The sequence below is a fragment of the Medicago truncatula genome, chromosome 8 (assembly GCF_003473485.1).
Source record: "Medicago truncatula cultivar Jemalong A17 chromosome 8, MtrunA17r5.0-ANR, whole genome shotgun sequence".
Taxonomy (NCBI): Eukaryota; Viridiplantae; Streptophyta; class Magnoliopsida; order Fabales; family Fabaceae; genus Medicago; species Medicago truncatula.
Genome location: NC_053049.1, coordinates 43,881,696 through 44,022,122, shown reverse-complemented (window position 1 = coordinate 44,022,122; position 140,427 = coordinate 43,881,696). Strand labels below are relative to the sequence as shown.

At 33.4% G+C, this 140,427-nt stretch overlaps 14 protein-coding genes across 26 annotated transcripts; 6 read left to right on the top strand and 8 right to left on the bottom strand.

Moving 5' to 3' along the window:
• Window positions 1-7,518: 7,518 nt before the first annotated feature.
• On the top strand, window positions 7,519-10,659 carry LOC11437259 (serine/threonine-protein kinase SRK2A). Its single transcript, XM_003630369.4, has 9 exons — window positions 7,519-8,192; window positions 8,555-8,629; window positions 8,733-8,834; window positions 8,941-8,994; window positions 9,088-9,180; window positions 9,272-9,364; window positions 9,546-9,650; window positions 9,745-9,843; window positions 10,196-10,659. The coding sequence occupies exons 1-9, from the start codon at window positions 8,070-8,072 to the stop codon at window positions 10,517-10,519; spliced, it is 1,068 nt and encodes a 355-aa protein (XP_003630417.2). The 5' UTR covers window positions 7,519-8,069; the 3' UTR covers window positions 10,520-10,659.
• Window positions 10,660-12,822: 2,163 nt separating this feature from the next.
• On the top strand, window positions 12,823-19,154 carry LOC11436819 (ferrochelatase-2, chloroplastic). The gene is made up of 11 exons (XM_003630368.4): window positions 12,823-13,046; window positions 13,142-13,288; window positions 13,494-13,821; window positions 13,913-14,056; window positions 14,410-14,511; window positions 15,355-15,458; window positions 15,548-15,674; window positions 17,174-17,326; window positions 17,783-17,883; window positions 17,984-18,185; window positions 18,474-19,154. Exons 2-11 carry the CDS (start codon window positions 13,191-13,193, stop codon window positions 18,696-18,698), a joined length of 1,584 nt encoding a protein of 527 aa, XP_003630416.1. The 5' UTR covers window positions 12,823-13,046; window positions 13,142-13,190; the 3' UTR covers window positions 18,699-19,154.
• Window positions 19,155-21,327: 2,173 nt separating this feature from the next.
• On the bottom strand, window positions 21,328-27,406 carry LOC11427088 (TOM1-like protein 5). 3 transcript variants are annotated; one of them, XM_003630363.4, is made up of 11 exons: window positions 26,926-27,405; window positions 26,774-26,828; window positions 25,923-26,031; window positions 25,190-25,268; window positions 24,564-24,662; window positions 24,360-24,473; window positions 23,662-23,822; window positions 23,104-23,179; window positions 22,572-22,657; window positions 22,076-22,237; window positions 21,444-21,962 (listed from the first exon to the last, which is right to left on the bottom strand). In XM_003630363.4, exons 3-11 carry the CDS (start codon window positions 26,021-26,023, stop codon window positions 21,617-21,619), a joined length of 1,224 nt encoding a protein of 407 aa, XP_003630411.2. In that variant the 5' UTR covers window positions 26,024-26,031; window positions 26,774-26,828; window positions 26,926-27,405; the 3' UTR covers window positions 21,444-21,616. The 3 variants fall into 3 exon arrangements, with proteins under 3 accessions (XP_024629655.1, XP_003630411.2, XP_024629657.1); XM_024773889.2 differs by having other exon boundaries at window positions 25,923-26,023; XM_024773887.2 differs by lacking the exon at window positions 26,774-26,828 and having other exon boundaries at window positions 21,328-21,962; window positions 26,926-27,406.
• A 12,691-nt stretch (window positions 27,407-40,097) lies between these two features.
• On the bottom strand, window positions 40,098-44,279 carry LOC11440056 (phosphatidylinositol 4-phosphate 5-kinase 8). Its single transcript, XM_003630359.4, has 3 exons — window positions 44,194-44,279; window positions 42,487-43,799; window positions 40,098-40,467 (listed from the first exon to the last, which is right to left on the bottom strand). Exon 2 carries the CDS (start codon window positions 43,787-43,789, stop codon window positions 42,512-42,514), a length of 1,278 nt encoding a protein of 425 aa, XP_003630407.2. The 5' UTR covers window positions 43,790-43,799; window positions 44,194-44,279; the 3' UTR covers window positions 40,098-40,467; window positions 42,487-42,511.
• A 16,940-nt stretch (window positions 44,280-61,219) lies between these two features.
• LOC11443106 (alcohol dehydrogenase) lies at window positions 61,220-64,371 on the top strand. The gene is made up of 8 exons (XM_003630356.4): window positions 61,220-61,576; window positions 61,777-61,912; window positions 62,078-62,147; window positions 62,230-62,323; window positions 62,570-62,783; window positions 62,996-63,137; window positions 63,297-63,467; window positions 63,997-64,371. Exons 1-8 carry the CDS (start codon window positions 61,318-61,320, stop codon window positions 64,186-64,188), a joined length of 1,278 nt encoding a protein of 425 aa, XP_003630404.1. The 5' UTR covers window positions 61,220-61,317; the 3' UTR covers window positions 64,189-64,371.
• A 2,935-nt stretch (window positions 64,372-67,306) lies between these two features.
• LOC11442657 (DDT domain-containing protein DDB_G0282237) lies at window positions 67,307-75,326 on the bottom strand. Of its 3 annotated transcripts, XR_005643488.1 has the most exons (12): window positions 75,167-75,326; window positions 74,210-74,363; window positions 73,817-73,989; window positions 72,090-72,508; window positions 70,748-70,826; window positions 70,052-70,395; window positions 69,329-69,759; window positions 69,062-69,194; window positions 68,758-68,919; window positions 68,595-68,683; window positions 67,531-67,873; window positions 67,307-67,395 (listed from the first exon to the last, which is right to left on the bottom strand). XR_005643488.1 is itself a non-coding variant. In XM_003630355.4 (11 exons), exons 2-11 carry the CDS (start codon window positions 74,320-74,322, stop codon window positions 67,723-67,725), a joined length of 2,094 nt encoding a protein of 697 aa, XP_003630403.2. In that variant the 5' UTR covers window positions 74,323-74,363; window positions 75,167-75,326; the 3' UTR covers window positions 67,386-67,722. The 3 variants fall into 3 exon arrangements, 2 of the variants coding, with proteins under 2 accessions (XP_003630403.2, XP_024628987.1); XM_003630355.4 differs by having other exon boundaries at window positions 67,386-67,873; XM_024773219.2 differs by lacking the exons at window positions 67,307-67,395; window positions 67,531-67,873; window positions 68,595-68,683 and having other exon boundaries at window positions 68,778-68,919; window positions 68,998-69,194.
• An 8,134-nt stretch (window positions 75,327-83,460) lies between these two features.
• On the top strand, window positions 83,461-88,803 carry LOC11436818 (phosphatidylinositol 4-phosphate 5-kinase 1). 4 transcript variants are annotated; one of them, XM_024773459.2, is made up of 8 exons: window positions 83,461-84,699; window positions 84,967-85,131; window positions 85,289-85,454; window positions 85,551-85,661; window positions 85,770-85,963; window positions 86,063-86,193; window positions 86,286-86,328; window positions 88,242-88,803. In XM_024773459.2, exons 1-8 carry the CDS (start codon window positions 83,792-83,794, stop codon window positions 88,282-88,284), a joined length of 1,761 nt encoding a protein of 586 aa, XP_024629227.2. In that variant the 5' UTR covers window positions 83,461-83,791; the 3' UTR covers window positions 88,285-88,803. The 4 variants fall into 4 exon arrangements, with proteins under 4 accessions (XP_024629227.2, XP_013446919.2, XP_024629226.2 ...); XM_013591465.3 differs by having other exon boundaries at window positions 86,289-86,328; window positions 88,242-88,801; XM_024773458.2 differs by lacking the exon at window positions 88,242-88,803 and adding an exon at window positions 87,391-87,967.
• A 1,695-nt stretch (window positions 88,804-90,498) lies between these two features.
• LOC11440055 (uncharacterized) lies at window positions 90,499-94,971 on the top strand. Of its 3 annotated transcripts, XM_024773457.2 has the most exons (9): window positions 90,512-90,780; window positions 90,870-90,931; window positions 91,055-91,146; window positions 91,688-91,835; window positions 92,068-92,199; window positions 92,294-92,443; window positions 92,700-94,331; window positions 94,424-94,578; window positions 94,678-94,971. In XM_024773457.2, the coding sequence occupies exons 4-9, from the start codon at window positions 91,707-91,709 to the stop codon at window positions 94,823-94,825; spliced, it is 2,346 nt and encodes a 781-aa protein (XP_024629225.1). In that variant the 5' UTR covers window positions 90,512-90,780; window positions 90,870-90,931; window positions 91,055-91,146; window positions 91,688-91,706; the 3' UTR covers window positions 94,826-94,971. The 3 variants fall into 3 exon arrangements, with proteins under 3 accessions (XP_013446918.1, XP_003630398.2, XP_024629225.1); XM_013591464.3 differs by having other exon boundaries at window positions 90,499-90,931; window positions 92,700-94,319; XM_003630350.4 differs by having other exon boundaries at window positions 90,510-90,931.
• Window positions 94,972-95,065: 94 nt separating this feature from the next.
• Window positions 95,066-98,836, bottom strand: LOC11427623 (MACPF domain-containing protein At4g24290). Of its 2 annotated transcripts, none has more exons than XM_003630349.4 (6): window positions 98,413-98,836; window positions 98,027-98,265; window positions 97,528-97,732; window positions 96,724-96,907; window positions 96,417-96,586; window positions 95,066-96,019 (listed from the first exon to the last, which is right to left on the bottom strand). In XM_003630349.4, exons 1-6 carry the CDS (start codon window positions 98,668-98,670, stop codon window positions 95,405-95,407), a joined length of 1,671 nt encoding a protein of 556 aa, XP_003630397.1. In that variant the 5' UTR covers window positions 98,671-98,836; the 3' UTR covers window positions 95,066-95,404. The 2 variants fall into 2 exon arrangements, with proteins under 2 accessions (XP_003630397.1, XP_024629229.1); XM_024773461.2 differs by having other exon boundaries at window positions 98,350-98,491.
• Window positions 98,837-99,118: 282 nt separating this feature from the next.
• On the bottom strand, window positions 99,119-104,394 carry LOC11436284 (MACPF domain-containing protein At4g24290). Its single transcript, XM_024773462.2, has 6 exons — window positions 103,929-104,394; window positions 103,045-103,283; window positions 102,252-102,456; window positions 101,121-101,304; window positions 100,610-100,776; window positions 99,119-100,445 (listed from the first exon to the last, which is right to left on the bottom strand). Exons 2-6 carry the CDS (start codon window positions 103,281-103,283, stop codon window positions 99,792-99,794), a joined length of 1,449 nt encoding a protein of 482 aa, XP_024629230.1. The 5' UTR covers window positions 103,929-104,394; the 3' UTR covers window positions 99,119-99,791.
• Window positions 104,395-105,197: 803 nt separating this feature from the next.
• Window positions 105,198-110,674, bottom strand: LOC11427087 (MACPF domain-containing protein At4g24290). The gene is made up of 6 exons (XM_039828848.1): window positions 110,323-110,674; window positions 109,502-110,215; window positions 108,704-108,908; window positions 107,629-107,812; window positions 106,359-106,525; window positions 105,198-106,040 (listed from the first exon to the last, which is right to left on the bottom strand). Exons 2-6 carry the CDS (start codon window positions 109,678-109,680, stop codon window positions 105,762-105,764), a joined length of 1,014 nt encoding a protein of 337 aa, XP_039684782.1. The 5' UTR covers window positions 109,681-110,215; window positions 110,323-110,674; the 3' UTR covers window positions 105,198-105,761.
• Window positions 110,675-113,576: 2,902 nt separating this feature from the next.
• On the bottom strand, window positions 113,577-116,688 carry LOC11439016 (MACPF domain-containing protein At4g24290). The gene is made up of 6 exons (XM_003630345.4): window positions 116,275-116,688; window positions 115,799-116,037; window positions 115,373-115,577; window positions 115,052-115,235; window positions 114,643-114,809; window positions 113,577-114,520 (listed from the first exon to the last, which is right to left on the bottom strand). The coding sequence occupies exons 1-6, from the start codon at window positions 116,536-116,538 to the stop codon at window positions 113,852-113,854; spliced, it is 1,728 nt and encodes a 575-aa protein (XP_003630393.1). The 5' UTR covers window positions 116,539-116,688; the 3' UTR covers window positions 113,577-113,851.
• A 2,697-nt stretch (window positions 116,689-119,385) lies between these two features.
• LOC11438589 (MACPF domain-containing protein At4g24290) lies at window positions 119,386-125,174 on the top strand. 2 transcript variants are annotated; one of them, XM_003630343.3, is made up of 7 exons: window positions 119,386-119,799; window positions 120,601-120,839; window positions 121,337-121,538; window positions 122,231-122,293; window positions 122,617-122,809; window positions 123,498-123,667; window positions 124,204-125,174. In XM_003630343.3, exons 1-7 carry the CDS (start codon window positions 119,551-119,553, stop codon window positions 124,885-124,887), a joined length of 1,800 nt encoding a protein of 599 aa, XP_003630391.1. In that variant the 5' UTR covers window positions 119,386-119,550; the 3' UTR covers window positions 124,888-125,174. The 2 variants fall into 2 exon arrangements, with proteins under 2 accessions (XP_003630391.1, XP_013446917.1); XM_013591463.3 differs by lacking the exon at window positions 119,386-119,799 and adding an exon at window positions 119,972-120,332.
• A 1,859-nt stretch (window positions 125,175-127,033) lies between these two features.
• On the bottom strand, window positions 127,034-134,657 carry LOC11427622 (protein PSK SIMULATOR 1). Of its 2 annotated transcripts, none has more exons than XM_003630342.4 (12): window positions 133,982-134,657; window positions 132,250-132,575; window positions 132,055-132,147; window positions 131,854-131,944; window positions 130,541-130,634; window positions 130,075-130,172; window positions 129,786-129,855; window positions 129,408-129,511; window positions 128,876-128,992; window positions 128,406-128,482; window positions 128,237-128,281; window positions 127,034-128,135 (listed from the first exon to the last, which is right to left on the bottom strand). In XM_003630342.4, exons 1-12 carry the CDS (start codon window positions 134,279-134,281, stop codon window positions 127,628-127,630), a joined length of 1,923 nt encoding a protein of 640 aa, XP_003630390.1. In that variant the 5' UTR covers window positions 134,282-134,657; the 3' UTR covers window positions 127,034-127,627. The 2 variants fall into 2 exon arrangements, with proteins under 2 accessions (XP_003630390.1, XP_039685146.1); XM_039829212.1 differs by lacking the exon at window positions 133,982-134,657 and adding an exon at window positions 133,020-133,572.
• Between the last annotated feature and the right edge of the window lie 5,770 nt (window positions 134,658-140,427).

Genomic DNA, 140,427 nt, shown 5'->3' with positions numbered 1-140,427 from the left:
TCACTAGGATACTTAACAAAAAAACCACTAAATACGGTTGTTGCATCCTACCTACAAAATACGGTCCTAAGTTAAAGAGCAATTCTTTTTCCACCCCATGCCTGTTGTCCGTTCTTTCTTGGAAAACCCAAAAATGCTCCGCGGTTTTTTGCATTTAAAAAATTGAAACTTGTTGGAAAAAAAACATGGTTGAACTGTGTACTATTTGTTTTTTCAGGATTTTTCACATATTTGGGTTTTAGAATCTGAACAAAACATAAATCATTTTATACCTCAATATTTTAGAAACTTAACACCGTATTTACATGTTCCGAACCACTCTTGTGGCAAAATACAATTTTAAAATTTTTCACCGTTGTTTTTTGACACATGAGGGGTTCAACTTCTAAGCATGAAAAAGGAGGGTTCGAACTCTAAAATCCAACATGTGTTTTAAAGGTTTTTGTTCAATTCTTTTTTTTTTTTCCTTTCAAAATGGCATGAAACACACGTTTCAAATGCTAGAATCCAAAAACAAGGTGCATATTTAGGTTTTCCAGAGGTGCACGAGAGGTATGGGAGGGTGAAATAATAATTTCTCCAAGAATCAGCCCAAATGTAGCCTTGTGTTTGTTTCATCACAAGCCCATCTTTGGAGCTCTTGCTTTTTATGACTACATGCTCATCTCTAAAAAAATATAATATACGATTTTTTTTTAACAACAAAATTTATTGGACAAGGAGGGAAGTACAAAGAGTACTTAACTCTGAGCTCGGGAGAAATGCTAGGGGTAATTGACCCACAAACAACAAGAACACTATGTCAAGAAGTTAAACAAAGAAGAGGGCAAGAAAACTATTTATAGCATAAACAAGGACCCCATTTTTCCCTAGCGAGAAACCATTGTCAAAGGGTTACTTCGATCGCTTCTACCATCTCAGTCACCCCCCAAAATTTTGAAGAAATAATAGCACAATTTTGCGCTTGCCAAATCTCCCAGATTTTTGTGTTTCAAATACCCTCCCCCTCATTTTAATTCTCTTTTTAGAGTTGTGCGCGATTTTTAAAGAAATGATTAGTTGAGTTGACTTCAATAATAAAATTAGTAGCATTTACTAAAACATTCTTATTAATTATTGTTCATAAAGTTGAATTCAATAAATAAAAGTATATTAGTGGAAAAAAATGTTATATTAGTATTTTAAAGTGACAATTATTTTTAAATATAAAAAACAATGTTAAAGTGAAAATTAAATGAGACCGAGAAAGTGCATTTTTTACAAATTATGTCATTCTAATATGTACATGTAAAACTGATTTAATCTTTCAAAAAAAAAATGTAAAACTAATTTAATTTTTTAGAAATGTACGGGGTGCAAAAGTTGCTTGTTTCGTCTCGATCCCTCCCAACTACTTGTCTGAAATAGAAAGAAAAAAAGTTACATGTTTTCTCTTTTTAGATAGTCGATTGCCATGAAAATGTGTCGTTTTAAAAGCAAAACTTCAAGTAATAGAGAGTATATGTGACCGCCATTAACATTGAACTATCATAGAAAAGGGGTTGGATTCAATTGGTTTGACCAAAGGTAATAAAAGAGTTGGGGTTGGATTCAATTGGTTTGACCAAAGGTAATAAAAGAGTTGATAAGTTAAATGTTTATATTCAAATCAATATTACAATTAACGTATTAATATTTTCTATTAAAAAAAGGCTTAATAGCAGTTTTAGCTCCTTAACCTTTTTAAAGTTGCGATTTTTACCCTCTAAGAAAAAAAACTACAAATCCGCCCTCTAAGTTTTGCATCTGTGGCAATTTTGGCCTCCAATGTCAATTTTGACTCGGTTTACGCTGACGTGACACTCTAAGTGAGATACCACGTTTTTTTTTTTTTTTTACCAAAAATTGATCTTGGGAGGCCAAAACTGCTACAGTTGCAAAACTTATGGAGCGATTTTGTAATTTTTTCTTAAGGGGCCAAAATTGCAACTTCGTGAAAGTTAAGAGGCGAAAACTGCTATTAAGCCTAAAAAAATGCAACACACTTGAACAAAAAAAGGGTTAATACCCTTTTTGGTTCCTGTAATATGAGGGATTTCCGATTTTAGTCCCAGTAAATAAAAAAATTTAGATTATGTCCCTACCATTTCAGATTCTTCCACTTTTGGTCCATCACTTAAACTAATCAACAGAATCTGCTGACGTATCCTACTGATTGTGTAATTATTTTCTTTTTTCTTTTATTTTAATTGGTTTCGGATGCCGCTTGTATATTTAATTTATAAACCATTTATTTAAATGTTAAAATTTTTAAAATCAATCATCCAATTAAAATCATTCATCAATGTTTTCCATCTTCTCCTTCCTATGGTGATTCTTCTTCTTCATACTCCTCAAGATTCTTCTTCTTCATACTCCTCAAGATTCTTCTTCTTCCATTCAAACCCAAACTCATGAATCTTCATCATCTTCAACTCAAACTCATAAAAACTCATAACCAGTAATCTCATCACCCATTTTTTCTCCCTCATTTTCTCCAGTGCTCTTTCAACCTTTCTCTTTCCCAACAAATCTTCATCTCCAAAACAAAACCCATAACCCAAAAAAACTAAACTTTAAACAAAAAATGGAAAAGAGTGGGTCAAGGATGATGGGTTTTCCAGATCTGGTATTGGGAGATAGAAAATCGAATTCCAACACCCATCCATTTTCAAATCTGCAATTAACCCTGGAGTTGGGAGAGAAAAAATTGAATTCGAAATTACCATGTTTTGAGAATGAATTTCAGGGTTTGTTGATGGATTTTTGGATGAAGAAGTTGAACACTTGTTAACCAAAAAAATTGAAATTTATGAAAGGGTAAAAGAACCTGAATTTATGGATAAAGAACCCGAATTTATGCCACTTGGGTTTATGATGAAGAGGAAAAAGAAGAACCTGTTTTTTTTTTTAAGAGAAGAAGAAGAATTTGTTCTTGTTGCTGCATTTTCTTGTTTTTGTGGTTTTTTATTTTTAATTTTTTTTATGAAAATATATTTTGTGGTTTTTTAATTGTAATTTTAATTTGTTTTTTTATTTAATTTTTAAATAAAATAAACAACTGAATCCAAGTGGCATTTGAATCCAATTAAAAAAATGAAAAAAATAAGATAATTACACAGTCAGTTGGACACATCAGCACATTCTGCTGACAAGTTTAAGTGAGGGATCAAAAGCGGAAGAATCTCAAATGATAGGGACAGAATCTAAATTATTATTTTTACAGGGACTAAAACCGAATTTCGCTTATATTATAGGGACCAAAAGAGGTATTAACCAAAAAAAAATAAAAAAATGCAGCACAACACAAATAGTCCACCAAATTCAATATAATCCAACATTGCACAATTGTTCTAAACTAATTGGTGTTGACTCCAACATCCATTTACTAGCATCTTTAGATTGCTCGATAACATATCCCTTAATTATTAAAGAAAAAAAAAAAAGCATAGCCCTTAAAGATAAGAGAAAGAGTGACTACCAATTACAACTTGCACCGGACCATACTCATATATGAGTATATCTGCTTATAAGAAAAAGAAATATATAGGAGTGTAATTTTATGGGAATTCAAGGACTTGATGTATTTATAGCTATGCATGAAACAAGTTAAAGACATGTGTATTGAGATTATGTCTTTCACTTGACTTGTATCAAGCCAATCTCGGAAATAGATTCTTTCAAATAAAAATCTTGTCAATATTTGTTAATTGTTAGTACATCTCAATTGTTAAACTCAATCTCCTTTTCTTTATTTTTTTTCTCTATAATTTAATCTCTTTTCACTCTTTCATACTTAATAGTTAAAATGTAACAATTGAAAGAATTTGAATTGAGAAAATTCATTCCGATCCACATGAACTCAGTCCGAAAATAAAACGAAGGAAGGGAAGAGAAGAGGTAAGAAGAAATAAAAAGATGTGTAATGAATGTAGTATGGGGGTAGAAGTAGATAGATAATAAATGCAAAGAAATGATTGGGCAATGAGTAGGATGAAAACTGATGGCACATGAATGGCAAGTAGCAAGTGATTTGTATGATCATGGGGAGAGGAGAGGGTCTGACAACATTGCGCGTAGATTGATAAAAACAATGTAGTAGTAATTAATTAATGTGGTAGAATGTAACTCATACTACTACGTACACCATGCTGGTCATTCATGATGTTTAAGCTGGAAATGAGTGAGGTGAGTGTCATCACTCATCTGCCAATCATAGTCATACGACGGTGCTACTCCCTCCCTGTGTCGGTGTCAGTCGGCTACGGTTATCGGGAACAATTTCCGGATTCATACCCTCAACTCAACGCGTTTTTCAACATGCCACCCTACACTACACTCTTTTTTGTTTTCTTTATTCATTACAGACACTTTTTTTTAATACTATCGTTATCTATAGTTGATACCGTTGGTTAGTTAGTTAACTCGTCTAAAAAGTTCATTCACACGTTAGGTTGGTGAAACAGGCAAGTACTTTCTCTTTAAGCAACTTTTAGAGTTTCAGCACTTGGGAGATCCTAGCTAGCTTTTTTACTCAATTTAACTCTCACATTAATTCGCTGTCAAAAGAAAGAACAAGTTAGTTATACGCGTTAAACAAATCCTTGTTAAAAAAGCAACAAAAATGACCCCTAATCTTTTAATTAAACACAATAACTACATGGATATTTCTTTTAAAAAAAAAGTACATGGAGATTTCTTTGTAAAATATATATATGCATGGAGATTTATTTGATTTGGGGTGTCCAAATTTTGCAATAATTTGCATTGAAATGGAATTGGTTCAAATGGTATCGGTAATAGATTTGAATAATTTAAATAAGTGATCATGAGTTCGATGGCTATCTTTTATATTTTGTTTGTTGATTGGTTAGTTAATCATTTTCATATTTTACAAAACAAACGATTAGATTCAAGTGGTTAACGAGTTTTATCACAAATTATTGAAAATAACCTAAATTCAATTTTGAATGGAACAATTTTATCATGCTTTATTTACCCCCCTCCTATAAAAAAGAAAAGAAGAAGTCGCATTCTTTGATGGTTAGTCCTCATTTGTTGAGGCGTTAATTGCTATCTAATATTTCTTTTTTTATTTATTATTTTGACAAATTTACCATTTCGTAGTTTGTAAAATAGGTCCAAACATGTAACCAAAAAAAAAATAGGTCCAAACATTTGTCTCATTTTTTTTCCCAAAGACAAAAGTGTATCTTTAATTTAGACGTTTGTGGACATACTTAGAAAAAAAAAAAGTCCTAATATATGATTTAAGCAAATTTTATAGCGTATAAGTGAGATAGGTCTTATATCTTGTATAAGATAATTTTTTTATTTTATCAATAAATTAAACGAAATATGATATACTTACTGATATAATGGTTAAAAGGATATTTGTGAACGGTGCAAGACCATTAAATCATGCTTTAAATTATCAATTTCATATACAATTGCAGAGACTAATTCATCGAGTTTGATAAGATCGTAATGAATAACAAACTCTTTTTCAACAACTAAATATACATATTTTTCATAGTTTAGAGATTTTTATTTGATTTTAATAGTTTAGAAATTAAAATGACGAATAATAATTTAAGAATCTCTTAAAAAATAGTTTAAATATAGGCTTAAATATGTAAATGGTCCCTGTAAGTTCGCGTGTTTTTGGTTTTAGTCCCTGTATCTTTTTTTATTCTAAAACAACCCCTGTAAGTTATAAGCATTTTGGTTTTAGTCCCTGCCGTCATAATCTGTTACAAAAACGTCTATGTGGCAAACGGAGGATGACATGGCGACGTGTGACGTGGCAGATATCGCTGATGTATCATTCCATATGCTGAGTCACAAAATTAGAGGGACCAAAATCAAAAAACAAAATTTGCAGAGGGACCAATCCCAAAAATTCATAGAAAACTTCATCTTCTTCCTTCCTTTCCTCTTCTTCATCATCTTCAACACATCTTCATCAAAGTTCATAAAAACCCATAAATTTATCAACAAACATCAACATCACTACACTAGAAATTCAACAAAAATTTCTTTGAAAAACCCCTTTAACTTAACTAAAAGTAAAATCAATCAACATCTTCATCAAAACAGAGGATAACAAAATATAGTTTCATATTAGAATGTAACAGAATTTAGTTTCATCTATAACAGATTATGTTTCTGATTTCCTTGAATATATAAGCACAACAATTACAAAGGGATATGAACCTCCACAAACACGAAAATGTCTTGTATACTAAAATTTGCTGAAGATTTCTATGATACAGACATATGGATCTTTCTGAAACAACAATCCAATATCTTTCAAAGCATGAAACGGAAGGTGCTAAAATCAGTGGCCACAAATCTGTCATCTTAATATAAGATCTAACTTGTTAGAAGCCACCGAAAATGATACAAATGAGAAAAAAATATCAAACAATAGATGTAATAATTAGTTGGACAAAGTGACCCATCAACAAAGAAAATGATAGTATTGTTCTGCACAAAGTGTGATACTATATGCTTTAATTTCTTCCTTTTGTGAAACCAAGTATGAAATTACCATTCCATAACGGGGACTAAGGTGTGTTTTTGAAAGGACCACATGAAAGTATGGCTCTCTTGAAAGCGGCTTAATTCCACCCGTTTGCATAGAATTTTTTGATGAAGTTTGATTGATTTCATGTAGTTTGATGAATATTTTGATTGATTTTACTTTTAGTTAACCTAAAAAGGGTTTTAAATTTTGATGGATTTCCAGTGCAGTGATGTTGACGTTTGTTAATAAATTTATGGGCTTTCTATGAAGTTTGATAATGGTGTGTTGAAGATGATGAAGAAGAGGAAGGAAGGAAGAAGATGAAGTTTTATATGAATTTTTGGATTTGGTCCCTCTGCAAATTTGGTTTTTTTATTTAGGTCCTTTTAACTTTGTGACTCAGCATATAGAACGACACATCAGCGTTATCTGCCACATCATACGTCGTCAAGTCATCCTCCGTTTGCCACATAGACGTTTTTGTAACAGATTATGAAGGCAGGGACTAAAACCAAAATGCTTATAACTTACAAGGGTTATTTTAGAACAAAAAAAGATACAGGGACTAAAACCAAAAACACGCGAACTTACAGGGACCATTTACATATTTAAGCCTTAAATATATAATTAACTGTTTATTTAAAATAAATCTAAAAATAAGTTAGCACTGTCCTGAAAATAAGAGAAATGATATTTGTACAATTATTTTATTACAATATTATCTCTCATACTCACATTACTCCATATTCTTATTCTCTCACTTCATTTTTCTTTCTCTATTATTTTGGACTAATAAAAAAAAGAGAAAATAAAACTTGTCCCAAATGAGCACTCTTAAAAACCAACCAAAGTGGTTGTTGTTGAGTAAGGAAAAAAAAAAAACAGTTAAATTTAAAAAAATATAATTAAAAAAAGAAAAGTAGAAGAAGATAGCTTGTGAAAACGACATTGAGATTGATTGAGGAATGAAGAGAAAAGTGTACCCTTGAACGACGCCGCTGTTAGAGATCCAATTCCATATCCAATCACATATATACCAATTCCATTTCATTGTTTTTGCATCTTAAAATCCCACCCAAAAAGTAAAGAACCGATTCTAATTAACTCGATTAAACTTAAATTAAATAAATTACTTAATTGAAATTTTTGTCTTCGTCTTCCCTATGGTCATTGATTTTGGATCTTAACACCATCCCATGTTGTTTTTTAATGTCTTCTCTCAACACTCTCACGTGCTATCTCCTTCTTCTCCTCCTCACTCTTCCCCACTCTAGTACAAATCAAATCCTAATTAAATTAAATCTCTCTTACAATAAATAAATAAAATATCCTTCAAAATCTCTCTCTCCATTATTACCAATATATATTATATATATACTGAGAAAGAACCTGTTTTTCAGTGAAAGATACCTCTTTTACAATACCCTTTTCATCAAAGTGCAAAAACCTGCATGCCCATTTCAGTTTCAGTTTCAAGTTTGCACCTTTTCCATCCAAAACTGTTAATTGAGTTGAAGATTTGATGATGGATAAGTATGAGCTTGTTAAGGATTTGGGTGCTGGCAATTTTGGTGTGGCTAGGCTTTTGAGGAATAAGGAGACCAAGGAGCTTGTTGCTATGAAATACATTGAACGTGGCCAAAAGGTTTATTCTCTCTTTCAAGTTTTTTTACTTTTTTTTTTGTATGTTTTATCTGTTTTTTGTTCATATTTTTTTTGAGATTTATCAGTATCATGTTTTGTATTTGGGGAAATACTTATAAAGTTGGAATTTTGATTGGTGAAAAGTGGAAAATAGGTGTTAAGATATGCATTTGTGCAAATTAATGAAATTGAGCAGGGGATAGAAAAATTCAATCAAAAGTTATAGCTTTCACACATGAAGCTCCCCCTGATTTTGAGAAGTTATTATTTGTTGAAAAGAAGGGGAAAAAAAAAGCTATTATTTTGACATCTAGGATTATAAGTTTCTTCTTCTTCTTATTCTTTCTGCTACTTCATTTCCAGATTGATGAGAATGTGGCTAGAGAGATTATCAACCACAGGTCTCTTCGGCACCCAAATATAATTCGCTTCAAGGAGGTAAGGACTTTATTTGTTTATCTGTTGGATCAGTTTGTATTGATTACACCGTTAATTGTTCTGAATTGTTAACTGTCACTTCAATGGGATTTTGATTGGTCAGGTGGTTTTGACCCCTACTCATTTAGCAATAGTAATGGAGTATGCAGCTGGAGGGGAACTCTTTGAGAGGATCTGTAATGCTGGTCGGTTCAGCGAAGATGAGGTTAATAACATGACATGGTCTTCAAATGTTCTGCTCTTTTTGACAATTTTTTAGTGTCATTGCTACTGTATTCATATCTCATTTATTTTCTACTTTGATTGTTCAGGCTAGATATTTCTTTCAGCAACTGATATCTGGTGTCCATTACTGTCATGCCATGGTAAAATCTTGCTCAATTTTGGAAAAATTATATAGGACTTTGGGGATTCAAAAATACACAGTGTGAACAGATGCTTTTACTCTCCTTTTGCAGCAAATATGTCACAGAGATTTGAAGCTGGAAAATACACTTTTAGATGGAAGCCCTGCACCTCGCTTGAAAATTTGTGACTTTGGTTATTCCAAGGTACTGGAACAATTACCATTGAGTTTCACAGTTTTAACAATATTTCATTTACTGTCTATATCTCTCAAAGTGCTTCCTTTTTGTCGTGTAGTCATCTTTGCTTCATTCCCGACCCAAATCAACTGTTGGAACTCCAGCTTATATAGCACCGGAGGTTCTTTCTAGGAGGGAGTATGATGGGAAGGTATGTACACTTTTTCAGAATTGGTTCTGCATAGTTCCTTCCTCACTTCTTTCTATGATTGCGTCTGTACATGTTTGTTATCTCTGATTTTATCACTATATTCCTCTAATCATGCTATCTGGTAAAGTCTTTTAAATGCATCTACTGAACTAGTATATTTATGATTCTATAACTGTTTTAGTTGGCTGATGTCTGGTCCTGCGGAGTGACCCTTTATGTCATGCTGGTTGGAGCATATCCCTTTGAGGATCAAGATGACCCTAGAAATTTTAGGAAAACAATTCAGGTATGCCATCTTTCCTCCCTTACAATACTGATGTTCACATTGTTTCATTTTATTATCCCATCATCTTATCCCCGTTTCATTTCCTCTTCGGCAGCGCATAATGGCTGTTCAATACAAAATCCCTGATTATGTCCACATATCTCAAGATTGCAAACACCTCTTATCTCGTATATTTGTTGCAAATCCATTAAGGGTATGTTATCATGTTTGTGGAAATTATATTATCTTTCTTTTGTTACAATTTGATGGTGTCATCTCTAATCTATTATAACAAAAAGATAAAATAAAGTCAAATTGTTTTTGTAAATAAATTGTTTTTATAAGCTATCATGGAGAGCTTATGGAAATAAGCTGAAAACTGTTTTTTTTTTTTAAGAGGAAGCTGAAAACTGTTTATGAACATGTCATAAGCTATTTTCACAAGCTCTTCCAAACAATCTCACAAGTGTTTATGCCAATAGATAAGTTCAAATAAGTCAATCATAACAGATCTATTGTCTATCAAGCTAACTACCAGACCTTATTATTCTTGTCATTGTCTACAGAGAATTTCTCTCAAGGAAATCAAGAACCATCCATGGTTTTTAAAGAATCTTCCAAGGGAGCTAACTGAATCAGCCCAAGCTGCGTATTACCAGAGAGGCAACCCAAGCTTTTCTATTCAAAGTGTGGACGAGATAATGAAAATTGTGGGAGAGGCAAGAGAACCTCCTCCGGTATCTAGGCCGGTCAAAGGTTTTGGCTGGGAAGGCGAAGAAGAAGAGGAGGAAGAAGTGGAAGAAGAGGTTGAGGAAGAGGAGGATGAAGAAGATGAGTATGACAAGAGGGTCAAAGAGGTTCATGCAAGTGGAGAATTTCAAATCAGTTAAGCAGTGTAATTCTTGTTATAAAGTATTGGTATTTTTTATGCTAGAAAGGAACTATTTATGTGTACTATAATTTATAACTGCTATAAGACTTCTGAAATCGTTCATGTATGATAATATTTTTCAATTACCTGTCTCTGTTATGCATCTTTGTTCAGTTAAGGGGAAGTTCATCATAAACCTGCACATAATGACTTTCTGCTTTTCGATTGCTGTGTATCTTATTCGAGAATAGTCCCTCACTTCCAAATATAAAATTAAGAGAATGAGTAAGTAGTGTCAACGGCTTGGGAGGAGTCCTTGAGATATATTTGCATTGCATGTGGAACATGATCATAGTCATTTGTCAAGTTTCTTCCAGTTGACAGCACATGCCTCATTACTTTTATTTTGCTGTACTATCATAAATAAATTTGCAATCATGAAGAAATTCACATGTTACCACGCAGTTTTTATCACTATCTTATGCACTATCTTTAGCCTCTCAAGTCTCAACCTCATTTCCTGTTGTCAATTCAAACCAAAAAGCAAAACAAATTTGAGAGCTAAAACTTTGTTTGAATGGAGAAGCATCACGAGACACATTGATGTATCCACTATGAATAAAGATAAAATGCAAATCATATTTTGGAGTGTGAAATTTTAGTTTCATCATGACAGATTCTTGGCTCACCTAAGGTATAACCGTATAAGGATGTATGGCATCAACAGCATCAAGGATTTCTTTTAGAACTTCCAATGCATTACTAGCCTTTTGGTTAATGCTGCAAAACACAATAGCAGAACAAGAGAGGTTCATAGATAACGAAAATAGTACGGAAAAAGAATCATCTATTTGAAGTTCTATTCAATTTATTCATGTCTTACAAATCAACGAGCCAAACACTTGGTTTTTATTAGAGTAGGTACTAATAGTAATAACTTCCTTGTGATGGATGATGAACCTGTGCATATTTTTTCTGTGTCAATTCATAGGAAAAGATTCATATGTTAAGACACTCTACAAAACACTTAATCTCATGCTTCCAAGCAAAACCGTTTTGGAAAATAATCAAGAGAAGTGATATATGCATCTAATCATAAGTTTTGAAACTCCTTTCTACGCACATACTATGCCAAATATGAATATTTTTTTTACATGATGCCAAATATGAATTATACAACAAGCGTTTTGCAATTGATTTTATATCTTCTACCTTGATCAATGTCGCACGTAGAGTGTGTATGCACGAGTGTTTTGTTAGTTTACATTTACAAAAACTCTAGTCACAATTTTATTTTTGACATTTTACTTGCAAGTCCTTTTATACAAAGAATCTGAGTGAAGATTTCGTCCTAGTACATATTTTAAAAAACTTTTTATTTTATTTTGAGAATAAAAATAAGGGTTAATAGTGTTTTTCACCCCTATAATATGTCATTTTCGGTTTTCGCCCCTATAAAATTTTCGGCTTGATTTGCACCCTCGTAAAAAAAAAATCTCCGAAAAAACCCTTAACAGGTCATTCAAAAATCAAAATTTCTTGAAAAAATTCTAAAAATGGCCTATTAAGGGTGTTTTCGGATTTTTTTTACAAGGGTGCAAATCAAACCGAAAATTTTATAAGGGCGAAAACTGAAAATAACATATATTAAAGGGGTGAAAATATTAACCCTACAAATAATGACTCAAAATAAATATTTTTGACGGAAAAAATTTAAGGTGAGAGGACGATACTCAATCCAACTCACAAAATATATTAGGACTTAAATAACACTTATAAAAGATTTCGAATCTTCCATAAAAAAAAAAAAGAGATTTCGAATCTAAAATCTATGTCCAATATTAATCATTGAAGCTATGTAAAAAAAAAAATCTTTGGAGTTCAATATATATCATTTTTTTTTTTTTGTATAATATAAATCAATTTCAACAAGAACTTAGTGCATTTAAAAATAAAAAAAATCCAATTTCATGAATCACACACATTACCATCTTTAAAATAAATTATAAAAATTACATGTCGGTACCTCTAAGTGGATAATTGAGAATTCGTCAAAAAAAGTGGATAATTCAGAAATAAAATTTAATTCATGAATTTATTTTACATTTGTATTTACAAAAACAAATTTGATACCAAATGAAAAACAAATAAGGTCAGGCATCAAGGGAAAGAAAGGGTCAAAGAGAACATTTAATATTGTGACATATTTGTCCAAAAAATGACAATGAAAGAAAGATAATAATGGAAAATAGTGGGCAGTAAAATTAGTTGAGAAGATGAGATGGATAAACAGAAATAGAAGAAGAGGTCTGTGTTTTTTTCAGTCTCACCAGTCACTCTCAACCTCAAGGGTCCCTCTCTGCTCTCTCTACTCATTCATTCATATTCACATTTATTTATTTAAAACATATTTATTTATAGTTATATTAATTTCTACCATTACTTCATAATAAACACTGCATAAAAATAATACCCTTAGAGAAAATTCTTCATTTTTTAGTTCACCTTCTTCTTAGTGACCCATCTTCCCAATTTGTGGGAATCAGGTAAAGTTTGTTCCTTTTTCATTAATCAATTTCTGGGTTTCGTTTTTTTAGCTTCAATTTTGTTGCTTATTGCTCAAACATTTGTATTTGTGCAGTCATTGAAGGACAAGTCTGTTAGTGGTTAAAGTGTTGTTTTTTCAAGCTATGAATTCTCCAATTCGTGCCCCTTCAACTTCTTCTTGCTCATATATTCGTCCTCATTCTTGCCGCACTTGTGCTTCTCGTAATTTCAAGCTTCCTCTGTAAGTCTTCCCTTTTCAATTGTTATTGTGTTTTTTAACATTTTTAGTAACCACTAAGGTTATTTCTTGTTTGAAGTTTAGTTGATAGGATCTGTAGAATTATCGTATTGGTCATATGAATTTGTGTTTTTCTTGTATTATGATTGTTTTTGTACCAACTTTTACCTAGAGTTTTATAATGCAATAATATTCTTTATTTTTATAGGCTATTGCCACAGGCAATCTGTACCGCTCAAAAGTTGCATCGATGCTCCGGAGGCCACACGGAGGCTTCTAGTAACGTTAATCCGTTGAAAACTTGCATAGTTGGCAAATTTTCTCCAGGATGGTCTGAAGCACAACCCTTGGTTTCCAAGCAATCACTCAACAGGCACCTTTTACCTGTGGAAGCTTTAGTAACTTCAACAACTCAAGATGTTTCCGATACACCTCTTATTGGTGATGACAAGATCGGAGTGTTATTGTTAAACCTTGGAGGTCCAGAGACTCTAGATGATGTGCAGCCTTTTTTATTTAACCTTTTTGCCGATCCAGTAATACTCTAGCTTCAGCACACAATATTCATATGATATGATCAAATTATTTTTTATCACTATGAGTTACATTTTGTGTATAATTATGCAGGATATCATACGATTACCAAGGTTATTTAGTTTTCTTCAAAAGCCACTGGCTCAATTTGTATCTGTTTTAAGAGCACCAAAGAGCAAAGAAGGCTATGCTTCCATTGGTGGTGGATCCCCTCTTAGACGTATGACCGATGCACAGGCATGACACTTCCTGATAACTTTTTTCTATACGCTACAACACATTTGACCTTCGAATTGTTAGATAGGACATCCGGAAACTTTTTCAATTTACCAGATACTGAATTTAGTACGTAAAATGTTATCCTCTCATTTAATTGCTGTTTTTCCAACTGTTTAAGCCATTCTTTTTAAGTTCTCACTAGTCCATTGAGATTTTACAATTGACTTGCATTATAATTTTTCTACTGTGTTTGAAACTCTTTCTAATCCTTTGATGCAGTGACATACACTGCATTAAGTGCTTTCTTTTGTTAACTCTCTCTCTCTCTCTCCCTCATATTGCTCTAGTGCTGATAATGATTCTTTATACAGGCTGAAGAGTTAAGAAAATCTCTATTTGAAAAGAATGTCCCAGCAAACGTGTATGTTGGCATGCGTTACTGGCATCCATTCACCGAAGAGGCTATTGAGTTGGTATTGATCATCTTTATGTTATATTACAATGTCAAATTGGATAGTAATAAATAAGATTGTGCCACTTTTAGTGATGTATTTTTACAAGTTTTAGGAGGATGACATCTGATGCTCTCTGTTAAGTTGTTTATAAATATAAGAAAATATGCATTTTCATTGTTTTAAAATAAACTTTGCACTACTGGTGGTTTACACGCAGCCGTTTGATTTTCTTCTTATCTTGATATTTCCTGACTGATGCGAGTTAGTTTTACATAATTTGGCCTTTCTGTACTACTAGTATACTCTAGTAGTCACACACTCCGTTTTTATTTATTAACTGCAGTCACTCACTACCGTGTTCATGTAAAAAGATACCATTAAATTAACCTAAGAAATACATACAGAAAGTGAGATCGTGGAGAGGGTAAGGTGTAAAATGGTGAGGATACAAACTTAGAAAACTGAGGAGGTTGCCTTGAGAAAATTAGAAAAAGTAATTGGCCAAATATGTCAATTTATTTTATAGTATAGTTTTCAGCATATTTATCCAAACAACGTTAAAGAAGTAAGAACTTTTTAAAAAAAAGAAAATGGTTTGCAATCATAATAATAGTATTAGATTGTACAAAATTATTGCCATTTTGAATGTGTAAATTTGTATTTCTTGGGACAGTTAGTTCTCTGTTATTTAGCAAATACGTGTTTTAACCAATTATCTTCTTGAATAAACTTTAACCTTGGAACTAACTCATGGGTTAACTAATTTATGTCAAAGTATTTTTACATGAATTTATCTGTCATTTGTCTATTTGTGATTTACTCAAGCCAACCATGACCAATTTTTCCTTTGAAATCATGTAGATTAAAAGGGATGGAATTACAAAGCTTGTTGTGCTTCCACTTTATCCACAATTTTCAATTTCGACCAGTGGTTCAAGTTTGCGTCTCTTGGAGAGCATATTCCGGTGATTACTATAAAATATTTTGTTACCACATCATCATACTCCAATTTATTATCTAACTTTCGGTTATGAATTATTTATTGGTTCCTTAGAGAAGATGAGTATCTAGTCAACATGCAGCACACAGTCATACCTTCGTGGTACCAACGTGAAGGATACATAAAGGCAATGGCAAATTTAATTGAAAAAGAGCTAAAAGGTTTTGACTTACCAGAGAAGGTACTACATTTTTATATTTAAACGACAAAACTGTTGTTCCTAAACATTTGTATATTATCAATGTTATTCTTCTACTTTAAATATTGATAGCTTAATGTATATAGTCAGTATCAGATATTTCTGGTTAGGATAACAGAATGATGGCTGTAGGAGTAACTTACTCTGTTTGATTAACTTAGGCAATTGGGAGATTGTGAAATGACTTTTTTTTTTTTTTTTTTAAATTAAAGCAATCAACAACTTCGTTTATCTTTTATAGGTTTCGTTGTATTTTTGGTCCTACTATTATGGTCATGTCTGATTTAGCCTGCCAATAATTTTTTGCTGAAATTTAATCCCCCGATTTTTTCAATTGCTACAACCAACTCCTTTTATTAGCTTTTTTCCATCTGAAATATTCAAATCCACCATTTTCTACTCCTAATATTCACAAATTAAACCAAATGTATCTTTTCGACCCTGTTCCACTCGGCATTTAAAACACCAACTTTCACCCAAAATTGTGGGGAATCTTGAAAAGGTTTCCTCTTTGAAAATTTAACCTCACAAGCCTTCAAGTGTCACTAAATTAGTATTGAGAATTTGTGCAAAGCACGGGGAGAATTTTTTGAAAAGAATCTATGTTTGGTGCGATTTACAATTTTGTGTTCAATTATTTAGCAGAAACAACGTTTGAGAACGCATTAGGCATACATTAATGTTGTGTATCAAGTGTTAAGTATCACGTTCATAAAGCTAAATATAACATCAATAATATTTGAGAAGGCAATGTATGTAAATCCATAAAAAAGGTCCATAAATGAAAAAAATGAAATGAAATGTCCTCATAAAAATTATTCACAAAGAGCAAGTTGGAACCAAAATAAAAAAGGTACCAGGATCATAAGAGATAACACCCTTGCAATAGTCCTTATGCTTCTACTCTAGAGGGTGTAATCTGTGCATGGATGCAATCTGCCATAGCACTCAAATTCTCCTGACCCATTATGGACCTTTTTTTTTTTTTTTTTTTTTTTTATATCTATACATAAATCCATTTGTGATCTGTATGTAGAACCTTTTCTTTATAAATACTAGTATTTGAAATTTAATTATTTAGAAGATGCTCTAATAGATTTCGAGCTTGTCTAAATAATTTCCTCTCCGAAATCTGTCCTAAACCCCCTGATTATTTGACTAGAAAATAAGGACTTGAGGGTTCTAGGTAAAGGAAAATTAATGGAAGGAAGAACTTAATTCTTACAAGACTTAACTGTTGCATGTAAAATGCAAATACTGGAGAGATTAAATTTGCACAAAAAGTTATTAGAGAACCATAATCGTACTTTAGCCAAAGTAGAAGATCCGAAAGTGCAATTAAGATATCTTTTTATCTTATTTTGACATTGGTGACAAAGTTTTTCCAAAACTCGAGCTCCTTATAAGCTTAAGGTTGGTGGTTGGGTGTCACTTCGTTGTAAATATTTGTTGTTAGTCCTAGTGACTAATTTTTGTTGCAGGTCATGATATTCTTCAGCGCACATGGGGTTCCAGTTGCGTATGTGGAAGAGGCTGGTGATCCATACAAAGCAGAGATGGAGGAATGTGTGGATTTAATCATGGAAGAGCTTGAGAAAAGAAAGATAACCAATGCATACACACTTGCTTATCAGGTACTTTTTTATTAAAAATTTGGGACCCTCAGTTTCTAGAAGTATTAATGCATGATGTTGATTCATAAAGTGCGCAAATCCAAGCTTATGGTATAATGCTTACCTTAGTTCTGCCAGTATGGTATTCACCAAAGTAGCAATTGGTATTTGCCTATCAACAAGGCCATAATATTCTGAACAGTTTGTATGATTCAGCTCATTACTTATTACACAAAGAAAGCTCTTTGCAAAAAATAATACTCGTTGATATAGATCTCGAGGAACCATGCAAAGACTACTCAACAGCGTTCTCCCCAAGGACTACGTTTAGTCATGAAGTCAATAGGTGGTGAAGATGACTTGTCTCTACAGTACAAAAAAAATTGTACCAATCTCCTTATGGCCAAAATGTGGCTACTGCTTTTGGATACAGCCTTTTTTCCAAATCTCTGACTGTTCATTATAATTGTCATACAGAGTAGAGTTGGACCTGTGGAATGGTTAAAACCCTATACAGATGAGACAATAATTGAACTTGGGAAAAAGGGAGTAAAAAGTTTGCTCGCCGTACCAATTAGGTAACATCAACCTTGTTTTTTATTTGTTATTTATTCCTCTCTGACCTGCACTAGGTTAAGTGACACTCGTATTTGGTTTAACTTCTTTATTCACTCACAGCTTTGTCAGTGAACATATTGAAACACTAGAAGAAATTGATGTTGAGTACAAAGAATTGGCTTTAGAATCTGGAATAGAAAATTGGGGCCGTGTTCCTGCTCTTGGATGTGAACCCACTTTCATTTCAGACTTGGCAGATGCTGTAATTGAGAGTCTCCCATATGTTGGTGCGATGGCAGTTTCAAACCTTGAAGCTCGACAGGTACACTAATCAGTTCTCATATATATTTTCGTATTCTCGAAGGAAAATATTTTATTCAAACGTTATCTGCTAAGTTGTCATTGTCAATACCTTGAGATATTAGTCTCCCACTCTTGGCTGGGGATAAGGATAACCCTGAGCTGACCGGAAAAAGGATACACGCATGTAGAAATCTTCCATATCAGCATATTTTTTAGATAAATCAAGTCATAGATTCACGTGGTAGTGTATTTTGTAATTGCATGCTTTCATTGTGTGATCTAACAAAAAGTTTTGGTTTGTTGGCAGTCTTTGGTTCCCCTGGGCAGTGTAGAAGAGTTATTGGCAGCATATGACTCACAACGTAGGGAGTTGCCACCACCAATATTGGTGTGGGAATGGGGATGGACGAAGAGTGCTGAAACTTGGAATGGAAGAGCAGCTATGATTGCTGTGTTGCTTCTGTTGTTTTTAGAAGTCACCACTGGAGAGGGATTTTTGCACCAGTGGGGAATATTGCCCTTATTTAGGTGAACGTGAATGAGTCCTACACTACCCTCCACACAACGGCAATGGAATTTAGTTTTGCCTGTATATGTATACCATTAGCATCACATATGCTGCTTATAATCGAAGTCATGCACTAAGAAGGAATTCTAAAATCTAGTTTAGACACAGCATTTGTGGATGGAAAGAGAAAAGTAATGTATAGTGATTTCCTCTTGTATGTATCCTAAGCATTTTTATTTGGGCTTCATGAGCTGTTGTAGCTTAAAAAGCAGTCATTGATATAACAAGTTCCTTGTGAACTTATGAGAGACTTTGTCAATTGTACTATGTTGTTGACAAGAGAGATAGAGTTTGAAAAGGGTGCAGAAATCCTTGCTCATTTTGTTGGCTTCCCGGCTTGTCAACAACACAAGAGTACTGGTTCAGACTTGGTTTTGTTTTTGGTTAATAATTCAGACTTGTGTTATATTATATTTATATGACTGGTTTTATTTGTCTTCCAGTCACAAAATTTGGTTCGTTCATGTTATGTGACTGCTGATTTTATCAGTCTCATATTTGATGAGATAAAGTCTAAAATTATTTTGTTAAGGTTGAGTTAAGAAAGTCAAATTCTAAATTATATATATTTTTTTAAAATAATGAGAGAAATTATCATCAATTAAAAACACATTAATGGTTATTTAACAACTATACCCGAGAGGATTTGAATTGTTGGGTAACTGCTAATAAATTGCTTGCGTCATGCTCTGGACGTGAGCGTTTAGCTGTTTGAATTCTGCTCTTCACCCAACACAAAACATTCGCACCCTGCAGCCTTGCTCAAAATATCCTGCGCTGATTAACTAACGCAAGTGTAAAAAAACGGGACTTAATTTTTACACATGTGTGACTTAAGTCACGCTGCATGAGTTAACTCACACAGAAATTAACATTTACGTGAGTTAACTCATGCGGGTATTGTTTTTCATATTCACAATGTTTTAGCATATTCACGTGCATCATAATGTGAAGAAGACAAAGACAGACGTAGACTCTGTTTGGTAAAAATAGCGGATAGCTGATAAGCTAGCTGATAGCTTTTAGCTTATAAGCTAGCTGGTAGCTTTTAGCTGATAAGCTAACTGAAGTGTTTGGTAAAAATAGCGGTTCAACTAGCTGATAAATGTAAAATGACATAAAGGGTATTCTTAATTCATAATAAAAATTATATCATTAATTTAAGTATTTGTACTTTTGTAAACTAATTTTTCTTTAAAAAAATACTTTAAATTTATTAATTTAATATATCCTATGTATTATAAATTAAATTTTATTCACTAAAATTTTATCTTATATTTATTATCATTTAAGTGTTTCTACTTTATAAAGAAAATAACATTTACCTCAAAAACAAAAAAAAAATGTAGCACTAATAGAGTAATACTAATAACAGAGAATAAAGAAAATAACACTTACCTCAAAAAAATAAAAATAAAAAGTAACACTAATAGAATAATAGTATTTTGTTTCGTAAAAAAAAAAAAAACGAAGGTATATATTTTTTCAAAAAAAAAAAAAGCCAGTTATATACAAAAATTGGAATAAAGGGATAGCAGTCTTTATTACGTAGCTTATTATAAAAATTATAATGGATAAAAATACAATTTAAATGAAATAATAAGGGTAAAATTGAAAGAAAAAGTGAGAAGCTATAAGCTATAAGCTCAAATGCTACTTGGAATAGCTTCTGAAAAATAGCTTATAAGCTCGTGAAATAAGCTATAAGCTCATGGTGAAAAAGTGTTACCAAATAGAGCTTTTTTGTCAAACGAGCTTATAAGCTATAAGCTAAAAGCTAAAAGCTCTTTTTTTAGTTTCCCAAACAGAGGATTTGATTGTGATGTGTTGTCTTGTCCTCTCTCCTGCAAGCTACTTGAAATTAACCAACTAGTCTGAAATGAAATGGATGTAGCCATGTAGGTGTGTATTTAAAGAGGAGTGTTTGGTTGGTTATTGACATTGTTGTTTTTGGTCATTTATTAGTAAAAGAATCAATAAATCGTGGGATGGGACCTTTGATAAAATAATTAAACCAGTTGTTTTTTAAGGAATTAACAACTCTTGCATGTGAATATTGCTAAAACAGTGTGAATATGAAAAACAATATCATTGTGATTTAAGTCACGCATGTGTAAAAATTAAGTTCCGTTTTTTTTACACTTGCGTTAGTTAACTAGCGCAAGGATATTTTGGGCAAGACTGCAAGACGCAAGTGTTTTGTGCTGGGTGAAGAGCAGAAATTTAGCTGTTTATATCTACACACCAACCCATTTCAGCAAAGATGAGTTGAGTTCAATATAAAATACTAATAAAACTTTTTTTTTTTCTAGTTACGCCCCCTAAGCTTCAGCATAAATGTTTGTTATACAAAAATACCTCTACTCTCTTTTCAAATTTTCAATCACTACCATTTTTTAATTTCTCTTCATTTTCCCCTCCTTTTAATATTCTTGTCTTTCCTCTTTCATTTTTCTCTTCTGTTGTCTTTCTTTTCATCTCATTTTCGAAATCTGGCGCATTTTGACACTATTTTGTCCCAGTGCTTGTGGTTAGTCAAAGTGAAAAACTGAAAAATTTCATGTTAGCAATTGTGGTTAGTTGTGACTTGTGGTTTATGGAAAATTAAGTGGAGATAAGAAAATATAGCTCCCTCTTCCTTGTAAAAGAAAAGAAAAAGCCTTGTTCACAATAGCATCTGGAACATACTAAACCTCGAGGCATGGTCAATTATCTCAGAAAGCTCCTTATTACTGCATTTACCAGCTGAAGCATATGTTAATTCACACCCCCAACCAAACCCTAAAAACTTAAATTCCCAACACCAAAGTTTTAAAGGCAAAACCTAGGATAAAAAAAAAGTCAAAAAGGAGATTCTTCTGTTAAGAAATCAATCGCTAAAATCAAAGCTTCCACTCTGAACTACTGCCATTGCGACTATGTAAAGAGAGGCCTCTGATGTGGCTAGCCAAAGTGCCACTGTCCTTATTATGCTGAAAATATTTTTCTCTCTCGACGTGCTTCAAAGGTGGCGGCGGAATTGCAACAGGAGGAAGCTCCCCATTGTGTTTTGCACTTGGAGGAGGAACAATGGCAGGTACAAGACAACCATTAGCTTCTTGAGATGGTTCCAAAGAGAGTGGTCTTATTAGTGGACGGTTGAGTCTCTCTTCAAGTAAACTCAATTGAGGGAACTGAGGTTTAGTTTCTTCATCTTCAGGCCTTACACAAGCTTTTCCTTTGCGTAATCTGCCAGTATCAGGCATTGTTAGTCATTTAGAGATGAATGAATACTCAAATACCAAGTTTAATACTTTTTTAAAAGGGAAGAAATTTGGCGAGCTAAATAACTAGCAAGTCACCTTCTGAATAACTGTTCAGGTTCTTCCTCCTCCTCTGCTTCTTCATGGTCAAAGTGATTCACAGTTGTTGTATCTTTGCTAGAAAGAAGGTCATCATGTCTCTCTAGAACTTTCTGAAGTTGCTCATTCACTTCGATTGCTCGGGAAACTATCCTCTCGTCTCTACAAACAATTCAAGAAAAAGCATTTGAAGCACAAACTGACCATAGTGTATCAATTTTTTATTATATTATTAATTGAAAAAGGAGATAACAAACTATTCAAGATTCAACTTATTGCTTACATCTCAGGAAATAGCAAGAAGTGACGTGGAAAAAACAAAGAATATAAACCAGAATGCACAAGTTATTAATGAACACGTGAATGACCACAAAATCTTATGGCAAAAGACCAGAAGCAGAGAATATAAAATCCATCCACTGAAACATTTCAAGTCTGGAAATGAAAGAAACTGTAGTTGCTTTTGGCAGTAAAGAGAAATTGAAAGCAGCCTTACCTAGAAGCCATCACAAGATGCATTACCCTCTGCTTTTGAAATGAACATTGCTCAACAAGGTCAAGGGTGAATTCATCTCTTGCTCCCTAGAAAATAATTTACAGTTTTAGCAAAAGTGGCATGGGATTATTTACATGTCTCATCAGTACATCACATGGATTGTTTCACAAGACAAGACAAAAAGTGTTAAAGAGCAACATAGTCATTTGTCAAAATCCTTCCAGTCGACAGCATATGCCTCGTTATTTTTATTTAGCTGTACAATCTTGAAGAAGTTTGCGATATTTCGATGCTAATTCTTTTTACTAAAAAAAGCTAAAATGTGGTTTTTATCACTATCTTTAGCCTCTCAACCTCATTTCTTGTTGTCAATTCAAACCCAGAAGCAAAACAAATTTGAGACCTAATACTTTATTTGAATGGAGAAGCATCACGAGACATATCAATGTATTCAGTATGAATCAATATAAAATGCAAATCATATTCTTGAAGTGTGAATTTCTAGTTACATTATGACAGATTCTTGGCTCACCTGAGGATGTTTGGCATCAACAGCATCAAGAACTTCTTTTAGAACTTCCAATACATTACTAGCCTTTTGGATAATTCTGCAAAACACAATTACAGAATAAGCGAGGTTCATAGATAACGAAAAATAGCAACAAAACAAATATCTTTAGAATGATACTTTCCACTAGATCAGTTAAGAGGTCCACAGATCAAGAATCATCCATGATTCTGTATTTGAAACAAACACACACGCGCGCACTCACACACGGGAACAGAGAAAAAGTATCAAACTGAAGATAGATTTTCAAACTAATCTTCATTTATTTCATTAGTTAAAAGCTATTGTATTTGGATAAATTTCAGTATCTGGTTTCCATCCCCAGACTAAATAATTATTATTATCATAATATATCCTTTTCGATGCATCCAGTTAAAGAATGGACTCTAAAGATCATTTTAATAAATAAAAAAACTGTAACAATGAGGTTACTAAGTGAAGGAAAATGTTATTTCCAGTCAAAGGTTTTTTGAAAGACCCAATCTACATCAAGTTTTACTAATGTCGAAAAGCAATAATCACCTAGATTCAGGAACAGTGTTGGATTCTGCTTTCTGAGCAACCCTTCCACGTCTAAGTGGGGATGGCTCTCTTTTTGGTACATTATTAGTCGTATTTGGTTGTAAACTAGGACGATTTGATTGGACAACTTGAGCTCTTTGAGGAAATTGTACCCCGGCACTCTGTAAAAAGTAAAACACAATTTACTATTAGCATTGAACAAATAAATAACAAATTAGTATTGGCTAAGCAAGCTATAAAAAAAAAGTATTGGGTAAAAAAGAAAAAATTCCATATTTATATCATATACCAAACGGAAGTAGAAACATCATAGCCATCTATAACTATGGTATAAAATATGTTTGAAAAATATTTTATCAGCAAATTGAGAGACTCTCGATGTCTGATTCCCAGAATATTTGCATAACATCTAAAGGCTTTAAGCAAAAATACAACCATTTTCTGCCAACAGAACTACCCAGGTATCATTTATTAGCACTTACACAATCTTCCCACATTACCATCACAAATACCATTACCCAAATTCAGCATATCCTGTTAGCACTTAGCACCAACTATGTTGTTCGGATATGAAACCAAAAACAACGCATGTTGTATCAGCTTCTTCTATTTATGAGCCGTGTAGTAAAAAACAACTGTATGTATCAAACAGCCTAGATTGGAACATAAAGCAAATCTCAAGGTTGTACTTCACCTACCACTAAGTCATAATATGCCTTATAATACTGCGGAAATTTTCCCGAAGCACCGCCAAGAGATGTTTGTGTTGCATCTAGTAGGAGAAATATTTGCTCCCTGACAGGCAAATCTGACTGCAAGCAAAGAAAAAGACCAAGAGAGAGTAAGGAAAAATCAACATTGGCAACAGACAATAGCACTATAGTCTCTAGAGAGAAAATCACCTTTTTCTTTACAATTTTCACAAGAATAGGAATAACTTCTGCACGAACCACCTGCTCATTAATATGATCTCCTATGTTGTTCATCAACATTTCCAGCAACTACAAAATCAACAGATGAAATATTAGTTAGTAGAACACCAGTGCAAGAACGCAAGCAAGGCAAAAAATTCAAGAAAAGAAAGTCTCGTGGTCAATCTTCTCATTTTCAAGTACAACGAAAAATATGCGGATGAAACTGTATTCACATAAGTCGTTGTGGGTACAAGTAAAATGATTTCGGCTTTGTTTGGAATTGGATAAACAACTTAATTAAGCACCTATAGCATAAGCACCATTATATAAATGCTTATGCACAAGCTATCTCTATAACAAAAGATAAAATAAAGTCAAAACTGTTTTCATAAAAACTATAAATTGTTTTCATATAAGCTATCTTGAAGAGCTTATGAAAATAAACTGAAAACAGCTTATGGACATGCTATAAGTTGTTTCCAATAAATTCCTCCGAACTGTCTCACAAGTGGATATTCCAGAATATAAGCTCAAATGAGTGAACTCAAACAGGCCTTGAGAAAACTCACATGAATGTTTTTTAATAGACTACATAATAAGGTCATTGTACTCACCATGACAGCATAAAGTTGAGCATTGGGGTTCTTGTTACCAAGTCTCTTTTTAATAGCTTTGACAACATCTTTAGCTTTCCTGAACATTAATAAAACAAAATGACGATATTAGCAGCAACATCACTCAGAGCCTTGGAATATTCTAGCATACTATTGAGTTTGTAATAAAGTGAATGGCCTGCCAGGCTCAGGCATCAACCTAGGCGCAGTGTTGAACAAGTACCACAAATAACCGATTTTAAATCACAAATTAAGTTAGCACAAATAGTAGTTGTTTGCTAATTAACCAAATGCTTTCTATTTAAGTTTTCCTTATGAAAAATAAACCAAAGTGACAAACAAAAATAATGCAGTTTAAATGAAAAAGAAATACACAATTTGGCATGACAAATATGCAAAATGCAATTAATTGGAGTAAGAAAACAAAATTATCATTCATGAGGATTATCTTCCAATATTATAGAAATACCCACTTAGCCAATTAGACATAGTTCAAGTGGTAAAGGTAGTAGTGGTAGGGTTAGGTGAAGAGCATAGATATGATTCAAATCCAAAAAAAATAAGATAATATAACATAAAGTGCCATGAGAAAAGTATAAAAGGTACGGATTAAAAATTAAAAGATTGAGTTTAATTTTGTAGTGTTTTACTTTTGGGGCATTCATGATCAACTACAAAGAAACAACACCAAGAGAAAAAAAAAAAAAAAAAAAACTTTATGGGGGGGAGTTACCTTTGATCACGAGCAACTAATTCAGAGATTTCAATATTTTTCATCCAATCAATTTCGGACAGTTTCTCACTTGTTGCAGCATTGACTAGCTCGGCTGCCATCTTTATTTCTACATAAACATTTAAGAATCAAATAGAATATAAAAGTTGAAATATATTTCAGATGAGAAAGCAAATGTTGAACAGAGAGTTAAGTATCCACACAAATTCAATTAGGCTGCTAATCAACTTTTGCTAACTAGAAACAGAATAGAGGCAGCTACAGGAAAATAAAGGTTTGGATGTAGAAGCAGTATATTAGCAAGCAACAACGTTTCATTTGTTAATACACTCTCAAAGTTACAACTGGCTAACATATACTACTACGTCTACAACAACCAAAGCTTTTTCCCACTAGGTGAAATCAGCTACATCCTACATGTATCAAAAATGCCTGCCGGAGACTGCTAATATACTCTCACTTGTTTAGAATTTCGATTTGATCTAACTCAACTCTCATGCTCAGGACTGCACATTCAGAGCATGACATGATAGCAAATGACCCGAAAAATATCGGATGGACTCTGATACCACCTTAAAATTTGAGCTGAACCTCACTGAACTCTACAAAACTAGTTTGTGAGGTGACTAATGTCTTATAAACACTTTTTCAGAGACCAAACCTCATCCAATGTGGAACTCTCAACTGTGCTACAAATTATTATTAATACATAAGGAAAGTGAAAGGTAATTGATCCACAACATGCAAAAAAGAAGTTGATATTACACAACTAAATAATTTGTCCTATTATTGTAATCATCTTCCACCATATAAATATAATTATAAAAATTGACAATATAATCATGTATTACTTCTTATTACTACAGCAGCAACCTAAGTATGAACAGCAAGTATGTCATGAACGACCTGCAAAAAAACAAAATCCAAAGCAAAACTTAATGATGAGACTTATATAAAGACATAATTAAACTTAAAAAAAGAGTGAATAGATTAAAGATTGTACCTTGAAAAAGTGATATGAAGATGGAGATGACAAGGATGAAACCAAGGATGCACTGATAAACCCTAAAAAGATTCAACATTTGATTTCAAGTGCCACCCGCAAAAAGCAATTATCTTGCTGTTTTTTCCCTTTTCTCAGAAGAAATTCCTTTTTCTTTTTAATTAATAATTAGTTTATAGCTTCTTTTTGCAGGTGTATCTTAAATGTGTATGTAGGGTATCTCTCTCCCCATCTAACTCTTTCTCTTTCTTTTGCCTCCATCATTACCTACTTGGTCGGAATCCACGCTTATTCCCATCCTCCTTGAAAGCTTCTCAGAGTTACATAATTCATAGACCTCAACTTCAATTTCACTACTCTGAAGATTATGATCGTAAATGTTTCTTAAGAGTTAAAATGATCTTATTGGTCATCATATATGATCTATGTAAACCCGGTTTTTATTTCTTGTCGAGAATTTGGAAACCCTTAGCAGATTCATTTTCTTCAAGACAATTGGAAACCCACAATTTAATTTAACATTTTTATTATCGAATGAGATTAAAATTGAAGTAAATAGGCAATTACCCCCTGAAATTATAAGTTTCATCAATTACTCCTGAAATTAAGAAAACTTCAATTACCTCCTGAAATTGCACGACGTTAGTCAATTTTCCTCCTCCGTCAAAATTTTCTGTTAGTCATGACGTTTTGCAAATACTCCCCTGAAGTTTTGCACTTATGTGCAAAATGCCCCTTGAACTTGAATTTTTTTATTTTTTTTTCTTGTATTTGACTCAAAAGATATTAAAGGCAAGCAATTAACATTTAGTTTTATGTTGGGTCAATTCCCATCACATTATTCTGCACCATAATCGAAATTTATTTGTTTAATCTATTTATTTGTTGTTTTCTTTCTTTTTTGATAGCAATTCTTGTTAATTTTTTAACTACTCATTAACCATTTTTGTTGTATGGTATGATGGGTAGATGTTTACTGTTGATCTCAAATGCTCCAAAAACATAATCTATATCTATATGCATAAAAGGAACACAAAAACCCTATCCAATCCAAACAATGTTCATGAGCTTCATGAATGGAAATTGTAAACAAACACAAATGGATAGAGGAGAATGGCACCATAATCAAATTGTAAAGGAAGGTCAATAAGTCAAAGGTGAAATCACAATGATGATACACATGACATTAATAAAATTCAATAATTATATTCCAAGAACTCAAGAGGAGACATAAAGCTAATTGTTAATTGTTTGTCTTTAATATCATTTGAGTCAAGGATAAGAAAAAAATATATATAAATTTTAAAGTTCGGGAGGCATTTTGCACTAAGTGCGAAACTTCAGGGGGTATTTGCAAAACGTTATGTTGACTAACAGAAAAACTTGACGGAGAGGATAAATTGATTAACATTATGCAATTTCATGGGGGTAATTGAAGTTTTGTTAATTTCAAAAGGTAATTGACGAAACTTACAATTTCAGAGAAAATTGACTACTTACTCACTAAAATTGCTATCATCTTAGTCAAATGCCCAAGCCCCAAATTTCATCCCAATGTTGAGCAATGAAGAGAATTGCCCAGTGAAGTGAAGAGAATCATAATGAAACCCTCTCCCTCTGTTCAGCCACTCTTACTCTATGACCATCTCTAGCAACAACAACGATGACGGTGACGACGCCACATTGAAACGATAATTAAAAAAACGAATAATCATTTTATTAGAGTTTGTTTTGAAATTTCCATCGGTGAAAAGCTAAAATTAATAGATGAACTAAGAAAAAGTTGGTATGTGGGAGCTTGACTATGCTACATATGAGAGTATGGTGTTCCACTTGATCAGAATTGTTGTTAATCTCATCAAATAATCAAAACTTAACCAAAAAAAAACACTAATGTACCAGGTGGGGTTTAACCTGGGAATGGGATGTTGTTTCCCACCATAGGAAAGGGCTGGTTTTGAAGGACAGGTGGCAGTTGCAACTTGTCGAACCCAAACAAAAAAACTGAAGCTCTTATATTTTAATATTTTATGTTCCTTTACTAATTAACCTCCCCAGTTTTATCATGACCACACAAATTACTTTAACATTTACTTTTTTTTGACAGAATTTAATAACATTTACTTAATTGCTCAAATTAATAACATTTTTTTTAACCTCCCCTGTTTCACGCCTTAATCTCCTTCCTCTTCTTACCTTCACTTCCCAATATTTTAGTATGTATTTTTTCTCACACCTTCATTGATATTAAAACAAAAATTCATACGACCATAATCGGATCTAGGCATAAATGAATAATTTTAGTGTTGTTTCTGGAAAACAAGATCGGTAGTTTCCTCTTTCACTCTATAAAGTTTCATTTTTTTTTTTTGCGTGAAAATAAAGTGTGACAGCTGAAATTTGAGTTTTAGGACAAAATCACACATATATATATATATATATATATATATGAGAACATATCCTGTGAGAATAGTCTTTTTATGTGAGAATATGAGAATGAATTTTCAGCCTTTGGATTCACATTTAATGGCTGAGATTAAAATGCTTTATTAAAACAACTATGTGCCTCTTCTTTTCCTATAACCACGCTCACCTCTTCTTCTTCCACATACCTGCTTCCTATTCCCCTACTCATCTTCTCCAATTCACTGTCATTCTCCAACAACAACAACACATTAAGATTACTCTGATTGTCTCTAAACGGCATCGCGATTTGGAAAAAGGTTACACTTCTCTCTTCTATTCTGTTGAAGGCAAAGAGGATTAAAGATGAAAATTTAGGGTCATCAACATTAACAAGAAAAAAGATAATATGAACAAGAAAAAATAATATGAACAAGAAAAAAGATATCTATTGATTCTATAGAAAAGACAAGAAGGTGTAATTCGTTTTTTAATCATTACAGTTTGTTGGTTTTTTTCAAAAAAAAAAGAAAAGAAAAAGTAGCAGCTATGTGGAAGAAGAAGGGGTGAACGAAATTGAGAAGCACATAGTTGTTTTAATAGACCATTTTAATATCAGCTATTAAATGTGAATCTAAAGGCTGAAAATTCATTCTCATATTCTCACATAAAAAGACTATTCTCACAGGATATGTCCTCATATATATATATATATATATATATATATATATATATATATGGGATAGGATCAAATGACACCAAGGTGTCAAATTAAATTTAACATCAAATCCTAACCATTAATCCAACTTTAATCTAACGTCTCTCATCAATTCATTAAATTCTCACGTGCTTGATCAAATGAGCCAAATTTTAATTTTAGAAATAATTTATTCTTTCTTCTCTTGCACCAATGATTGCCATTTGATTTCTCCCACTATTTTTTTAGAGATTCTATTTACTAATTTTTGTTGGATTATCTTTGTATCCTGTTTGTATTAGCTGCTCTTTCATTTAATGGATCATATAATTCTTGAGTTCATGCTGCTATTTTGTTTTGTTGACAAAATGCTGCTAATATTCTTGTATCGGGTGTTTTAGCATTTGTGTTTTGCTTTCGTTTAGTAGCATATGTTCTTTATAATTTTAGGTGCAATCGTTCATTCATTATCCTTGGTGCTCTTTATAAATCAATTTTCTTTGGGTTCTTCTACAAAAAATAAAAATATAAGGATGATAAGTCCTTAAAAAAAATATAACAGTGAGTGAATAGTTTAAAGAAATCGTAATAATAGAATCATAGAATTTTTGGTGAATAATTACTCAAAACAAGAAAGAATAAATTATTACTAAAATTAAATTTTGGATTATTTGAAAGCATGTGAGCATTTAATGAATTGATGGGAGACGTCGGATTAATGGTTGAATTAATGGTTAAGATTTAATATCAAATTAAATTTGACACCATGGTATGTGTCATTTGATCCTATCTCACACACACACACACACATATATATATATAAGACAGGATCCGTTGACACCAGGTGTCAACGGTTATATTGACACCAAATCTCATCCATTGAATTAATTGATTTAATGGTATGTATTTATTCCCTAAATCACTAACATGAGGTGACCCGCACACTAATTATGCTCACCTCATCTTTAATGCTTTCAAGAATGAACATGTTCGTTTTCCCCACCGATCTCAGGAATGGCAGCAATTCAATTTAATGGTTTTTCATTTACCAAAAGCATAAAATTTGTTATACTCCCAACAATCTCAAATTTCAACTTTAACCAAAACCAATTCATTTGGAACGAAGGATACTACCTGGTGACATTTTAATTAACTTTGCAATCATGGTTAAAAACCTATAATTATAACAAATGGATTGAAGTATGTCTCAATCTCCTCATCCAATTATTTCTCCCAAGGGTGTTGAACCTTCATGATTGCTTTGATATAATTAAGCATCCTATAAACATCAGTATTTTCTTGCAAAATTTAAGGAGTTTTTTCGGCTGATGCATTAGAAATTTGATGAAATTTAAAATTCAAGAATCATGAAATTTCTACCTCCAACAATGGTAAATGATAGAAACATCATGGATGATAGAAGGAAGAAACAGACAAAAAAAATGAGGTTTTAGGGAAGAATGTGAATGAGATTGATGAGAGAGAATATAATAAATAGTCTTAAAAGCGAGATATAAAATATTGAATGTCCACATTAATATTTTGATGAATCATTATTGACCATTAGATTAAGAGAAATGAACGCTTAAGATTTGGTGTCAACGAATCTGTTGACACCTGGTGTCAACGGATCCTGCCTCATATATATATATATATATATATATATATATATATATATATATATATATATATATATATATATATTTGTGTGTGTGTGTGTGTTTAGGGGTTTTTTCTAGATTACCCTCTCTTGTTTAGAGGGTATTTACCCTCTCATGATATCAACCAATCAAAATGTAATATACATTGATAACATTAAATGTCATAAATGAGTCAATTTTTTCTAAAAAAAAAATCAATTATAATCATAAGGTAACTTTTAATTTTTATTTAATTATAGACATGATTACATTAGATGTCCTTTTTCTTATTTATTTGTAACATTTTGGTATTTTATCTTTATTTTTTTCCATTTAGGTCTTTTATCTCTTATAAAAGCACATATACATTCTTTTTCTCATTTTTTTTTTTTAAAAATACATAATATTATTTTTTAAAATATATTTTCATTAAAAATGAAAAAAATCCAGAAATATGATGAAGATGTTCATCATCTTCATCTTCTTCCTTTGAATCTTCATCATCTTCATGAATCAAAAAAATTTCTACACAAATATATCTCCAAATATCATAAATTAATGTTATATTCACCTCAAATCTTCTTTTAAACACAAAAATCAAAACCCTGTACAGAAAGAGATTTAGTTTCATCAAGAGAAAAAAAGATTGTCACATCGTATATTATTATTATTATTATTATTATTATTATTTTCTAACTCAATATTCAAACCCGACATAAAAATAACCCCAAAAATGAGAGTAGCTTTGCACATCAATTTTGTTGTTTCAGAACAATCTTAACTTTCGTAAAGCCTAACCCTTCCGCCTGTGACTAAGCCTCCACCATCCGCCTTGCAACATTTGTGAAATTAAGGTTTTGATTTTTGTGTTTAAAAGAATATTTTAGGTGAATATAACATTAATTCACGATATTTGGAGATATATTTTAGTAGAATTTTTTTATTTAAAGAAGATGATGAAGATTCAATGGAAGAAGATGAAGATGATGAACATCTTCATCATATTTCTTGATTTTTTTTTATTTTGAATAAAAAATGAGAAAAAAGATGTATATGTGCTTCTAAGAGCGATAAAGGACCTAAACGGGGAAAAATAAAGATAAAGAACCAAAGTGTTACAAATAAATAAGATAAAGGACCCATAATGTAATCTTGCCTTAATTATATTTAGGTGTTCAATCTTAATTAATTTACACTAAATGACTGGCTTAGAACAATTAAAATTTCACATCAAATTTCTTTCATCTGAATGTCCTTAAATTTATCAGTTATATTCATAAAATTTCTTCTTCCCATTTTGATTGTTCAATTTTGTCGTTCCCAACTGTCGCATTATTCAATTTTCGTGAGAATCGTCGTCGTTCGTTTGATTCCAAATATCGTGAAAATTGTTGTTATTTCCAGTACCACGTCAGGTATGGTGACTTGATTTTTCTTTTTGATTTGATATTTCTTGGTTGTGATGTAGTTAATTATAACAATTGAGTAAGTCATCTGTTGTACTTTGAGGGCTGCTAGCAGGTGTTGCCGCTGTGATGTTGTGGGAGTCTACTATATAGCATTTTTTTGGATGCTGCTGAAATGGTTTGTGATGAGGCTTTTGTTCTTTTGTTTAGATTTAAAGATTTTGGCTGATAGTGAGGCAGGTCTATGCGTGTTAGCAGATTTTATTAGGTTGGCTGCTTAAATAAAAAATATAAGTCACGATACCTGACGCAGTTCTAGAAACAACGACAATTCTCACTATAATTGGAAATTGCGGCAGTTTGGAACGACAAAATTGAACAATCAAAATGGAAAGAAGAATGAAAAAAGAAGAAATTTGAATGAAGGAGATGTTTTTGTTCTCACGTTCGGGGTTCTGAAATGGAAGAAATTTTATGAATGTAAGTGATGAATTTAAGGACATCCAGATGAAAGAAATTTGATGTAAAATTTTATTTGCTATAAGTTTTGTGGTGTAAATTAGTTAAGATTGAACACCTTAATATATATATATATATAAAAAAATCATTTGCTGTTTAAAAAAAAAATTAAATAAAAATTAAAAGTATTAAAAGTTACCTTATGATTAAGATTAACTCTCCTTAAAAAAAAAAAGATTAAGATAAACTCTTTTATTTTTAGAAAAAATCTACTCATTTATTTGACATTTAATGTTATCTATGTATATTATATTTTGATTGGTTGATATCATGAGAGGGTAAATTACCCTATAAACAAGAGAGGTAAACTAAATCTCACCCTGTTTAGGATATATTTTGTGGACCAATATGTAGTTGCTATAGTTTAACTAACTAACTCTCTAGAAAACGGTTAGACTTCGGTTCCAATTTGTGAAGCTTACAAGTCAAACATAAAAGCCACTTGGTTTTAACTAACTAGAAAATTGTTAGACTTCGTTACGGTTATTTGTGAACCAAGCTTACAAATCAAACTTAAAATAATAGCTGTTATACAATCTAGTAATCATTACAAATGTTAATGTTGTTATCCTGACACGTAAGCAGAAATTTAAGAATAGGTGTCATTAAAATTTGAATTTAGCACAAGTGAACATTTGTGAGTCTATAGATAATCCTAATTACACATACAAAAGTATAGCATAATGAATTAATATTTTTCCCCACCCATTTTTATATTTAGCTACCTAAAATTAAATTAACAAGCTTGATCAAGTGTGTTATGAAAATAGCTACTAAATAGTCTAACTAACTAGAAAACAGTTAGAGTTACGTGCGAGTGAAGTAAGCTTCTAATTCAAACATGTACACACTGAAGCTCCTTTAGTTACCCCTCACGTCCGTCCCTTTTTCTAGATAAGCAAAATGCTAATATGGTTTCATTTGAGTCTCATGCAAACATATCTCGTTTTGGTTTTAATTCCTGTAAATTACAAAAATAACATATTTTGCAGTCATCAAAAACTACAAAAAACAATTACAGGGACTAAAATCAAAACAAAAAATATTTGAAAGGATCAGAACCATGTTTTATGGAATACAACGAGAACTCTAACTCACATACAAAAACAATAAATCCAATCGCCACTTAGGGTGAATTAGAAAGACAACAAATTTTTTTGAATACGTAAGACTTTCACATATATTGGTGGTTCCTTAAAAAAAAAACATATATAGATGGTTAAAAATTTATCACAGTATCTTAAAGGATCTTGTTAAGGATTATAAATTTAAAAATTATTATTTTTAAAAGTCAATCATAATTCATAACAATTTTTAATGCATTGAATACACGAATTTTATAAAAAAAAATATTATTCAAAGTTCTTAAAAAGTGTTTTAGATGCACTTTAGCATTTTCCGATCATAAATGTTCAAAATATAAGCGATATCCCAATTTTAAAAGTAATGAAACAAGTGTTGAATCGAAAACTCAGTGACATCTAATTTCTTAAGTCTATATATTAGACTTAAAATAGTATATTATACTTATTTTATTTTTATTCATCAGGTTGTACCCTGATGCTTTTAGAACTCAAGTACACGATTATGAAAACAAAAGAAATTGTAACCATGCAATGGATATTTCAATGAATATATCGGTTGAAGCAATATTTGTATATATATAACAAGTAATGTAAATATTTGTATATAACACATGTAATGTAACAAATGAAACAAATATTACAAAACCACCATGACCACCACCAATATTCAATCCTTCATCACCATCACAACTAATATCATGTGAGTAGGTGGTGATGGAGGATTGGAAAAAGAAAGAAGAAAGGTGAGGGATAAAAAGTTGATGATAATGGTGGTGGATAGGCGAAAGCAAGAAGGTGAAGAAGGAACATGAAGCGTGGTGGCTCTGTTTTCTTCTCTCACGCGTGTTCATAAAGACTATTTTTTTTTCAAGAGTTGTGTTATTTGAACAACTATTTTAATGATAACTTTTAAGACAATCATGAATTAACAAAGAAAAATAGATATTGACACAAAAATCAAAGCAATAGAGAGAGAAAAAAAATATATATAATGCGAGTATGAAAGACAAAATTGTTATACAAATATTATTTTCCTTTTTTTAAATAATGGGTGAATTGTGGCACACAACATGGTTGGTCAATGTCACATTAGGGATGGATGCGGAAATTTTAGTAAGTAGGGTCGAGGTTCATATCATAAAAATTTATATAAAAATATGTAAGCGTGTAAGGGATAAAAATTCATATAAGTTTTGTTTATAATTGCTCTCAGATGTTTGATATTTAAAAAAAAAAAAAAACTATTTTTACATTTTTGGCATATTAAAAAAATATAACATCATTTAGTTATTTTTCCAACTACTAGCTTCATCCTTTTTTTATAGTAATTTTAGGGTGTTCCTAATGAATGTTTTAAGAGCATTGATTAATGATTCCATCAAAGAAATCATCTTCAAAATATACATTTTTTTTTATCAAGTATATAATTACAACATTTTTTTATATGAAGTTACTTCTTTTGATTTTTTAATTGATATTCTTAGGACACCCATTAACTTTCTTATTAGTTTTATAATTTATCAAAAAATAATATTATATGAATAAGCCTTTTAATAAAAACACATAAGTGGGGTCAGATTATACAAATGTTTAGGTAATGCTTAAAAATACAATAAACAAGTGGGGTCAGCCCCCACACTCTATCTGTCTGATCACATGACATTGACACCACAATATCATCCAATATTGTCCCTCCACAACCGAAAATTCATTAAATTAGCGTTCAAATTTGTGAATTATATATTGCACTTCTATGGCAATATGTAAATTGTTGGATGAATATGTTTTGTACGGTCCATTTATTTTTACAAATATATTAATTAATTGAAAATCGTGAGAGTAAAAGTGAAAGTTGGTCTCCGTGAGCTTAGCTCAATTGTCAATAGGGGTTGGGGTTTGAACCTCAGACACTCCACTTATTTACCTTAAAAAAGATGAATTCTAATCACTAGGTTACTAGATAAAAACAAAAAAAAAAAATAGTGAAATTGAAAGTTGAGACACGGTCAATTGAAAAACGCACATAAGTGACAGCAGTTTTTTTTTTCATAGACTTTTTTTGCTCGATATAAGTTGTTGCCTCACTCTTTTGTTTCACCTGAACTCATTCTCCACTTCCTTATCAACAAACCAAAAAAAAAAAAACAAGACCTTTCATTCTCTAAACCTTCATGTATCAACTCGTTTCTTCTGGTAAAACACTCTACTCAATCTCTTTTTTATTTGTTTCGTCATCATTTCATGATTTTCTTTTATATATATATATATATATATATATATATATATATATATAGAACTTTTACCACAAGATGCAAGAAAATTGGAAGCCATAGATAAATATGGTTTTTGATAACATTGAGACTGCTTGGAACTTTTGGGTAAAGTATGGATGGTGGAAGGGTTTGATTTGGAGGGAGGAAGGATTATACACACAAGAAAAAAGATGGTTCAACTAATTCATGTAGATTTGTTTGCTTTAAAGAAGGTTTACGAAAGCCAGACAAACATGATCGTAAAACAGTCAATCCAAGACTAGAGACTAGAACGAATTGTCGAGCAAGATTAGGACTTAAAAATGTGGTTGAAAAAATGGTGGTTCATGAATTTGTGGAAGAGCATAACCATGATTTACATCTGCAAGAAACAATTCATATGTTGTCATCTCAACGAAAAGTTTCAGAATTACACTGCAATGAAATTGATTTAGTATATGATGATGGCCTACAACAGAGGAAATCATTTCAGTTTGATGAGTAAAGAAGTGGGATGTAGAACTAACTTGGAGTTTACCCGCGTTGATCAACAGACTCATCTTCGAAATAGAAGACAAATGAGTATGATAAATGGGGAAGTTGGTTATCTTTTGCAATAGTTTCAGAGAAAGTCGGGTGAAAATCCAACTTCATACCATGCCTATCAACTCGAGGTTGAAGATCAAATTACAAATGTGTTCTGGGCAGATGCAAGGATGATAATTGGTTGCGATTATTTTGGCGATGTAGCTTCTCTTGGTAGACCCCTGGCAGTATTTTCAGGATTTAACCATCATTGAAAAGCAATCATATTTGGGGCAACATTATTATATGATGAAACAGTTGAGTCTTACAAGTGGCTATTTGAGACATTTTAGAGGCACATAAACAAAAAATGCCTCAAATAGTTTTTACTGATGGCAAAAGCACTTGTTGAGGTTGTGCCAAAAACTTACCATGGCCTTGGTACTTGGCACTTGATGCAAAATAGCATCAAGCACTTTGGCAGTTTAATGAAAGGTGAATCTCACATTTTGATAGATTTTAAGAAGTACGTGTACGGTAATGAAGATGAACAAAGTTTTGAAGAAGGCTGGAGAACCCTTCTTGATACATATGATGTTAAGAAAAACATTTGGCAGCAACGAGTTTACAATATGAAGGAGAAATGGGCATCTTGTTACATAAGAAAGCTTTTACATTGAGAATGTGAAGCACCCAACTTAGTGAAAGTGTGAATGCGGATATTAAAAGTTTTATGAGCGTGGATTTCGATATAATCAAATTTTTCAAGCACTTTGAAGTTATTGTAGAAGAAAAGCGATATAAAGAGTTGAAGTGTGAATATGAAACACGCCAAAAAAAATCCAAGACTCAAGAACTCATATCCTCATATCTTTCAACAAATGTCTGAGATTTATACTCCCATTATCTTTGATCTATTCCAACATGAGTATCAGTTGTTTGAAATCTGTTTTGTGAAGAGCATGAACATACAAACATCATCATTTGATTTTGTTATTTCCATGGCAAGGGATCGAGGAGAGTGGAAACTGGCAAGTGTCATTTGATTTAGATTAGAATTTAATTTGTTGCTCCTGTCGTAAGTTTGAGAGTTTCGGTATACTTCGTTGTTTATTCTTAAATCAATGCCCAAGTACTATATCTTGAAGAGGTGGACAAAGATAGCAAAAAAACAGGATTTGCCTACAACTGTTGTTAGTGATGTCCCTGCTTTATCAAGATAGTCACTGAAGCATGCACCACCATTCTAATTTCACCAGCAACAACTTCCCATCTTTCCAACATTTTATTTTTTATCGGATCCTAGGTTTGTTGATTGAAAAAAAAAAAAAAATCACTTATTATTTTTGGTAACCGCTAGAGTGAAAGGAAAATTCAAAATTGTGCAAACGATGGTTTTTGTTGAAATAACCTTATAAAAAAAGGGTGTGTGTTCACATGAGAAAGGTTAATCCTTTCCCACCATAAAAAAGTTAGATTCAATTATTAGATTAAGTGAAGAATATATTCTTAACATGCTCTCTCAACACTAGATTTTTCTTCACACTATCTTCCAACAATTTTAAAATTTTAAAAATTAATTTTCAGAAATTAAAAAAATCGAAAAAATATAAAAAAAATTCATATAATATTTTTTTAAAATTATGTAATTCATTTATTGAATGTTAGAAGAAAAAAAAATATTTCAATAAAAATAAAATTTTGGAAACTAAGATAAGTTTTTATTTTTCTAAAAAGAATATATTTTTTAATTTCATAATAAAATAAGATATATTCTGAAAAATAAAATAAAAATCCTAAAAAAAATATTTTGAAATTAAAGTTTTTTATTTTTCTAAGAAAATAAAATTCTGGAAAATAAGGTTTTTGAAATAAAATTTTGAACAATTTTTTTTTTCATTTTTTCAAAAAAAAGAATTTCCAAAATTCAATAAATGAATTACATAATTTAAATAAAAAATCTGAATTTTTTTATATTTGTTCGATTTTTTTAATTTCTAAAAATTAATTTTCAAAATTTTTAAATTGTTGGAAGATAGTGTGAAAAAAAATCTAGTGTTGAGGGAGCATGTTAAGAATATGTTCTTCACTTAATCTAATCATTGAATCAAACTTTCCCATGGTGGGAAAGGATTAACCTTTCCCATTTGAAATGCCACCTAAAAAAAGAGGTATTGCCCTTGTATATGTTATGATAAACAATTGTACAAAAGAGGTATTTCTCTTGTACAAATGATACACGTTTCATTCAAATTCCTGTAAGATGGATGAATACACAACTTTTCATAAAAAGTTACTACTTTAAACCCTTAAAGAGTGCCCCGAAAGCACTCGTTAACATTTCCCTTGTACAAATTATACACGTTTCATTCAAATCCCTGTACGATGGATGAGAAACAAGCCTTATGAGTTCACATTCGTTGATGTTTTATAACCTCAGCATTCTCTTGAATGGGACTAAATTATCAGTTTTATGAGTGAGAACTCAGCAGAAATTGAAACCAATCAGATTTCCACTTTTTAATATTAATGTGCTCATCAAGGTGTTCAATGATTTAACTATGTAATGAAGCTAAAAATTACATCAAGCTCCCTAAGTTAATAAAACAAGGATCTCATGCACAAAGGAAAACTTGCAACAAGAATACCAGTAAGCAAGCATTAAAAATCAACAATCACACAACCAACTAACTACAAGGAATTTCACTCAAGCTATCATGCTATGAAAGAAATAGAGTTAATAGGGAATCATGATGAATGTTTTGAAGTCTCAACAAAACGAAAATGTGAATAAGATGTCTGTCACTTCTAATATCCAACACGCCGAGATGTTTTTTGTGAATTAGTGCTAGTGAATAATAAGATAAATAAAATAATATGTAACAAGTTAAGATGTTATGAGAATAAGTGCTAGTGAGTAATGAAATCCAAAATTGAAACTGCTCTCCATCTTCATCTCATGTACCATCTAGTCCTCCCTCATTGGTAGTGTTTGTATTTATATCAGGATGATCTCTGCATAGGAAAAATAAAACATTGGTGAACATGAGAATAGATGTCATATACACAGACAGAGTACATGTGATGTGATGCACATATTCATGATTTTTGTCACGGTATCCTTATCCTATCGGACACGTCCCCCCAATATGCCTAGAGTTTTTTTTATTATAAAAAAAAGGTATATAACCAGATACTCCATAACTGAACGGATAGCACTTGGATGACATAAAGTTGAGTGACATTGGTGACATTGACCAATCACAATATTATAATGCTTGTGAAAGAGAGAGAAACACAAACATTGTGGCATTGTGATTGGCCAATGTCACCCAACTCTATATTACCTAAGTATTTTCCTAACTGAACAGTCATACACCAGACTGAATGTTTTTCCCAAACTCTATTTGTCTCAGCCACAGGTCCAAATACATGTAAGAAAGTTTTCATACTTCAATTTCGGAAGCTAATAGTTTGTAATATAATTTGGCTTACCATCAATTTTGGGCAAGTCTTGGCCCTATCAACATGTCATTAGAAACTCGATCAATCAAAATTGCAGCAGCCTAATTAACTAACATCACAAACTAATTTTCTGGCTTCCTGATTAGTAATTTACCATCTTCATTGCAGATCTCAACAGGTAAGAGGTGCGTAAAAATTTCTAAGAAAAATTAAAATTACAGGTTGTTATAAAGAAAACATGAAAAAGTTCTATACACATTTTCAACAAAATATCTGGTCCAGAGTAACATAATTCATTGCATCTATAGGAGAACCGCGAATTGGTTCGCGCGAACCGATTCGCAGTACTTCCGCGTACTGGTTCGTCAGAATTCGCCGGAAAATTCGCAATAACGATCGTACCCCGAGTACCCGCAGAAAAATCCGAAAAATAGATCTAGAAATAGGGAAGAAACAGTTTAGATGATGATGTAAAGGAGGCAGCCGCTGTTAGGAAGAGAAAGAAACTGGGTTTGAAAAGCAGCAGCTGTTGCTGTTACTCGTAAGGAAGAAGAAGACATGAAATTAGGTTTTTTTTCTTCATTGTGCCGCTGGACTAAGTATATGGGCCGCTGAACCATTCTTATATGGGCTTTTTTGCACTATTTGAACTAAAATACAACAATTGCTAATCTTACCCCTTTCAAAAAAATCTCTAACAATGAATATTTATGTTTAAAATTCTATTTTCAAAATCTAACAATTAATATTTTTAATTATTTTTTGTTTATTTAATTATTATTTTTCATAACGTACCAATTAATACATTAGCACGTAACGCGAACCGAAATAGCGTACCGACTATGTATACCCCCACGTACCCAATTCTTTGAAAGGTGCCGTACCGGGTACCCGAACCTGTACCACATACCGAAGCGAACCGCGAATTATGTGACTATGATCTGGTCTCTAATCATCTTGAATAAGTTGAAACTAATAATCATACTTCAGACATGAAGTTGATATGAGTCAAAAGTGAACATAGAAGCAAACTAAATACTAAATAGCCGAACTAATTGAATCCTTGTGTCGGAAATTCCCCGAATGTATTTTCCATTTCCATAAAGAATATAATTGACAACTTTGAGTTTCAGATTATCCCTTTCCTAGAATAGATCTTGAGGAAGAAAGTTTTATAAAATCGATATTGTCCGATATTTCATATAAAATTACAGGTCGAATATTATACTTACATTTTCCCTCACTAAATTTAGTTTTTTTAGTAGTGGTGTTTCAAATATTATACTTACAATATCAAACACAGCCTATATTATAAATTATTTCTTATACTAATCTGATTTGGGAATCGAGAAGCAAGTGTGCATTTTTTTTCAAACCGTCCAGACATTTTTTAAAAACCCTTGAAGCCATCTACCCTATAAGTCAAATGATTTTCTACATAAGGCCATGCATGATTATAAAATAGTTAAGTATAGAACAGTTGAAAGAAAGGTGATAATAGTGGTAACCACGAATACTATATCAAATTTTCCATAATACTTTAATTTTTTAAAAGATCAAATAATTTACCTGATGCCAAGTTGCAGATTAAGATTCATATAATAGCTTTGATGGTCTTCAAAATTGCCCATATGCACGAACTCTTCTTTGCTTTCTTCGCACTAAATGCACCCTGTTTTTTGTTGTTATTATTATTATTATTATTATTATTATGTGTTACTTCTGAATACGGTCTGATTTTCTCCACAATTAAAACTCCTTGCATATATTCCCTTTTGATAACCAAAGGGCTCAGACTAGATACCTCAGACTGACCTTTATTTGAAATCTGCAATGAAGTGGAACCATGAGAATTTTGAAGGGTCCATATCTTCAGACCTTTCTCTGTCACTTTTTTATCAACCCAATCACCCTCGTATATTGTTCCATTTGAGTGTGTGTATTTTCCATTGTCATGGAGAAGTTTACTCCTGAAGTTACCAATATCGACATCCCCGTTAGCATATCTATAAACTCCATATCCATGTATAAGTCCATTTGACCAACAACCATCGAAGACATCACCAACAACCCAACTCATAATCCCTGTTCCATCCATTTTGTCTTTTTTCCAATTTCCGATGTAGACATCCCCATTTGCAAATCTATAAACTCCAAATCCATGTCTAAGTCCATTTGACATACAACCATCAAAAACATCACCATTAGCCCAATCGAAAATCGCTCTCCCATCATCCATTTTCCATGTTTTCCAATTTCCAATGGAGACATCCCCATTTGCGGATCTATAAACTCCATATCCATGTGCAAGTCCATTTGACCAACAACCATAGAAGACATCTCCAGTATCCCAACTCATAATCCCTAATCCATCCCTTTCATGTTTTTTCCAAATTCCGATATAGACACCCACATTTGCATATCTATAAACTCCAAATCCATGTATAAGCGCAATTGATCGACAACCATCAAAAACATCACTACAAGTCCAATTTCCAGTGTAGACGTCACCATTTGCAAATCTAAAAACTCCATATCCATATACAAAGTCATTTGACCAACAACCATTAAAAACATCACCATTAGCCAAAGTCTCAATCCCTCTTCCATCTTTTTTATCATTTTTCCAATTTCCAACGTAGCTACCTCCATTCTTATAAGTTTGGGTGCCATTGCCATGACGGCGATTCCCAAAGAATTCACCCTCATACTTGTCTCCTGATGGCTGTATGAACAATCCTTTCCCTGTCTTATCTCCATCAACCCAATCACCCACATATATTGATCCATCTGACCATGTGTACTTTCTTTTGCCATGAGCAAGTCCATCCTTGATGTTACCAATGTAAACACCCTCATCTGAATACAACATCTCTTTAAACCTACAGTTTACAAGAAACAATGAAATCATAATCATAATACATAGATGTAGAATAGAAGAATACACGGATTAGTCAATATAACAGAAGCACACATGCATACATGCATGTTGTGGTTTGTAGTAAATAAATGGTTTTGAAAAGAAAGAAAGAAAAAAAAACATCATTCTAAGTTAAGTTCTAACAAACAAGGGAAGAGAGAAATCCGACAACCCCATCACAGATGCAGATAGATGCCTCTAACAACACACAAGACCATGAATTAAAAAAAAAAAAAATCGAAAAATCGAAAATCGAAAATCGAATTCCACTAAACCCAAAATAATACTAAAGTTGCTACTTTCTACCAACACAATACAGCATATATAACTAAAAAAAGAGAAACTACAGAGTTTACCAGATTGCTTATGTCGCGTTCGTTTTTCTCCTCCTTCGACTTTTCGATTCTTTTAATCGTGCTTGTTATCTACTGTAACATAAAACCCTCCCTCTATTTATATTCATCATAATGATTTAGGGTTAGTTTTAAATCCATGAGTTGGATTTAAAACTCAAATTATAAATAAATTGTAACAATTTTTATTTTTTTTAATCAACTACTTTATATCAATAGTAAATATATTTTCTTTTTTTCTGTTGGCCGAGGTTCGAACCCGAATCTTTCATATATTATATTTATGCATTGTCCAAACAAACTGATGACATATGGTATATATCTTCTACTCTTTTTATGCACTCATTTAAAGTTTTTAAGATTTCAAGAGGGTTAAAAATTTATTAATGTATTAAATTAACAATTTAAATGACCAATTTAAAACTCAAAATAGTCCTTAAATATTTCGAGGGCACTCGTTAACATTTCCTTTTTGTTATGAATGTCATGGTTAACTTTTTTTTTTAGAATTGTTGTTCCCACATTTGATAAGGCTGAGAAACACGAGTAAAATAAGATTTTGCCCCCTCGCCAGTTAACTGCCGAGGAAATCTGAACTTAATCATACGCAAAAACAAAAACATTACCATTTTCAAAACTTCTCCAAAATTCACAATTTCTCTCCAATCTTCACCAAAGCCATTTTCACAAATTGCAAGCAAACCAATTGCACATTATCACAAGTAAGTTGTATCAATCATTTTAATGATAATGTTAGTTTGTTTAGGTTTATTTTTTATAAAAAAAAAATAGAGTAGTTTGCATGTGGTTAGGGTTGATTTTAAAATTGACAATTTGATGATTGCATGTGTAGTTTAGGAATTGATAAATGAATGTAGTTGTTGCCTATGTTGTTTAAATCATAATGTGGCTTTGAATGGTGGCAAATGAACACAATTTGAATATGTTTTATACTTTGTACACAAAGTGTTTGATAAACTGTCTCCATGACAATTTTATTGATTATTTAGTTAGTTTAGGTTATGGAAATGATAGAAATGATGTTAATTATAGTTTGGTTAAGTGTATATTGATTTTTTAGTTAGTTTAGTGATGGACACAAATGATTAAGTGTATAGAAATGATTAAGTGTATGTTAATTATTGAATGATGTTTAGGTTATTATGGAAATGATGGACATACATTTTATTGTAATGATGATTATATTGAATGATTTTAGGTTATGGAAATGATGTTCATTGTTGTACTTTTAATGAGTTTGATTATGTTTATGTTTAGTTTAGGTTTAATTTGTTTGATTAGGTTATGGAAATGATGTTAATTTTATTATTTTTTGTGTAGATATGGCCGATCAGGACCTCATTGATCCATCTAAGATGATTGGTGGTAGGCGTGCAATGACTCAGAGCCATCGGAGGAAGAGAGGCAAAGCGGCCACATCCCAAAGAGGGGTAAAGGTCGTAGTGTGGATGGTTCAGGGAGTTCGCAGGAGGCTTCTCAGGCTACACAACCTGAAGAGTCGCAGGTGGTTGACCCGAGCCAGCAGGTGGAGTACCTGAATTATCAGGATCAGGTACACCACGATGTTACGGATGGTGGGTATGACCAAGATCATATACCACAGCAGCAGCAACATATAACAGATGATGATGACATTGCAGCAGCTGCTGCCCCGGATGTGTTACCTCTGGACCCTTCCTTTTCTGGAGGACCGGTGGACCTATCTTTGCTGCACTCTTATGTCAATCATGTGGCGTTGCCGCTTTTGTATAATTCAGATAACGTAAGTGTAATTTTTTTAAATGTTTTTTCTTTATGTTTAATTATTTTCTTTATATATGTGTTTGTTTAATTATTATATCCCTTTTTATATGTGTTTTTTTTTTTATTCTTTTGCACAGAAATGTCATACCCCAAATTTTGACCACTTTCCTCTATTCTTACCCATTTTATTCGTATTTTTAAAGTCGGGAATTTTCGTCGTTTCAGACGAAATTTTGACAAAGAGGTTACTTTGAAGTACCTCATTTTTTAAACCGAGTCGGACCCTCTTTTCTCTTTTTATTTTCTTTTATTAATTTTAATTTTAAGATTAGTTACTTTTTTTTATATTTAATAATTTTTTATTTTCCATCTTTTAATTTTATTTTTCTTTACATGATTTAGTTTAATTTGTTTTATTTTATTTCGTATTAGATTTATTTTATTTCTTTTTAATTAATTAGTGTAAAAAAAAAACAAAGTGTCAATAGGTCCAAAATAAAATGTACAAGATCTAAAAAAATTTTCAAGTCAAGTGTCAACTTTAACATTCCTTTTTCAAAATTCACCATAATTGTCCATCATTTCCATTAAACCATTTTTCCTTTTTTCATCAACCTCCTCACCTATAAATAGAGCCCTCATTCCACACAATTTCACACACCAAAAGTTCTCTTGAGTTGTCAAAGAACTTTTCTCTCTTCTCCCTCTTTAGCTTGTGTTGACGAGCTATTCTTTTCTTCTCCCTCCTTTTTCTGTCCCTTCGGAATAAGTCCCTTCGGAATTTTGTCCCTTCGGTAATTTTTGTCCCTTCGGTTGTCCATTTCTTTTATTTTCTTGCATTTTATTTCTTTTTAGCATTTTTGCATTTTTATTTTATTTTATTTAGCATTTTAATTATTGTTATTTATTTTCCAGCAATTAGAATGTATTTAGGTCCAATGTAAATATAAATGAGAAAAGTGTGTGGGTGTGTGTGTCCTTTTATTTCTTTACCGCCTTAGATATATCCAAAAATGCAAAAAATTAGATTAGGGATTTTGTGGTGATCCAACGTCACTACAAAAATCCACGTGCTTATATTTTTTATTGCTCCGTTAGTTTAATTTTCATTTAATATTCCAAAAAACAACAAAAACATGCAAATAATCTGCAAAACTCCAAAAATATTTTCTTAATAAACCTTGGTTTGTAACCCAAGTGTCTTTCCTTTTTATTTTCTTAATCAAATGCTTAATTGAATTAATATTCATATTAGACTTGATTTTCTTGTAATTAAAACGTGAACAACCTCACCTTATTTTTTCTCTCATGCCTTGAGGCCTCTTTCTTTTCTTAAAACCCATTTTCAAAAATCTTAAAATCAACCTAACCCACCAAAGAAATTTTTGAGGTGAACTACATTGGTTTTGATCCCTTTTCTTTAAGGGTATGTAGGCATAGGATTTTTTATCCTTCCAAATCAAATAAAAATAACCAAAAACATACTTCTTCTCCCTCCATTCTTTCACTTAGATTTTTAGGTAATAATTTTCAAGTAAGCAAATCAATTTAGCACAAGGTAAATTAGGTAAGAGGTTCCTACAGAATACCGTAGATGCTTAGGGTGCTAGCACCTTCCCTTTGCATAACCAACCCCCGAATCCAAAGTCTCGATGAGGGTTTTTACTCATTTTTTCCCTTCCCACGAATAAAAATCGAGAGTTCAAAGATTAACGATTCATATCAATTAATGGTTTGATATCCGAAAATCACGAGCACAGAAATGGCGACTTCACTGGGGACTTAAATTTTACGCGGGTTAAACCCACCTTATTTTATTTATTTTGTGTTGTACTATTTGTTTATGCTTTGTACATATTTGCTTACATACCGTGTTACGTGAGTGGTGAGATAAGTCCTACACCCGGGCTTGAGTGAAACATAAGATAGGACGGAGTACGATCATAGTGCCATACCAGGAGCGGTCCTGCGATATGTGCACACGTGATGTAACTCCACTCAACGTAGGTCTTTCAAAAGTAATAATATGTCGTCATGAGCAGTCGTGATTGGCGTTATTATTTTTGAAGTCCGTTAAACGTTGAGGACCTTTAGATCACCCTTAACCCATCTTGGCCTTTTTTTAGGACGTAGTGCGGTGGCTAAACCAAGAGCAGTCTTGACTTTGGTCGACACGCGATACTACACTCAAACTAGACTTACTTATGATTGTTATTGGACTAGGAGCGGTCCTATACACCGATATGTTCATAAGGGAAGTTGTAATTTGGGAACTTGGTAGAACCCGTGATACAGGTACATTTGAAACCATAGTCCTTACCAAGTGGTGTTGTTACCCTCGACTCCAACATTGTGGAACTTAACCTCCTCATGTATTCAATGTACTTTAGTATAACCATGCATACATGCATTCATTAATAAATATATTTTTCCATCAAAAATTGAAGGACTTAGACAAGTTTTTTGCAAACATTATGGATATGGACCTTGTACGAGTGAACACCAAGAGATACAACTTCAAAAATCTTAACTAAGCTTTACCTTTTGTACTCTTTCCTTGGTTTCGTTCTTACCTTTTGAAAAAGGGCCTTTTGCAATATCTTCACAATTTTCAAATGAAACCATGTTTCTCTACCATGTTTAAAAATTAACTTTGATAAGTCCTTCAAAAAAATTGTACATTTTTGCATAAATATATCATGCATCATCTTTGCATTCATAGTTTCTAGTCTGTATCTCATATTTTGTTTCTACCAGCAAAAGGTCAATCCATCAGTAAAGTCGTTCAATGTCTTCATCCAAGTTCGGCTCGCATATGCAGACACTCGTGAAAATAGGAAAAATGGATCGACTTGAGCAAGAGGTCCACGAGCTTCGTGGAGAGGTAACAACACTTCGGGCTGAGGTAGAGAAGTTAACTAGCCTAGTATCTTCATTGATGGCTACAAAGGATCCACCGCTTGTTCAGCAAAGGCCTCAGCTACTATGTCAGCCAACATGCATGAAACGGCCTCGACAACAGGGTTCTCAGCCGCTTATTCCTCAAAATCAGGTCCGAAAAGCATCTCAGTGTGACCCAATTCCGGTGAAATATGCGGATTTGCTTCCCATTTTGCTTAAGAAGAACCTTGTTCAAACCCTGCCACCTCCTCGGGTGCAGAATCCGCTGCCACCTTGGTATCGCCATGATCTCAACTGTGTATTCCATCAAGGGGCGCCAGGTCATGACACTGAGCAGTGCTATCCTTTGAAGGAAGAAGTTCAGAAGTTGATTGAAAATAATGTCTGGTCCTTCGATGACCCTGATATAAAAGTGCTACTTCAACAACAACATATGTCTTCTCACTCTATTGCCACTCTTAGGTCCATCACCAATGTTGTTCAAGATCAGAGCTATCAATCCCAATTTCAGCAATATCAACAACAACCTCGACAACGAGCTTCGGGACAACCACAGTTTGATTCGATCCCCATGAAATATGCAGTGTTGTTTCCCGATTTGCTTAGGAGGAAGCTTGTCCAGACCAGACCGCCTCCTCGTATGCCTGAGAAATTGCCAACTGGGTATAGGCCCGACCTCTCTTGTGTCTTCCATCAAGGGGTACCTGGTCATGATATTGAGCGCTGTTTTGCTTTTAGGAATGAAGTTCAGAAGTTGATCCAAGATAAGGTCTTACGCTTCTAAGATTGAACGCAAACATGCAAGTTAATCCGCCATCGGATCTTGAAGCCTAATGTTGATACATGGAATGTTTAGCTACAATTGGGTCTTTGCTGATGTTTATTTCTACTACTCATTTGTTCAATTAATATGTTTGTTTGTTGCTTTATGTTTTCCAAAAAAAAAAAAAAAAAAATCCTTTCGTCCCACCCGAGGCGAGAGTGAATTTGTTTAGGGCTTTTTGCTTTATGTATTTTCATCATTAATGGAAGGTCGCCTTGATCCCGACCTTGTTTTTATTTTGTGCTTTTTCTGGAAAAATGGTAATACAAAAACCAAAAAACCTTTCCCTTTAATCATTTTCACATATCTGCATAATCATAATGTTTATATCAATAATCAACTCATGCATTAATAAACCCGTTGAACACTTAAACCTTGTACTCTTTCTCGACTTTGAGTTCCTTGTATCTGGGGCTGAAGAAGAGGATGATGAAGAAGTTTCCACTGAGGTTTCTCGCATATTGGGGCATCTTGGCCGTCGTAGCTGCAAATATGAAGAAAGAATGTCCAGAAGAGGACTTTCATGTACAAAGATTGGCACGAGATGCTACCATCTGCCTTGCAGGGATATTGTACTTCATGCACATTTCAACAGGGGCAGCCCCCCGCCATCCCTCAGTATTCAATGTAAAGGCACTGTGCCACATGAAGGTCAAAGTCCTGTCAACGGAAGTTCCAAAGAAAACCAAGATTGATTGAACTTAAAAGTGTTATTGCCGGGTGTCATGGACAGTCATATCAAGAGGATAAAGCAAGTATTCGACAAAGAAGGCTTGTCCCCGTGAATGTCAAGAAAGTGGCTTTGTGCTTAAAAATATGTTACCCAATTCTAGGGGCAAATGGATGCCAAATTACAAAGAATGGTGGTAAACTTGTATGTCCTGTAAATACTGATGCAGTCAAGAAATACTTTGTTAAAATGAAAAAGCTCGATAAGTCGCAAACCTGAAAAGGCGGCTTAGGCAAAAAGAGCGTCTCGATGGACTGAAAACCCGAAAGGGTGGTCCATGCAAAAGTTAGAGACGTTTATAAAAAAAAATGATTATCCTGATAGATTGAAACCCGCAAGGGCGATCTATGCAAAAGTTAAGGATCACGACAAAGTAACTGCATCTGGTCGGACATGACTCACTTGGGACATTTCAGCTGTCAAAAGACCTCCGGCTCATTGCAAGGTAATTGCACTAAATCAGATATGATTCATCTGAGGTATCTTAGCTGTTAAAGGACTTCCGATCTGAAGCGCCGGCAAATCAGAGACTCAGAACGGTGGAATCAAAGTTGGTAGAGGAAACAATAGTTATTGTGTTCAATGTATCTTTTCCATATAATTACCGTTTTCCAAACTTTTTAAAATCCGTGGAGCCATGCCTTTGGCAGGCCACCACTCCATTTACATTAATTTGAGCATATGCCCATTTATTTGAAATTCTCATTCATTCTGTTTGCAAATTTTTCTTCTATTTTTGATGTTAATACCTAAAGCAAAAAAAAAAAAAAATCTTTTAAAAACTTTTTTCATGTCTTCTGAAAAGCATAAACAACAGGTACATCTTCTTTGAACTTATGGGTAGGTGAAACATACATCAACATCCGTCTCAAGTACAGTTAAACTCTACAAGGTAAGCATGACCAAAAGTTGTGAGATGACCTCTGTCAAAAAATATATATATACAAAAAAAAAAAAAAAAAAAAGCTCGCTAAGTCGAAAACCCGAAAGGGCGGCTTAAGCCAAAAATGAACGTCCTGGTGGACTGAAAACCCGAAAGGGCGGTCCAGGCAAAAATTAGGGGGCATACAAAAAAAAGAATATATTCCCGGTGGATTGAAAACCCGAAAGGGCGGTCCAGGCAAAAGTTAGGGACTAAAAAAAAAACAAAAAATTGAAATGAAAAAGACAGAGGCATCACCGCTCAAGTGGGTCGTTTGGAAGAATCACTTTGTACTAATTTACAAATGACAACTTCTGCCAAGTGGTTAGATGAAATGGCGTCTTCTGTCATAATGATTTAAATGTTGGCAACTTCTGTCTGTGCTTTGATTGATGACGATTTCAGCTGGTGGTTTGAAGAAATGGCGACTTCTGCCATAATGATTGATTGATGGGTTTCATCCCGAGAAATGGCGACTTTTGCCTATGTTTTGATTGAAGGCAACTCATGCCAATGGTTTGTTTAAATGGCGACTTCTGCCTATGTTTTGATTAAGGGCAACATCTGCCAGAATGGTTGATTGATGGGTTTCACCCCGAGAAATGGCGACTTTTGCCTATGCTTTGATTGATGGCAACTCATGCCAATGGTTTGTTTAAATGGTGACTTCTGCCTGTGCTTTGATTGATGACAACTTCTGCCAGGTTTATGATCGGTGGGCTTTATCCCCAAGGAATGATTACTCCACCATCAATGGTCTGTTTATTGGGTCGTATCCCATCAAAGTTATGCCTAATGGGATGTTACCTCTTTAGTAGCCTGATTATGGAGTTTGTTACCTCTTCAGTGGTATGGTTATAAGGTGTGACCCTGCCGTTGGTTTTGATTAGTGGGCAGTTACCTCTTCAGTGGTATGGTTATAAGGGGTGACCCCGCCGTTGGTTTTGTTTAGTGGGCAGTTACCCCTTCAGTGGTTGAGTAAATGGTTTGTTACCTTTGTTACCTCTTCGACGGTATGATTGATGGGCCGTTCCCCTTTAGCGGTATAATTCATGGGCAGTTACCCCTTCAGTGGTTGAATCAAGTTTTGCTATCTCTTCAGTGGTATGGTTATAAGGCGTGCCCCCTACCGTTTGGTTTGAACATGGGTTTTTACCCCGTAAGTTGGTTTGGACATGGGTCGTATCCCATCAGTAGTTTGAATATGGATTTTACCCCATCAGTTGGGTGACTGTTGGGTCGTATCCCCATGAGCAGTTTGATTATTGGGTTGTATCCCTATCATTGGTTTGATTATTGGGTTGTGCCCCCATCATTAGTTTGATTATTGGTTTGTTCTCCTATCAGGGGTTTGATTTTGAGCTTTACCCCACTAACGTTTTGTCTGGAGGGCTATACCCCGTCAGTGTTTGACTCACCTCCTGTATTGGTATCCCCGTGGAAGATTCTCGAGTGTTTGTGCTGCAATGCCGGGCTATTTCCTTTTAGGACCTGTCCAAATCTTGTCTCAACAGTCTTCCGTTGTACTGTCATATTTGTCTCGTACATGTTCATTCATTCATGCATAGATAGCATGCACACAAATATCATTCATGCATGGTTGCATTATTACCAAGTGTCTTATTTCAGTGTATCTTGTAAAAAGTATCATCCCCAATGTGTTTGATTCAAGTTTGTCACCAATTAAAGTTTATTTCAAGTGGCAGGTCCCACCGAGCAATCTTTGTGTCAATTCAGTTTAGCTCCCCAGTAACATTTGTAAGCTATCCTCGTACCGGTAGCAAATGACTTTAATCTTGTTGGTCGTTACCTCTGAGAAGGTAACTGACGATATTTCCTTTTTGAATGTTGGTCGTTATCCGAGTTGAGGTAACTGGCGGTATTTCCTTTTTGAATGTTGGTCGTTATCCGAGTTGAGGTAACTGACGGTATTTCCTTTTCGTATGTTGGTCGTTACCCGTGTTGAGGTAACTGACGGTATTTCCTTTTCGTAAGTCGGTCGTTATCCGAGTTGAGGTAACTGACGGTATTTCCTTTTCTTAAGTTGGTTGTTACCTGTGTTGAGGTAACTGACGGTATTTCCTTTTCTTATCGTAATTTGGTCGTTACCCGTGTTGAGGTAACTGACGGTATTTCCTTTTCGTAATTTGGTCGTTACCCGTGTTGAGGTAACTGACGGTATTTCCTTTTCGTAAGTTTGTTGTTATCCGAGTTGAGGTAACTGACGGTATTTCCTTTTCGTAAGTTGTTCGTTATCCGTGTTGAGATAACTGACGGTATCTCCTTTTTGTATATTGGTCGTTACCCGTGTTGAGGTAACTGACGGTATTTCCTTTCCGTATGTTGGTCGTTATCCGAGTTGAGGTAACTGACGGTATTTCCTTTTTGAATGTTGGTCGTTATCCGAGTTGAGGTAACTGACGGTATTTCCTTTCCGTATGTTGGTCGTTATCCGAGTTGAGGTAACTGATGGTATTTCCTTTTTGAATGTTGGTCGTTATCCGAGTTGAGGTAACTGACGGTATTTCCTTTTCGTATGTTGGTCGTTATCCGAGTTGAGGTAATTGACAGTATTTCCTTCCGTATGTCGGTCTTTACCTCAGTAAAGGTAAGTGACGATACTCATGTTCGTATGTTCGTCTTACCACAGTAACGGTAATAAAATAATATTTCCTCCCCAGTGATATCTATCAGTTTTTTCCCCAGTCAATGTATTTTTGTCGTCCTTGCATTCATACTTGCATCGCAGACATTCATACCAGTATATTCATAAGCATTGCATTCTCAGCATTTCAACTAGTCAAAAATTGGTGTACTTAGTATTTAAGTCTCTTCGACCCGTTGATTTAAAATTTTCATTTTTTTAAATCTCCGTGACGGAGAAACTTAAATAGGGGCATCTGTCATACCCCAAATTTTGACCACTTTCCTCTATTCTTACCCATTTTATTCGTATTTTTAAAGTCGGGAATTTTCGTCGTTTCAGACGAAATTTTGACAAAGAGGTTACTTTGAAGTACCTCATTTTTTATTCCGAGTCGGACCCTCTTTTCTCTTTTTATTTTCTTTTATTAATTTTAATTTTAAGATTAGTTACTTTTTTATATTTAATAATTTTTATTTTCGATCTTTTAATTTTATTTTTCTTTACATGATTTAGTTTAATTTGTTTTATTTTATTTCTTATTAGATTTATTTTATTTCTTTTTAATTAATTAGTGTCAAAAAAAAAAACAAAGTGTCAATAGGTCCAAAATAAAATGTACAAGGTCTAAAAAAAATTTCAAGTCAAGTGTCAACTTTAACATTCCTTTTTCAAAATTCACCATAATTGTCCATCATTTCCATTAAACCTTTTTTCCTTTTTTCATCAACCTCCTCACCTATAAATAGAGCCCTCATTCCACACAATTTGACACACCAAAAGTTCTCTTGAGTTGTCAAAGAACTTTTCTCTCTTCTCCCTCTTTAGCTTGTGTTGACGAGCTATTCTTTTCTTCTCCCTCCTTTTTCTGTCCCTTCGGAATAAGTCCCTTCGGAATTTTGTCCCTTCGGTAATTTTTGTCCCTTCGGTTGTCCATTTCTTTTATTTTCTTGCATTTTATTTCTTTTTAGCATTTTTGCATTTTTATTTTATTTTATTTAGCATTTTAATTATTGTTATTTATTTTCCAGCAATTAGAATGTATTTAGGTCCAATGTAAATATAAATGAGAAAAGTGTGTGGGTGTGTGTGTCCTTTTATTTCTTTACCGCCTTAGATATATCCAAAAATGCAAAAAATTAGATTAGGGATTTTGTGGTGATCCAACGTCACTACAAAAATCCACGTGCTTATATTTTTTATTGCTCCGTTAGTTTAATTTTCATTTAATATTCCAAAAAACAACAAAAACATGCAAATAATCTGCAAAACTCCAAAAATATTTTCTTAATAAACCTTGGTTTGTAACCCAAGTGTCTTTCCTTTTTATTTTCTTAATCAAATGCTTAATTGAATTAATATTCATATTAGACTTGATTTTCTTGTAATTAAAACGTGAACAACCTCACCTTATTTTTTCTCTCATGCCTTGAGGCCTCTTTCTTTTCTTAAAACCCATTTTCAAAAATCTTAAAATCAACCTAACCCACCAAAGAAATTTTTGAGGTGAACTACATTGGTTTTGATCCCTTTTCTTTAAGGGTATGTAGGCATAGGATTTTTTATCCTTCCAAATCAAATAAAAATAACCAAAAACATACTTCTTCTCCCTCCATTCTTTCACTTAGATTTTTAGGTAATAATTTTCAAGTAAGCAAATCAATTTAGCACAAGGTAAATTAGGTAAGAGGTTCCTACGGAATACCGTAGATGTTTAGGGTGCTAGCACCTTCCCTTTGCATAACCAACCCCCGAATCCAAAGTCTCGATGAGGGTTTTTACTCATTTTTTCCCTTCCCACGAATAAAAATCGAGAGTTCAAAGATTAACGATTCATATCAATTAATGGTTTGATATCCGAAAATCACGAGCACAATGTTTAATTATTTTCTTTATTTCAACTTTTATTGTTTTCTTTATGTTTAATTATGAGTTCAATTTATTTTGTTATGTGTTTTAAGTTTTAAGGTTTACTTGTGTTATGTTTTATTTTTGAATTTGTTAAGTTTAATTTTGTTTAGTTAAATGTTTACATTGTTTAATGTATAAATTGTTTAAACTATGTTTATTTTTCTATTATTTCAGGTTCGTAAGCTGCGTGTGGTAAAATCGATTAATCATGAGGCTAAAATCTTGAGTCTCGGACGCTCAAACGGGAATCAGGATTGGTTTTGTGATCCGCTTAGGGAGAGCGGGTTACATGATTTGGTTTACCTGGGCTACGCCACTGTGCCTTATGCCCTGCTGATGACTCTATGCGAGAGATGGCATCCCGAGACCAGCACTTTTCACATGCCCTTGGGGGAGATGATTGTCACCTTGGATGATGTCGCATGTCTGACGCATCTTCAGATTGAGGGGTGGATGTTGAGCCATGGGAAGAAGATGCCGAAACATGAGGGAGCGGCACTACTGATGAGGCACTTGGGTGTGTCGCAGCAGGAGGCGGAGAATATTTGTGGTACGGAGTACGGCGGGTACATTAGTTACCCGAAGCTGAGGGAGCTATATACGAGGTACCTTGGTAGGGCTAACGTATTGGCGGATACAGAGGATGTGTAACGCCCTCTTTGAATTATTTGATTTATTTGATTGTTTTAATAAGTTTAGAATATATTTATATGATTATGTGATTTATTAAGTGGCTTATTTTATTATTTAATGGAATAGGATTTGAAAATAAAATAAGATTAAAGTTGTGGGGGCTGTTTTGGAAATTAGATGAGTGATATTTTGTTGTTATATGTTGATATTTATTAGTGAAATATATATGTTATTTGTTGTAGAAATATATGTTATTTGTTGTAGAAATATATATGATTTGTAGTAGAAATATATGTTATTTGTTGTAGGAATATATATGATTTGTAGTAGAAATATATGTTATTTGTTGTAGAAATACATGTTATTTGTTGTAAAAATATATATTATTTGGTGTGAAAATATATGTTATCTGGTGTAGAAATATATTTCTTATTTAGTGTAGAAATATATATATATATATATATGTTATAGAAATATATTTGTTATTGAGATATATTTGTTATTCGTTATAAAAATATTTTATATATATATTAGAATAGAATATTGAGATTTTGGGGAGATTTAGATATAAGAGAAAAATAAGTAGGTTAAGGATTTTTATAAAAGGGGATAGTTAGAATTAGAAAATAAGGTTTTCGTGCAAACTGCTTTTGGGAGAAAAAAGGAGAAAATGAGAAGTCAGAGAAAAACAAAAGAAGAGAAGAACCAAGAGGAAAAGCTGCCGATCGTTAATCTTAAGGTAAGGGTGAGACTAACATTCAATCTTATTAAGTCTGTAATTCAGGATTACTTTAAGGAAGTTGGAGAATTAGGTTAAAGTGAGGAATTGATGATTAATTGATGAAAAGTTGTTAGATTGATGTAGAAACTGTTTACAGACCTTAGATAATCCATAGGATGATTACAGGAATCGGTTTTAAGGTTTAAACCAAGTGATTAGGTGAATTTTCGTGAAAATTGTGATTCTGCCTGAGCGAGCAGATTCACTCGCCTAGCGAGTGTGACCAGAGAGCTGTCATGATTTTGTAGTTTTGACCTTTAAGTCGAACCTTAGATGTTTTTGAGTGCCTAAACTTGTATGATAATGATTAGGAAAGATTGTAGATTGAGATTGAACCTGGAATAGTTTAAGAATGAATCTTTGTGAGTTGCACCTGAACTCGCCATGGCGAGTAGAGGCTCTCGCCTCGCGAGCTACCCATTTACAGAATACCTTGTTTAAGTTAAATGCGATCTTTGTCCCACGTGATGTTATGAGTTGACCTTTGGGGTAGGACTGAAGCTTTAATGATTATAATGAGGTTCAGAGAGGATGATTTAATATTGTTGATTTACGTTGATGATTAAATGTGAAAAGATCTATATAACGTGAATGTTGTTGATATGAAGTTGCAAATGGTTATATATGAAGATTATTATTGATGGTTACTCGCTGTATATGTTTAAATGATGATTGCCTTGCTGATGTGATGTATTAATATCATGAAGATCTAATGTTGATCTAAGTTGTTTAAGTTGTAAGATGTTGATCCAAATTATTGGAGTCATAAGAGATGTCTAAGTTGTTGAGTTGTTAAGATGTTGAGTCCATTGCATACTCATTTACGTTGGGTGATGGCTTGATGCTCTGTAATGTATATTTATACATAATATGAGAAGGGAGAGGGCTTGATGCTCTGTGAGCCTATTTACGCTCAATACGTTGGGGCTTGATGTCCTGGTTGGTACCACATGCATGATTAAGAAGTTGAAGTTGCATATGTTGAGTTTAAGTTGTAGAAGTTGCATTGTCGTTGTCGTTGAGTTGTCATTTGTCAATGAGTTATTAATAAAGAACTAAGTGAAGTGTTAATATTTATTAATCATTGTTGTTTATGTGGTGTTGTTTATATTATTATGAGATGATTATATTATTATGAGATGAAGATTATGTTGTGTTGTTTATATTATTATGAGATGATGATTACGTTGTGTTGTTTATGTTATTATGAGATGATGATTATGTTGTGTCGTTTATGTTATAAGATGGTGTTTATAATGTGATGATTTATGATGTTATATGATGATGATTATGATTTGATTATTATGTGTTAAGTGATGATGTATATAATGCGATGAATATGAAGTTAATAATGATTAGAAGTTGATTGAGTTATTAATGAAATATTATAAGAAGATTTAATGTTATTAATTGATGAAGTTTAAGTTGTTAAATGCTTTTGATGAATTATATGCTTATTATTATTGAATGTGAAATCTCACCCCTTCTACTTGGAAATGTTGCTCTTCGTATGAGTAACTTGCAGGTGATCGAGAATAACTAGCTGTGTCTCACTGTGAGTGGCTATCTCTCACTGTGTCTTTAGGTGCTCTAATACGTAACGGGATGGGAACTTTTGTGTCTATTTTCTATTCCTTACGTATTGCTTATGATTTTACATGAATATGATTTAGTTTGGATTTTTATGAGATGTTATGATGAGACCTTCGTGCCAAAGACTATTTTAGTTGTTGAATTAAATCCGCTGCGAAGTTTTGAATATTTATGTTGAATTGAATTATGAAGGATAAAATTGTTATTTATTCCATTTATGATTTTTTAAAAGTGTAGCATTCTGTTTATGTGGAAAACTCTGATTAATTGTTATGAAATTTTTATGTTGGGAAAACGGGATGTTACAGGATGCAGAGGAGATGGAGGAGCTGCAGAGGGTTAGGACATTTTGTGTGAAGTCCTATCTCTTATATCTTGTAGGATGCTTGTTGTTTGGTGATAGAAGCAACGAACCCATCGAGTTGGTCTATCTGACGACCATGGAGAAGGGCTACGTGGGGATGCGTAATTATTCCTGGGGAGGGATGACACTCGCATACCTATACGGCGAGTTAGCTACGGCGTGTAGGCCTGGAGACAGAGCTCTTGGGGAAGCGTGACACTGCTGACTGTAAGAAACTTATAAATGTGAACCTTAACTTTTATTTTTTGTTATATTTTTTGGTGCGTAATAATTTATAAATGTGATTTGTTTGGTTTGTGCAGGCATGGTTTTTGGCGCATTTTCCTGGTTTTTCCAGTGTTGATCCCAACACTGACTACATGGAAAACTATCCGGTTGCGGCGAGGCGGAAGCTTCAAAAGGGTCAGAGAGGGGGTCACATATCGGTCACTGTTTGATCGTATACAGTTGGATGACGTATGTTGGAGGCCGTACGAAGAGCACAGGGAGATCCAGGATTTTGAGGAGGTTTTGTGGTATTCAGGCTGGATTATGTGCGGTGTTCCTAAGGTGTACCGTCACTTACCCGAGAGGGTTTTAAGGCAGTACGGATACGTCCAGACCGTCTCCAGACATCCGACCGATGTTGTAGAGCTGTCACCGCCTCAGATTGTGCAGGCATTCGTCGACTTCCGCACTCACACGCTTAAGGCGGTCGATTGGGGTGAGCAGGCAGGAGAGCAGACATGGCGGATGATTATGTGTTATGGTACACTAGGTGTCTCACCCTCAGATTTTGCCACCTCTTCCAAGAGATCTTCCGAGGCCAGCAAATGAAGAGCAGATCATTGCACAGGAGTGGGAGCGGTATGAGGCGAGAAGCTCGCTGGACTCCTATGACATGGTTAGTGGCGTTGTTGCCTATGCTGATGAGCAGTTAGGCCAGGAGGAGGCCATGAGCATGACCCCTCAGCAGTGGTTCCAGGCCATAAGCCATCTTTGGGAGCAGATCGCGCCTATCTTGACCAGGAGGCGAGGCCAGAGGCCGAGGAGGATGCAACAGCAGCATCAGCAGGACCAGGACCACTAGTAGTTTGTTTTTTGGGACTTGTTTTTTAGTTTTGGTATTTTGATGACATTGATTTGTATATTTGTATTTTGATGACATTACTTTTAATTTCATGAGATATTTTACTTTGTTTAATGGTATATAAAAATGTTGGTTTAATTAAGTTGTGCATTTGCGCCAATATTTGTTTTGTCATTTTAACCGTTATGCATAAAAAAAAACAGGTACATATGTTGTGTTTTGTGTTTGAAACACATTACAGGTTCCGGAAATGAAGTTAATGCCTCTGTCTTGGCTTCAGGACGCTTCGGCAGTAAGGAAATCCTTGATAGTTAACTGCCGAGGAAATTTTCAGTAGTTAACTGCAGCCGGTTTTCTAAAATTTCGGCAGTTAACTACCGAGGGGCATTTAGGTAAATTACTCGTGTGTCTCAGCCAAACCAAATGTGTCAACAACAATTCTCTGTTTTTTTTTTTTACCCTCAAATTGAATTCATTGATATGGTCACTAGTTTAGTAAGTATTTTAAATTCACATAGCATTGATGTCTACTCTTAAACAATAGTTTGAGACAAGACACACAAACTTGGAGTGTGACGAGGTCAAATGACAGGAATAATACTAAAATATTTTTACAATAGACTTTAAAATAAAAAATACTAACATGTTTTTTAAATACTTACTACAAAACAATAATAATGATGATAACAAAATAATAATAATAATGATTGAACATTAAGATTAAGATTAGATTAGATAGGACATGATGACATGTCATTTGGTTTTGGATGTGTGCGTGTTGTAAATTGATTTGGTATAAGAGGTGGGTGATGTCATAGTGATAGTACTAATCTTAATAAATGTTTTATTACTAATACGAATATATGACTTGGCAATTTTTTATTAATATTATGTTCTGAAGAAACAAGTATAGATTATCTTGTCTTGATGCCACTTTGTTTCAATTTCAAAGATTGGATTGAATTGAATTGTCGTCTGTCTGAGATTGAAAAATGGCATCTGCAATAGTTCGTAGGAACATCATCAGAAGCAACAACTTGAAAAGGTTGTCTTGTTGGCGTTTGAATAATAACAAACAGTTGTTGAATAATGTTGAAGACGCATGTACCATTTACACAGAAGCTGTTGGTGGTGTTGGATTACCATCTTACATGCGTGGTGCTGTTTTTCGGGAACCCAACAAACCTCTCACCATTGAAGAATTTCACATTCCTCGTCCCAAAGCTGGTGAACTTCTCATCAAAACCAAGGGTATTTTTTTATCTCTCTTGAGGCTATATATATTCCATTCATTTTTTAAATTAAAAATAATGACGTTATGTTTCTGATCCTAAAACTTGTATATTGCAGCTTAATTGTGGTTGTGGATTGTAATTCAAAATGAGTGTTACCACTATGATTGGTGGTTATTATTGGATCTGATTGTGTAAAGATGTGATTTTTGAATGCAGGATGTGGAGTATGCCACTCTGATCTTCATGTCATGAAAGGTGAAATTCCGTTTTCAAGTCCTTGTGTTGTGGGCCATGAGATTACTGGTGAAGTTGTTGAACATGGACAACACACTGATTCCAAAACTATAGAAAGGTTAAAGTTTTTTTTTTTTTTTTTTTGTGTAATTGAATACTGTCAAACTGCCACATTTTTGTGTGATAATGCTATGATGATGAGTTTGCATTCAATGAAAAGATTGATTGTTCTTGATGACTAGCAAAAAGGAATAACAAGTAGGATTGTTCTTGATTGTTTCAGGCTTCCAATTGGATCTCGAGTTGTTGGAGCCTTCATTATGCCTTGTGGCAACTGTTCCTACTGTTCAAAGGTAACATTGTATTACACACTCCACTCCATTTGTCAACTGAACTATGGTCTTGGTGTTTATGTTGTCTACAAATGGTATGCAGGGCCATGATGATCTGTGTGAAGCTTTTTTTGCTTATAACCGCGCAAAAGGAACCCTATACGATGGTGAAACTCGGCTATTTCTTCGAGGCAGTGGTGAACCCTCTTACTTCTTACTTGATTCACATATTACCGATACTTCTGAAATGAATGTATGCTATCATTATTCCCATATAGACGATCTTAATTTATACTAAGAGTATGTGTTTACATTGTCGTAGTTTTCTCTGCTATGGTATTTCATATTCAGCTGATACAAATTTCATATTTTTTGAGAGTATTTATTGCTAAGAGTAGAATCCTTCATAACTGGAATACTGAAAATAATTGGCAAATTTATAGGAAACCCGATATACATGTATAGTATGGGAGGGCTTGCTGAATACTGTGTTGTGCCGGCAAATGCATTGGCGGTATTGCCAAATTCAATGCCATATACCGAGTCTGCAATACTAGGATGTGCTGTTTTTACTGCTTATGGTGCAATGGCTCATGCAGCCGAAGTGCGCCCTGGTGATACTGTTGCTGTTATTGGAACTGGGGGTGTTGGTTCTAGGTAACTAAATCAATTGTCAAGTGGATGTCACATTGTTAAATATTTAATCATCAGTGACTACTTCCTTTTTCTATTTTTGCTGTTTCGATAATGCTTGCTTAAATGGTCACTGATTTGAGAAGAAAACTCTTTATACTATGCAAAACTTTTCATATATCTGAGCAGTAGGCTCTGATCACTTGTTTCCATTGTAACTTTATCACCGCTTCCAGTTGTCTGCAGATAGCTAGAGCATTTGGTGCCTCGGATATAATTGCTGTTGATGTTCAGGATGAAAAGCTAGAGAAAGCAAAGACACTTGGTGCAACTCACACAATAAATTCGGCTAAGGAAGATCCCATTGAAAAGATACTTGTATATGCATTTCTCTTTCGCCTCATTGTTTAATTGCCAGAACTCTATCTTGTGCGGCCTCTGTCTATTAGCTCCTAACATCACCCACTCACACTATCGTGCATAAATTATATCGCTTGAGAGATCCTTTATTTAATTGTTTTCTCTAATTTCACGCAGGAAATTACTGGTGGAAAGGGTGTTGACGTTGCTGTTGAAGCCTTAGGGAGACCACAGACATTTGCTCAGTGCACACAAAGTGTGAAAGATGGAGGAAAAGCAGTGATGATTGGACTGGCACAAGCTGGTTCTTTAGGAGAGGTGGATATAAATAGACTTGTTCGCAGAAAGGTAAGTGCTTTGTGTGTTGTATACATTGTCGATCGTTACTATAATTACTTTTTCTACTCTGACATATAACCACTAGTTTTATTCATGTTGGATTTAAACTGTTTAGCACACTTATCGTTATTAATGTTTGTTTTGTTCTAGAATTTGCTTCATTTTTTTCTGCGATTTATCGCAATGTCTTAATCTTGCCCTGCTCAAGCCAAAATTAGGGGTATGGGAATAAGAATTAGGTTGTACAAGTGGTTTTGCCTTTACTTGAACTGTTGAACAAATGATTCAAGATAACCTTTGGGATTAAATTGTTCATATCAAGGGCCGCTTTTAAACTCAATTGAGTGTTACATGTGAACAATATGGAGACTATAAATATGTAATATTTATTGATAATGCTAATTTTCTACCAAAGCAGAATTGACGCGAAGTGCTAAAACATAAAGTATACATTACTAAATGACAATAATTTCCTTTAGTGTAGCACCTCACTTATTTGACAAATTCATCCAAGCAAATTAAATTTGTATGTGAACAGATAAAAGTTATTGGCTCATATGGAGGGAGGGCTAGGCAAGATCTTCCAAAGTTAATTAGATTGGCAGAAACAGGTATCTTCGACCTTGGCCATGCTGTTACAAGAAAATACACTTTTGAGGAGTCAGGCAAAGCATTCCAGGATCTCAACGAAGGAAAAATAGTCGGTCGGGCTGTAATCGAGATAGTATAGCTCTACATTCCAGGCAATGCTTTTGTGCAACGACGACCATATGTCTCACACATTGGAGTTGCAAAGGTGTTGGTGTCCTGAGAACACATATAGGTGTCTTCTACTCTGATGTGTTAACTGTCCTAATAAAAATAACTTATTGTAAGGATGTTTGCAAATAAAAACTCTTTTTTGTATCGGTCACTTTGCATCTTGCTCATGTAGCGGTGAAAGACTCGTCATTGGTATGTATGTCATAGAAAGATGAAAAAATATGCAAAAAAAAAAAAAAGTATGAGAACTAAGCGTACTCCAAGAAAGAAAGAAAAATCACTGATTTCCAAACTAAACTCATTTCAACTCATTTTAAACTAGTAAAGTCTTCTTTAAAAAAATAGAAAGAAAGAAAAATCATTGATACTTCCAAAATCCAAACTAAACTCATTTCAAACGAGTAAAGAAGTCTTCTTTAATAAAATCGGAAAATGTATTTTTTATATAAAAAAATCTGGTACATGTAGAATAATAAGGTGAAAGTATTCACCAAAAAATTAAAGGCGAAAGTTGGGGGTTATAATCGAAAGAATTTCCTGTAATTTTCTTTTTTTTTTATCTATCTCATAGTTTAGTAGTGAAAGAAGATTTTTGGCGTAACATAAAGTTGTGGTCATGTGACTGAAATAACACAAATTTAGGTCCAAAAAAATAAGGTAAGGCTGCGTGCAATACACCAAAATGATAGGACTCCTTTCTAATCATACGTATGCAGGAGCTTTAGTGCATCAGACTTTTTTTTAGAGTTTAGCAGCGAAACATACACATTCATAGCAGATAAATATTCACCAAAATGTTTTCATTATTTTCATGTTTTTATTATGATGATGAGATAAGGTAATTAATTTTTTTTAAGGAAGGTAAAGCAATTAATATGATTATAATTTGTATATATGTTTAAGGGGATACCAAATATGCAAGTATAAATTTATTATTTAAATTTTTATTATAATATTTACTCATTTAAAATATTTTGGATGTTTATAGTTTTGAATAAATTCAATAATCAATTTTTTGATTAATTAAAGTAACAGTAGTAGTCATTGTCAATCATCTCGAAGATATTTGAAATTTGTGCCTTGAGGTTACCAAATGAAACTCGAACATTGTGTTAATATTTTAGTTTATAATTTTCATAATTCAATATTAAAGAACTTTAAATATGTTTTTAATTGTGTTGAAAAATCTATGAAGTTTTGATACTCCAAAATTGAAGATGTATCCGCATCGGATACTAATACTTCACGAATATTCGTAAACACTTGTCTTGGAAGTATGTAAAAAATATTTTATCAAATATATATCAAATACATCAATGATACTCGCGGATACATATCTATGATATATGTGAGAAATTAATGGAAATATACACGAATGATGGTAGCAAGAGAGAAAAGATTCAATAGCATTAGACAAGACTTGATTTATTTTAATGATGTTTGTATTGATCTTCTATCATAGAGATTAAAATATAATATGATTTAGAAAAAAATTCTAAAATGTATTTTGATAGTAAGTATATATATTTTTTAAATTGTGATCATTATAATTATCTAATGATGAAGAATAATGAAAGGATCTTCTTTACATGTATATCATTCTTACCATAAATTTTTTGTTAATGTATATAGGCCTATTGCATTTTGAATTTCAAAAATTTCACATCTATCGCATTCCTACCGCGTATTCGGACTTCATAGGTTAAAATTATACAATATTTTATGATTTTTTTATTTATTTTAATCAACATAATGTAAAAAGTACAAGTACTTGAGTATTCAAATGACAGGGGTGGGCAGAGCTACATGTTATCCAATGTATTCATTCATATGAACCCCTTCGGTTCTTTAAATTTCCACCAATTATCTCCATTTTTAATTTTTTAAACACCCTGAAATTTGAATATTGCACCGCTTTTGCACCATTCAAACTCTCTTCTCTTGGTTATTAATAATTCAATTCAATGTTCCCTCAAAAAAAAAAATCAATTCAATGTTGTGTACAAATTATGCACAATAGACAGACATTCTTACACATGGACATGATACTTCTTTGGAGTGGCTGTAAAGGAAGGAAGTAAAAGATGATATTTGATACTTTCTGTTTAGAGTAATGTACATATATAATGTATAAAACGTATAAGATGATATTATTAAATATATGAATATATAGATTAAAATTGTATAATTCTAATAGTTACATTATCATATAAAAATTTGTTTATATTTTTCTACTGACATGTATACACACTATATTTAAAGGAAATACATAATTTTGGTGTGACATTTTCTCTTTCAATTATATATTTCATTTAAATTATTTAAATCTTAGTTAAAATTCATTATAATGAGAAGAATATCTCCGTCAAAAAACGATAACAATCTCAATACAATAACATTAAACACTAAAAATGAGTTTCAATTGATGTTATTTGCAAAAACTTATAATTAGATGTGACAAAATAAATATACAATTGTTCACAATAGAAAAATGGATAAACGAGTACGTTTGTGCTCGTTTTTCCACCAACTTATTATTATTTAAAATAAAATATTTTCAAATGGTACATACACAAGTGTCAAGGTTGTTAACCACTTTGGTACGAACATGTAGCCTATGTTTGGTATCACACATGGGTCAGTGTTATTAAACATACCACATACACTAATCAAAATTGTTATTTTAGGTTTATTGAAAAATCAAAACCTAGGTATATTGAAAAAAAATGAATTTTTAAGAGCAGAAACACATTTAATCTATGTTCTTCACCAAAGTTGCTTCTGTAATTATATTTACTAGCTTTGTCAAACGTATATGCAGAGCGTTTGCAAACTATGAAACTCAGATGGACTAACCAGAACATAAACTCTTGTTCAGTTCAGCAACATCCATGACCTGAATGTAGCAAATTCTTCTATATACTTGAGTTTGACAACTATGCTCCGGCTCCAGTGACCATTCCTCTTTTAATAAGATTCTGCGATGCTTAATAGAAACATAAGCAAATCAGGGGGATGAAGCTCCAATGGAGGGTCTCCATATTCATATTGTAGCTTCCCCCAGTCGAAGGGTCTCTACTACAATATCAGCACGCAACCAAACAATCATTGAGCATCACATTCACAACCATTGAAAAGGCTCGCAACATCTTTGAACAGACATGATTTATCCTACCTAGAAAACATCTCTTCATAAACAAAAAGGGAGTATTTGTTACAGTTTCTACTATTATTGAAGGATGGTGCAAGTCATGCAAAATTTCATATACAAGCGTAGACACGCTTTGAACAGACATATGATTTATCCTACCTAGAAAACATCTCTTCATAAACAAAAAGGGAGTATTTGTTACAGTTTCTACTATTATTGAAGAATGGTGCAAGTCATGCAAAATTTCATATACAAGCGTAGACACGCTTGTCCATCATCCAAAATGGATCCAAAAACTACATTCAACGCTATGAAACAACTCAGTCTCTTAAAAATTCCAAGCTCCCATTGCTAATCTTCTTTCCACTTGTTAACATATTTGAGGAAAGCACTGGCAGGATTTTCCCTGGGTGGAGCTCGAACACGAGTAGACCTTCGAAGCACAGACTCGTCATTCGCAATATTCTGCAACAATTCCTTTGATCTTTTCTGCAGTTCTGTGCTATAAATATGAAACGAAAAACAAAACAAAATCTCCAGAAGTCAAGGGGGGGTAATTAAAAGTAAAATATAAACAATTAATAAAGTGAATATAGAGGGAACTCTAAAAAGTTTCAATAATGTTAGTTGAATCCATACGTTTGTTAAATAAGCTACATTAAGTTAGCACATTTAAATCCAACTTTCTTTTTGATAAAATCTAACTAAATAATATCGCATTACATAGTATCAACACTTCTCGGTTTTAAATTTTAATAACCCTCCTCTACACCAGTATAAATTAGCTTTTTATCATATAAGAGAACTTAAGTCTAACCTGTTTCTACAGTCAACCAGAGGATGAGGGTAAATTCTATATAAATTTTGTAAAAATTTATTCCTTAGATTTCATTTATTTTTATCTGTTCAAACTTTAAAGTATAAATGGCCCGGGAAGCATGTATATGTCACTGTGTTTAATGTTGAGCTACCAAGTTTAAAACTAGAATTGTGTTACATGTACAACCAAAATTGAACAACTAATGCAACACCCTTTGATAATGTGAGAAGCACGCAAATCGAAATCATTAAAAATAGATTAAAAAATTGCAAAAGAGTTGTTGGTTGTATCAAAATGATGTTCATATATCATTACTCTTAAAACTAAGACATTTAGTTACGCATATGAATCCAAATACAAATTGTTATAAAGGCATTCAGCATGAAAAACTAATTGAACTCACCATATACTACGATAATTTATTTCCAGTTGTTTTTGCAGTGCCCTTTCCCGCTCACCCTTGCAATTCAGCGAACCGATCAATGCATCAAGCTATCACGCATGCCAACATAAAATTAGAAAATGTAAACAAAATGCAACAAAAGCAGGCTATCTTCATCAAGTACCTCTTCCTTGCTGCTGTAGTATCCCCACTCCTTGGAGTCGCAGCTTTCAACAAATATCCTCCCATCGCGACGGAACCACCAATACCTATTGTAGTCTCGGTCTTTACCTAATGGGCTTCTACTAATAGGTCGTTTCTCCATCTCTCGTTCAAAGTATTCTCTCTGTATAATAGAAAACAAATAAAAGATACATTTTAAGAACAGAAAACAATATAAGCAAGGAGATGGTTGCAGTATTACCCTCTGCTATATACTATTTTAAGAACTGAGAACAATATAAGCAAGGAGATGGTTGCAGCATTACCCTCTGCTCTATACTATTCTTCTCTGATGGATCCTTTCTGGATAATTCTTTTCCATTTTCTGCTGGTTCTTTCAGCTCTGTATCCAGGTTTTTTGGAGTCTTTTTTGAAGCAGGGCTTGAACGCTTAACCCCGCTGCAAATTGAATTTCAAGAGTGAAAAAAGGTGAAATAACTAAGATACATGACAATGTTGTGTGTGTGTGTGTAACTAAGATACATAATAATTTGATGTAAGCATAAACAGCAGCACCCTTAATAAAACCTTACCTTTTACCCAGTGAATTGTCTTGCCTAGATGATTCTATCTCTCCATTTATTTTCTTCCCCACATGTCCATTTTGTTTAATGTGATTATTGTTTGAAAGAATATCAGCACCGTTGAGATGATTCCCGTTGCTTTCTGAGTCAGCTTTCAACCTCTCTTTTTGTTCTCTTCTCTTTCTACCTTCTTCTAGTGCTTGTTCTCTTTTAGAGGCCCCAAGTTCCTGCCTCTGTTCAATAAACTCATCCAAGTTTTCCCTGAAAATTGCAGTTTCAAGGGCTCGATTGACCAACTCACATAAGATTTCTAGTTTAGCACTGGCATCTACAAGGCAATAATGTCCCCGTTTTATGGTTCCTTCACAGTGCCGTAATTGAGGAATATTGATCATTTCTAGAAAATCGCATAAATATTCTCTCCAGTTAACCATTGTTATCTGAAATAAAAATGAATGAGATAGTCAAATCAAAAATAATAATAGGATTAACATAAATTAAGCAGTCACAAAGGATACCAGATAGCAAGAAGAAAGATTCAACTGGTAAAAGCCATCTCATGAAATTTGGACATCTATTTTTTGGTGGGGCCTGGGTTTGAACCCCAGACCTTGCATATATTATGCATTGTCCCTACCAACTGAGCTAAGCTCACGAGGACAGTCTGGACATCTATTAAATTATGAGACTAAGAGTCTAACAAAAAGGATTATGAATAAGTTAGATGGTAACCTTCTTCACACTTCGTTTCTGTACAGCTGAAGTGTATTCACCATCATCTTTGATAAGAACTCGAAAAAGTGCAGCATGAGATTCGACAAGGAGAACCGCATTCCCATCCTTATGGCAGATTGCATTTTCAAAATCTTCCAAAGAGTACGGCGACAAGTTTAACTGTTTACCAAAAGAAGTACAAAAATCCCACACCATTAAGAGATTCCCTACACAATGCATTGGAACATTGAAGTCTCTTGATGGAGAAGGACGATCAGTGAAAACAGGGTCATCTGGACTAGGCTTCACCAATAGATCATCAATGGGATATTTGACTGGGATTTCCTTGTGTTCTTCATGTTCTGGAGAATTTGAAAACAGCATTTTTAGATAAAACTAAATTACAAGTTTTCATCAATGGGTTTAAATTTTAATTTCTAAAATATTATGTTGGCATGAAAGCTCTGTGTTGCAGAAGATTTTACCAGGTTATGAATAAAAAAAAAAAAAAAAAAAAAAACTTACCAGGCAGTTGTTCTATCTAAGTCATAGGAGAAAACATGTTTTAATTAGATACACGACAAGAAGAGATGCACAATTCCAACAAAAGAGAAAAGCAACGATGGTAGGAAAATAGAATTTGATCAGAAAACAACTCAAAGATAAAGTCATTAAATCAAGAAGCCAAAAATTGCTTCAATCTCTGAACTTTACCTTTCTCTTGTGCAGAACCATTGACTAGTGTCCTGTCCAACTTCTTTCTTTTATGTTTATCGGCTTCTTCCATTGATTCCTAACCATGAAAAATTTGAGATAGAAAATAGTGTCACGAAATTCATTCAGAAAATAACAAACCAATCAATGAAACCCTAAATTATTATATCCCATTTATTATTATATTCAATGTTGTCAAAATCGAGATCTTGCTTAAGATCGAGAGGGGAGGGGGTAGCAAGATTGCAAGATGTAAGATAGCAACCAGGATCTTGAAATCTTACCCATTAATTACGCACAATCGGGAAGGGTAGCAAGATCAAACCAGGATCGCAAACCAAAAGAAAAATTGACACGCATACCTGTGTGTGTGTGTGTAAATTTATACTAACATTAATTGGGCCTACTCTCAACTTCTTGTGTATGTTTCACAAGTGCGAGGGAGAAAGACAGGACGGAAGGACAATCTGAGGGACGAAGTCTAAAGAGATGAGGGTTACAATCTGAGGGGCGAAGGCAAGAAAGAGAGGCAAGGGTTAGAACCAACTTGAATATAGTCAAGAGCTATGAAGCACGGACACTTCTCGGATTAGGCGTGTCCCGTGTCGGACACGCGTCGGTGTCCGACACGACACCTATGATTACACTAAATTATATCATTTTCTCAAATTATTATACGGGTCAGCGTGTCGGTGTCTGTGTCGTGTCCGGTGTCTGTGTCCGTGCTTCATAGGTCAAGAGATGTTGAAAATTAATTCTTCATTCATTTTTCAATCTATAATTGGGCCTCCGTGGAGAGAACTCGGCCCAAACCAACGTCGATAAAAAGCAGAGCAGTAAAAAATAATTAGAAAGAAAATAGAGACACAAAAACAAAAATGACCCTCTCTCACGTAACCGGCCCAAACAACCATAACCCCTAAGTCACCCTAAGTTTATTTTTTTACCATGCCGCTTATTTCCAATAGCAGCAACCCTTGACCGTTTCACCTTCCCCTTTCTTGTTCGAAGGTGTGACGGCCAGAGAAAGCAAAAAAATGGTCGTGCAAGACGATCAGATATCTTAACGGAGGATGTGCAGAATGAGGTGGGCCACGTGGATGTGGCTGCATATTCTGGCCCAAAAAAAATGATGATTTCACAATATAGAAGCAATTTCGTCACTATCTTGCTACAATTTTGCTCAAAACGCAGTCTTCTTCGTGATTCACGATCTAGGGGGCGAGGAGTAACATCGCAAAACTCGTGAGATCTTGCAATTTAAATTGCAATGTCAATAACATTGATTATTTGAGTATATCTCATAAGTAAATTATTTTTTTATAAAAGAAACAAAATCTACCTCATTATTCCTTTTCTTGGAGCAAATTATAAGTCCGTCTTTGAGAAAAACCTTTCCTCTTAATTCCTCAGGAACATCGGTGGAGATACCATGATTTTGTGCCAGTTTGTCATGTAAAACCCAAGGGGCATTTCGATAGGTAGATTCCCGGATGAAAGACTTTAGAGTATTTCTACTAAAAAGGGGCTTCTTCTGCACCAAATCTTCTGCATGGACTTCTGTTTTTTCACTTATATTCTTGTTTTTGTCGTACCAAGCTACCTCATAACAGTATTTATCGGCTCCTTCATGGATGACTTTTAATATTTTGCATGGACATACATCATCATTTTTTTTTCCATACAATTCCGCACCAACAAACAAACGCTCCTGCAATTTTTCAGCAAGAGAATCGGCAAGCTCCTTCAAAGGGAGCATACCTGCAATAATAATCACTAATCAATCCGGCACACGGTAAAAAATAACACAGGCATTCTGACGAAAAGCAAAGTAATTGTATAATTGAGTAGCTGGTATACAGCTCCAGATCATTTGCATGTAGCTATTCAAAAACAGGCATGATTAATGTCGCTTACAGTTCCTAAAGCATCTCTTTTACTATTTTTCCAAATTTTTTACAAATAATAACTCCAAACCATGTCAATTTGGTCTCTGTAAGTGCTACGGCATTATTACTCCTATTCGTATAATATAATGAATGAAGATATGAATATAATATAACTCAGATAAAGGCAATTTATCGAAGTTAAACACTGGTAATCGAAATAACTTGTCAAAAAAAAAACTGTGACATTAATTCATAAAATGATTTACAAAACATCATCATTTGTTGTACAGCATTCTGTGAGCAAACCAGGACCTTCAGTGGTAACTGATAATTGAAGCAATATGCAGAAAAAGATATATCAAAACTGAAATTCCGTTGATCTCAATGTCAACAGAAGCAGACATATAAAAGTTACACTGATTATCCTGATAGATTTTATAACTTATTTGACCAGCTTCACAAACCTACTGATGTCTAATGCAATCAAATGGACAAATAACATGATTATATAAAATAAAAATAAAAGAAGAAGTGAAATAACATTTAGTTAGCCAATTCATCTTCAATGTAGTCCATAAACATGAGTAAACAGTAAACACAATACTCAGCATATCAATTTATATACAGAAAAATTTAACACTTAGGAGCCTGTTTGATTTCAGAAAATGGTATCTGTGTTCACTTCTAACTACAGAACAGTCACCTTGTTTTCACTTTGCTTCCTGTTTCGAAAAACTTTAAAAAGAAACAACAAAAACAAAAAAGTTTTATTCATTGGTTTCTGTACAAATTGTTTGGAAACGTTAAAAGCGTAACAAGCACCCGTCCAAACTAAATAAGAACCCAAACCATCAGTGCAGCACACAGGTCTAAAAGCTACAGTCCTCTCCCATTTGAATACCATTGTGGGGATCAAAACAAATCATTTAACAGTCCTGTGGGATTAAACAGTTGTGTAATCCATCAAAAGATGCAATTTCATATCCATTCATGTGTTCTGAAACAGGCATTTATATACTGTATATTAACCCTTGTCATTAACTACCGCACATAAATATGGATTTAACAAGTATCAGAAACAATTGCAGCCAACTATACAATTACTTGAGCAGGACAAAAAGAAATGGCATAACATCAAAATAAATTTTTTCAGTTCAGCTCAGACGAGAGTAACTCTTACTGTACTGAATGATCTTTAAAGCAGGAGTCATGAATTCTTTTGGAAACTGTAGGAACTTCTCAGTCGCTCGTTGTTCTGACACAATAGCCTCTTCATAAGTCAAGCCAGTTTTTCCAGTGACCTTACATGACCAAACCCTCTGGCGGTATAGATTCAAACGTTGCAAATAATCGCTAATTTGTGTTAAGGTAAAACAACCCATATCCTCTACTTTTCTACGACGAAGTATGAAATGCAAAAGGCATAAATCATACATAAACATTGCACTAAGTGGTCAGAGATGATAGATTACCCAAATTAATCCAATTTTTAAGCACATTCAAGTTAATGACAGTTAAATCAGTAATACGAAGAAGAAGAAATGAAATAAAAATAGATGACTATAAAGGATACTGATAATCTCGAAAAATTTCTTTTGTAAATCGAACTTGGTAAACATGCTCATCTGGCTTCAAATCCTCGGGAGGCTCAGCCAAAGCCAAAGGCTTTCTCCTTAAAAGAGGCATTGAGAAAGAATCTCAGTTCCTGTCAGACAGAGACATGCACCCTGCATAGAAAATTCAACAGAACATAAACCCTTGAGCATTACAATATTATGATTTTAACAGTTCGATACCATTTACCAAAAATGTCTATTTTTTTAAAACAAAACAAAAGCACCCCTAAACTGAAAATGAAAATCCAGTTAAACTTAGAACAATCCGATACAATCTTACTAATTGAAACATGTTTGGAATTGCATCACAATCTCATCTCATGCAATTAAATTAAAATCATTTAACAAGGCTAAGCGTCTCTGAAGCAAAAACCCTAATTTTTTCCCCAGAAACAAACATTGAAAAATAACCGTAATACACCAAAACGTAAAGTTACTACAAATCCAAAACCAAGATACAAAAAAAGAAAAACAGAAAAAATGAATTAAATATTAAATTAAATTGAATAAATGCACAGTGCATTGAAAATAAAAACTCCAACATCGCAGGGTATAAAGACAAAGCCCTAATAAAAGAGAACAAAAGAAAACCCTAAAATGCGTCGGTTATGGAGATCTCGTAACGCGTGAATTGTCGAGTAACGAAATAAGCTTACGCCACCGTGGAAAAGCTGCTGCGGCAGCGACGGAGAAACTACCGACGAAGGGGAAAGATTCACCGCATTACATTGATGAAAAATCGAAAGAGAAGATATGAAAAAATAAAAATCGGCGAATACAGATTAAAAATTAGGTTCCCGCCACAACGGAAACAGTTGAAAAAAATGAAATAAAGTAGCAGAGGGAAAGAGTGTGTGTGTGTGTGTGTGTGTGTTCGCTATGCAGAGTGTGGTGCGATAGAGAGAGGATCTTACGGTGAAGAAGTTGTTGAATGCGTGGTGAAGAGAAACACGAGGAGAAAATGAGTTTGTGTTTATATATTTTGAACCCGAGAGAGAACTTTCTCACGTTTCTCTCCCTCCTTCGCTATGGGAAACCCACGACGCACACGCACCTTCTCTATACGTGCGCACCTTCGCACGGGTCGGTCATGGTCAAATCAAATATTTACATTTACATTTGCATAAAATTATATTTATTTATTATCAAAATGGCAATTAATTATCGTTGGTTCAGCGGCAATCAATTGTCATTTTAGTGCGAACATATATCGAATCGGATACATAACCACCACGCATATTCAAAAACACTCAAACACAAATTATACTCCCTCCAAACTCCAAGAGATCAAACTCCGTGAAATTTATTCAAACTCAAGCAAGTAATCAATCAAGTAAATGTTTAAAATCTCTAAGCATACTTCACGTTGTTAGTTTTATATGCTCGTTACTAGTATGTTAGTGTTTTATTTTATGATATTATTGAATTTTCTAGGTAGTTGTTGATCAATTACATCTTTTCTTTCACTCTGAATGTAGTTTAAACTATGTTTTAGTGCAATATGGTAATTTAATAAATGAAGTAACATAATGTGCGTTGTATGTATATTTTGTGTTTGATAAAATATTTCAAACAATGTTTTATTGATTATTTTATAATTATTGTGTGGATATGGTTAATGTAGATGGTAGGCTTGAATTCAGTGGAGTGGCCTAACTGAGCTTTGTACGCAGAGCGAATGTTGTAGCCAACCTTCCTTCTAAAAAGAGCCAAAGTAGGCTCAATGATGAAATGGGCACTTCACAGGTGGATGATCAGCACTAAGACGTTCGGAATAACCATTACGTTTGATGAAGTATCGTGCCTCCTACGCATCTCGATTCATGGCAAGTTGGTCGATCACATGGCTAAAATCTCCCAAAACGCAGGGTGTTGTTCTTATGACTAAGTTGTTTGATGTTGAGGAAGAATATGATATTGTTGTTGCTGAGTGTCGATAATATGAAGGGTGCTCGCATTGGATTTGCTTGGTTGAAGCAAATATTAGAGCGACATCACACTCAAGTAATCCAATTGGAAAACGTATCTAGGAGGGAGGACGACATAGTTAACCGCCGAAGGTGTTGCGTACGATGAGGGCTTTCTTGCTTTGTCTTATTAGATGCATGTTATTCTCATACAAAAGTAATGAGCATATATAGGTGATATTTCTAAAGCCTTTTTAAGACCTCGACATAGCTAATGCGTAGTTTTTTGGTGGTATGACATTCTCCCATATCTATCATTACTTTTCTGATGCTGCTAAACTCCGTATAATGCCGATGGATGGATACATTACCATACAGTAGGTAATTAATCGCACTTTAATATATATATATATATAAGGACATATCAAATGATATGACTCTTTATTATGAGAGGATGAGAGGGTTAAAGCTCGACTCTTAAATCTAATCAAACGATTATTATGGCTACACATCATTTTCTATGGTTATCTCTTTCGGCTTTTTCTCCCTCTCTCGTATCCCATCCTTGCTTTTATCTTTCTGCTTCGTCCAATTCTTTCAAATTTCATCCCTCAGCAGTTGATTTATATTTAAAGGACGAATTTTTTTAATGCTAGTAATAATAGTAAAGCAATGGAGACTTTCATTCTTCCTTTGATTTTTCCCCCAATCCAGTTTTATTTCCTTAAACATGGAAAATGAATTACAATAGTGATTCCATAGAAGATTTAGAGGCAATTAATTCACCATAAAGTCCAACTAATCTTCTTGTACGAATCTTCCCATTTAAAATTATATCATAGGATTGGAAAACTTGTTGCAGAAACGTATGAGGTGGTTTGTTGAACGCAACCAGAGTGGTCTGACTCTCCAAATCAAAAATTACCAAGTGAGTCCAAAGCGGAACTCCGGTGAAAGGAGGCGACGACGGTGAGATGTCAAGTGAGGAAAAAAAAGCGAGTGGTGTGGTGGTGGTTAGGAATAACATTAATAATGTCTTGGCTGCTCTTGGGTCATAAAAATAAACTAAATTGATTCCATAGGAAAATGAAATGGTTTCCAGATCTCTCACTTCTCCAAAACGTTGGAGATCAGTGAGAAGATCGGGTTCATGAGTCCAAACAGACACTAGCATACGACACTAACATACGACGATAGAGTGGGTGGGGTGGTTTGAGAAGTTAAGGGGATAATGGTATAACCATGGAACAAGAATGTAGTTGAGGGGGAGTGTGGTTGTATTATTTTGTGTTTTAAACAGGGGTTGTACTAGTGCTAACAACAATGAAGATCAATAATGGTATGTCAAAGATAAAACTAAATCTATCAATTATTTATTACATGTGTTGTGTACCCAAAAAAATGTTGTTAATAAGCTTTAGTTGAGTTTGTCTTTTATCGAGAAAAACACAAACATTATAGATACTAACTTCATGTGAGTGTTGTAATAAACTTTTTCCACCGTTCCCACAAACCAAATGTGACTGAGATAATAACGTTTTTAGTTGGTTTCTTTTTCTCTTCTAATTCATTTGTTCAATCTAATTAATTTATTTTATATTAACCAAATGACGTTGTACAATACCTCTTTTTTTTCTGTTATATTTAATTTAAATTGTTGTTAAATGCACATTGTGTAGTCTAATAAAGTGACACCTCCAAGATTGGGTTGTTGGTGTTGTTATTTCCTATTCATTACAAAATAAAAAATCTTTTGTTGTTGTTATTGTTGTTGTTTGTTTCTTCGTAAAATTAAACGAAAAATACAAAAACCTTTGAAAGATTTTCAAATAAAACAAGAAGATTTATATTTTAACAACATATTTGTCATCTTATTCTTTACAAGTGTACCATCTTTTCTTATTGTATTTTCATTATCCATTTGGAATTTTTCATTTTTTGACGTATTTTATGTTTAAGGAAAAAAAAAGTTAAATGTTTGTGTATTTCATTTATATGATAAAAGTTTACTATGTATTAATAATATATTTCAATTATTGTGTCAAACAAAAAATATATTTCAATTATAATGTATAATAATAGATCTGAATATGCAAAAAATCAACGTATATTAAGATTAAATTACTCAAAAGGTTAACATATATATAATTTAATAAAAAATCCAAAATATAATATAATAATATCAGTAATAAATATTATTATTCATAATTACTTAGTTAGTCTGTCCTAACATGTTTTTTTTTTATTTTTTTTTATGGATTTTAACCTATCTCTTTGAACTCGAAATTTCTTTGTGATATAGTTTTAGTAAACATAAATACTAACCTGCATCATGTTGTAAGTACGATATCCTATACTTTGTAACTAAAAAAAATTGAAATTCTTTTAACCTCATATAAACAATACCCTTTTATTTAATGTCACTAAAACGCAAACCACTGTTACGGTAACTTGATATTCATCAATAATATTTTTTTAAGCTAAAATATTGTAAATGAAGTCCGTAAAAGTTGTTTTGGTAACAAAATCGCAAGTAAAATACAATAAGTTAGAGAAAGTTGCATTGAGATTAAATTAGATAACTTTTCATTTAATGTTTCTTCTTAATCGATCATACACTTGTTATGCTTCATATATAACTTCACCTATCCCTCAACATACACCTCCATTCCTAGATGACGAACGAGATCCATTGAACCAACTCACTTCCGATGCTCGACGATAAAATAATATATTGTTTTGAAGGCATATGTTGAGATAATTATACATGAATATAGACCTAACCGTTATTTCAAGAGTGATTGCACCAGTGCATGGTTCAATATACATCCTTTAAATAATAAGGCAATTCATTGCTCATACTAAATTAAAAGTTCATTTGTGAAGTGTTCGTCGACAAAAGCATTGAGAACATATTTAATCCGAAGATTACATCGAATACATAAATCATAAATCAAAAGTTTATATGTGGAGTGTTCTTAGATGTTTACATATAATCTTAACCCATAAGAGAATTTAGTTATCCGGTGAGATCATAACTAACAAGAGAAGGTTGGTTCGTGTTGGAAAGACATTAATAAGCTTAAGTCCAAGCTTTCTAGCTCTCCCACGATGTTGCTAACATCTTCCTTTATCTAAAGTGTTATAAATACGTGTGATAAGTTCAAATTTCTTATTACACATCTATATACACTGTTTATGCAAGTGGTCATTTGTTAGACGAAGTTGTGGCCACCTAGCGAAATGAGTTTTTTTTAACTGTCTTAATTTGCCCAACGAACTGATTTTAACATATCTCCATTAAACTATCAATGTTTGCCTGTTTTCACTTCGCTGCAGCTCGCCTAACGAATCATATTTTGCCCAAACGCCTCTCAGATGCATTAGCCTGGCTTTCGGTGAGTGTACTTGGATCGCATTGCTTCATCCTAGTGTAATTATGTCCAAAACCTACAAAAAAAGTGAGAAATTTGACATAATAAATTTATGACATAATTTGTAGTATAAAACACACTTACATATAATTGGAGGTTTTTATACTAGATTATTTGCAAAAACAAATCGATATACGTTATAAAAAATAAGTGCAATTTAACACTTGTGAGTAGACTAGAGTGTAGATCGATCTGACATATTCTTAACCCTACTAGTACTACCCTTAAACTAGGGCTGGACAGAAATTGAGGTACCAGCCCAAACCGACCGAACCGAATGGCCCGAAGCGTGTCGGGTCGGGTTCACAGTTTAAGCGGGTCCATCGGTTCAAAGGAAGTGGTTTGGTGTGGGTTGTAATGGTCGATTTCGGGTGGGATGGAGTAGCCCATCGAAAATCAAACCGGACCGATCCATAGCTAGTTTACATTTGTATAAGTCCAACCCAAAATGGCAGCCCACTTATAGTCAGACCTAAACATATATAAACCTAATGCAAGAGAAAGAAACCCTAATCTACATAAGTTGTTATGTGCCGTCGTTGCTGTACTTCAATCCTCTATTGCTCTTCTCTCCCATCGTCCCATGTTGTTCTTCTTGTTCTTTCCAAAAATCCTATACACCATCTTTTAAACATCAAACAAACATCACAACAACAATATAAAACATGATTTATCACCAATCCTTTTGTTATTGTAATCATGTTTTTAGAAAATTGTGTTTTTATTAATCATCATAATTTCTAGAAACCATCTTCATTTTCCAGAAATCGTATTTTCAATCGTGACACATGAAATCGTCTTCATATGAAATTCAAGTACTAAATTTTTTTGTATTAATTATTTTTATTGTAAGTTTGACAGACTCTGTTTTGTTTGAAACATGTTGAAAAGCTTGAATTTATCTAAGTTGTTCTTTTCCATTTTAAACCGTTCCAACCCATCCGCACCAACCGACAATCCGACTAAACCGAAACCGACATAACCGACGACAAGGATGGGGTGGAACTAGGTGAGAGTTTTTCACCCACGGTAGACCGAAAATTCATATTTTTCGAACTGCCGTCGACCGAAACCGCTTGTTGTCCAGCCCTACCTTGGACCATGTACAATGGTTTTTTCATTCAACACCATTCAACACCCACTTTTTTTAATTCCTAGCACTCCACATCATTTTATCTCTCTTATTCAACACTCATTCAACTTTTACCCTCTCCAATAGTTTTTCATTCAACACTTTACCCCATCACTTTTTATTTCTTATTCTTATTTAATTTTATATATTTTTTTATAATTACATAAAATTACAATTATCGATTATAATTAAATTAAAAAACACTTAACAATTTATTTTTTTTGTAGAAACAAAATTTATTTAAATAATTTATTTTTATTTTCTTAACTTAAAATGTAATACAATAAGCTAAGCACGAGACACACAGAAAATTTAAAATACAAGGCAACATACTAATAGAAAGATAATAATATTAAGATAGTGAAAAATTTTGTTTTTTTTTTTTTTTGTGTCCAAATCAAATGAACCAAGTCTCTATCTATAGACAAAAAAAAATAATCATGAATTTTGGCAAAAAAAAAATTTAAAAAATTCATTTGTCATGAAATAATTGAGTTTAAATAATTAAGATGAGATTAATCGAGCAAACCAATCAACAAGTGTCACATGACAGCTCTTATCCACCACCACATTATCTCTCTGCGTCTGGAGAAAGACCAATCGCGCTTGTCAGGCGTGTGTAGTGCACCCTTCCTACAAACCACTTGTTTTGCGCCACATCATCTTCAGCTTGTCCCACCATTCTTCCATTCAACAAGTTGAATGCATTCAACATCTCTCCTCCACATCATCATCAAACACACCATTAGAGCACTTCCACTTGTTGAAGGTTGCTTTCAACATAACAATTCAACACCATTAGACATGATCTTAATTAGAGTACTTATCTGCGTAATATTTATTTATCATTTTTATCCAAGTAATGTCGGCTAAAAATTTCAATCAGAAAACTCAAAATTGTCACAATATAATTTAATAATAATTTCACATTCTAAAAAGTTCAAAACATAAATTTAAATGAAAATTTATTAATTTTAATAAAAATATTAGGGTTAATAGGTCTTTACCCCCCTGTAATATAGGGCACTTTTGGTTTTGCCCCCTGTAAATTATTTTTTTTAGATTCCGTCCTTGTAAAATGAAGATTCTTCAAGATTGCCCCCTGAGCCCTGTGACTCAGCAGAATCTATGATGTGGCACCTACATGGCTTTTTCTTTTTATTTTTTATTTTTTTGCTTGCCACGTGTAAAAAATAGTTTACACGTCATTTTTATTTAAAAAAATTAAAATAAAAAATAAAATTTAAAAAAACGAAAATCATATTTTAAAAAATCTGAAAAAATTCAAACTATTTTTTTAAATCGAAAAAAAATTAGATTTTTTTTCCAAAAATTAAAAAACATTCAGATTTTTTTCGAAATAAAAAAGTTTTTTTAATTTTTTCTACAAAGAATGAAAATTCTGGAAAATATTTTAATTTTTAAAAATTTGGATATAAATGTTTTTAAATTCCAACTATTTAATCTGAAAAAAAATTTGATTTTATTTAAATTTTTAAAATCTTAACTTCAGATATTTTCGAAAATTTTAAATTTAGAAAAAATTCTGATTTGTTTTTGAATTTTTTTAAAAAATCCAGTTTTTTTTTTTAAAATACTTCCTAATTTCAGAAAAAAAAATGATTTTATTTTTATTTTTTTAAATAAAAAATAAATTCGTAAAAATTCAGGAATATATTTTTTGAATTTTTTTCTAAATGCTAACTTAATATATTTCCCATCAATGACAGGAAAACCCATATGATATACCGTTTCCATTCTCGAACTTAATATATTTCCAAATTTTCCAAAAAAATTATACTAAATTTTAAAAAAAATCCGAATTAAATTAAAATTATAAAATTTGGGAAAAAAAAAGTATTATTTAATTTTTTTGAATTTGTAAAAAATATTTAAATTTTTTTCTAATTATTTAATTTCAAAAAAGAATTTATAAAATTTCTGGAATAAAGATTTTGAAATATAAAATATTTTTTTTTATTTTAAAAATTGAATTAAAAAAATCTGCATGTTTTTTCTGATTTTAACAAAAACCTGGAACTTATTTTTTTTTTAATAATCTGAATTTTTAAAAATATCTGAAATTTTTTTCGATTTTTTAAAAAAATAGATTTTTAAAAAGAATCTGGAATTAGGAAGTATTTTAAAAAAAATCTGAAACTTTATTTTAAAAAAAAAAATTTCAATTTTTTAAATTTTTGAAAAAAAATTTCTATTTTTTTTTCTGATTTTTAAATTATTTTTCGTTTTTTAAAAAATATAGATTTTTTAATTTTAAATGACATGTAAATTATTTTTTACACTTGGGATCCAAAAAAAATGAAAAATAAAAAAAAATGCCACATCATAGATTCTGCTGAGTCACAGGGCTCAGGGGGCAATCTTGAAGAATCTTCATTTTACAAGGACAGAATCTAAATTTTTTTTTTTACAGGGGGCAAAACCAAAAGTGCCCTATATTACAGGGGTAAAGACCTATTAACCCAAAATATTACAATTAACTTAAAAGTCCTTATATTAGATTTCTTATAAAAACTCATTATACATTGAGTTGGGGGAAAATCGATAATCTCAAATGGAAATAAATTGAGAAAAAAACGTGGAAATATTTTGTTAAAAAAATAAATAAATGGAGATCTTAAGCACTAATATAAGGAAGTTGGTAATAGTTAAGATTTATGGTAGATCTCCTCCATAAATAAAGTTTGGAAGTTGGTAATAAAGTTTCCATCATATCATAGGGTGGCGTTGGAACAGAGATAGCATTAAGACGTAGGCGTAGGAGCAGGGTAAGAGAAAACACGTGGAATTGTAAGATTTGTTTCTACATTATCATCAACATCATCATGGCTTGAATGAATGAATCAATACGAACACACACAAACCCATTTCAATTCATCACTAGCCGTGCGTGTCCTTTTGTCTTGTTCTCTCTCTCTCTCTCTCTCTCTCTCTCTCTCTCTCTCTCTTTTGTGTCTCTTCATTTTCCCTTGAAATGCTTCCTCCACCACTTCACTCTCCTCCGGCAATTCTTCCTCGCCGCCGTTAAACAACAACACCCAAACAATGCAAGAAACTCTCCCTCATCAACACCACAAACCACCTTCCAACACCCTCCTCCTCCGCTCACACCGCATAACTCCATCTACTCTCCCTAACGGCGACACCTACACCGGAGCCTTATCAAATAACAACACCCCTCACGGCACCGGAAAATACATCTGGTCAGACGGCTGTGTATACGGAGGTGACTGGAAAAACGGAAAACCAAACGGTAAAGGAAGATTCACCTGGCCATCAGGAGCAACCTACGAAGGTGATTTCATCTCCGGTCGAATGGAAGGTTTTGGTTCATTCATCGGTGTTGATGGTGATATGTATAGAGGAACCTGGCTAGCTGATAGAAAAAATGGGTTCGGTGAGAAACGTTATAGTAATGGTGATGTGTATGAAGGATGGTGGAGGTGTAACTTGCAAGATGGTGAAGGAAGGTATGTGTGGAAAAACGGGAATGAGTATGTTGGTGAATGGAAAAATGGTGCTATCTGGGGTAAAGGGGTTTTGGTTTGGGCTAATGGGAATCGTTATGAAGGGTTTTGGGAAAATGGGGTTCTTAAAGGGAATGGTGTTTTTACTTGGTGTGGTGAGGATTTTGAGGGGAATGAAGTAAAACAGAAGAGATGTGAGATGGACGGTTCAAAGGGTGTTGTTGGTTTTCCAAGGATTTGTATTTGGGAGCTTGATGGTGAAGCTGGTGATATTACTTGTGAGATTGTTGATAATGTCGATGCTTCTGTGTTTTACAAAGATGGTAGTAGTGAATCTGAAAATAGTAGTGGTGATAGTAGTTGTGGTTTGCTGTACAAGAGTCCTTCTTGGTCTCTTGATGGTGGCGAGGTTAAAAAGCCTGGTCAAATTGTGTCTAAGGGGCATAAGAATTATGATCTTATGCTTAATCTCCAACTGGGTATTAGGTATTTGCTTTTTTACTTGCTTTGGTTTTTGTTAGCTATGAAGCACATACACAGACACTGGACACCATTGTCACACATAGATACTGATAATAATTGGTAATAATTTAGCAAAACGAAACTAATTGAATGTAATCAGATGTGTCGGTATCATGTTTGACACCAGACACACCATCTATCTGAAATGTAGATGCTACCTTGTTTGTTAAATATTGTAATCATAATAATAGGACATGTTGATGTTTAGATGTTTTGTTTTGTTGCCTATAGATACACTGTTGGCAAGTATGCTCCTGTTGTGAGAGAGCTTAGAGGAGGGGATTTTGATCCCAAGGAGAAATTCTGGACTAGATTGCCAATGGAAGGATCCAAGTTTGCACCTCAACATCAATCAGTGGACTTCAGGTGGAAAGACTATTGTCCCATGGTGTTCAGGTGCTAACAATTTTCTTTAATTTTTTTTATTGATGCTTAAATTTCTGGTTATTTTTTATTTCCAAGTGAAGAAAGGTTGTTTGTGTATTTTCTATACTAACTGTGACAATATCTTGGTTGTTGCTCTTTTCTTGGTGGGTTGGTTGGATATATTTAGACATCTAAGGGAATTATTTGCCATAGATCCTGCGGATTACATGCATGCTATTTGTGGAAATGATTCACTCAGAGAGATGTCTTCTCCTGGCAAAAGTGGAAGCATCTTTTACCTCACTCAAGACGACCGTTTCATAATCAAAACGGTGAAGAAATCTGAAGTCAAGGTTTGTTGTTTTGTTTTTGGTCTCCTGCGCATTCATTATTTTAGAGATAAATGAATTTTGAACATTGTATTCACATAGTTAGTTGGCGTCTGTCAGGTGCTTATCAGAATGCTTCCACGTTACTACCAACATGTTTGTCAATACAAGAACTCTTTGGTAACTGCATTCTTAGGGGCACATTGTATCAAACCTGTTGGAGGTCAAAAGGTATGGTTTGATATTTGAATTCATAGAGTTATGCTGCTGTTTAAGCAATTTACCATTCTAATCGTTGTCTAAATGTAATGAAAGTTGTAATGCGTTGTTAAAAAACAGATTCGGTTTATTGTGATGGGCAATGTGTTTTGTTCGGAGTATCGAATCCATAAAAGGTTTGATCTCAAAGGTTCTTCTCATGGTCGAATCACCGATAAACCCCGGGAGGAAATCAATGAGACGACCACTCTCAAAGACCTTGATCTTGATTTTGTCTTTCGCCTAGAGCAGTCTTGGTTTCAAGAGCTTAAACGGTATGTTACCAAGTTGAACATTTTTTCTTACTTTTTTTTTTAATCATTTTTCATGCTGTTCTGATGGACTTGGCATTGTGTGCAATGAATTATGCTCAGGCAACTTGATAGAGACTGTGAGTTTCTAGAAGCTGAGGGAATCATGGATTACAGTCTTTTAATTGGCCTTCATTTCCGCGATGATTACTCAGTTGATGAAATGGAAAGTTCACCGCGTGATATGCAGTCAGGTATTTACCTCATTTCCATCTTATGTGTTTTTTTCTCTTTTCAAATGCTGAAATCCTCAAGGGATATAAAATCTCATGGATTATGAATTTAGCAGGCAAGAGAGACATGCATGATGATGAGATGCACATGCCCCGGTATGCTCTTTTCCCTTTTATTTTTATTTAAGCTTATTTTCAATCTCCTTGCACTTTTCATTCACCGATATTCAATAGAAGACAAATTTTGAGATTTAGAAATCTTGATCCACTTGTTTTAGTTTCTGGCTTGTGCAATTTTAATGTAAATTCAAACCTAGCAAGTATTTCATTGTACAAGTACAGTCGAATAGGACAATCTGGATTCTTTCATTCACACACCGGCTGTTACTTACAAAACGTTACCAGCTATGAAGCACAAAAACATAGGCACCAGTCACGACAGTGACACTGACATGTTGAAATTGGTAATACTTCGAGATATTGAAGTAATTGGATATAATCACATGCCTTGGTGTGCCACATAGGTTGCCACTACTGAGATGATTTAGAGAGGGGGGGTAGTATTTTTGTCTTTAACACCAATATCTTGTTTGCTTCTGTTGGTGGCAATTGCTTTTCACTTCTATGCATGTTCCACACCCTTGCAGTTTATTGCGTATGGACCCGGGTCTAAAGACAAACAGAGAGGCTGAACTGCTTTTTCTGTTTTGAAATGTCACTATGGCCCATGTCATGCCCACACAAAGTGCCAAGAGGTCATGGTCTTGAACAAACAAATCAGTGTGTAGTGATGAATCAGTGCTATATTTGGCATTCACTAGTCCTTTCTATCTACTATGACTTATTGAGCTATTTTTAAAAATATGATCCCTATGTTTGAGCATAGAGATGCACCTAAAATGACTTCAAGTTGTCCTCACATAACTGGACTATGTTGTTGTGTTGACATTTTGATACAAATGCTAGTGGGGTCATTTTGATTTGGTAAGGCCAAACGGTAGCTGACTGGGATTTGATGGATCAGTGATGTTTTCTATGACTTGAAACTTGGGGGAAACTTAACAATTTTTGTATTTTTCTAGAATAAAAATATGAAAACCAAAATGATAATTTGTGAGTTTCATAGGGGTAAAAAATTGATTTTACTGCAATTAGGATGTAATTAGTAATTTAGATCCAAGTTATACATATCCATAACCCTGAATCTTGATATTTCAGGGGACCCTTAATCCGGCTAGGAATGAACATGCCTGCCAGAGCTGTGAGGGTGTGTAGTGGAAGTAGCAACAATTCTACTCCTTGTTCAGAGAGTAGTAGTGAGATCTCTGATGTGATCCTCTACTTTGGTATCATTGACATTCTCCAAGACTATGATATTAGCAAAAGGATAGAACATGCGTACAAGTCACTACAAGTGGATTCTACTTCCATCTCAGCCGTTGGTCCAAAACTATACTCCAAAAGGTTTAGGGATTTCATACACAGAATCTTTGTTGAAGACAAATGACACAGACACATGTTTGGACAAAAATCAACGGGACCTATGCAAGAAAGAAAATGTTCCAAACATAGGTCATTGGCATCAAATTAAATCCATTAGATTAGTATATAGTGGTTGTTGATGGCTAAATTTTTCTTATAGCCATTTCAAGTATTATAATATGGGTGGGGGGAGAAAAATCGAGACACCACTTATGTCAATGTTTTTTCCCTTTTGTAGTGGGGAGTGGTTGTCACAATAGCTTATGCATATAAAAATCACACGGCATGATTAGTTTTTCCTTTTAATTGCTTATGTTGTGCATATGAATCAATTGTGGGGTGTGGAGAAAAGGGGTATAGGGTATGGAATGAAGATTCAAATTGATTAGGGATATAAATGTAGTGAGAGAGTTAGTTTTGATAACAGAATTGAATTGAACATGTGTTTCTGTTGGAGAAATAAAAAAAAAATGGTTTAGCTGTTGAACAAGAAAGAAAAAGTTGACATAGGGGACCCAAGTTTGTCCCTCAATATCTCTCTAATGTGCTTTTCAAACTTCTTTTTATTTTTTCTTCCACTTTTGCAGTGAGTATATATGCCATAAAAAGAAGAGAAAGGCACAGGAATGAAAGAGGTAGTGTTTGGTTGTTTTATTTGTTTATTTTTGTCTCTCCTGTCATTGTATAAACCATGAAACCAAGTTTGAAAAAAAGGTGGAAAACTCCCTATCTATTTTGTCCCTTTTTTTCCTTCTTTTGAACAATGCCAAGACCAAGTAGCTGACAAAATGACGAAGCTAACACGTCAAATGTGGACCTATGTTATGTGTGGACCAATGTGGCATCTGATAGGTATTTATGCATATGTTATGCCTTCAACATTTTAATATTAAGAAAAAGACAAAGTGATAGAACTTGTTAGAGAAGTCTCACCTTCACTGATCACCAAGCCGTATTCCAGAAGAAAAAACTGGAGATTTGAAACATGAAAGGCCCACAGACCAAAAAATAATTGTAATATACAAGTAGATTTGTGTTGGTAAATAAAGGGTATTATGGGCATGTTTGGAATCACAATAAGTTTCGGAAAAACTACGTTGATACTATAATTTTGTTAAAGTTTTAAATTGTAATTTTATTACAATGACACACAATAATTATGGTAAACTTAAAGCTCAATTCAAATTCAAATATGTAAGTAACGTCATTGTTCTATGCCTACTCGAATTTGTTTTTTTTTTTTTTTTTTTTTTTTTTTGTGTGTGTGTGTGGGGGGTTATTGTTAAATGTTAAGAGAGTAATTTCATAAGAATAGCAAGAATTTATGTGTTCTGCGGTGTAATCCACAGATTACATCTCATGCGTTTCGTTTTTTGTTGCTTCGGAATCAACTATTATCCTTTTTTTGTGTGATCATGTTCTAGGAGCTGTGTATTGTGTGCAAGCAACTTAGGTTCTATTCATCTTATTGAATAGTGTTAATTAACATCCAATACTTTTGCATTCTCTCTCATCTCAACTCTCTTATCTTGTGTGTTCTTTCTCCATGCTGATTTTAAGCTTCCAAGTGTCCTTTTGTGTTGAACCAAGACCATACATAGAATTCTCTCATCATCCTTTACAATACATTACCCTCAAAACTATTTCAGGAGAAGTGCAACTATAAAAACTCTAATTAGAGGGAGAATAATTAATAAACTTTGTAAGATTTTGAAGTTTTGTCCGGTCCCTTTAAATATAACATTGAACAAAGGTTTTTAGAGTTTCTTTTTCCATCCTCCAAGCTTATCATCTGTCCTATATTTTGGACTGTATATTCTAAAACGTGAAAAAATGTTCAAATACCCTCCACAAACACTCCATGAAATAGAGCGCGCGAGAAGCTTGCGGTGAAAAAAGAAACTCATATTTTCATCTTATCATACCTTATTTTTTTTATTTTTTTTTCCAGATCAAATGAACCCAAGTTTGGGCTTGTTTGATGTTGTAATGGGGCCTGAACTAGTTGGGCCAAGCAACACAGATTAGTCTTGTTTTTTTGTTTTTGTTTTTCCTTTTTGTGGAATTTCTTTTTAGGCCTCTAAAATTTTATTTTTACTCTTAATATATACCTTTGGGACGGAGGGTTTGGGAGTTATCTGCTGCTTATGTGAAAGACAAACTAGGCGGAACTAAAAATCGACGTCTAATTACATAAAAGTATTGGAATATATGAGAGGGTAGTCTTAATCATCATCAATTGAATTTGTAAAGAAAATTTCCTGGAATATTAAATGAATGTTTTTTTGGTACAAGAATTCTAAATGAATTTGACAGGAAGAATTTTAAATGATTATTACTTAACACTTTTTTAAAAAATATTACAACTAGCAATATAATTTCCAACACTTAATACCCTGAAAGGTTAAAAATACAAAAGGGACAAGAATTAGGGATGTGCGTATGGAAGGTACACGTAACGCAATTAGCGCAAGATATGGTGTGGGGTATGAAATTGAAAGCTATGCCTGATTTCTTTCATCGTAACCACGTTCTTACCTTCAATGCCATACATACCATATTTTATGAATATGATACGCATATTAAAATAACTTGAGAATTAATTAATGAATGCATGCATCAGAAATGAAAGACACAATAATTCATTTTAAATAAAAAAAGGAATGTTGACTAGATCGTTTCATAGGACCAATACCATGGAGTTGGCGTTCATCTAGAACAATACTAATTCCTCAAAATATGCCATTTATCCAGGATCACGATGATAATAATTAATCGTAATTTAAGTCAACAGAAAAATAGTAAAAAGGCAGTCAAGAAAATAAAAAACAATTTGTAAAAATTGTTTCTTATACCTATTTTTTTTATACATAGTCATAACTCATAAGTTCTTTCCATAATTAAGAGTATATTTATTTTTACTATTTGGTCAAACTTGTTTTTTGAGTAAAAAAATAAAGGAATGAGACTAAAAAGACAATGAGAATGGAAAGCGTTAATAATCGAGATTCATATGATGACCACTGAGTGTGTTTCAAATATGTATTGTAACTGACAACTACCAATACAATAGGACACAAAAAGAGAGGCAGAATCCTCACTGTGTCTTATGTAACCACATCCTAGGTACGTAATATATAGAAGAAGACATGTATGTAGTAGTATATGCTTGAGATTATTGTGTCTTTCTTTTCACATAGTTATGGTTTGTGAAGTGGAGGAATCCTCCTCCTCTGCTGAATCCAGCTTCCGTGAACTCGACGATGCATTCTTGCAGGTTAGTTAATCAATCATCACTCTCATCTCTTCATTTCACTCACTATTATTATCACCATACGTTTATTCTTTTGAGGTCATTTGTTCATTATACTAGCAATTTTGTTTTCTCATTAATTTACAGACTCAAACGAGAATATGGCTAGGAGAAGTATTGCAGATAAGATTAGATGACCAACTCATTATATCAGAATTACTTGCTGATGGAGAATTGCTGTAAGTATCTATCTGCTCTTTTTACTTTTTATAGATATTTATAGACATATAGTTATCTTCGCTTTCCATTTATGGGCAGGATTGTGTTTACATATAGTATTTTAAGTGTGGATTTAAAGTATACTCATAGGCATAGTACGGATGTCCACACGAAAAATTGATTTGATAATTGCTTAAATGCAAAATGTACGCTTGCTCAAATTTTTAGAAAAGTGTATACTATTTTGCATTTAGGTTGACTGATTAGTAGAAAAATGTTGACTGATTAGTAGAAAAGCTAGCAAGTATCCTGTTCTCATTCTCAATATTTAGGGCTCAAATTTTTACTGCGATTCAGGTTTTTAAGAACGTAACATCCATCAGGGTAAAAATAATTATTACGTTATAGTTCTACAACATGATTCAGATCACTTCCTCATGAAAGAAATTAAGGGGTAAAACTCCTTTCTTGTTCTGATTAGAATTTAACCCCAAAAGGCATTAGACAAAAATTAAGCTTGTACATTGCTTTGAATCTTATTACAATTCAATCGGTTTGTAGGTTTGAAGTGTCAAAAGTGATGTGGAAATTGCTGTTGGAAAAGCATATGGAGCTTAGGCACATAAAATCATACAAAAGTCACCCATTTGCTTCTAGGAGGAACAGTGGGATGTATAGGCCTTATTCTAATGTTGATTCATTTCTGAAGGTAAATTATTATTGACCATTAAATCATATCTATGTTAGTTTGAAATCTATGATGTGTTATACTGAATTACTGATAATGACTTTTTGAGAACTTCTCTGGATGGTAGACATATGAATACAAGAAAGGCAAACTCTGAAACATATTTTTGTGTTTGTTTATACTTTATATTTTCAAGTTTTGCAGGTATTATTAATTAGATATCTAAATAATTACAGTTTCTTTTGATGTGTAGATTTGCAAAATCTTAGGGTTGACTGGAGTTGATCTGTTCACTCCATCAGATGTAGTTGAGAGAAAAAATACTCGAAGAGTTTGTATATGTATTCGCTCATTCTCAAAAAAATCAAGGTCTATGAATGTAAATGTAAGGAAGTTTCATGACATTCCTCATAATCTTAATTTACCTGACCTTATATTTTGTTCTGTAGTTTTATCTAATTAATATAATGTGGTGACAGGTTCCAGATTTTGATATTGTGACATGTATGGTAGCCATGCCCAAGGATATGGTTAGATGCATCCGCAGAAGCATAGAACTGTCTCAAAGCATCCTTGCAGATTCTTCTAATCATCACTTACAGAACCCTTCGAGACGGAAATCTAATCAGGTCTGTCCTTGAGTTCACTAACCAATTTAAAGAAACATTAAATTGTAACTCAATTGTCACTTATCTAATTCTTTAAGACTCGAATGTTATGATGATGTAGGAGGTTATATTCCAACAAATGTTTTTAACTCCAATATAACCCAAAATTAAATGTAAATAAATTGCTATGTAAATGTCATCTGTACCTTGTGCATGCCTCTACCAAATCATTTTGCAACTTTTATATCTAAAAAGCTTTATGCTTCTGCTTATGTAGGGCTACTCATTTACAAGCTCCAATAGAGACTACTTGACATATTCAGACCCTGATAGTGACAGAGATATCATGCATCCATTTCCTCAATTATATGATTTACCTGCTGATGACTTGTATGATTACAAGTCAGAGATAAACTACAATATACCGTTTCTAACGGGTGAAAGTGATTTTGTGTCCGAAGATTTAGATCAATTGGATATTCAAAATCAACAGAGAAATGAGAATTCTAATGACGAGTTGGAAATCTTATCCTCAATGGAATCTTCAGAATATAATGTAGAGGAATCTTCGGAATACAATGTAGAGCATGAACATGATTACAAGCTGATTGGTATGACATCTCCTTTAGATACTAGAGTAGAGCAAGTCCAAGAAAGTAGGACCACAGACTTTGATTTCTTTGATCATGTTTTATCAAGAAACAATGCTTCTGTCATCTGGACTCATATGAGTACGAATGACAAAACATCAATTATAGATGCTGCATCGTATGCAAAAAACAAAAGGGGCTCTGATATGATTGGGGAAGTAAATAGTAAACCAAATGTACATAAAAGTGCTAGCTCTCACGGTTCAAACCAAACTCCACAGTCTATTGAAAGTGGTAGATGTTTTGATCTTTCTGATAATATGGAGGTTCTTCAAGTAGCTGGCATGAGCTGTTCGACAAGGGAACCACTGAACTTAGGAGATCTATTTGATGCAGAGAACAATGTCCAGAACATTGAGTCCTTTAAATCGCACAATGACAAAAATGATCAACGGGACAAGATAAAAGAATATGAAGCTCAAGACATAAAATGCAAGGAATTGGCATACGGTATCACTTCCTGTGCAAGAAATTCATATTCTGCAAATAAATTTGAGGAAATCGAGCATTCATTATACTCTCCTGACTGCCACTTCTGCAATACTAACTCATCAGATAGAGATGCATCTCATTGCAATGAAATCAGTTCAACTATACTGGAAAAGTCTCTAGCAGATGAAGGCATGGAGTCTCAAGTTGATTCGAGGTGCTTGGATAATGCTAGTTGCAACCAACCCGGGGAGCTTCTGTCCTGTCACTCTTATTATTTGCCTGAGTTTTGTAAATGGGATCAGAAAGGAAAATGTGCTACGACATCAAATACTGTGAAAGATAGCCAAAGTTCCTCATATTTTTTGGAAGATGGCTCTCAAAAGGAAAATACACCTTGTAAACAAAAGGATTCCAAAGTCTTGATGTCTAAGGTTATGTTGTCCTGTGTGCCAAACATGGAAGGTGTAGTTAGAGCAGCTGCTATTAAGTTGGGCAGTGACGGTAAACTAAACAATGGTTGTTTGGATCTTGCATCTGATGCTCTAGGTGTAGAAAAATGTGAAAGATGTCTCACTCAAGATGACGATACTAACGGTTCCTGTGATGAAGGTATTACAGCTCAAGACATTGACGATGGAGGTCAGAGAATACTAGATATGATAACCAATGATGCTGTAGCTCTTACTAACTGTGATGATGTGTCTCACATTGGATGTGGCAAAACAAATCAAAGCTCAAAACTTGAATGCAATGATGCTCATCAGGCATGTCAATACTACGAGGATCACATTTACCATCCAGAACATGCTGACATGGTGCGTATTAATGTAAGTGTAGACTTCTGATCCTTTATCAGGAATGCTTATGTTAACTCATTTCTGTATGCAAATTGAATCTGTCTTGCAATTTCGTTATGTAGGAAGTAAAACTAGAAGATGAGAGCGTGCACTCTTTAGAAACAGAAGGAGGCAGTGTAGAAATACCAAAATTAAAACCCAAAAAGAAGCAACTGTTAATAACAGTCATGGGTGGTGCCGCCGCCGCTGGTTTATTATTCATGTTTTTGCATCTAAGGTTTGTGCAGAGCTTAGACCTATTTTTTAGGCTGTCAGATAATGCTGCTTTTGTTAGTCCATACTTCATCCATTTGAATTTTTATATTTTGTTTTGCAGGAGGAATGTTGGAGAAAAAGTTGCACAACCAAGTAAAACATCAAGTCATAAAAACAAAGAGAAGGGTCAGAAAAACTCAACGCAGAAATCAAAAAGGATAAATCAAACAAAAGAGGTTTATCCAGCTGAAAATATCCAGTTAAAGTGATTCGGGTTTAGGTCTTTCATATACAAATAATAATAAAGGTTAAAAAAGGCATTAGATTTGTTTTTATTAGATTCATTTTTTAATGAATTTTATAACTTATTCATTCTGTGTTCCCTTCAATAAAATAAAAAAAAATATTCATTCTGCGTTAACATATTTAATATGGTCATGCAATCATATTTTACAGTCTTGTCATATTTTTGTCATATTTACACGCGGGTAGAAAGAAGCAATTAGATGTAGTAAAAGTGTAAAACTATCACTGTGGGGTAACTATCTCCTGAATGAGTACAACGAGTAATTTACTATCACTGTGGGGTAACTATCTCCTTAATGAGTACAACGAGTAATTATATGCAGAATTTTATGGGTACCAATAAGGATACGCGCGACCTTAGTTTTTACCACACGGCTGTCAAACATTCAATCGTACACATGTTAAAGGGTGTCAATAAAAACTATTACAGCTTCAGGCGTAAAGCATCACCAAATCCAGCAAACTCTTCAGGCAGTGAGCCACACAACAAACATCGAAAGGAGGCCAACCGATCACTAAAGCACTGTTAAGTAGTTTTGATCTCAGACTGTACCAAAGCTCAATAGTGAATACTTAACAAGGAGATATATTTTTCCATTGTGTACATAAAGCTTTGCTCCGGACACAGCCCAATATCCTGGAGTGTTTTTTGGTCCCCTGATCCTTTCCATTCTGTCCACATACCTTTGAAGCTTAGGTGTTCGCACTGGTCTAGAGAGGGCACCAGAATATAAAAGAGGATGAACAGTCTCCTCACCAGGAATTGGATAATCCATATATCCCTCTTTGGACTTGCCAAGATTGGAGGGTTGGTCCCACTCAGGTGGCTTCTGAAGGGTAGCACCAATAACTTTGGAAAAGTGCAGCCGTAAAAGGAGACATTTCTTTTCAACTTGTAACTGAGCTCCTGTGACAATGGAAAGACTATCATCTGATTCAATCGGAGCAGTACAAACATATGAAAAGCAGTTCCATTTCAGTTTCTTGTGGTACTTGCAGCTATACGAGTCACAAGACGAATAAGCAGGTGCATTGTCTGCTAGTGGTAAGGACTTGGGTAGAGAAACCAGATGCTGCAGATTAATGGCCAACCGGTTGCTTCTTTTCCCTTCCAATTGTAATCTAAGGCCAGTTACTGGCCTAATGCCTACATCTACCTGTCATCAAGAAAAAAAGAAGCTAATGCAATTTAGAAATTCTTAGCAACCCAGAGTGTATTTATTCTAATTAAAGAGTGCTCCTTTTATAGGACAGAGTACAGAAGTTAATTCCTTAAATCAAGAAGTAATTTACTATTGTTCACATTTTCATCTTTTAAATATTTGAAATTCACACTTTTGGTCCTTGACGTTAATGGATCTCTAGTAGTAACTTGTGCTATGCCAACCCATCCCTACTTAGAGATTCAACAACTAATGCAAGGAAACAACTAACGCCTTCTCTTTATTAGTAACTAAAAGGTTACATCTTTGGAGCCTCACAGTTTACCAGCACATTGAAAGCATGGGAAACACCAACTCAAAAAACATAAGAAATACAAGCTGGAAAACTTACTAGATTTGTATTTATGTAAAGCTTAGGACCCAAGATACTAAATCGTAGCGAGGACTGGTTCACTTGATGCTTCCAGTTATAATCAAGATGTATCTTGCCATGTATAGGGGCCCATACTCTTGGTAGTTGAAACTCTAAAAATTGAAGGAGATCTTCAATTGGAGGTTTGTCTGTTTCAGTAGTCACAATTTGTTTGCAAGTTCAGCTAAATCAGTTTCAGTGAGAGATTATTATTTTTCTTAAAGCTCTTTCAGCTTTGCAATAGAAGAGCATAGAACAAAACAAATCAAATAGAATTATTACTTACATTGAAGATAGAGGTTTATTGCACGGGCAGCAAATCCATATCCCGGGATACCTGACAAAAGGGTTGTCAGAGGGAGAAGATGCATTGATATGATGTCAGGTTCTGAGTCAATAGTATCCAACCATTCACTATGGTTCATATTTTGACTGCTTCCACCCCTCCTAATGTGTATCTCAAAAATATTCTGCAATACAGATATTAAGATAAACATAACAATTTATGTTTATTATATTGAGCATAAAATGGAACTAAAGGAAGGTTCAACTATGTGCACAAATGAAAGTGCATAAAATGAATAATCATTCTTAGAAGAAAATATCCATACTGGGGTGAAATATTCCAGATGTAATGCAAGATACATAATATATGCAAATAAGAAATTTAATTTGCATTTGTTTTAACAAGCATGTAGGTACTCGTTTGATGAACACTAACTTAAAACATTTTCCTAAAAAACCATGTAAAACAGAAATGATTTGAAATTTATCTCCAACTTCACACCTTAAAATACATGAGCTCAGCATGGTAAAACTTTAACTAGTAAATTAACTCAATCAATTACAGGGATGTTAATAACCAAGAAAAAGAAACTGATCTTAACATTTCAATTTTAAAAAGTATATTGCCGAAAACAACTTTTTAAGGAAATAACAACTTTATGTTACTTATACGTATGCAAAGAACATGCATACCCAGGTTTTTATGTTTTGTGGGGGAATGGAGGGGAAGGGTTTTCTAAAAGTCTTGCCTTAGAATTAAACCAAGTAAAACATGCGCAAAGTCAAAATAAAAAATGTTCGGTACCTTTTTTTTGTTACTCAAGTTTTGAGAAGCCAAGCAATGATTATTTGCAGAATCCATAAACTTCATGTTAGCTGTTTCTGTCAAAAGTTTTTGAATACTAGCTGGATCATGGTGATTTGATGTATCATCTTGTCTAACGTATAGCACATCCTTTCCTCCCATGCTCACCCCAACTATGACATGAGTTCCGAAACGTTCAATGAACCTAGCACGAATCAGCATAAATTACTTTATCATTGTGAAGTTACAAATATAGATTGTCAATAGTTTCACCTAATGACATCCAATCATCACAATCAAATAATTAATGAAGAGCAATGCATAATACAAATTTGAATGAAATTAGGGGGAGGGGATTAACGAAGTTGTTTTCATTCATTATAACTGGTAAAGAATATAATAGGTTGAAATTGACAGAAAAAGAATAACAACTTGCATATGTATATAAACTTGGTTTACTGTTAGGATGAGTTGTTACTTGAGTATTTAGGAGCCTAACCTTGTCAAGGCCCCAGCGTCCCATAATGATGGCACAACTTCTTTGACATGATCATGGAGTTGACCATGATACTTTTCTAATTCAACAGCATAGCGTTTGATGAACCAACCATCATAAGCAAGATGGATGATTGAATCCAATTCTTTTGTACCGTGAAAATGCAACCCAAATGAAGCACAAAAGTGACCGGATGCAGTTTTTCCATCCAGGCGCATTTCATGGTTGAAATGTTGTAACATCTGAAACAACACATTAAAGACATGATCTTAAAAGTGTTAATTATACTTAGCGGCGGTAATTGTAGGTTTTTCTTGGCAACCTACCACTTCGTATGATGGTATCTTTAGTTGTGCTCAGTCCCATTTTTGTGGAAAGTAGAAACAAACCTGTTGCAGGGAGAGAACATCTGAATTGATTCTAATAGATTCTCCTCCAACACATCTGATAGAATTTGAAACATCTGGAATTGAAACCCCTCCCGGAATCTCCAAACGACGGCACTGTTCTTTATCGATGAGGATCAACCGTGAACCAGTCTTACAGTTGTCAAAGTTGATATCTTGTGTTAAATCAAAACCCAACCCAAGTATGTTTATTGCTTTCTGGGCAGCTTCAAAACCAGAAACACTTGGTGATTGTGCCATTACTCTACTTGAATGTCAACTGCTACATGCAGACAATACATACACAGATGGAATCATTGCATTGCATTGCACACTTATAATTAATATGAAGCAAATTTAAAGATGAAGTTTGACTTGTTTGCTGGAAAAGTGTTGGAAGCAGCTAGGAAACAGGATAACATACATACAGACATACAGGGCGGGAAATGTTGACTTGTGTTGTGTGGATCAAGTTTTTCCATTTTATACCATTCATATTAACGGGTATATTTTTTACCACCTAATTTCATTTTAGTTTTAGTTTTATGGCTATTTACATGTACCAAAAGATATCAATCAATTTTGTTATTTTTAATAAAATTATTTATTACTCACTCCATAACAAAATCTAAGCAAAAGTCAAATATATTTGGTCTAAAACTTACGCAAATTATATAAGGTACCAAGATCAAAACCTAAAAAATAAGCTACTCTTAAGATAAGCATTGAGTGGTGCAGCTGCGGTTGGTTTGTTATTCATGTTTTTGTTTCTAAGGTTTGTGCTTGGACGTAATTTTTGGGCTGCCTAATAATGCAGATTCTGTTTGGTCATACTGCGTTGATTTGACTTTTTCCATCTTTTGTTCTGCAGCATGAGGAAAGGTGGAGAAAAAGCTGCAATACAAAGTAAAAATCTAGTCATAAAAACAAAGAAAGATTAAAAAAAACTCAACCCAAAAAGCAAAAAAGATATACAAAGGTTTATCAAACAGAAAAACTCCGGTTCAAGTGATTTGGACTTGGGTTTAAAAAGGTATTAGATTCATTTTTTTTAATGAATTTATTGAGTATTCATTCTGTAAACTTATTTTACCATGTGGGTATGAATCACAATGGGTAAAGGTCCCAATAGACACGGAAAGCTACCATATGCTGGGTAACCGTATCCGTAATGATTATAACGAATAAGGATATGGTAGCTTAGAACCCAACCTGTTTGTGTAAATATATATCATCACTCAAACTCAATTTTAATCAAATCAACTTTAGAAACTCAAATTCTATACAAATAATTTTTTTTTTACAGTATTATACAAATCAATGTTGTCAAACTTCAAGAGGAGGCCAACTGAGCATTAAATCACTTTAAGGAAACTTTGATCTCATACTGTATAACTAAAGCTCAATAGTGAATACTTAACAAGGAGATAGATTTTCCCATTGTGTACCGAAAGCTTTGCTCCGGACACGGCCCAATATCCTGGAGTTTCTCCTGGTCCTCTGACCATTTCCATTTTGTCCACATACCTTTGAAGCTTAGGTGCATTTATCGGTGCAGGGAGGTTGATAGCATGCACAACAGAACTAATGAACACCTCACCAGGCTTTGGATGATCCCTATGTTTATTTTTGGGAATAAAAGAAGTGATGCCCAAATGCTTGCTCCTGGACTGGCTAAGATTGGAAGATTGATCCCACTCAGGTGGCTTCTGAAGGGTAGCACCTATAACTCTGGAAAAGCACAGCCGTAAAAGAAGACACTTCTTTTCAACTTGCAACTGAGCTCCTGTAACAACGGAAAGACTATCATCCGATTCAACAGGAGCAGTACAGATATATGAAAAGCAGTTCCATTTCACTTTCTTATGGAAGTTACAGCTGTACGAGTTACAAGATAAATAAGTATTTTCATTGTCCGCGAGTGGTAAGGACTTGGGTAGGGAAGCCAGATGCTGCAGATGAATGGCCAACCGGTTGCTTCTACTCCCTTCCAATTGTAATCTAAGGCCAGTTACTGGTCTTTTACCTACATCTACCTACCATTAAGAAAAAAAGGATGCAAAGTTAAAATATTCAATTTATGAAGCATAGAACCAATATTCTACCAGTGTTACTAGTAACTAGTATGATAGTAGTCAGAACATACCTGTTCCCAAAATACTTTTATGAATTTTTATATTTTACAAGATGGAAAACTTACTGGAGTTGTATTTATGTAAAGCTTAGGACCCAATATACTAAATCGTAACCAGGTGTTCACTTGATGCTTCCAGTAGGAATCAAGATGTATCTCGCCAATTACAGGGGCCCATTGTCTTGGTAGCTGAAACTCTAAAAACTGATGGAGGTCCTCAACTGAAGGTTTGTCTGTTTCAATAGTCACATTTTTATATCAGGTTCAGCTAAATCAGTTTCAGAGAGTGATCACTTTATATTCTGAGAGGTTTAATGGTTTATCCAATCTAACCTCTTTAAACTTTGCTATAGAAGAGCACAATTGACTATTTCTTCCAGTGTGCCAGACAAGAAAATTTGATCAATTGTGTTCCCTTGGATTACAAATTTATTCTTTATTGGTAGGTATACCATTTTTCTTGACATAATCTGCTACATTTTATAGATCATTTTCTTAAATTTAGATAGAATTAAAAGCACACATTTACTTTTCCGTCAAATATACGCGCAATAAAACAAATCAAATAATTACTTACATCGAAGATAGAGGTTTATAGCATGGCTCAAAAATCCAGCTCCATGGATACCTCCCAAAAGGGCTGTAAGGGGGAGAAAATGCATTGAAATGACGTCAGGTTCCGAGTCAATAGTATTCAGCCATTTATTATGAGACATCTTTTGACTACTTCCACCCTTCCTAATATGCATCTCAAAAAGATTCTGCAACCCCAGTGAAATAATTTTTTTAATGGATAATCAATGCAAACAGGAAATTTACAATTTTTTTTTTTTTTAACATACAATTTTAGTTTTATTACATTGAACATAAATATTAGTATGGTGATGCTAATAATTAACTATCTTACACAAGTTTCTTCAGAGAGGACATTGACACAATAACACACCAGACAAAATTACAAGGTGTTATTTTATTGGAAGATACAACAAGATAAGAATAGAAAATTAAAGGTAGTAAATAATTGTACTAAAGGAAGGTTCAACCATGTGAACAGATCAACATGCATAAAATGAACAACCATCCTTTGATAGAATAAGATATCTATACTGTATGAACAATTCCAGATGAAATGTAAGATAGATTCTATAAGCAAATAAGAAATTTAATTAGCATTCATTTTAACATGTAGGTAGATCTGTAGGTGAAGTAAGGGACAGCAAAGGAGTTTTAAGATGGCAGTTTAGGGTCCAAACCATAGAAAGTAACACAACCAGTAACAATTCCCTACAAAAAACAAATGAAATACCACAGTATGATATAAATTTGTCTCCAACTTTACTCCTTAAAAATGAATAAAAGTTATAACTAGAAAATCAGCTCAAAATATTACAAGGATATTAATAACCAACTAAAAGAAAATGTTCTTACAAATTGAATTTAAAAAAGCATACGGCCAGAAAATAGTTTTTTATGGGAACAACTACATTATGTTACTCATAAATATGCAAAGAACAAGCTTACAGATTTTATCTTTTGTGGGGGAATGAAAAGGGAAGGGTTTTCTACAAGTAACGCCTTAGAATCAAAACCAATACATAAATTTCATTCAAAGTTGTTCAAAACAAACAAGTTTGAAACTTTTTATAATACTTCTTTTTCATTTCCAACAATACATGCAGCAAGGTCATAACAAAGATGTCCATGGTACCTTTTTTATGTTAATTAAGTCTTGAGAAGGCAAGCAATGATTATCTGCAGAATCCATGAACTTCGTGCTAGCTGTTTCTGTCAAAAGTTTTTGGATACTGGCTGGATCATGGAGATCTGATGTATCTTCTTGTCTAATGTATAGCACATCCTTTCCTCCCATGCTCACCCCGACTATGACATGAGTTCCAAAACGTTCAATGAACCTTGCATGAATCGGCATAAATTATTTTATCATTGTGAAGTTACAAATATAGACTGTCAATAGTTTCAGTCATTGACAACCCTTAATCACAGTGCTATTTGCATCATAGGGAAGAGCTTCACAGTCAAATAATCAATGAACAGCAACACAAAAAAATTTCCGATGAAATTTGAGGTGTGAACGAAGTTGGTTTAATTCATTATATCTGGTCTAAAATAGAATAGGTTTAAATTGACAAAAAAAGGATATCAACATGCATATGTTTACAAACTTGGTTTATTGTTAGGATGAATTGTTGTTACTTGTTACTCTTAGTTGATAGAAAGAAGTGACTAGATTATTTAGGAATCTATTAGTACCTATCATGATAAAGGTTTTTTGAAATGGTAAGTATGCAAGAGAAACACTCGATTTTTAATAGAATACTTCATTTTAATCCGGCGAGTTTTTACTACTACTACTTTTGAACCATTATCCCAAATACCTACCCACGTGTTCTTCTATTCTTGTAGTACAATCCTGTGGCTAATAAAAAATAATAGAACATATCTATTGCATGTGCCAAACAAATGCAGTTCCAGGGTCTAACCTTGCCAAAGCTTCAGGGTCCCATGATGATGGCACAGCTTCTTTGACATGATCGTGGAGTTCACCATGATATCTTTCTAATTCAACGGTATAGCGTTTGATGAACCAGCCATCATAAGCAAGATGGACGATTGAATCCAATTCTTTTAAACCTTGAAAACATATCCCAAATGAAGCACAAAAGTGACCGGATGCAATTTTGCCAGACAGGCGCATTTCACGGTTGAAATGTTGTAACATCTGAAACAACACATTAAAGACATGGTCTTAAAAGTGTTAATCATGGGTTCTGCTTGGGTACGCACCACTTCATATATCTATAAACAATATCTTTGTTCAGATTTTCCCATTCTTTTGTTAAACATTGATACTTTTCTTACTATCTTATTAATACATAAATATATTCTATTCTAATTTCCTTATATCATCTCTTGATTCTATTCTTTTTCTTTGGATATAAGAAATCCATAAGTTTTCTCATTCAGAGTAGTCTCGTCGTGTCAACTGTGTGTACCAATTCCCTTCCTTTCCAAGTGAATTTGTCTATCACAAGTTCGAACTTGAGACCTGTCATTTGGGAGTATCCATGTACACATTTCTTGGCAACCGCAAGATTGCAAATCTAGAGCAAATTCGCTAAGCTAACCCACTAAGGAGTAACTAGATAGAGAATGCCTAATTTATTTTGAACAAAGATTATTATTATTATTATCAATTTAACTAAGAGTTTAATTAATGAAGCAATTCAATACAGATTCTAGTCTCCTATTCAGTAATTCAAGTCTTATATTTATATTTTTAAATTTATATTAATATACTCCTATTACCTTAAATTTGTTAAAAATCCCATGCTTAGTCCTATTTTCGTGCAAAGTAGAAACAAACCTGTTCCAAGGTGAGGATATCTGAATTGATTCTAATAGATTCTCCTCCAACACATCAGGAATTGAAACCCCTCCCGGAATCTCCAAACGACGGCTCTCTTCTTCATCGGTGAGGATTAACTGTGAACCAGTCTTACAGTTGTCAAAGTTAATATCTTGTGTTAAATCAAAACCCAAACCAAGTGTGTTTATTGCTTTTTGGGCTGCTTCAAAATCAGAAACACTTGGTGATTGTGTCATTACTCAACTAAAGATGAAGCCAAGTTAAAGATTGAGTTTAACTGATCCTTTTGGGGGAGGGGGGAAAGACTTGGTTGCTGGAAAAGGGAGGGAAGCATCTAGGAAACAGGATAACTTACAGAAGACATACAGGAAGGGAGATGTGGACTTTTGTGGATCAAGTTTTTCCATTTCAGACCATTCACACCTACCATTATATTGTTTGAGGAAACAGGAAAGGGGTGAATTCTGTACTACCAAATTTCATTTTTAATTTTAGTTTTAAGGTTACTTACAAGTACCAAAATATATCAATAAGTCTTGTTATTTTTTATAAAATTACCGATGATTGATGATTCATTTCCGTAACAAAATATAAGCAGAAAGAAATCAGAAAGTCAAATGTATTTGGTCTATACTTTAGACAAAAAACATTTGATTTTTTGGATCTCAAAAGAGGACATGTAAAAATGCCAATACCAAAATCAAAACCTCAAAAGAAGTTGCTGATAAAATCAGTCTTGGGCGTAATTTTTAGGCTGCCTGATAATATTGATTCTGTAGGTCCATACTGCCTTGAATTGACTTTTTTTTTTTCTTTTTTTCTTTCTTTTGTTCTACAAGAGCAATGTTGGAGAAAACGCTGCATAACCAAGTAAAACATCTAGTCACAATAAAAACAAAGAGATGATTCATAAAATCCCAACCCATAAAGCAAAAAGGATAAGTACAACAAAAGAGGTTATTAAGCTGAAAAACTCCGGTTAAAGTGATTTAGATTTAGGTCTTCAATAAACGGACAAGAATAAAGGTTTAAAAAGGTTCTAAATCATTTTTTTATGTGTTTATCAAATCATATTTTACCATGTGTGTAGAAATGACAATAGACACAGAAAACTACCATGTTTATTTAAATACAAATATCACTCAACCTCAATTTTAATCAAATCAACTTTACAAACTCAAATTTGTTTCCAAAAGAAAAAAAAAACTTCAAACTCAAATCTATTTCAGAAGAAACTTCCAAAATCTATTTCAGAAGAAAAAAAACTTCACAAACTCAAATTTTATACACATCAATGTTGTCAAAGACACTCTGTCATATACATGTGCCAATAAAACCAATACAACTTCTGGCGCAAAACATCACCAAATAAGCTAACTTGGCAGCCAGTGTGGCACTTAACAAACTTCGGTCTACTGAGCATTAAAGCACTTTTAGGAAGCTTTGATCTCAGACTGTATAACAAAGCGCAATAGTGAATACTTAACAAGGAGATATATTTTCACATTGTGTACAGAAAGCTTTGCTCCGGACACAACCCAATATCCTGGAGCGTTTTCTGGTCCTCTGATCATTTCTGTTGGATCCACATACCTTTGAAGCTTAGGTGTATTTATTGGTACGGGGAGGCCAGTAGGATATACAGCAGAACCAATGGTCACGTCTCCAGGCTTTGGATGATTCCTAATTCCTATGTCCCCCTTTGGGAATACAAGAAGTGATGTCCCAAAACTTGCTCCTGGACAGGTCACTATTGGGGGATTGATCCCACTCAGGTGGCTTCTGAAGCGTAGCACCAATAACTTTGGAAAAGCGCAGCCGTAAAAGGAGTCACTTCTTTTCAACTTGTAACTGAGCTCCTGTGACAATGGAAAGGCTATCATCCGATTCAACGGGAGCGGTGCAAACATATGAAAAGCAGTTCCGTTTCACTTTCTTATGGAAGGTACAGCTGTATGAGTCACAAGATAAATATGCATTTGCATTGTCTGCAAGTGGTAAGGACTTGGGTAAGGAAGCTAGATGCTGCAGATGAATGGCCAACCGGTTGCTTCTACTCCCTTCCAATTGTAATCTAAGGCCAGTTACTGGTCTATTACCTACATCTACCTGCCATCAAGAAAATAAGGACCCAATGCAATTGTAGAAAATATTAGAGGAACTCAAAGTAGGCTTTGTCCAACATACACAAGGAAAATGGTCTTGCATCATGCACAAGTGTCCTTTGCGCCATTAGTTCAAAAAGTCATATCATTTCTCATTTAATTTAATTGTGGGATTTATTGATCCAATGGTGAAAACTAGCTTATGCATGATGCAAGACTTGTCTCACTTGTGCATCTTCCAAGCCTCACAGTGTACCAGCAGATTGAAAGCATGGGAAACACTAACTCAATAAACATTAAAAATCCAAGATGGAAAACTTACTGGAGTTGTATTTATGTAAAGCTTAGGACCCAAGATACTAAAACGTAGCCAGGTGTTCACTTGATGCTTCCGGTAAGAACCAAGATGTATCTCGCCAAGTACAGGGGCCCATTGTCTTGGTAGCTGAAACTCTAAAAACCGATGGAGGTCTTCCATTGAAGGTTTGTCTGTTTCAGTAGTCACATTTTTTTTTTGCAGGTTCAGTTAAATTAGTTTCAGAGAGAGATTATTACATTTTCTTCTGAGAGGTTTAATGGTTTATCCCATCTAACCTCTTTAAGCTTTGCGATAGATGTGCACAATTCAATATTTCTTTCAGTGTGCTAAACAAGAAAAAGCGATCAACTGTGTTTCCTTGGATTATCAATTTATTCTTTATTGGCAGTGTTGTGAATCTGGTTCCAAAGAAACCTTCACACCAATGAAATAAACCAAAGATGTGTGGAGCAAGTGATAGTGATAATCAATGAGAACAAATGGTCTCCAAGCCAATAACAACAAAACAGCCCTAAGCTAGTGTATAGCAAAACCACACAAGAGATTCCAAAGCACAAACAAGATAAGCGGTAAAAGGAAAGAACAAAACACCGAGCAAGATTGTTGACCCAGTTCAGCCAATATGGCCTAATCTGGGGGAGAGAGCAGCTCTCCAATCCAATATGTGAAGTGTTACAAAAGGTTACAAGACTCTAGCTTATCAAGCTTTACACATGAACAAACCCTAGAACTACCCTTTGGTATTTTCCCACTCTCACACTATGAACCCAAAATCCCAAGGTGATTACAATGTTTTTCCCAACCTAAGAGACTCTCTCATCAAAGGCACACACCCCATAGGATCCCCTCTTTGATCTCCAAGATTTCTCTCTTAAGCTCTCTTAAGGTTCTCTTCAAAAAAGCACAAGAACACAATATATACTAGTCTTCCCCTGAAGAAATCGTGCCACGATTTCCCTAGATCGTGTCACGATCTGCAACGGTCCCCAGGTTGACCAGTCCTTATCAGTGATACTTAACCAACAAGTTTCTGAATCGTGTCACGATTTCCCAAGATCGTGCCACGATTTTGCATCCAGCAAACTTGGCTCACGGCACCTCCAATCGTGTCACGATTCCAAAATCGTGTCACGATTTCTCTGTTCTTCCAGACCACAAATTTGAAGCCAATTTCAACAGGCAGGTATACCATTTTTTTTCTTAAATTAAAGGCACACATATTTACTTTTCTGTCAAATATTTGTGCAACAAAACAAATAAAATAATTACTTACATCGAAGATAGAGGTTTATAGCATGGCTCATAAATCCTACTCCACGGATACCTGACAAAAGGGTTGTCAGAGGGAGAAGATGCATTGATATGACGTCAGGCTCTGTGTCAATAGTATCTAACCATTCACTATGGTTCATATTTTGACTGCTTCCACCCCTCCTAATGTGTATCTCAAAAAGATTCTGCAACCCCAGTGAGTTTTTAATAGCTGATCAATACAATCAGGAAATTTTAAAATTAACTCTATTTTGTTTGTAACACCCATCACATTGCCCAACAGGGATATAGAGACAAATGCAGTACAGATATTAAGATATAAAATGAATAATCAACCCAATAACACAGCAGACAAAATTTAAAATTTCACCGGGAGTTATTTTATTGGAAGATTAAAGGCAGTACATAATGGTACCAAAGGAAATTCCAGTCATTGTCTACAGCTGGAAATACATAAAATGAATAATCATTTTTTGATATAAGAAAATATCTATATTGGGTGAACAATTCAAGATGTAATGCAAGATACATTTCTATATGCAAATAAGACGTTTAATTTTCATTTGTTTTAACAAGTATGTAATGTAGGTAGCTCGGTTGGTGATTTAAGGGTCGCCGAAAGAGTTTTAAGCAGGAGGTCTGGTATAAACCTTGAAAACTAACATAACCACTAGCTTATAACATTTGCTTACGAAAAAAAAAAACCATGTAAGACCATGAGTTAAGAAAAGTAGAAGTATAACTAGGAAATTACGTCAAACAATTACACATGAGTCAATAAACAAGAGAAAGAAACTGCTCTTACAGTTTCAGTTTTGAAAAGTATATGGTCAAAAACAATTTTTTAAGGGGATAACAACTTTGTTACTTATAAATATGCAAAGAACATGCATACCAAGATTTTTATGTTGTGGGGAATTGGAGGCGGAAGGGGTTTTCTACAAGTCCTGCCTTAGAATTAAATCAATACGTAAATTTTCATTCAAAACAATTTTTAGCTTGAAACTTTTTATAATTCTTATTTTTGATTTCCAACAAAGCATGCAGCAAGGCCAAAATAAAGATGTCCACGGTACCTCTTTTATGTTACTTAAGTCTTGAGAAGCCACATGATGACTATTTGCAGAATCCATGAACTTCAGGCTAGCTGTTTCTGTCAAAAGTTTTTGAATACTAGCTGGATCATGGGGATCTGATGTATCTTCTTGTCTAACATATAGCACATCCTTTCCTCCCATGCTAACCCCGACAATGACTTGAGTTCCAAAACGTTCAATGAACCTTGCATGAATTGGTATAACTTTTTTTTTCTCATTGTGAAGTTACAAATATAGATTGTCAATAGTTTCACTCAATGACATCCCAACTTCAATGTTATTTGCATCATAGGAAAGAGTTTCACAGTCGAATGATTAATGAAGAGGAATGCTTAACAAAAAATTGGATGAAATTTTAGGTGCGATTAGTGAAGTTGTTTCATTCATTATATCTCGTCAAAAATAAAATAGGTTCAAATTGACAAAAAGAACGGATATCAACTTGCATATGTATAAAAACTTGATTTATTGTTAGGATGACTTGTTACTTGTTATTATAGTTACGTTGATAGAAAGAAGTGAGTAGACACTATTAGTACCTACCATGATAAAGGTTTTGTGAAATGGTAAGAGTGCAAGAGAAACGCACGATTTTTAATAGAATACATCCTTTTAATACAGGGAGTTGTTACTACTACCAGTACTACAATTTGAATCGTTGACCGGAATACCCACCCATGTGCACTTGTAGTACATCCCTGTGGGCTGTGGCTAATAAAAAATAATAGAACATATCTATTGCATGTGCCAAACATATATTCAATACCAGGGTCTAACCTTGCCACTGCCTCAGGGTCCCATGATGATGGCACAGCTTCTTTGACATGATCATAGAGTTCACCATGATACTTTTCTAATTCAACGGTATAGCGTTTGATGAACCATCCATCATAAGCCAGATGGACAATTGAAGCCAAATCTTTTTGTACCTTGGAAATGTAACCCAAATGAAGCATAAAAGTGACCGGATGCAGTTTTGCCGCCCAGGCCGGCGCATTTCACGGTTGAAATGTTCCAACATCTGTAATAGTGCAATAAAAACATGGTCTTACAAGTTTAGTTATACTTAACCGTGGTAATTGTGGGTTCTGTTTCGGTACAAACCATTTTTCTTACGATATAGTTGTTCAGTCAAAATCATAAAAAATGAGATTTTCCCATTATTTTTTGTTGACAACGCTACTACTTTTCGTACAATCTAATGAATTATTTTTTCTATTTCTTGCTATGCAAGTATTTATGTAAAAACCTTCTTTTCTAATTTCCTTGTATCATTTCTTATTTCTATTTTTTGTTTTTGGATACCGGATATCCATAAGTTTTCTCGTTCAGAGTAGTCCCGTCAGCTATGTTCACTTCTTCTCCACGTGAATTTGATTTTCACAAGTTCGAACTTGAGACCTCCTATTTGGGAGTATCCATGTACACATTTACTTGGCAAGTGCAACATTGCAGAACTAGTGCACTAGACAGCAATTAGATAGTCTATTCCTGATTTATTTTGAACAAAAGATTATTACTATTGGGAAATCTCAAGTCCCACTTTGAAAAGAAATAAGATATGAACATGATTATATTTAAGGAAAATAGGAGCAAACCAGTTGTAAGGTGAGAACATCAGAATTGATTCTAATAGACTCTCCTCCGACACATCTGATAGAGCTTGAAACATTTGGAATTGAAATTCCTCCCGGAATGTCCAAAGGCACGAGAAACACTCGGTGATTGTGCCATTACACAATTTGAACGTCTAATACATATATAGATGTTGAAAGAGAAGAGGGAATCATTGCATTGCACACTTATATTTAAAGATGAAGAAAAGTTAATTACTTAGTAGTTTCACGAGCAGGTTAGCTAGCTTTGAGGGAAAAGGAATGGAAGCAACAAGGAAAAAGGAAAATGTGCAGACATACAGGGAGGAGATATGTTGACTTTAGTTGATCAAGCTTTTTCAGTTCATAATAGAACCAACCAAATACCCTTCTATAGTCAAATATCTGAAAAACTACACTTATAATGTTGACTTTCTAATACATATATTTTTTTTCCTTTATTGATTAACTGGTGGCGTTAGAAAATAACTGGTGCTAGTCACATCCCAAAAAAATAAGTTACACTAATCTAGATTGAACATAAGTAAACTTAATTTACATTAACCTAAATTGAACGTAAGTAAACTGAATTTACACTAACCTCATATATACATGTAAACTGAATTTACACTAACCTAGATTGAATGTAAGTAAACTAAATTTACATTAACCTAGATTGAACATAAGTAAACTAAATTTACATTAACTAGATTGAACGTAAGTAAACTGAATTTACATTAACCTAGATTGAACATAAGTAAACTTAATTTACATTAACCTAGATTGAACGTAAGTAAACTGAATTTACACTAACCTCTTATATACATGTAAACTAAAATTACATTAACCTAGATTGAACATAAGTAAACTAAATTTACATTAATCTAAATTGAACATAAGTAAACTTAATTTACATTAACTTAGATTGAACATAAGTAAACTTAATTTACACTAACCTAAATTGAACATATCTCATACCAAAACAAACAATAAACAAATAGAAACTCATCGAAAATGAAATTCATGAAATTCACTAACCTTTATGAATATAGTACAGATCAATAACAAAAATGTTGATTCAGATATTGGTTGCACATCTATGGTGATTTGTGGATGAAAGGGTGTAAGGGTTCAGAATGATCATAAAAGATGGGGTTTTTAAAAATTTACATGAAGAGGGCAATTTTGATATTATTATAAAATTTTAAATAAATTTGGGTGTAACTTGTTTTTTTTTTTGTGTAACTAGCACCAGTCTTAGAAAATTGTTAGCGTTTGCCTTAATTTATTTGTTTATTGATATTTAAATTTTACAAGATTTAGGATTTTCTTTATTAGCAGAAGAATTAGAGCTAGAAAATAGTTTAATAAATAACACAAAGTTCAATAATAATAACATACCTTGAATAAGCTTAATAACAATGAGTGTAGCCAAAAAGTAGCATGTGATACCTTGAATAAGCCTTTGTTTGGGAGTTTGGAGGGGAGGGAAAGGAAGGGCGTTGGGCACAAAAATATAGAGAAAAATTGAGAAACCTTTCACAATGAGTATTTGTATATTTTTTATTTTATCACTCTCTAAACATGTTTAGAGAGTGATAAATTAAGACTTATGATTAATATATTTTTTATTTTAAGAATATGAGTCAGGATCCATTGACACCAGGTGTCAACGAATTCGTTAACACCAAATCACATCCGTTGATTTTATTTGATCCAAAGACTGATATTTGTTTACTTAAGACTATCATGTACCATATCTTAGTGTGATTTTCATTTCCTAATTTGCTCTACCAGTTTCTCTCTCTAATTACTCATGATTTCAATTCCATTAAATAATTTTGTTTTGCATGTGCAGCAAACATTTCTTCTGCTTCGTTTCTTCTTTCATGAAAATTTCAAAAAGTGCATCCAACAATTTAGGTTATGAAAAAAAAAAAAACAATTCACGTTATTTTGTATTGGTGATATGGTGTGGTAGATAGAATCAATTCAACAATCCGTTGCAGATAAAATTATGATTTGTATTATTATGTGGCACACAATTCTACCATTTTGATTCAATGACTTAATTTAATTTTTATCGATAATGAGAAGAGATGATGAACAAAATATGGGTCAAAATAACGTGTGTGATTGTGGACAAAAAATTGATTTGTAATTGAAATATGAAATTAGGTTAAATATATTTATATTCTAATCTTTGATTCAATTGATCTACACCACAATGGAATAGTGGGACTTTCATTTTCTTGAGCAGCACATTAGATTGGTGACATGTTTGAGCATGTGCAAACACGGGAAGGAGATGAATTTGAAATCACGAGTAATTAGATGAAGTAGAAACGGAGTAATTAGATGAATGTGCAGCAAAATTATTTTCATGAAAGAAGAAACGAAGTAGTTTGTTGCACATGCAAAACAAAATTATTTAATGGAATTAAAATCACGAGTAATTAGAGAGAGAAACCGGTAGAACAAATTAGGAAATTAAAATCATAATAAGAAATGGTAAATAATAGTCTTAAGTAAACAAATATTAGCCTTTAGATCAAATAAAATCAACGGATGTGATTTGGTGTTAACGAATTCGTTGACACCTGGTGTCAATGGATCCTGACTCTAAGAATATTATGACAATACATATTAAATTTGAAGAATTCATATAAACCATCCAAAATTCTCCTCCAATACAATTTTTTATTCCCCAAAGGAGGAGGGTTTTATATTTTAAAAAAATAAGAAATAAATAAGCTCCCAAAACTCTTTCTCCCAATGTCTTCTATTTCTTCCAATTACTTCTTTCTTATTTTCTCCAAACCCTCCCCTCTCTTCCGCTTCAAACTCACAAGCAAAGTCTAAGGTGGCATGGAGACTCGAAGAGGGCTTAGTGAGCCACTTAAAGATCATCCACCGAGGATGGCTTGCACGACAGTTAATTATTATTATTATTATTATTAACTTCTGTGTTTTTTCTTTTTGTCAAGTAAAAGAGTGGTTAGAAATTCACATGAATGAGTGAGAAATCCAACATTCAAACCCTAATCATACATACACAACCTCCCTGCCAACCAACCCAATTGAGCTATGTTTACGAAGACAACTTCTATGAGTTATTTTTATTTTTAAGGGAACTTCTGTGAAATTTTATTGCGTTCAAATATAGCAAACTTAATTTCCCTTTCATTAGACGATATCGTTTTTTATTTTTCTATGAGTAAAGGAATTAAATTAAGAAACTAAACGAGGCAAATCAATACTAAACAAATGCAACTTTATTTAGGTAAGTTTTACATGAAACTTGTTTTTAGAGTAAAAACATCCACACATAATCACTTCAATTCTAACATAATCTTTAACCAAATCAATACTGTATATAAATCTTGTTTATTCAAAATTATGTTTCACATACACTAAACTAATGCAACTTTTGGCACATAGCATCACAACAAAGTTCAACCGAGGTATCCTCTGCATAAAATGAGACATCCAACAAAGTTGAAAGTGAGTTCAACTGAGCATTAAACCACTGCTATGAAGCTTTCGTTTCACACTGCATAACAAAGTTCAATAGTGAATACTTAACAAGGAGATATATTTTCCCATTCTGTGCAGAAAGCCTTGCACCAGACACAACCCAGTATCCTGGAGTGTCTTCGGGCCCTCTCATCATTTCCGTTATGTCCACATACTTTTGAAGCTTAGGTGTACGCACTGGTGCAGGTAGTGCAGCAGAATATGTAGTAGAACCAATGGTCACATCACCCGGTTTTGGATGACCCCTCTTTCCCTCTTTTGGAATAAAAGCTAAGACGCCCGTGGACTTGCTGCTGAAACCGCCAAGATTGGAGGATTGATCCCACTCAGGTGGTTTCTGAAGGGTGGCACCGATAACTTTGGAGAAGCGCAGCCGTAAAAGGAGACACTTCTTTTCAACTTGCAACTGGGCTCCTGTGACAATGGAAAGACTGTCATCCGATTCAACCGGTGCGGTACAAACATATGAAAAGCAGCTCCATTTCACTTTCTTATGGAAATTGCAGCTATAGGAGTCACAAGACAAATAGGCATTTGCGTTGTCTGCGAGTGGTAAGGACTTTGGTAAAGAAGTCAGATGCTGAAGGTGAATGGCCAACCGGTTGCTTCTTCTCCCTTCCAATTGTAATCTCAGGCCAATTACTGGTCTATTACCAACATCTACCTTCCATCAGAAGATGAAAAAAAGAGCCAATATTCAGAGATTCGTAGTTTACTGGCACATTGATAGAATGGGAAACACCAACTCGCAAAATGCACATTAAAAATGCAAGAGGGAAGACTTACTGGAATTGTATTTATGTAAAGCTTAGGACCCAAGATACTAAACCTTAGCCAGGTATTCATTTGATGCTTCCAGTAAGAACCAAGACGTATCTCACTAAGTATAGGGGCCCATTGTCTTGGTAGCTGAAACTCGAAAAATTGATGGAGGTCCTCAATTGGAGGTTTGTCTGTTTCAGTTATCACAGGTTATTGCAGATTCAGCAAAATCAGTTTCATAATGAGCGTATTATATATTTATATTCGATTCTGAGATGTTTACTGGAATAATAGTTAATGGTATACCATTTTTCTAGACATAATCTGCTACATTTTTTATATCACTTTCTTAAAATTAGGTATGATCAAAAGAACACATATTTACATTTCTGTCGCATACTTGTGCAACAAAGAAACTCAAATAATTACTTACAGCGAAGGTAGAGATTTATAGCATGGCTCATAAATCCATTTCCACGGATATTCAACAAAAGTGATGTCAGAGGAAGAAGATGCATCGATATGACATCGGGTTGTTGGTCAATAGTATCCAACCATTCACTATGATACATTGTTTTACTGCTTCCACCCTTTCTTTTATGTACCATAAAAAGATTCTGCAACCCCAATGAAATATTTTTTTTAATGGATGATGCATCTGTTTATTCAAAATTGAATAATTTCATTGCAAAATAAGATGGTCAAAGGTAGTATGGTCCTAAAGGAATGCCATAATAAAAATGTGGTGTGTTACCTCTTTTTTGTTACTTAAGTCTTCAGAAGCTGAGCGCTGATTATCGGCAGAATCCATGAACTTCATGCTAGCTGTTTCCTTCAAAAGTTTTTGGATACTAGTTGGATCACTGATATCTGATGTATCTTCTTGTCTAACATAAAACACATCCTTCCCTCCCATGCTCACCCCGACTATCACATGAGTTCCAAAACGTTCTATGAACCTTGTATGAATCGGTACAAATTATTTTATGATTAGTCAATAATTTAACTAATGCCATCCATCACAGTTCAATTTGCATCATAGAGAAGAACTTACAAAAATTTAGTTATAGAGCAATGCATGTCCAAATCTTTGGAATATTAAGATAGAAATTTGGGGTGTGATTAAGTTAAGAGTCCACACTTAATTACACTATGCAGTTCAAGGGTTCTAAGTTCTAACCTTGCCAAGGCCTCAGGGTCCCATGATGATGGCACAGCTTCTTTGACATGATCATGGAGTTCACCATGATAGTTTTCTAATTCTACAGCATAGCGTTTGATGAACCAACCATCATAAGCGAGAGACTTAATAGAAGCCAAGTCTTTGATACATCGACCAGATAACCCAAATGAAGCACAAAAATGACCAGATGCAGTGTCTCCTACAAGACGCATTTCATGGTTGAAGTGCTGCAACATCTAAAACAACACATAAACTTGGTCTTAAAAAGTTTTAATCCAAGTGCTTAACATATTCAAAACATAATCGGAGATAATATTTTGATATGCAAATTCTAAAACAAAAATCGACAACAATTTAGATGGTTAACGCCAATCAAGTATGTGATTAGTTACGTTCAATGGATGGTTAATGAATATAGAAAAGTGTTTAACATAGTATATACACCTTATGTCAAAAGAAACATATATATATACCTGGTGCAAGGTGAGAACATCTGAATGGATTCTAATAGATTCTCCTCTGACACATTTGACAGAGTTTGAAACATTTGGAATTGTAACACCACCAGGAAGCTCCAAATGACGGCAGTGTTGTTGATTATTGATGAAGATCAAAGGTGAACCAATACTCTTACAATTGTCAAAGTTGATATCCAGTGTTATGTCAAAACCCAATCCAATTGAGTTTATTGCTTTCTGAGCTGCTTCAAAACGTGAAACTCTTTGTGATGGATCCATAAATTATTACACAGTTTGAAGGTGATCAAGAAAACTTGAAGAGAGAATCATTGCATAGCATAGCATAGGATGGAGGAACAATTCAATGACTAGGTGTTGACTTGTATCTTGACTTGAGTTTGGTTGGATGGTTTATTCATTTTTTTTGTTCATTTGGCATTTATTTTTAAATAAAAATGTTGAACCCCATTTAATCCATCAATATAAGTTCACACATAGTTTCCCGAATATCAATATTCTAATTTAAGATAAATATTACCGTAAACAAAAATTGGACGATCAAATGTGTATTCAAGCATTAATTTTTTGGTGGTGTCCAGAATTCGAACCTCAAACCTTACATATTTTATGTATCGTTCTTACCAACTGAGGTATGCTAACTTTATATCCAAAAATTAACTTATTTAACGTCCAACTAATTTTTAACAGCCAGAGGGAACCATTAAAAATGTATTTGTATGAATTTGCAATTGTGGCATGTGACATAGAGCCATTAACAGCCGCCCTCCCCTCTCAAACTTTGACTTTCTCTAGAGACACAGGAGTACTGTAGCGTTACCTACCATCCCCACGGATAGATCCTTCCTACTATATAGTATTTTCACATGTTGAATATCAAAATATATTTAAAATTCCATTCAAAGCATATATCGGTTACTATAATAATTATAGGACTATGATTGAAAAAATTAGAAGAATTTAAAAAAATATACATTTTTTTAACGACTAGGAATTTATATTTAAAGTGAATAAATCGGTGTATGGAGTTCAAACTCTGATATTTACATCAATTAAAAGAATATGTTGAATGAAGTGTAAATTAGTGATGACAATTGGACCAAAGAATAATGGATACCTGCAAAAAAATATCAATGATGGACAAGATAAATACCCATATTGTTGGATTTGGACTTGAGTAGTTACCTGCCATTTTTAGAGGATTGCTTTTTAGGCCCCCTCAATATCTCTTTAGGCCCCCTAAAAATACAAAAATAACCTTTATACGACTTCCGGTAGATAAATACCGATAGTTCATTTTAATTTTTCTCATTTTGCACCTCCGGTATGTACATACCGAAGGCACATTTTCAACTACATGTATGAAATTATCAGATTGTTTACCGGGGTCCAAATCTTCTATAAGTTTGCATATAGTGGAAAACGTGACAAGATCCTTAACTCCGTTCAATATGGATGGTCATTGGTCAATCTTTTATTGATACTAGGAATGAGAGCCATGAAACTGATGCTTCAGTAGTTGCAGATTCTTTCACTTCCGAGTCTCTTATCTTGACAGAAACCATCGACGTATATCCGGCAAACGCACCTTATAAGAGGAAAGTAAACCCTGCAAATGCTGAGGAATTCAACCATTCTAGCACCTCCATGAAAAATTTAGTTATCATGATCTTTCTCATAGGTCATAATTTTTATTCTTTACATGTTTGCTAGTTTTACCAAATATTGCATTGCTCTATATAGGAAGAAAACAAGTACTGATGATGCCAATGGACCTAAGACACAAAAGAGGTTGCAATTGCAAAAGGTCTAAGTGTACAAAAAATACTGTGAATGTTTTCAATTTGGTAATTCCAGCAGTTTGAAAATGTGCCTTCGGTATGTACATACCGGAGGTGCAGAATGAGAAAAGTTAAAATGAACTACCGGTATTTATCTACCGGAAGTCTTATAAAGGTTATTTTTGAATTTTTAGGGGGCCTAAAGAGATATTGAGGGGGCCTAAAAAGCAATCCTCCCATTTTTAATGTAAGCTAATAGGGCCGTTGAAGACAAGGAGGCGGCCCATGAGTCGTAATTAAAGGATAAATACTTAACTCCCAACATTACAAATGTGTCTCCACAAGCATTTCCCTTGCAAAAGATATGATGAAGTGTAACACATTTCAACATTTTTTATGTAATCTCTAATAATCACCGACATATTAGCATAAAGATGAAAATAGTGAGTGTTTTTAATTACTAATTGCATCACTTAAAGAGGATCAAAGTAACATATGATCTTTCAAAAATCAGTTTGCCAACACAAAATGAGACCAATAAGGAGGACATGAATCTCAACATTAGATCGTTTTATCACCACCACCACCATATACACTATAGAAACCAAATTTAAAAGCCCCGTCATAATACCGCATTAGACCACCGAAGTCTACTATCTCTGGATTAGTCAAAGCACATCCATCTAAATTCAACCTTAAACCATCTTAATCACCTTTTAGTAACAAATTTCTAAGTTAGACGAGTAAGAAAAATAGAGGAGAAGAACATCTAAATCTGAACAAATATAAATAATGTAATCATCTATTAAACTTAATTAACAATATATGTGAACTACACTATTCAAATGAATATAACCCAGTTGGATTGGTCTAATGGTATTGACTTTGACTTTGTTAGGGGAAATAAATGAATACTTTTGTAATAAAATAAAAGAGCAATGTTATATATCAAGAAATATTTTATCAAAAAAATTTCAAGAATGACATGGCAGAATAATCACCCTTAGATTTTATCAAAAAATAGTCTTGAAATTAATGTTAGCCAATAAAATCTCAGCCAGCCGGAAATCATGGGATGGTGGGTGTTATGTATTTTTTTTTTATGAAAGATTAATAAACGAAACTGAAATCTAAAGGTGATTATTGTGTCATGTCATTCTTGGATCTTTCTTATAAAATCATTCTTGATATCCGTTTTCCAAAATAAAAAGTAGAAAAATGGTTTGAAAAAAAAAAAAAAGTAGGAAAACGTGACTGGTTTGACCGGTCAGTATTAGAATTACAAAAAACAAACATTACAGCATGTTTTAATAAGAAATACATACAATAATAGACCACTGGTGCTCTCTGCAGCATTTCTTTGACTATTGACAAACCAAAACAACCAAACATCCTAGACGCTTTCTTCTCTTTTCACTTTGGTTTTTGCTTTCATAAATAAACTACTTCTTACTTAGTTGATGAACGATTTTTGAAGAAGAAGAAGAAGAAGATGTCAAGTAAGAAGAAGGTGTTGTCTGTTGAAGATGTGATTAAATCCGTTGGATTAGGTTACGATCTCACCAACGATCTAAGACTCAAATTCTGCAAATATGATTCCAAATTGATTGCTATTGACCACGACAACCTTCGTACTGTTGAGCTTCCTGGCCGTGTTTCGATTCCCAATGTTCCCAAATCTATCAATTGTGATAAAGGCGACCGTATGAGATTGTGTTCTGATGTTCTTTCTTTTCAGCAGGTCCTTGCTTTTCTTTCTTTTTTTCTTTTTTTTTATCTTTCTTAACTATAAATAATAAAGTTTCTTCTTTTTTTTTGGTTTTAGCTCAAGTTTATTATGTGGGTCTTGGTAACTAAATTGTTGTGTTTTTCTCTGTTGGATTCTAGAAATTTTTAATTTAACTTACCAATTTTAGAGTTAATACCAATTTAGTTTCCCATGTAAAAAAAAAAAAAAATTTATAGTTTCCAAAATAAGAGAGGTTTAGGCAATTTGGTCGTTAATGATTTCTGTAATTAAAAAGGTTTATGATAGTACTAGTTATTCAACACAATTTCATAACTAAATTGACCAACCCAAATGGACTAAATGATCTAATATGATATAAGATTTTTAAACCCTAAGGTTTGGCCTTGTGGCGTAGGCTTGCGGCCTAGAAGTGTGCTCCTCTCTAGGTCTCGGGTCCGAATCCTGCATGTGCCAACAATTCCCATGTTGGGCCAGTCCTTACAAGGCTTTGCTCTGGCTTCAATTGTGCTTCCTGCAAATGGACGGTGAGATTGATCCTCAAATTAGTCGATACTTGGGCTGGATTCCAAAAAAAAATTATATAAGATTCTTAATTGCATGATTATTTCAGGGTTTCGTTAATTTCATGACCAAATTGTTTTACAGTTTTAAGAACTAAAATAATTATTCTGGTGAAATGGAATTCTTTGGCATGTGTATTGTTGATATTATTGTTTTAGTATTGAAGAGTAGTAGTAATTGTTTGTATGACTAACTAGGCGTATATGTCTCTTGTTTTGTTTTACCTTATAGATGTCGGAGCAGTTCAACCAGGAGGTGTCACTGTCTGGTAAGATTCCGACGGGACATTTCAATTCTGCGTTTCAGTTTTCAGGAGTTTGGCAAAGAGATGCTGCAAATACCAAGAGCCTTGCTTTTGACGGTGTCTCAATCACACTCTACAACATAGCACTTGATAAAACGCACGTAGTTCTCAGTGATCATGTCAAACGAGCTGTTCCTTCGTCTTGGGATCCCGCTGCACTGGCAAGGTACTTTGCAAACTCAGCAAAATAGTTCTCCTCCCCTCCCCTCTTGCTTTATGCTTAGCTATTTTTAATCGCTGCTCACTAGGACTGCAGTCAGAGGCTCACGCTTCATTTCCTTATGTGTTATGAACTTATGAGATGGTATTTCTGTCAAGAGAATATTTAGGACATGCAAAACTAGAGGTTTCGCGCATAATGTACTCTAAAGCTAATGTGTTCAATAAGTGTTCTGAAAACTTTGTCAAAAAAAAAAAAAAAAGTGTTCTGAAAACTAATAACAGTGAGAAAAGAGTTCGACAAGTTTATGTTATTACACCCTTCCGACGTCAATCAGTGTTCTGCTACCATTTGCAGACCCTTTATGAAAGGTCTCACTCCCGCTCTCAACCAGGAAGAGCCTTGAATTTTTTTGTTGTTTACATCACAGTAGATTCCACACCATTTCTCGTATAAATGAAACAAGTATTGATACACATCTAACTTCTAGACGATCTTTTCAGGTTCATTGAGAAATATGGAACCCATGCTGTAGTTGGGGTGAAAATAGGGGGAACCGATATAATTTATGCAAAGCAGCAATATTCATCTCCTCTCCAACCTTCTGATGTACAGAAAAAATTGAAGGACATGGCAGACGAACTATTCAGGGGCCAGGCTGGACAAAATAACGCTAACGATGGGACATTTAATTCGAAAGAAAAGGTTTAAAGCTTTTCCGGTTCTTTTTTCTTTTATTCTCTTTGATTTAAGGAGTTGAGTTTGTATACTCTCTCCTATAAAAGGAGCACTCTTTCATTAAAATAAACATACTTTGAGTGCATCTAATATTTTCTACAGCCTTAGCCAACAATCTTTCATGAAAAGAAAGTTTTTGTTGTAACTTTTCTGAATACTGGCAGATGAACTATGGAATCAATCAAAACAAGAATGTGTTTGTTGATTTTAGGGTGTGTCGAATATAAGATAACAAGATAATCCCTGGTCTTCAATAAAAAGATCTCTGAAATGTAGATATCAATATTTATTTGGGGATATTTCTCTTTAGCATTCTATATCATGTTAGAAGTTAAAGGAATCTTGTATTTTAATCCCTTACATTGTAGATGGTAGGACAGGAAGGAATTTATGGAGTTTCGTTTCACGTTCTTCATTTAATTTTTTAAAATTGGGAGCAACAATGTAAGTGTCAAATTTTTCTATGAAATCTGAATACTTATGTGAAAAATATTAGAGTGAATCCAAAGGACCTTAATGTGGGATATATGGGTCAATCCCCGTATATTTCTGGTAAAGCTATTCTACGTATTACATTTATTTTATTTTTTTTCTAAACAAAAATTACATTACCCTATGCTAATAGCCAGCATAACTTATTTCCTCTCTTTTCCCCTCAGTTTATGAGGGACAATGGACTAGGATTCCTGGACATTCAAGCTCAATCCTACCGTGAAACAGAGGTAAATATTTGTTTCCAAAATTGAACTTTATGACAACTACATGATCCTTCTTGTCACCTATGCTGGTTTTCACATTGCCTATTTCCTTTTTATCAGTTTTTTCTAGAATTTAAATTGCTGTGCAACAGGAAGACAGCTGAATGTTACTAGAGTTGTTTGTTGTGCTTTGTTTTTGTAAAGTTACTGGGTTTTCTGTTGCCATAAAGACTTTTCTGCTTAATCAATTGTTATTAAAGCTCCATTAATCTCTAATTATTTTACTTACTAAAGAAAAACACAACAAATGTTCTTGCTATTTACCCCCTTCTCGTTAAACATTCTAGGTGCAGGATATAAAGTTTATGTGCAAGAGGAAAGGTGGAAATGGGAAACAAAATCTCAGCCACAATGAGTGGTGCCAAACTGTTTTGTCTCAACCTGATGTAATATCAATGTCATTCATACCAATTACATCTCTACTTGGTGGAATAAATGGGAGTGGATATTTAACTCATGCCATAAATCTCTATTTACGATGTAAGCAACTAAGCACAACTCCTTTGGTCATTTACTTATTTAACATTTCGTTTCAAAGCCTATGGAATCACTAATACCGCAGATGTATAGATTTTTTGAAGTTAACTGCTAGATACACTGTTCTCTTGGTTTGTTAGAGAAACTTGTGGTTTCTTGGTGTAGTAACATTGTATAAAATGCAACCGACATCAATTCGACTGTTATGCTATGGAACATCATTGTTACCAACATTCCACTGAAAAATTATGTCCGTGTTGTTAAAGGGTCCCACACAATTACTACTAATAATAGTAAACATACATTCTTTACAACACGTGCAATTCCTGTTATTCTATAATTTTTAAGTTAAAATGATAGTGCATCAATAAGTTTAAACTTCACCCCTCCACTCCTTTGGGTAGTTTGACAGTGGTGAGAAAATGGAAACGAGGTTTATGCTGATTATGTTCGTAATATATTCGCCATTATTCTTTTATGGAAGATTTCTTATATTGTCTCATCTATTTTATGAAAATTTGTTTAACATCGTTATGAGAAACAAATACTGTTGTGGATGTAGTTTTCTAGGTTATTGAAAGCAGTCTTTAAAATAAATGCTATAATTGTAATTCTTCTCAGTGCTTGCACGAGTTTAAAAAGAAATGTCATGTAAAATAAAAACATTATTCACTGTACCTTCTAACTGCAGATAAACCAGCAATTGAAGAGCTGCATCAATTTTTGGAGTTTCAGCTTCCAAGGCAATGGGCCCCTGTATTTGGTGAGCTTGCCCTTGGTCCTGATAGGAAGAAGTCGCAGAGTTCTTCATCTTTACAGTTCAGTTTCATGGGTCCTAAGCTCTATGTAAACACATCACCGGTAATGCTGCTCTCTCTATATGGAATTTTTTTTTATCCAATTGCTTGTTTTTATCTTTGGCTCTGTCATAAACCAACTAATTCAAAAGCTTAAACGGTTGTGATAAGACAGTCAGTCACATCAATAAGTTTTATTCCTAGCATGCTCCGTCACACAAGAGCCCTGTGATTGTCTCATTAATCATTTTCACGTCTTTCTGTACTAAGATAGGCAAATTTCAGAACAAAGCTTCTATTTTCATATAAAACAGTCAATTTTAGTGACTGTATTTTATGTTTTCGTTTCACCTTGCATCACATATACATCTTTACCCAATAACCCCGAGTTTTGATGACCAATAAAATTGTCAGGAGTTGTTTATTGTTTATGACATAAATTTTGTTTGTCAATACACAGTAGTTGTTGTATTGATGAAGGCAATTAGGATTCTTATTTTCTTTATTTAGTCATTCAAAATAGTGCATTATTAGATCTTGTGTATGTTGCAAACTTACAAATGAGGAGAATTATATGGACTGATCTCAAACTTCTTATAGGTCGTTGTAGGAATGAAGCCTGTAACAGGCCTTCGGTTGTATTTGGAAGGAAAGAAAAGTAATTGTTTGGCGATCCATTTACAGCACCTCTCCTCCCTCCCTAAGACATTCCAACTGAAGGACGAGACTAATCGAAATGTATCAGATGCCTCTTCAGAACGTAAATATTATGAAAAGGTCCAGTGGAAGAGTTTCTCTCATATTTGCACGGCTCCTGTTGAATCCTACGATGACAATGCTGTTGTGACTGGTGCTCACTTTGAAGTGGGAGAAACTGGTCTGAAGAAAGTTCTCTTCTTAAGACTTCATTTCTGTAAAGTTGCCGATGCAACCCGTGTGAGAGCGCCTGAATGGGATGGTTCTCCTGGCTTGACCCAAAAATCTGGAATGATCTCAACTTTTATCAGCACTCGGTTTTCAGGTCCACAAAAGCTTCCGCCACCACAACCATCGGACGTAAATGTGAACTCTGCTTTATACCCTGGAGGACCTCCTGTGCCTGCGCAGGCACCTAAACTTCTGAAGTTTGTTGACACAACAGAAATGACTAGAGGACCACAAGATTTGCCTGGCTACTGGGTTGTGTCAGGGGCAAGACTTTATGTGGAGAAGGGTAAAATATCACTTAAAGTAAAATATTCTCTTTTAACCGTGATTTTACAGGATGAAGAGACGGAAAGTTAATTGAAAATATAAAATGTGGCGAAGGTGGAAGAATGAAGATGAATATCTTCGGATCAAGTAGTTCAACGGGACGTGCATGTGTACATAATAGTGTCTGATTCTTTTCTGTTGTACATTTGCTCTATTCATTATAGGTTACTATTTGATGTTGTCATTATTATTTGTGTATACCTACACAACATATCTTTTGGGAGAATTCATTGATGTAGTTTTGAGAAAAGCTTGTGTGATCAATCATGATGCCCCTTGGTCTTTGTGTCTGTATGTTTATGAATGCATTTTTTTTTTTTTTTTGTGTTAGTGGCTTCTTTCATGCAAATTGCAAACAATGAAAGAGGGCATTAATTTCATACTCTGAAGTTACTTTACGTGATAGAGATAGGGTTCAAAAGACACCTGATGAGTCTTCATGCGAGTTGCATAGATTAACCAATGCCACTTTACTGCGGTTATATGTGCTTGTATATTGTGACTGTCATTGATCAAAGCCTTTTAGTGGAATAAATTCGAAAAACCAACATCGAACTAATATAAGTTGATACTCCCTTCATCCTTTAGTATATCTATCAACAAAAATCACAGGTGATAAGAAAAGTTGGTGTGTGACTATTACTAAACTATCATTTGTGTATAGATACATTTAAGTTACTTACTATATTTCAAGACAAATTAGTATTAATATTAAGGAGGAATATATTTGGAAAAATAATAATAAACACATCTAAAAATTTGTATATAGAAACAAACAATTTTTTGTAAAGGATCTTATAATTAAGAAGAAAGGTTTTTTTTTTTGACTCAATTAAGAAGAAAGGTTAAAAAAGATTGTATTTGCCTAATTTGGTAAGAGGAATTGCGGGAATTGAAGATATAACACATGATATTACCTTTTAAAAAAAAAACATAGTATTACACCATTTGTTTCAAAATGAGTGTCGCTTTAGCCAAAAAAAATTGTTTCAAAATGAATGTCACTTTCAGTTTTCAATGCAATAATAACTTTTTCTTTTCACTGTACCCTCCAATTAATACTCTGCACACTACTTCCAAAGTATTACTTTTAAAACTAACCAATAGTTAATAAGGATAATTTGGTAAAATAAGCATTCTCTTTCTTTTAATCATTGTATTTCTTAATATGTGTGTAAACACCTAAAACGACACTCATTTTGAAACGGAGGGAGTATATACTTACAAGTTTTAGATGCATCGAGTCAAGTATAAATCCAGTATGTCTTCAACATCGTGACTGGTAGGGAAATGGAATCTTGCAGCTGATTTTTCTTTTTTTGGAACAATCAGGTTTTTCTTTCTATTTCGGTATGCATGCATGAACATGATGATTATATTTGTTGACCAAAGATTCAACGTCAAACATGAACATATAAAAAGGCAAAAAGTGTGTCTTGCTTGTGATATGACCAACTGATTTTTGCGTAGGATGTAATTGACTCAAATGTCAAAGAAACACAAACCCGCGTTACGTGCATTAGCATTAGCATCCACTCATGTTCCTTTTAGGAACGACCAAAACACCAAAAACGTTTTACACAAAGGACATTACTTGGTTTTCTTTTGTGACGTTCTTCAATTTTTACCATTACATGATGTTAAATTTAAATAATAGATAGTAAAAACAACATCAATAAACTTCACTTAAGTTTTGTTCTTATAGAATGTAGCTCATACATAAATAGTAAAGTGTAAAACTCAATATAGATTTCTTAATACACTCATAATTTATCATGCATGTGTATCTAATAATAACTAATGATATGTTTATATAATCAATGATTGATACCCACTTTACTTTTTAAAGGGGACTACTCACTTTATTTTTTATTGGACCAAAAAGAATTTACTTCAAAATTAATTGAGTAAAAATATAGCTTTGTAAATAGATAACCGGTATTGAAATTATAAAATCTGAGAATACGCTGGTGCATAACTATAAAATCTTGTTGGTTAATATATGTATGAATATAATGACTATCATATACTACATGAGCAATTTTCATTTATCTTCAACTCAACTATTACACTTATATTAAGATTGGAAGCAATCTTTAATAATTATAAAATAAAAAAGAAGGCCAGTATTCTTTTGATGACTTTCAGTTTGTGCTTGATTTACCAAACAAAAGACTAAATAACACAATCAAATGTACCATGATACTGGTTCCCAAAGTTCGTGTACATGGATAGCACAAACATATGGCATCAATCTCCTTTCTATATCCAACAGTGTTTCTAAATATTATCCCATTGACATGGACTACTATCTATCACAGCATAGCAAAAAAATGTAATTACAAAGATTTTCAAGTGTCAATAAGTATAGGCAAAGATAGCCAAACAAATAATTATATAATACATGCAATGCAAAACTGCCATAGAGTACCAAATCCTCACTATCTATACACTCAAGAATTAAAAAAAAAAGAATCCACCTTGCTCCAATAGAAGAGTGTATTGCAGTCACATTGATCCAGACAAGAAAGTGTATCGTCTCAACAACCTCCGTGGTAAAGACGATATGTACATCATGATATGATACTACATTTCACCAAAACCAAGCTCCTAATGAAGCTAAGAAATCCAGGATGCTAGAAGATCTGCCAAAATCTGGCATCCAAAACACTAGCTGTGTGAATATATATTTACAGAGAAGTACCATTCTTCTGTCCTCATGTTGCTACCACCCTTTCATTTCAAAGGCGATTAAGAATAGTCCCATATATTATCTGGTCACATTTACTCTGTCAATCACATCCAATGCTCTCTTTTTGTCAATACAAAAATCAATTGCGGGAACCTTAGAGTGAATTTTATTAAAAGATAATTCCTTGCTTCTACTTGTCGTCGAGTAACTGCTACTTTTGATTAGTTTGCTGTTATCTGTCAACTCCATTTTCAGACTGTCAAAGTCCAAGCTTTTACTTTTACTGATCCCTCTAACAGGAATTTTGTTATTTACATCCTTCAGCATGATCTGCTCATCGGTTGTTAGCAATGGTGATACTGCGTTTGTAGATTGTTTATTTGTCTTTTGCAGGACAGTGCCAACATGAGACTTTATGACAGACTTGACTTCTCCAACATCACCCCCGGCTTTACTTTTGACCGCCAAGCGGTGAAGCCACAAGAGAAGTTCAAGAATATAGTTTTCTACTTTTTCTTTATCTGCATGGTGAAATGTTTCAATCCGCATTACTTCGGTCTTCATGGATTTCTTATTTAGATCAGATCTGCAACAATCAAACAAGAATTTTGAAGAAAAAAAGTAGGGGAAAAAAATAAGGAAAAAAAAAAAAAACAAGTTTAGTTAGCACAGTAGATTGTTACTTACCCAGTGCTTGCCCACTCTCCAACCCAACCAAAACCGTGATGCGCTCTGAATCAATTTTAGAGCAACCAAACAAAAGAAAAGGAATTAGTTAGTTTATATTGAAAGTGGGTAAACTAAAGCTTGAAGAAAGTTTCTCAATTTTATATATATACAAAGTCGGACATCTTACTTGGCTGTGTTTGTGGCAATTGGAACCAACCAATGCAATGTTTTTTCCATCTCCTGTTTAATATCTGCTACAGTGAGCTGCTTGAGACAGATAGCACCCACATGAAAAAACCAAAAAACACAATTAAAAAAACTGCACTGATTGAAAGTGGAAAGGCGAAAGGCAGAAAAAATATATATAATAATTTTTGAACGTTTTCATTGACATTCAGATTATACATGAAGCTGCTGCAGTGTGCTAAAACCTACTAAGGTAGTAACGAAAATCTTATGGATATTTGTTACTTCCTTTGGTAGCCTCCTTTGTTTGGCGGCCCTTTTTGAGTATTTTGAAACTTGTACATTCTATAGTTATAGAAGTCTAATGTTGAATCTATTTCTGCATGACAGTTCTGTTTGGCAGTGCAGGCGTGCATGAATCTATTTCATTTTGAACATATAAAAGGAAAGAACCAACAGATGAGAACATACCTCTTCTGCAACATGAAATGTAGGTAATTTGGAACGCAAAGTTAATTTTATATTAGGAGGCAAGCTCTGATATAATGTATCCCTTGTATTTGCAGGCATAGAACTGGATCTGGCAACCTAACAAAATGAACACAAGCTTAGTACAACGCTTTTCAGCAAATAAGCTAAATCACACATGGCAGTTGACAGACATTTTTTTAAAATTATTAACAATTAAAATTACACGTGATAGTCTCTGTTAGAATATAAGAAATATCTTATAATATCGTTGATATTATATTACAATGTCTTAATCTTATAATAGTTTGATACTGCCATGAGCTCTAAAGTGATTCAGGCGCAAACAAATAACATGCCAATCATCAAATGATCAATAAAAGATGTACGACATGATCAAAGCTTGTCTTGAATCAAAGTAGTGACCTAGTTACCTATTCCTTTAATTGATTTTTTAATTAAGAGATACTGATAAAGCAAACTCTTGGAACTTAACCATGTTAGGAAATAATTACAGTAAAGAAGAAATACTTACTAGAGTATCCATTTGGAGCACTATATTTGCATAATGCAAAGAGAGGCCTGCAGGACCCAATCTTTGGCGATTGCTAATGGTTCGAATAAATGGTTTACGGCCATCTGCAGATATCCATCGACAAAACTCGTTGCAGTTATGAAGAAAAATACAATTTTCATACAAATTGAGACGAAGAGTAATTTGATGATTCAAAATAAAGATTTTCAAAAACTAGAAAAATATATTAACAAGGCTGAAATTTGTTTCTTTGGCTACCAATGATGTCAATTAACTTGTTATATTGATAACTGATGATGGTTATTCTAAATGAGATTAGAAGAGAGCAATAAAACAAGCAAAGCAAGTACAGCCTGAATGCCTTTAGTGAGTAAATACCTGGACTGCCAAAGGCTTTATTTATCTCCAAATGCAAAAAGTGGACTATGTCTACAAGTTTCTCCATAACCTGTAAATTATTAGGTAATGAATTATACTCTACTTTCTAAATTCTCATGTTCTGCTCAAAATTAATCAACCTCAGCCAGTAAAAAACATCTTAAGAGTCTATATACTAGTTCCATCATTATACATGGATAAATTACTATAGAAGTATAAAAACATATAGGGTGGAAGAGAATACAAGATGAGACCATCCCATTCATCTACAGAAGAATTTTGTGGTTACCTCCTCCAAACTTCTGGACCAGAGTGACTTCTTCTTCAAGTGCTTAACCTGCTTCTTTTGGCTTCTAAGTTCTGCCTTCAAGATTGACAGACTTTCGCCTATATGATGAAGAGAGACAGTTTGGGTTATATGTATATAACAAATTACCTAAAGAAATATTGCCCTATACTGTGTTCAAATGTTCAGCTCGAAGTGACTTTCTCTTTAGAAGTGTTATATAATAACCATCTCTGTGTTTTCATAAACATTCCAAAAAGAATATGCAAATCAGGCTCCACAAAATTAAAAAAAAAAAAAAAAACATAAACAAAAACCAAAAGTGTGTGCTAGGTATTTTTGCAAATCAGGCTCCACCAAATTAACATTGAATTAGAAATTTTCACAAAATTTGGAGCTTAATATTTTTGGTCAATAATTGCTTGCCACAAACAAGAGTTGCATGTTATGTCACGAGAATTATTCTTACCGCTTTGAGCTGCACTTGAATTGTCCTCCTCATCACGCTTATGCTGATAATCTTGAGCGAATCTATCCAAAGCATGTAACTCATGGTATAATTCCTGAGACCATAAAAAAAGATTTTTCAATTTCTTTTAGAGTTAAATTCCACAAAATAAAAGTTGAATGAAATGCAATTTGCAAACAAAATCAATATAGAGATATTTTATGAATTCCTTGATTGTACAGCAGAAAACATAATACAAAACTTTGAAGAGAAATTTTTCATAAAATCTTATGGAGCTGATATTGATAGACGACAGCATGTTGAAATTGAATAAACTTTCCTATGCTGAAACAAAGGAGAAATAGAAGATGCAAACCATCGAATTCAAGTTGGGTGGTTGCAATGGAGGATGGCCTCAGGTGTTCTATGTGATACAAAAGTACCGCTCGAGTTGAAGGCTAAATTTATCATACAGCTGTAAGACTAGTGACGTTGTATGGGACGGGGTGTTGGACGGTAAAGAACCAATACGAGAAAAAATGAAGTGTAGCAGAGATGAGGATGTTGTGTTGGATGTGTGGTAGGATTAGACAAGATAGGAGTAGAAATGATAACATTAGAGACAGAGTTGGGTTAGCACCTATCGTAGAAAAGAATGTGGAAACTTTAGGTGGTTTGGGCATATAGAGAAAAGAGTTGTAGATTCCGTAATAAGGAGAGTAGATCATATGGAGGGTAGTCAAATCGCTAGAGGTAGAGGAAGACTTAAAAAGTCTGGAACTATTAAGAAAACTCTAGAGATTAATAAGTTGGATAGAGATATGATATATGATTGAATATTGTGGCGCCGTTGATCCATGTAGCCAATCTTATTAAGTGGGATAAGGCTTTGGTTGTTGTTGTATAAATCATGATACATATAAAAGATATCTAGCAGAACTATAAAGAAAATGGGAAAGAGAAAGAAAACCCTCTATTCGATTGACATGCAACGCAGGTAAAAGTAAAGTAGAGAAAATACCTTTCAATCAAATCCCTCAACAGTACATTTTGACAAAAATTACGAAAAGGTAATTTTTTCTGTATAAAAAGATATTTCCACTTCGGTTCGAGAATAATTAATTATTCTATTTAATTCAATGAGTAACTATTTTTTTTTCTTCAAATAACTGAGTAACTATTTATGGATTCAATCCACTGATTGATTCTAGTTTTATTTTTACCAAAAAACAAAACTATTTAAATGGAGAAACTACTATATTTTTTTCATCTTCTAAAGAACTACAATTTCTGGAGTTAAATTAAATATTTCCTTAGTAAAGGAATACACTCACCGCCGTATGTTGAACTAAACTCATCAATTGCTGCATTAATAACTCTGCCTCTTCTTTTGTTTGTCTTTGAGAATTAAGTTCTCTGCTAATTCTAAAATTTACAACAAAAATACTGGTCAGAACAAAAATAATAAAAGGTTATTTTTCCCTGCATTGCAAGGCTAAAAACTAGACGAATTGAGTCAATGCAATTTATATTACTTTTCAAAGTATCGATCCAAGTTGTGCCACTGAGGATCCTTTGACCGATTTCCAAAACGAATCACCTCATCAGAAAATACTTTCAATTCATCCCTGGAAACGTACCAAATATCAGAGCAAGTTGGCATTTCAAACTAAAACAACTGAAAGTTGGCTTGTTAATGGAATCTCTGAGGTTTTGATTTAATCCATTACCTCTTGTCTGCAGCAACAATCCTTAAAAGTTCGTCCATATCCTTTGATACTAAATCTTGCACAGCCTCTAGTTTAAGCACCTCTTCTTTCAAATGTTTAATATTTTTTGTCGAAAGAGATTCCATGAGACTGAAGCCCTTGACAATAGTGTTTGCAACCTCAAACGCTAAAATACCAACTTCATTCCCCTTTGTTACAGCTCCATATGCAAAGCCTCCGCCAGAATTTAAATTTGTCATGCTACTCCCAAGTGTGTCTAGAACGTCAACTGCTTTCCCGAATCCAATAGTGCCAGCTCTGCCTAGGCGTGAACTCACCTCGGAGACCTGAAATAGAAAGACATTAGTCGTCATTTTTCTCCAAAGTTGGTAAACTTAACCCCTTTCGCTTGGTTCAGAAATTTTAAAATAATAAAATACTAACTCTAAAATCTCCTTGATTCCCAAATTATAAATATATCCATAAATCTTAAACATTGGTTCCTCATGGTTCACTCTGCGTTTCTCTCCTCACGTTGGACAAAACTCACTCTCAATTTGAAATGAGGACTGAGCAGAAAAATGTAACATGTGGTTGTGGAATAAAATAACCAACAGTGAAAATGGGAAAGCAACAGAAAAGAACAAAGTAGTGATGGTGATGAAAATGGTAGGAGTTAGTGGAAGAGCCAACAACAGAATACTTTTGAATTCTTCAGCTTTTTAGTGTTACAAGATCAATGGTTTGATAGTAATATTACCTTAAACAGAAAACACAAAACTAATACCAGCCTGCATAATGTGTAACACTTTCTGAGCCGCTGACAAGTAACAATTAACTCGGATGCCAATTGAGAAGTATCCAAGCACTTGGTGAACCCACCCTAAAAATCTAGCTATCAAGGGGAAAGAACCAAACCATTTAACTACTCCACCGAGCATTCCGTCCTACCCGATGTGGGACTTCGGCGCCCCATAATACCCAAGTTTCTATCAGATTCTTGAGTTGAGTGAGCGTGTGCAATTGGAATGAAGTTTGGCTCTATTGCCAAACTAATGTAGAGTACGAACTGCTAAATGGGTAAGATTATTTAGAATCTGCCATCACACGACAAAATAGTATCACTGTTCCAGAACCTCAAAAAACAATCCTTGCATCAATTTTGTTCCCCAAAAGCCATCCATTCAATTTGAAATAAAAGTGGAACATAAGAAAACTTAACCGAAATTTCATTCCCAAGCAATATCATCTTTGTCAATTCCTTCCAGCTCAGAATTCAAAAACAAAAATTGAAAAGATGCAATTTTAGGACAATTCTACTTTCCCCCTCTTATCTATCCAAACCCAACCCATCACCATTTACAATATGTTTTATGATTCATCGACATAGCTGATTTGTCTAAGATTACTAATTGATCAAGACCTTATTCGGATAAACAACTTAATTAAGCGCTTATCATATAATTGTTCATGTGTAAGCTATTTTTATTAAAAAAAAAAAAAAAAAAAAAAAAAAAAAAAGTCAAATTGTTTTCATGTAAGCTATCATAGAGTTGGTGGAAATAAGCCGAAAACAGCTTATGGACATGCCACAAACTATTTCCATAAGCACTCCCAAATAATAGTCTCACAAGTGTGCCGTTTAAGCGGTTACATAAACTCAAATAAGTCAATCCACGCATAAGAATTCAGAGATTGAACACATAAACAGAATGATATGAAACAAACAAGAGAATGGTGAAACTGAACAAACCTTAGCCACAGCAGCTTGCCTTGATCTTACTGACCTAGACTTATGTGAAAAAGAATCAGCATAGCGTGGAATCCCATCATAGAAATCATCATTCCTAGTTCCTGCAGAAACACTAACAGCTTCTTCTTCTTCTTCTTCCTTTTTCTTACTATCCACACCCTCCTTTGCACTTGTCAAATCACTGGTATGCTTATGATTATTCTTCTTATTACCAATACCAGATTTATGATTACCATAATGTTCTACCTTCTTGGTTAAAGCCTTATTACCTTTAGTAGACTTAGAACAAAGACCCCCCATATCAAAAATTCAATATTTTTTATTTAATGAAAAAACAGTAATAGTGTGGTAACTGAAAAAGGGAAGAATAGGTTGAAGTTTAAAGAGAGAAATTAAGGAGTTATAAAAATGGAGGATATTAAAGATTGAAAAAATGGGAAGAAAAAGTCCACACTCAACACCCAATTGGTTACAAAAAGTATTTAATAATAATAATATAAGATTGATGAAAAATGATAATTTAATGTTATGTTAAAACAATCAAAGAGACATGAGGCGGCGATTGTGGTCGGTCATGTTCAACCTTCTCCGCAGGAGGGCGTACCAAACAACAACTATTTGCGTATGAAATCTGTCTTTGACTTTCATCCATTACTACTTTGACCTCTTTTAATTACGCTATATTACAAAAATAGGATGTGAACTGTGAACTTATTATGCTCATGGAACTTCTCCTCAGCTTAAAGCTCCCTTTAGAGTTTAGATTCACGGAACACAATGAAACATAAACTATTTGGAGTCATTAAATATTTAGCTAAATCTTTTTTTTTTTTGCCATGCATAAGATTCGAACCACGAACTCTGCATATATTATACATTATTTTTACCAACTAAGTTAAGCTCACGTGGACTAAACTCTTTTGTTTAATTAAACAAATACAATCTTAAGACTAGACTTTATTAGTTAAATAAGTCGAGATCAAATAGTATTAACTCACACACGCATTGAAAAAGAATTTGCGATCATAAATTGATGTTAAAGATGTAATTTATAAATAATCTGATTATAAAAATATGTAAATTTTATTACAGACTAGTTATTTTTTTTTTTTTTTAAGAATAAAGACTAACTATTTTGTTAGCTATAATTTTCTTCATTGTAGTTAATTATAAGAGAAATGTGCATGATTGTAAAAGAATAAATTGTAAACGTGTTTAACAAGTAAAACCAAAGATTTATTAAATTTTAACAAGTTTCATTGCTGAATAAATACTTGTGTCAATGTTCTCTTGATTTTGTTATTTCTCAAATTTTAAATAAGCTCCTAATCTAAAGTTATAACTGCACAATTTGTAATATAAAAATTATTTTCTCCAATATTATTTATATATATATATATTATTTAGATTCATTGAATAATTGATGTATTTTATCTAAAATATCGATCGAATATATCATTTATTCAATAAATCATCGAGTAATTTGTATTTTTAAATGTTTAAATAATACAATGAAGCACTTGTTAGCATTTTTCTTTTATTAAAAAGAAAATAGTAATATTGACAAAAAAATCACTACAATTTGATCCTCTTGCGGGTCAACCAAGCAGGGCTCACTCACCAATCAATTACTAGAACTAGAAGAACACGAGCTTACGAAACTCGAAAAAGCATTAGTACCTTTTTTCTAGAACATGACAAATGTTAGATTTGATTTATGCCATCAATCGGCGGTGGGAACAAACAATTGAAATTGACCATTCCCGTGTGTAAACAAACTCATGCTTCTACATTTTCTTTTTAGACTATCGGACAAAGTAAGCGCCAAAATGTTGCCACCAAAATTCTAGAGCGTGTTTTGAAACAAATTTGAGACAAAAATGATTATAACTAAAGTGACATTGTCAACAAATGTTGACTTTCCTTAAAAAATAAATAAGGGTGATCGAGTTGTTAATGAGTTGATTCATATTCTACAAGAATATAAATTCAACTTGTGTTAATACATTTTAGTAGATGATCTATGTCTAAGTGCATTCAAATCCATTTTTTTATAGGTACAACATGCGTCCAAACATTGTCATGCACAACTTTTTTGTCCTTAAAATGATGACTTTTGGTTCAAAATTGATATTTCTCTAAAGTTTGTAGGTCGTGGTGTTAATTGGTCCTATATCACCACTTTTGAGTTCAAAATCACCTCTTTTAAAGACTATAAATATGGATTGAGACCAAAGTTATTACAAATCTAATAATAGAGAGACTAGAAGTTCGATATTGAAAATGGAGTACTACTTTTGCAATTTTGGTAAGATAAAATAATTAAAAGTACATATTTTATATGATATTTTAAACATTTGTGAAATCAACGGAGTTTGGTCAAGTGGAAGAGTATAAATTTTCATAATGCGACAGATCAAAATTTAAATCTCAGTTTAAAAATGTATTTCATATTCAGTGTCGAACACATGTTTTAAATATGATTACTTTTAGTAGAAATAATTTATGACAGACCAAACAAAAAAAATAACTGTTTGTGAAAATATATCATATTCAATTTCAAATCTTTTAAAAAAATATTGATCTAAGTCAAATCCATCTACATATATAAATTTTAACACTTATTTTATCTTATTGCTAATAGAGTTATTTCGTAATTGTTTTTTCTCACAAACTTATAGCATTTTTTTATATACCAGACTTCGTCGAATCTGAGATCCATGATCATATACTATACTTTAAGTAACGTTCAAACTTATACTATTTAATAACGATTTTCTCTCGAGAGCTTATGACATTTTTTCATATGCCACAGAGTCTCGTTATCTTTGAAAGAAAAAAATGGCCACAACTTAGACATAATTTTTTTAAGTGTAGACCGTAATAATCTCATAGAGGAAAAAAAAAAAGTACCACTAAAATGATTAACCCATTTGAGATTATTTTTTTCTTCAATAAATTGGTAACGTTATCTTTTATCTTTTCAAAGATTAAAACACGTCTCTGATATTTTCAATGATCAAAGACTCATTTGTTATTTTCAATCATAAATTAAACCGATGAAAATAACCAATAACTTGGCAAAAAAAATATTGCCAGTGTATTGTGCATCTTAATGATTTAACAGTTCAGATTCATTATTTTAGTTGTGTACGATACGAGACATGACATGCTTGCTCACGCTAGCCTGAGCCCCTTCTGAGTTGCCAAAGGTACGTACTTCCATCAACGTTAGTTTAATCACACCATGGGAACGGAAATGTCAAGAAACTCTCTTATGCAGAGAATGTTGAGGGTCGTGCACCTACGCCATATATGTGCAACTTGAATGAAGAGTAGTAGAAATAAACAACTAAAATATTATATGAAAATATCAATAATTTTATTATAAAAAAAAAGTTTTATTAATTTTCTCGAATGATTATTTATGAACACTCTTATAAAAGACAACCGTAAAGGAATAAAGAGTTAATATGTAAGAATATAAACGTTAAAAGAAAATATTTTTTATCTTTCAATTCTTATGTGTATTTTAAAATGCATATAAGTTGTAAATGATGAAAAAAAACATGTAAGAGTTAAAAATAAATAAATATGTACAACGTATAACTATAATTTGATGTTCATATTACACAACAAAAATGCTCGTTATTAAACTATCAACATGCTTTTGGAAGAGTTGACAACACGACTCCTTGCAAAAAAAAAAAAATCGGATTCAATCACCCATTCAGGGGTATTCAAGTCTTCTTTGAATTTTACTTAAAAAATAAAAAAGTCTTCTTGGAAATCACGATGCTACCAATTCAAAGTTCTATAGTGGATTTAGTATACGATTGGTTCTACTACTGCGACAATAATTCATTTTGAGATAATTGATTATGATTAAAAGTAAGTTAAACTATAAATTTGTGTGTGAAAAACAATTATAAAATAAATAATTAAATACAAATCTTAACTTCAGACAAAAACAATTATGAAGACATAATCAATTCTACTTGAAAACAACCAAACATATTAAAATCAGTTCTACTTCTCCAAACATATAGTTATAAACAAAAAAAAAACTTAAACCCGTTTATTACAACATTTTCAATGAAAAAAATCAACTTTTTAATTATCCTTTAAACAAAATAATCACTCTTAGAAATTTTCATATGTTTGTTACATATTTTGAGATAAATTAAAATCTAAAAATTCTAAAATAACAGTTTGAATTGTTTTTAATCACTTTTTAAAAATTTTAAAAAAAAAAAATCCTTTTTTAAGTGCTTGTTTGGATTTGCGTCAAACTCTCTCAAACGTGCGAAATCCAGATTCTACAGATTGGAGCTTGTGGCTTTTACATTGAAAACATCCTGGGAAGTGTATGCAAACGTGATTCAATTGGTGCATATGTAAAACCAAACACATAGTACTAAATCTCCTTAATGTCAATTTTAATGAATTAACTTCCTAAAAAAACTTTTAAAATAATATTTTTTGATAACTGCTACTCTCTCCGGTCCATTTTATAAGAGACAAATAAGTCATCTAAAGTTGATGTATTTGGTTTACATTATGAACCAAATACATCAACTTTAGTTGACCCATTTGTCTATTATAAAAATGATCAGATGAAGTATTTCTTTAAAGATCTTGCTAACAATTGCTTGAAGAACTGTTAAAGAATCCATTAGTAAAGAAACTTTTTCTTGAAAATATAAGTTTTTACTTTTATCTTAGCAATAACTAAAAGAGAATTGTTGTTGACACATTGTATAAGGCTCAGGCACACGAGTAATTTACATTTTTGTCCCATCGGCAGTTAACTGCCGAGGAATTTGAAACCGGCTGCAGTTAAATACCGAGGAATATGTTTCATCAGATGAAACATATACCTATTCCCCCTACATACTATTTTCATCATCAACTTCAATACCACCTCCATTCAATCCCCAAATCCAATATTTTTTTTCATCAAATCTTGATCTAAAATCATTCAAGTATCAAGCATAGGAGGTATCAACACACTTTTGACATAAAAAACAGGTATTGAGCATTTTAATCCATTCATTTTTTGGTTTTGTTATGGGTATCTACGTCAGTTACGTAGAACTCTGTCATGGGAAACCTCGGCAGTTAACTGTCGAGAAAAACATCGGTAGTGTATTGCCGAGGAAAACCTCGGTAGTAAGGTACCGGAAGTACTTGGTGAAAAATTTTCATAACGAAAAAATGGCAGCTACTGCCATTTTTTACAAAGTTTTTTTTTTGTTTTTTTGTTTTAATTCATTACGGCATTGATGTTTATGCATTAGTTAGTTGTTAATTCATATTTATGTGTTGTTTAATTATAGTAATGGTAGAGAACGCGGAAGATGTTCCGGGAGAGACAAAATCAAATTTTGTCGAATTTTCCGGAGATGTCAAACCGCCTAAGGTTGAAGCGAAACCAAACATTGATGGAGCTTCCGTCTATGTTGAAGCTTCAAAATATGTTGGCTCCAGTGTCCTCCCACTTCAAGCCCACGGGGTTGACACAGTTAGGTTTTTATCATACGACGTTAAGTCGAAAGATAGAGAAGAATTGCTTGAGTGGGCACATCGTCAAGCAAATAAGGCGGGATTTACAATTGTTACACAAAGATTAAGCTTGATCAATCCAATGTTCCGCCTAGTGTGTGAATGGAGTGGAGCTCATAAAGTATCGAAAAAAAAAACCGAAGCATGCGAGAACGTGCTCAAGAAAATGTGGATGTTTGTTCATGATTGGTGGATATCAAAGTAAGCAAACAAATGAATGGGGATTGAACATTCTTAATGGAGTTCACAACCATGCAATGGAACCGGCTTTAGAATGACATATTTATGCCGGTAGATTAAAGGAGGACGACAAGAAGATTGTACGTGACTTGACCAAGAGCAAGATGCTTCCAAGAAATATTTTGATACATTTGAAGAACAAAAGACCACATTGCATGACAAATGTGAAGCAAGTGTACAATGAACGTCAACAAATATGGAAGGCAAATAGAGGTGACAAGAAACCATTGCAATATCTAATCTCGAAGTTGGAGGAGCACAACTTCACTTATTACTCAAGAACACAAAGTGAAAGTACTACAATCGCGACGAATACGCATGGAAAACGGCAAACTATATGTCTTGGCTTATTCGCGACGATAGCGACGTCGGATTTATGTTTCGGAATATGGTAGAAGATAATATATTATGGGAAATGCTAACCGGTGCCCCCGGGGCACTGGTTAAGGATAATAAAAAGGAAAATTATATATTATTTATTGCATTAAAAATTGTTTAATTAATCTATAAATAAGTCAACAAAACTTCCTTTTATGGTAAGAATTTCCTTTTTTTGTATGCTTAACCAGTGCCTCGGGGGCACCTAGCATGACCCATATATTATATATGTATGTTCGTTCCATATGCAATTACGTTGAATG

Bases quoted from the DNA above. Each gene is read 5' to 3' on its own strand.
- LOC11437259 (XM_003630369.4), top strand. From the start codon at position 8,070: ATGATGGATAAGTATGAGCTTGTTAAGGATTTGGGTGCTGGCAATTTT. The intron at 9,181-9,271 runs GTACTGGAACAA...TTTGTCGTGTAG, and splicing joins GTGACTTTGGTTATTCCAAG to TCATCTTTGCTTCATTCCCG. The intron at 9,365-9,545 runs GTATGTACACTT...TAACTGTTTTAG, and splicing joins GGAGGGAGTATGATGGGAAG to TTGGCTGATGTCTGGTCCTG.
- LOC11436819 (XM_003630368.4), top strand. From the start codon at position 13,191: ATGAATTCTCCAATTCGTGCCCCTTCAACTTCTTCTTGCTCATATATT. The intron at 14,512-15,354 runs GTATTGATCATC...GAAATCATGTAG, and splicing joins CCGAAGAGGCTATTGAGTTG to ATTAAAAGGGATGGAATTAC. The intron at 17,327-17,782 runs GTACTTTTTTAT...ATTGTCATACAG, and splicing joins CATACACACTTGCTTATCAG to AGTAGAGTTGGACCTGTGGA.
- LOC11427088 (XM_024773887.2), bottom strand. From the start codon at position 27,004: ATGTTGAATCTTTTTAGGGTTTATCAGTGCATCCTTGGTTTCATCCTT. The intron at 23,180-23,661 runs GTGATTATTGCT...TGTGTTTTGCAG, and splicing joins AACACTGTTCCTGAATCTAG to AATTATCCAAAAGGCTAGTA. The intron at 21,963-22,075 runs GTGACTTGCTAG...TGATACTGGCAG, and splicing joins CCTGAACAGTTATTCAGAAG to ATTACGCAAAGGAAAAGCTT.
- LOC11440056 (XM_003630359.4), bottom strand. From the start codon at position 43,789: ATGTTGTATTCAGATGAGGGTGTTTACATTGGTAACATCAAGGATGGA.
- LOC11443106 (XM_003630356.4), top strand. From the start codon at position 61,318: ATGGCATCTGCAATAGTTCGTAGGAACATCATCAGAAGCAACAACTTG. The intron at 62,148-62,229 runs GTAACATTGTAT...AATGGTATGCAG, and splicing joins ACTGTTCCTACTGTTCAAAG to GGCCATGATGATCTGTGTGA. The intron at 62,784-62,995 runs GTAACTAAATCA...CACCGCTTCCAG, and splicing joins ACTGGGGGTGTTGGTTCTAG to TTGTCTGCAGATAGCTAGAG.
- LOC11442657 (XM_003630355.4), bottom strand. From the start codon at position 74,322: ATGCCTCTTTTAAGGAGAAAGCCTTTGGCTTTGGCTGAGCCTCCCGAG. The intron at 70,827-72,089 runs GTAGATTTTGTT...TTTCATGGTTAG, and splicing joins CCAAGAAAAGGAATAATGAG to GAATCAATGGAAGAAGCCGA. The intron at 68,920-69,061 runs GTAATGCTGCAA...TCTATTATACAG, and splicing joins AGAATAGTATAGAGCAGAGG to AGAGAATACTTTGAACGAGA.
- LOC11436818 (XM_024773458.2), top strand. From the start codon at position 83,792: ATGCAAGAAACTCTCCCTCATCAACACCACAAACCACCTTCCAACACC. The intron at 84,700-84,966 runs GTATTTGCTTTT...TGTTGCCTATAG, and splicing joins AATCTCCAACTGGGTATTAG to ATACACTGTTGGCAAGTATG. The intron at 86,329-87,390 runs GTATGCTCTTTT...TTGATATTTCAG, and splicing joins GATGAGATGCACATGCCCCG to GGGACCCTTAATCCGGCTAG.
- LOC11440055 (XM_003630350.4), top strand. From the start codon at position 90,857: ATGGTTTGTGAAGTGGAGGAATCCTCCTCCTCTGCTGAATCCAGCTTC. The intron at 90,932-91,054 runs GTTAGTTAATCA...ATTAATTTACAG, and splicing joins TCGACGATGCATTCTTGCAG to ACTCAAACGAGAATATGGCT. The intron at 94,332-94,423 runs GTAAGTGTAGAC...TTCGTTATGTAG, and splicing joins CTGACATGGTGCGTATTAAT to GAAGTAAAACTAGAAGATGA.
- LOC11427623 (XM_003630349.4), bottom strand. From the start codon at position 98,670: ATGGCACAATCACCAAGTGTTTCTGGTTTTGAAGCTGCCCAGAAAGCA. The intron at 98,266-98,412 runs GTTTGTTTCTAC...GTGTTGTTTCAG, and splicing joins ATGTTCTCTCCCTGCAACAG to ATGTTACAACATTTCAACCA. The intron at 97,733-98,026 runs GTTAGGCTCCTA...GATTCGTGCTAG, and splicing joins GACGCTGGGGCCTTGACAAG to GTTCATTGAACGTTTCGGAA.
- LOC11436284 (XM_024773462.2), bottom strand. From the start codon at position 103,283: ATGTTACAACATTTCAACCGTGAAATGCGCCTGTCTGGCAAAATTGCA. The intron at 101,305-102,251 runs GTACCATGGACA...CTGGGGTTGCAG, and splicing joins ACTTAATTAACATAAAAAAG to AATCTTTTTGAGATGCATAT. The intron at 100,777-101,120 runs GTAAGTAATTAT...CTATTGAAACAG, and splicing joins TATAAACCTCTATCTTCGAT to ACAAACCTTCAGTTGAGGAC.
- LOC11427087 (XM_039828848.1), bottom strand. From the start codon at position 109,680: ATGCTTCATTTGGGTTACATTTCCAAGGTACAAAAAGATTTGGCTTCA. The intron at 108,909-109,501 runs GTTAGACCCTGG...AATTCATGCAAG, and splicing joins GACCCTGAGGCAGTGGCAAG to GTTCATTGAACGTTTTGGAA. The intron at 107,813-108,703 runs GTACCGTGGACA...CTGGGGTTGCAG, and splicing joins ACTTAAGTAACATAAAAGAG to AATCTTTTTGAGATACACAT.
- LOC11439016 (XM_003630345.4), bottom strand. From the start codon at position 116,538: ATGGATCCATCACAAAGAGTTTCACGTTTTGAAGCAGCTCAGAAAGCA. The intron at 116,038-116,274 runs GTATATATATAT...GTGTTGTTTTAG, and splicing joins ATGTTCTCACCTTGCACCAG to ATGTTGCAGCACTTCAACCA. The intron at 114,521-114,642 runs GTAAGTCTTCCC...TTCTGATGGAAG, and splicing joins TTTACATAAATACAATTCCA to GTAGATGTTGGTAATAGACC.
- LOC11438589 (XM_003630343.3), top strand. From the start codon at position 119,551: ATGTCAAGTAAGAAGAAGGTGTTGTCTGTTGAAGATGTGATTAAATCC. The intron at 120,840-121,336 runs GTACTTTGCAAA...CGATCTTTTCAG, and splicing joins GATCCCGCTGCACTGGCAAG to GTTCATTGAGAAATATGGAA. The intron at 122,294-122,616 runs GTAAATATTTGT...TAAACATTCTAG, and splicing joins AATCCTACCGTGAAACAGAG to GTGCAGGATATAAAGTTTAT.
- LOC11427622 (XM_003630342.4), bottom strand. From the start codon at position 134,281: ATGGGGGGTCTTTGTTCTAAGTCTACTAAAGGTAATAAGGCTTTAACC. The intron at 132,576-133,981 runs GTTTGTTCAGTT...TTTCTATTTCAG, and splicing joins GGCAAGCTGCTGTGGCTAAG to GTCTCCGAGGTGAGTTCACG. The intron at 129,856-130,074 runs GTAACCACAAAA...AATAATTTACAG, and splicing joins GGTCCAGAAGTTTGGAGGAG to GTTATGGAGAAACTTGTAGA.